The 144179-nt window shown below is 37.0% G+C and overlaps 2 protein-coding genes and 1 long non-coding RNA gene across 8 annotated transcripts in view; 1 reads left to right on the top strand and 2 right to left on the bottom strand.

Annotated features, from left to right (window-relative positions):
• Nucleotides 1–4256: 4256 nt before the first annotated feature.
• LOC576882 (rho guanine nucleotide exchange factor 12) lies at nucleotides 4257–119232 on the bottom strand. Of its 6 annotated transcripts, none has more exons than XM_030978108.1 (39): nucleotides 118794–119232; nucleotides 108257–108314; nucleotides 107512–107645; nucleotides 99392–99472; nucleotides 87619–87747; nucleotides 81928–82059; nucleotides 80920–80958; nucleotides 76136–76351; nucleotides 75503–75634; nucleotides 74705–74899; nucleotides 68039–68146; nucleotides 66970–67068; nucleotides 65417–65459; nucleotides 64472–64709; nucleotides 63541–63709; nucleotides 62908–63019; nucleotides 61416–61553; nucleotides 60835–60921; nucleotides 55166–55192; nucleotides 51839–52044; nucleotides 48286–48369; nucleotides 45593–45645; nucleotides 40892–40924; nucleotides 36866–36871; nucleotides 33929–34009; nucleotides 32989–33161; nucleotides 32009–32241; nucleotides 23137–23289; nucleotides 21664–21781; nucleotides 20867–21121; nucleotides 20033–20197; nucleotides 19158–19386; nucleotides 18375–18469; nucleotides 17766–17830; nucleotides 16526–16604; nucleotides 16116–16198; nucleotides 13563–14820; nucleotides 10741–10815; nucleotides 4257–6255 (listed from the first exon to the last, which is right to left on the bottom strand). In XM_030978108.1, exons 2-38 carry the CDS (start codon nucleotides 108264–108266, stop codon nucleotides 10769–10771), a joined length of 5505 nt encoding a protein of 1834 aa, XP_030833968.1. In that variant the 5' UTR covers nucleotides 108267–108314; nucleotides 118794–119232; the 3' UTR covers nucleotides 4257–6255; nucleotides 10741–10768. The 6 variants fall into 6 exon arrangements, with proteins under 6 accessions (XP_030833968.1, XP_030833964.1, XP_030833965.1 ...); XM_030978104.1 differs by lacking the exon at nucleotides 118794–119232 and adding an exon at nucleotides 111611–111929 and having other exon boundaries at nucleotides 74705–74896; XM_030978105.1 differs by lacking the exons at nucleotides 80920–80958; nucleotides 118794–119232 and adding an exon at nucleotides 111611–111929.
• LOC115921066 lies at nucleotides 28819–30978 on the bottom strand. The gene is made up of 2 exons (XR_004062724.1): nucleotides 30091–30978; nucleotides 28819–29145 (listed from the first exon to the last, which is right to left on the bottom strand). It is a non-coding gene; the product is annotated as an uncharacterized LOC115921066 (long non-coding RNA).
• A 21157-nt stretch (nucleotides 119233–140389) lies between the features above and the next one.
• Nucleotides 140390–144179, top strand: part of LOC105442625 — a 5821-nt gene continuing 2031 nt past the window's right edge. The window contains exons 1-4 of the mRNA XM_030978111.1: nucleotides 140390–141153; nucleotides 142225–142367; nucleotides 142630–142698; nucleotides 143328–143423. Coding sequence (XP_030833971.1) covers nucleotides 142640–142698; nucleotides 143328–143423 — 155 coding nt within the window. The 5' untranslated portion in view covers nucleotides 140390–141153; nucleotides 142225–142367; nucleotides 142630–142639. The remainder of the gene's footprint in view (nucleotides 141154–142224; nucleotides 142368–142629; nucleotides 142699–143327; nucleotides 143424–144179) is intronic.

Raw genomic sequence — 144179 nt, forward strand, 5'->3', positions numbered from 1 at the left:
TGCTCTTTAAAGAAAAGTTTGCGCTCTGGTCAAGATGGAAAATAATATGTGAGCTTCTATTTCTTTGTATATACAAGTATGTCATTTTGAAGAAGAAAAAAATCATCGTAGTAGGATTCAAATGCCATCATATTTGAAATATAGTTGAAAAGTTTGGACCAAACTTTTATGCCATATTTACAAAGTCCCATTTGCCCACTTCTGTGTGCAATGCACGCAATATTCAGCAAGAGAGGGTCAACTTCTTTCATTTTGTTAATTCTAAAAAATTACGGTATTTATGTATTCTTATCAACTACATAATCAACCTTTTCAAGGTGCTTTCAGACAATTCCTTTCATAATTTGTAATCGCATGCCAAGTACTCAACTTTATTTTTAACATGTACAGTACATTTATTTATTGATGGTATTCGTAGTGATAATTATAAATGCAAATGTAAATCTTAATCAGTACTTTGTATTGTTTATATTGAGTTTTGAATGATTCTAATGGAAGTAAAATAGTGCAATGATCTTTGTATATTGACTGTTAATTGCAATAAAATATACTCGGAAAAAAAAAAGGTCAGTACCATTGACCTGTTCAAATTTTTGAAAAAATTTGTTTAATCTTTATTCGATGAAGTTTTTGTGTATTGGCTTATAATGACCCGCCTCATTCCCCGATCAGCAGGTACACATTTTACTTTGCAATTGAGCATCCCTCCAACCAATCACACCCGTCGACACACACGCACAGACACGCCCAGTCCACACAAACACGCCCACCCGTGTCCCATCTCGCACTCTAATGACCACCACCCATTCCCCTGCTAACACACGCTCACCCACCCACCCAGCCACCTCACTCATACTTGCACATGCCCCATCCATACACACACACACCCTCAACCTCCGAGTTCAAACAAACATGCCCAGCCCTACTTATACATAGACACCCGCACACGCCCCATTCACAAAACGCGCCCAAACATGTCCCTACTCTTTCTCACACACACACAAGCACCCACCCCCACCCCACTCATATCTCTAACAGCTTTTGTAGCTGAAAAAACAGGGCGAAGAGGAGGGGGTGGGATGGTGTACCATGTTTAAATAAATACAACTAAGAAAACATCACAAACTAATAAAAACACTAAGCAGATCATCATGATGTAATATCAATTAACAGTACTTTTAATAATAGTTGTCTTCATTAGGCAGGTATTGTCAGTGCTTTACTAATCAAAACAAAAACAATTCTAACAACATCTCCTTCTCACTATACATTATATATCATATTGTGCCAGAACAAAAGGAAAAAAGTATGAAAACTATGATATAACGGAAGTAAATGAATAAAGAAATGAGATGAGTTGACTAAAGGATGAAATATGTACCGGTATTCATATGAGATGTAAAATCTAAGCTTTAGTGGTGATTCATCATTAAATCTGTGATTTACTTTAAATCAATTTAATCTCATGCTAAGCATACTTTGTAAGGCCTATGATAATGCTTACTGAATACAAAATGACAAAAACATCCTCTTCTTGTACATAAACACTACATGTACATGGAAAATGTCAATACTGCTGTAAGAAATTGACAAATCAAGAAGCATTGCGCTTCAAAGATAATCCTTGAAGACTAATTTCTCTTTCTGTATATGTGTAATGAAATAAAAAGATGCATATGTATATACAAAATAATCCGGGAACATAGATTGTACATCTTCAATGATGATAAAGCATGGAAAAGAATATACAAAAATGTGTCTGACTAGTAAAGAGCATGTCCGTTTCAAAATGAAGGTGGTATACACATTTCCTGTCTCTCCTTCAATGCCTAATATTCATCAAGAAGACCTCTACTTAATCTTTCAAACAATAGATACAATATAGTTTTGAGGCAAAGCACTCAAGGTATAATTTACAAACATTGGTAAGAACTTCATCTCCAACTTGGCCATGACATGGTGTGTAATTTCATTTGTACAAATATTACATAGCATGAATCAATTTAAAATATACAAACGAATGAAGGCTGACATCAGCCTCATTTTCTTCTTTTTTCCCCTTCAAATATTCTCAAAAACATCACTGTATGTTTCTGTGATCACAAAATGTGTTTTAAAAGAATGACAAAATTTGTTACGCCCCTCTCGAGGGATAAATTTAATACTCTGGGCAGTTCTGATAATACATGAAGTGTTCAAAAGTGATAATAAAGGATACAGCACTGCACTTTTCACCTTAAAGTGAAAAATTATTAACATTTAAATGCGGGACATGAATAACAGAGATTTGTGACAGTTTTAAACAAGTGAAATTGAAGTAGAATACAAGTGAAGTTAAGACATGGTTGCGGTGGAAACACTTCTTTTTCTCGATATTTGCAGCAAGAATATATACCATGTTGGTATAGCTGTGAAGGGCATTAGTACTATTCATGGTCCAGCAGAAGAAAGTGAGCATACCGGTAACTCAACATCCATCTAGAACACATAAGCTCTAGAAGTAAATACAATACAACTACTCAACAACATTCAAGTATTGTGTAAGGCATATTGCTTATAAAGGTCGCAACTTATGTTCACCGAAATTCTTTTTGATATTAAATATTATACTACATACTAAGTAAAGGTACAACAACATCTATTCTTTATTTAAAGACGTGGAGCAAACATGACCAGGATAAATCTGACCAATTTAAAGTCTGCGTAGGACAACTCTTAGATACAAAAATCAATATTTACATGATAATTTCCTTGCCTTCTTTGGTGACTTGTCCCAATTTTAAGCTCTAAATGCCTGCATCTATTGCTTTCCTTGAGGCCTTAGAAAATAATCACCCAAGTGTTTCAACTCAAAACGATCAACTTTTGATTTACTTACAAACAAGTTTGCTTTTTCACAGCTTACTTTGCAGATCAACCACATAACAATTCAAAACAGAGCCCTGAATATGACATATATTGACTCTCAAACAAGCACAGAATAGTTACAAAACAAAGACTTCAATAAGTCTGTATCACGACAGAAGTCCACTTCTGCGAGTCAGGCAAAAGAATTCCTTGCCTCTTATTTCTAAGATTACAGGGTGACTGAATTCGCAAGTTCCTTGCCCACATTATGTGCAGGGATTGGAGAAGACATTTTGTATGTTCGGAGCCAGAAGACAGTTTACTCTGTGAAATTACACAAGTCAATGCCCTCCTACCTCCAAACAAAGAGTATTGAACTTTATAATTATGGAGCAGTGATTTGATTTGTGAAGAAAGTAATTTGGCAAACAAGTTATAAACCAAGTGACTAACAAAACCAATTATAGAACTCATTAAATGCCCGCAAGAAGGCCATATCAGCTATGTATTTTCAAGGGCAGTAAACAGCCTTCTTGCGGGCAGCCAATGAAATCCAAAACAACTCTGCTGATGTGGTTTTCGATATTGAATGCCTTTACAGAATTGAAGAGATAAAATCTGGAGCGGTGGGGGGTACAAACTAATTCTTGTGATTCCTCCCAAATTTGTAATGCTTTTGCATATGTTTGGTAATTGGATCAACAAATCCACCCCCCCCCCCCCCCCCCAAAAAAAAGGAGAAAAAATACAGTAGGATTGCCTTCAGTATGTTGTCATGAATATTTCTGCATTTTCTGGAATATTGGCATAATAAAAGTTCTGGAATAACTGCAAATAGAACTGGACAATTCCTCTATTTTTTATCCAAAATGCTTGTTTCTACTTAATTTTGGTCACTTACATATACATGACCATATCGCCCAGAAATTAAGAATTAAAATTTGAACATGGATCAAAGATCAATGGTCCAATACTTCCCAATGTTCAATTCCATAGTCAGGTAATTGTAAGTTCTTTTCTTTCTATCGATACCATTAGTACACTTCTCTGTCAAATTTTTTTGTTTACGGAATGCTATCTCCAGAAGGCTCTTGAAAATGACCTCAAAGCATCTTTATAAAATAAATTGGAAGACTTTGCCTCAGGTGTACATGTATATTGCTCCTTGTTTTTCAGCACGTGTTGTAAAAACTACAATGTATAACACACTGAACTATTGTTTGAACACTTCATTAAACTTGTGACACACAAAATTGCAGATAACAGAAAATTATATAACAAATCAAACTGTTTGATATAACAAAATAATTCACATACTTTTTGCATTCATGATCACATAAAATTATTTCAGAGAGTAAGAAAAGAAAATTTTAGTCTTTGCTTTACTTTTCAAATCAATGCTCCAAATTTGTCAATCTTAAATACAGAAGGCAAAGAAACAGATTACTTTCTGTACTTGAGAAAGCAAATCAATGACTATATGAATCAATTTGATCAGGAATTGATGTGGATAAAATGCCAGCGGTGCCTGCAAAATAAAGCAGAGTCGTAACAGACTGGAATACATTAAAAAATAAGAACAAATATACAATGTATGTACACTAAATCCTTTTCCGAGTATAGTAACGATAATCTGTTTCCTTATTATTTTCCTTTCTTTCTCTTGTGTCTATGGCAATGCATAAAACGATGAAAATAATTATAACTCTAGAGACATTACATGAAACTAAAGCTTTATCCCGATAAATGAAATATATTTTCATCCTTATTGTATGTGTAAAGCTATATATATATATAATTATATATAAATAAGAGATTTAGAATTACATTTACACTCACATATTCTTACTCCATGGAACTGCCAATTCCAATATATGCACTAAAAATGTCAATAATAATACATCATAAACTAAAAAATGAGCAGGAAACGCCGCCCTTTAACCTGCTGTAAAACAAAGGGGTCATAGAGAGGGCAACATCAAAACCATTTTCAGTGGGGTGTTCAACTCGGTAACAAAATCTTCTTGCCGCTTCTTTGATATTATACTTCAGCAGAAAATTAGATTTAATTGCCAAGATTTGACTGACACTTTATGTTAGAACTTTTTTTTCTTTTCAATATGATGGAGACAAGATAGGCCTTATTTCTGGGTTTGGGGATATGGAAGATGGCTGTATCGAAAAAAACTTTTACAGAAAACTAGTAGATGTGAGATATTTTTAAAATTTGATACAGGAGCAACAGAGGATATGCATAAGACATGTTCCCGTTCAGTGGGCCTCATACAGTTTAACACTATTAAGGTCTTTTTAGAAATCAACACATTCCTGTCTAACATAGTTTTCCTCAATGTAACCCCTTGAAATACTGTTTTAGTAATGCAATTTCCATCAAGCCAACCTCCATGTATGTCACAGAAGAACACTTGAGAGACCACAGTCTCCGATTCTCTTGCGTAGTGCATCACGGTCAATACAATCCTTGGATGTCACTCTAAGATCCATCCACAAGTGCACTTAGAACGAAAAACCAAGCTACACCAACGTGGCCGCCGTCAAACCGAACAACAGACAAGAACCAAATATTATCATTCCCTCAAATGGCCAAGACGTGGAAGTGTGACTGGGTCATTGAAGGTGCAGGTTGAGCTACGTTGTCAAAGACCTGTCCATGAAGGGCATAGCTTCCTACTCTTCCAAAATGATGTCCTTTCTACTCAGGTTTATCAGTCAGACCCCTGCGTGTCATCCTAGACTGGAGGTGGTGTGTTCTAAGGATGGACCTGTCCATGAAGGGCATAGCTTCCTACTCTTCCAAAATGATGTCCTTTCTACTCAGGTTTATCAGTCGGACCCCTGCGTGTCATCCTAGACTGGAGTTGGTGTGTTCTAAGGATGGACCTGTCCATGAAGGGCATCGTTTCCTACTCTTCCAAAATGATGTCCTGTCTACTCAGGTTTATCAGTCAGACCCCTGCGTGTCATCCTAGACTGGAGTTGGTGTGTTTTAAGGACGGACCTGTCCATGAAGGGCATTGTTTCCTACTCTCTCCCAAAGATGCAAAATTATGTCCTTTCTACTCAGGTTTATCAGTCGGACCCCTGCGTGTCATCCTAGACTAGAGCTGGTGTCCTCTACGGATGGGCCTGTGCATTTCCTACTCTCTCCCAATAAATGCAAAATGATGTCCCTTCTATGCAGGTTAATCAGTCAAGGCCCTTGCATATCAATCATCCATGGCTGGGGATGGCATTATAGATCTCACTCATGCCATCCCTCATCTTCTAAAATGAAGTCCTTTCTATTTATCAATCCAGGCTCTTGCGTGTCATCCTAGGCTCGGGCTGGTACGTTGGAACTCTCTCATACCATCTCTGCTTCCGTCTCAATGATGGAGGGTCTTTTATCTGTAGAGATGGATAGAAGGAAGAAAAGGAGGAGGAGGAGAAGGAATTAGTATGACGAGTCAATGGATATACAAGACAAAAAGGGAATCTGTTTGATAGGGGCTCATAAAAGCTCTCTGGTACAAGAGCAAATAAATAAATTTTCAATTACTTGTCTAATCAAATTGAAATCATGCAAACTGGACTCTTTCTTGCTATAGCTTTTGATCTCCTTTATCATCTTGGGGATATTGTCTTCTTTTTTTTTCTCAATGGCTTATCTTTTGCCTTGTTTTTTAAACTTCACTGAAATATCCCACTCTTACGCATGAGAATCGTGCTAGAGGTTGGGTGACTTTTTTATAATTGTATAATTGTTAATGACGACTAATAATGTCAAGAAATTAGAAGATGTAAATAAAATCAACATGGCCCATTTTGGGGTTGGTTGTAGTCTTGGTTTAAAATCTGGTTAAAACGAAGGAAGCTACTTTGAGGTCAAAGGTCTATTTTTCTTGAACACGATTTTAGACCAAGGGTCAGGTTTAACTTAATTAGTAGGTTATGGACCATTATTTTTTTTTTTTTTACTTGACTTCAAGGTAGAAACAGGGAAGTCAAAAGTATGTTCTCAATTTCTGGACTGATCATGCAGCCTTGATATAAATCAAAAGGCTTTCAAAAAAAGTTATAAAATATTATCTGTGTTCAAGAAGTCCTTCATTGACCACATAGAAATTGAAACTGCATGCATTAATATAAATGGATATAGAAAAACAGATATGTACTTGAAAATCTAAATCTAATGCAGAATGCAGAATGCAGAAGAGAGTTGATAAATGATGAAATCAACATTGAATGTTTCTCAATACCAACATAAACAAGAAGTGATGAAAATACAAGAATACGGTATACAATTTTAGAATTGACAAATAGTTTGAAATATATATCAGAAGGTGACCTGTACATGTACTGAAAGTGAAGAAGAAAAAGAGTTAAATAGCTAAGATTAATAAGAACCCAATACTTTGCATGACACTTTGACACCAAAACCAAACAAAATAAGAAGAACAAATCTAAAGAATTCAACTAGAAGTTACAATCTATGGCTCCCAAAAGGAGACACTTAATTTTGGCTCATAAAATGTCACAGGCTGGTCTTCTTTTAAATGTTCATGGTAGGTGTATATAGGAGAAAATTGTTTATTTCACATGTTAATGCAAGGCTCGAAATCAGTGGTTACACAAAGCGGACAACAGGATTACTAGAAATTGAATGTTTGGTTGCCTGAATTTAGCAAGCCAAAAATTGTATTTGATTCCACACTAGCACTTTTGGAAGGGGTCAAGACCAAACTATACAAAGTCCATTTCCATGAGCCCAATCTTAAAATTTGAAAAAATTTGGGGGTCCACAGACTTCAGCTTTGGGTGCCCATGTGTCCGAGGCACCCATCTGTATCAAGATGTGCTGTGGGTTTGTAAATGTGACTGACAAGTGCATATTGCCAAAATGGATAATGATAGTCATACAAATGTCTTACTGTGATTGCCTGATAGTGGTTAAAAGGCAAGTGTGTGAAATAACTGTGTTATAAATATACACTGGAAATGGGAAATGAGAGAGACACACACAAGCTATTTTGTAATTTGTTTAAAAAACTTATTCAGGGTGACTCAAGTCAACTAAAATGACTATGGGCATTAAATTTAATAAAACCAGTAATACTTCTTTGCCAAGCATGGCAACCAAATGTGTCAATGATTGCCGAGCCAAGGGGCAGAGGGTAAAAACCCCAATGGAGGAAAGAGAGGCGTCCGCACACCATTCAAGATGAAGTTTAGTTCTGGTAGGGTTTTGGAATCATAGGATACGATATTGACTATCTCACTGAAAAACACATGCATTAAACACAACAAAATGGGTATATGGGACTACAGACAAGTGTCGCATGAATGTTTGGTCCAAACATTTGAGCTATTTCTCTTCCTATTTCGGATATGAAGGGACATACCCTTCCTGAGAGAAACGTAAGAAAGCTGACAACTTATTAACACCTTTACCAGAACTCACACTCCTCCATCATGCACAATCTACTTAAATAACATTGGGATTCGCTCTACATTACACCGATGTAATCTGCCTCTTACTCGTCCAATACCAGTACACCAGTGGATACAAAATTAACTCCAAAATGGAAAAAGAAGAATCAAAAAGTTGTTGTTGGGACATGGATCTGCATTTCATCCAATGCAACACAAAACATTTCCTGCAAGTCGGAAAGTTAGTAAGGATAGCAGTTGGAAAGTTAGTAAGGATAGCAGTAGCAAGTTTATTATGAATATGAAAAGTGAGAGCACATATATTGGGAAAATAGCATAGGCACGGAATAAGAAGCTCGTGAGAGAAGATACTGGAAACCGCATAAACAATTTGAGTAGAACATGCATAATGTGTTTATTACATTTGAGTTTAAAAATTATGCATTAGAGAAGGAATTAAAAATATTGAGTATTAGTACTACTACTTCTACTAATAAAATATAACCCAAGTTCTTAAGGATTAGGTAGTGCTCCATTCCAATTTAGAGTATATGAAATACTACTTTTGCCTAAGTTCTGATTTTGAAATGCAATAGTGCCGCAACCGATTTCAACTTCTACTTCTATTACCAAAAGTTCTCATTCAGAAGTTTGATAGAGGCACATTCAGCACAAAAAATGACGTGACAGCAGAAACCACTGCCTTAAAGTTATATGGCTTCCCACTCCCCCCCCCCCCCCCATAACAAACTCTAACTTACATTGGGTATACATCAAGAGGAGCTGCTGCCCACATACACTATCCCCAATTTCCACCCCTCCCCTTACCCCACAACCTTGCTTCTTGCGATAATTTCCCTCTACTGTTCATGAATTTCTACCAATGGTATGTCAGGTGCAATACCAATTCGATAATGACAATTCCATTTGAAAGTAGCCCTTAAAATAAAAGTGTTTTAATTCTTTTTTTTTTTAAAGTCTTTTGGAATAATATACCATTACCAGTCTCACTACTTTTCTAATCAACTATTTCAATTCAAAAATATTACTACCATGATTTCAGATACTTTTATTTTAGACTCATGCTTCTGCATGTATAAATGCAGCATTTCCTAGCCTCCTGCATGAGTTTTCTTGTATGGGCATTGCATTAGGACTCATAAATGTGTGCACTTCACAGATATATATATACAGTGTATGTGCAATGTTACAATGTGCATGATTTGTGGAAATATAAAGCAACTCTATGGGAGCATGTCACTCTGCATGAAGCATAATTGATGATATGAATGTTGGACTAAATTTTGCATGTTTTGAAATGGCTATTATAGTTTCAGATATATGCAAATGTAAATGTAAATGTGTGATGATTTCATACTTTTAATGATCATTTTGTTTCATGAATATGTTAATGTAATAAAGAACAGGTTTTTTTTCTCCCTGTTTTAAAAATTCAGCTGTTGCTTTAATGTTTTTTTAATTTTTAATTTTTTTATTTCATCAATTGACATCAAATGTATTATCACTTAGCCCTGATAAAACTGATAAAACCCAAAAAAGCAAATAGAAAGAAAATTCAACAGAAAAATTAGGATGGGGAGCGTTAGTGTTAAGAGACCGCAAAAACACCACATCTCAATACCATTTCCCTGAAACATTTATTTAAAAAATTGTAACAACACCTTCTCCTCTGACAACTGCTCTGCTTCAATTTCTTACACCAATTGAATTATTAGCATCAGCCATGTACAAAAAAAACATACCTAACCCTATAAACCTAAAACTCAATTGCAACTCTAACCCTAACCTAAAACTCAATTGCAAGTCTAACCCTAACCTAAAACTCAATTGCAACTCTAACCCTAACCTAAAACTCAATTGCAACTCTAACCCTAACCTAAAACTCAATTGCAACTCTAACCCTAACCTAAAACTCAATTGCAACTCTAACCCTAACCTAAAACTCAATTGCAACTCTAAACCTAACCTAAAACTCCATTGCAACTCTAACCCTAACCTAAAACTCAATTGCAACTCTAAACCTAACCTAAAAATCAATTGCAACTCTAACCCTAACCTCAAACTCAATTGCAACTCTAACCCTAACCCTTAAACTCAATTGCAACTCTAAACCTAACCTAAAACTCAATTGCAACTCTAACCCTAACCCTTAAACTCAATTGCAACTCTAACCCTAACCTAAAACTCAATTGCAACCCTAACCCTGACCTAACCATAACTCTAATGTAAAACTTAATTGCAACCCTAACCCTAAACCTGTGACGAAATAAAGCACAGAGCACTTGTCGCCGGATCAAATGTCGAATCACCCTTTTATCCCATGTTCACAAAACATGAAAGGAGTGAGGAACGAGCAAAAGAGGAAATGTGACAAGGTTTAATAGAAGAATACAAAACAGAACTGCAGAAATTACAAGCAACCAAATGGGAGAATTGACATACTGCATTACATGGCATTAGCAAGTGATGGTTAGACCCATTCCTGGAATACGCGTTTAGCACGGGCAAGCAGGCCACCTGAGAAAGAAGAAGGGAGTTTGAAGATGGGGAAAAAAGACAAAAATGGATAAAAAAATATGACTGAATAAAAGAAATGGCATCCAGTACATAAAGCAAGCAAGCATCTCACACCTAGTATGACAATAGTTATAATTTTGAAACCTTTTTTAAGCTAAAAGATGTATCCCCCGGAATAACATTGATTAATTTTGATTAGGTTATTTAGTCTGTATTCATTCTCTGAGTGGCATTTGGTCATTTACAGCAATATTTCAATTCAATGATATGTCTCCTTTGGAAGATTACATTGGCAATGCATCTATACCTCTAGGAAAGCAGAGTATTGCAGTCACTGTTTCATGAGAAAACTGTACTTCATGTATGTGAATGATTAACTTTTCTGATGTTTCAAAGATTGCAATAAAAAACATCTTTGAAAAATGAAAAAAGTACTCAATTCTCATTCAGATTTTACTGCTTGCAAAACAGACACAATAATTATTTGTCTCCCTTTTGGGCAATGTTTAATTTTGCTGCATGCGGTTTTTTAAAGTTTTTTTTAAAATGATCTGTTTGTATAAACTTGTGAACTATTTGTCCATATTAAAATCTTGTGCTGTGCCCTCATGTCAAGAGCGATGAGATTTAGACATTGATTATTAGCTGGTGAGAATCCTTATCTTATGATACCTTTTAAAAGTGAAAAAGCAGCATGCACAGTAGCATTAAAGTGATACTGAACTGATGAACTTTCTGCCCTAGCATATCGTTTATTGCACAGCGCCATCTCATGGTCAACTTGCCAACAGTGCGTGAATTCTCAGAGGACTAAATGTGTGACAAAACAGCGCAGCTACGGAAGCAGAGAGTTAAGGGACCATACTGCTACAGCTGTCCTGAGATGGTGTTAAAGGGGATTTTCCAGTAATGCTTCTTGTACAGTATGGCTTTAAAACATTAATAAGCCAGTTACATAGGAAAAGATATTCTTGAAATATAATGTTCCTCATTCAAACATCCACTATTTTGCTCCTTGTGCTGTACAACAGATATACATGTGTAGGTAAATGTACATACGCATGGTATTACAAGATAGATGTATTTCGTGATTTTTCTTTTCTTTCTTTTTCTCTTTATCTCTACATCATTCTCTCTAACATGAGTTCTCAGTGAATTTGTGCAAATTCTTGTGCTACATCTTTGCAACAATTATTGAAGCATATCTTCTTCCAATTTCTTAACATATATCCTTACAAAGAGATGAGCAACATGGAAGTTTTAAATCACCTGTGTTGAGCCAGAGGGCGATAACAAATGGAGTTTAACACAATGATAAGGCCCTTTTGGGCTGTGGCTCCAACAGACATAATATTGATATCAAATTGTCAGATGGGAGCAAGTTTTATTTATGGTACATTGCCTACTATTACAAAACGTGGCATCTTAAGGTTTGTTCAGATATGGCGAGGTAAACAACCGCAAAAATGTCACCTCCGTTTTTTCATGTGTAATATAAATGAATGGCAAAAAGTGCAACGAAGGGCTTGCATGTATCCACTGAGCTATGTGTTATAGGATACAGAAATATGAAGCGTGTTTACACTTTATGTCGTCACTAAAAAAAGTAAACAATATTGCTGGGTCATATCGGTACGAGCCTTTACTTTGGTGCGAGTTTGATGAAATGTATTTGCAACTTTAAAGAGATACCATGAGCCCTCTGCTCTTTTTTCATTGTCATGTTGTAAATCATAATTCTACAGGTCACACCAACAACCTTTCTTACCGTCAATGGCCCTACAATAGAGCCTTCTTGCTTTGTGGACGTGGATAAGTTTAGTTTCCAAGATACATACTTGAAGAAAGGGTAAGTGTGAAAGGAGGGTCCCATTGTTCAGGGGTATGTCTAGATAAAAGTATCATTCCTCTGCCACCTTTAATAGCACCTTTGCCAACTAGAATCCTTTTAGAAACCTTTTTAGAAACCCAGAAGAAAAAGTTGATCAATTTGGATGAATCAATAACTCACGGCATCATTTAGGACAACCTACAATTCTTCTCGTTAGAGGCACCATCTGAAAAGTGTTGTAAATATACAGGCTCGCTGATTAGGAGAGTGGTGTCCAAACTCGCTGTTCGTGGGGAGAAAGCCTTCACCGCATTTCATGTTTCTCAATTGCTTTCCCTCAAATTGTCTGTCACAGTGCAAATGGCGCAGAGTTTCATTTTGTTATGACAAGCAAGGTGATTCAGCCAACGACGCAGGTTTGAAACTGAGTCACGTTTTTCGGATGGTGACGTTAAAAGTCAGTCCCCAGACGTAAATAATCATATCTGATTGATACACGTCTGTAAAAACCCAATTACACACCCCCACATATGACAAGCATTTTCAAAAGGGAAGAAATGCATTCTGATCAAGTTTTTTTAAAACTTTAAAGAATACAGCTCACTGATATAATCTCATTTACACTAAGGATACCGCTAAACTTTGTAGTTTTGTTGAACCCTCAGGTTTTCTCTGATGTTTCAGAATCAGGTCCTATCTAACCATCTCTAGTTCATGATGGGAAAAATGGGAAATTTGCAAATTCAAAACCAATATCTAAAATATCAAGCTACCCCATGGACATGCTGAAGAGATTATCTGCTCAGAAGACATATACAAAGATAACGATTGGAAACATGAACCCACGAGCCACAGTTAATAGCCATCTAAACATGCAAGATTCAAAGAAGTTCCCCAGAACAATAGCTGTACATACCTTGTGAATTCCTGTCTCCGGGTCTCCCTGCATCAGTCTCTTCCATCTCCTCCATTGATGCGTTGATGAGGACATCTGAGGATGCAGAGTCGTCCAATATGAGACTCGCAGGTCTACTGCCACCCTCCTGGCTGTCCAGTTGCGTCTGCTCCGAGACGGTCAAGTCCGTCGTCGGGATCACGTCCGATTTGGTGGTCAACGACTTCTCCTCCGGAGCGAGTTCAACGCTCTCCTCCGTCTTCTCCTCTACGCTTGATATGATGTCTTCGGCGTTGGGGATATCCTTGTCAACGACTTCAATCAGGCATGGCTGGGAGTCTGACTCCTCTTTGGTGGAAGATTGTAACCCGTCATCCTCAAGGGTTGGAGGTTCAGCGGATACATCAGGTTCTTGAGTTGTAAGGTTAGCATCATCTAATGACATATCCATAGTGTTGGGATGAACGGTTACAGGAGCTTTTTCAGTGTCAGTCTCGCCTTCTACACTTATCGTATCATCCAGGCTGACTGAATCAGTACTTAGGTTAGGATTACTGTTAACGTCTACTGCAGAGTTTGATTTTTGCACTTCAGAATTTGCTTGATCTCTCATCACATCCAGCTCTTCCGTGTCTTCAACTTTCTCCTGAACCTCCACATCCAACTTCTCGTTCCCATTCTCATAATCTTGGCTCGATTCACTGATCTTCAGTTCTTCTAGTCCATTAGCGATATCCTCAGCGACTAAGGCCTCCTGAACACACACCCCTGACTCATCCTCAGTTCTTTCGCTGGGTAATCCAGCGGCCGACTGCAACTCCAGGAGCTGTTCGTTCACTACCGGTTTCACTACCTGAGTGTCCGTTTGGAAGATCTCCGGTTGCATCAGTTCGCTTGGAGTCACCGGAACATCGGAATCCTGCTCGTTCGAGCTCTTATTCTCATCATCCACAACAACCGTAGATTCCTCGGGTTCCGACGACTCCACCGTTTTGGAATCCTCTGATTCGGTAGCGCTCGAATCTCCGGAGTAGGATTGGCGGTTGCGTTGCTTGTCCGTCATGAGTCGGTCCTCGTCAACGGTATTAGGGATGGAGTCTACGGACCCGGGGTTGTTCTGGAGATGGTGGGGTTGAAGGTTTCCAAGTTCATGTTTCGCGACTGTCAGTTCTCCTTTCAACTGTCTCCGTTCTGCTTTCAGCTCGTCGTAGTCAGACTGAAGACTATTATTCTCCTCCTTCATCACCTTCATTTCAAGTTGTTCCAAATGATGCTGCTCCTGTCGTAACGAAAATGTAAGACATGGAGAGTACTGGAAAATATTTGATACGAGCAGAAAACTATATCAGAAGCATAAATGAAATAATTGTAATATTTGTGCACATCTAATCTCAAAAGAACACTTTCTACAACTCTTTATATGCCAAACAAATAATCTCCATGTGCCACAGTCTACTCATTATGGGACAGATATATCAAATGCTTTGACAGTAGTTAACTGTTTCCAGAGCAAGATCAATCTATACCAGTGTTAAAAAGGTTGTCATGGAGCTTATCAAGACCAGATATGGGTAAATTCTTGTGCTACAAAAAACGATCCTGCTGTCAACTGTTTTTTGTACACAAAATTGCAAGTGTGCCAAACGAGGGACTGTGCAAAGAAGCAAAGAAAGGTTCTAAAGTGTTAATGGGTATAAGTACGGTGGATTAAAAAAAAATGAAAAAGGCTACACATCTAGTATAGAGAAGTATAAACATGTACATGTATCTATTCAGACCTATCAATTACACCCCAGCAAATGCCTTATGTCTAACACATGTAAATGATAGCAGTATAACAAATTAGAAGTCGCATGTTTACCTCCCAAGCAATCTACCCTCTTTTTGTCCTCAAAGGAGAACTGATAAAACTTCAGGATCACCCTCGACTCGTTTTATTTATCCTCCATATCTTTCTTAACACATTGCAAACAAACTATACACATGTTCTTTCCTTTATCTGGTATTACAAAGAGATTAAAATGCACTGTGCATTGATAACGGTTTCCAGAGCTATGGCTATACAAGAACAGAATATATCTTTATTCTTATCAATATGTTTCTTAAAACCAACATAAAGGGCAAAGCTGCCAACCTTGTGCGACCAAAAAAAGGGAACCATGATGGCAAAAAAAAGGAACTTACGACCACGTAGGACACACTTCTAATGCAGATATGTCCATTCCTCATGCTGTTTTTTTTTCCATATTAGGAACTATAGTTAATTTACAAGTAGGTACATGTATTTTTTGTTGTTATTTTGGTATTATCGACGTTTCATTCTTTTGGAGAATATTTTTCTCTTCAAGTATGTTTTAACCTCAGTTTTCTATTCAATTTGTGATCAAATCGACATTTTAGGGCGGTTGTCTGACGTGCGGTATGTAAAAAAAACAAATTATATATAAAAATTATAAAAAATACATTTTATGAAGAAAAAACATACTACCGTAATTTGGAGGAAAAACAGAATAATTCTGGGAAAAACGTAATGGTTGGCAACTCTGGTAGGGGTATCCACTAGTCAATACTTACTTTGAGATCTGAGAGTTGCTTTGCTAGGCTGTTAAAGGCCTTTAATAGGATAGTGTTCTCTGATGATTCGCCAATTGCTTCATCTATAAGAAAATTTTAAAAATGAGAAAGACACATTCAAAAAGTTAATTTTGGGGAGAAAATACAGTATAGACACAACAGAATGTAGGTACTGATCTACTGGAAGATAGAGGTCTAATATTATTTTTGTATTTGACGGTGCCGTAGACCGAAAATATATTAGTCCCGGAGGTGGATCGAAATTACGTCGAAGTCTACATCCGAGCATTCAGAAGTATTGGCGATAGCGAGAATTAGCTGGAGGCATGTTCGGTATCGGTTGGGGATCAGTCTAGGACCGTTTGGGGACCCTTAAACAAGTTATGTTTACCCCATTTTCCAAAACTTACCTAGTACTGGTATGGTTCTATGAACAATGTGTAGTGAGCTCTGAAGTCTCTCTGAAAATGTTGCTTCTTCACCAGGAACCTGGACATATGAAAACAGTGGGAAAAGTTTGGTAAGTTTTAACCATCATAATGGTAGCTTTTGATCTAGGGCACGAAGCTGTCATGCCGTGGCACTCATGGCGCTCCAACGGATTCCCATTTACACCAGGGGAGTGTTTCACAAAGATCCTAAGTCAAACTTAACTCTAAGTTTGACTTAAACATTATGGAGAGCCCTTTGTAGCCTTGAAATGAGCTATATTCAAAAGCAGAAATTCAAGTATTTCAGACTTTTTATAAATTCCACATCAAGAACATGAAATCTCCTTGATAAAAGAAAATATGAGTGTTTTGAATCAAAATTTATTGTCTTTTAAATAACTTATACAAAATATTTTCAATGATGCTAATGGCTTTCCAAATTCTTTAAAGTCCAACTTAGAGATATGTTTGACTTAAGAGTTTTTGTGAAATACTCCCCTGGTTGGAGAGTGATGTCACTTCCCAAAGACTACAGTGTGGAGAGGTAACATGTATGTTTGAAAAAATGCTCTGTGATGAAGGCTTGTCAATGGGAATATTGAGCATATGGAAAACAAGGGATTACAAACTGTAGCTGGTATTTGCACAGTGGATTAATAGTAATCGGTGCATTGAGGGCAATAGTCACTTGGAAGAAACACTATGAAATGTACAACAGAAATGAGTCATGCAAAGGTATTTGTCAATTAAAATCTCATTTTCCATAGTATATTAGCAAAAAATTAAAAATGATCAAATCGTTTACAGGTATATCAGGCTGCAGCACAGGTATAACCTTGATGTTTATCAAGAGAATAAACTAAAACTGTAATTTTTGTTAACAAACTCCACCTCCAAGTACCAAGTAACATCTATGTTTTCAGTTTAAAAGTACATGTGACAACTTAATATCTGGGACTTTACTTAGAGTCAAAAGACGGATTATCTTTTAAAGCTACCCTTTTAAGCTACTCTTTTAAAGCCTATCTGCACTAGTTTAGCCAATAGGGATTAGACCTCCCTGCAAGGTCACTGACAGGTGGTTTCTCATCAAATAGGCTCTCAATTAAAACAAGAAATAGGGGATCATGGGGGATCAACGGTCACCGATTAGGCATTGTTTGCTATATAGAGGGCGCAAGTGGCTATAAGTAGTGCAGTGGGGCTTTAAGCTTCTCACCTGTTTTAATGAGTTTTCTAAAGCTGCCTTGATATCTTCTGTTGAGTCTGTCTCAGACTTGGCATCTGTTGAGGAAAGAGTAAAACGGAACTATAATATTGCACTATTAAACATCAAAATGGACTTTGTGATATTGAATGCAACTTGTTATGAGCAACAAAATAACACATAGACTGAACATCTCCCCCTCCTACACCCTCCCATCTCAACCCCCCCCCCCCCCTCCTCCTCCTCCTCTTCCCCTCCCCCTTTTTTTGGCTGTATCACACTTCTGATCACAAGATTTCACAAGCAATTCCACCATATGTGATGAATTTCAAGAGTGCCAGATATAAATAAGTAATACCTTAGAATATTATCATAATCATAACTGAAAGCTTTAATCCCAAGAAGATGACTTTATAAAAACATATACAGTCAAACCTGTCTATAGCAACTGCCCAAGGGGAACATAAAAAGTGGTCTTTGTAGATAGGTTCCTTTAGTACATGTTTCAATGAGAAACCATTTTTAAGGGAAACAAAAATTTGGTCTTTGTAGACAGGTGGTCACTAAAGCAGGTTTGACTGTATAAATATATGCTTCATCAAAAAACTTGGAGCTACTGACCTGAGCTGTTGGTCAGACTGACCACTTCTGCTTGGGGAGCGAGGGCCACATTGTTGACCACCTCAGGTGGGCCGTTGATCTCTGGCTTCTCATCACTGTAAAACAAAAAGACAACCATTATATCATCAGGGTCCTGTCTTATAAAGAGTTGATATCAATCGCAACTTATTTACGGATGATATCAATCACAACTATGTCCATAAGAGATAGAAGACTGCAAACTTGCGATTGATTGGAGGACTTAGGATTGGTTTGGATCAGTCGTAACTCTTTATAAGACGGGGCCCTGATATCACATCTCCTTGTTAACCCTTTGGCTATTGGAACCTGGCTATTGGAACACAATGCAGTCATCAATGAATTAAAATCAATAGATCATAATACATTGGCGGACTACAAGAGGGCTGTAACTGCTTCGTATTGTCAATTGCAGAAGTGGCCTGCTTGCAGACTGGAGACAAATAAGTGATATCATCACTTATTTGTCTCCAGTCTTCAAGAAGGCCACAGTATGGATATTAACCTGCACTTGCTACTCTCCACCGAGGTGTTAAATGGGTACCCGCTAAGATGCGACCGTCATTGTTGGTCAAACAGTTTTGAGTGTCGAGTAATGCCTGGCTGGAATGCTCCCCAGGGAGTGGAGATTGTGCACACAGTGTGTGTGGGCAAGTATTGAATCCAATGACCTGGGGTAATAGTATATCTGTAAAATGCTTACAGACATCACAGATGTATTAAGCACTATATGAAAGCGGAATAATTAGTATTATTATTACTCACGCTTTTGAGCTCTCCTCATAGACAGGTAAGAGTTCTTGCGGTAGAGGTCTGGGGTTGGCCGCTGTCTTGGCGTTACGGCGTCCTCCCTTAGCCTGCTTCCGCTCCACATCCTGCGTGGATAGGATGACATCCATCCAGGACTGTCTCTCCTGAGACGAATTGGTGCAGAGCTCGTAGATCTGAGGACCAGCCGCTGATGAGGTACTGACAAGGAAGAAGGCTTTCTTATCTGGAAAGTGAGATAGAGAGGTCAAATTGCATTACAAGTTAAGGCAGGGCACAGATAGAAGAGAGGACCTATGTCTTATGGTCCATTTCATTGTCACCCCAATATACTCAAAGCTATGGGACATAGGTAAATAGGTAGATAGACAGATATATAGAAAAACAGATAGACAGATAGATAGAAAGATAGATTATACAGGTAGATAGATAGATTGATGGGTAGACAGAAAGATAGATTGATATATGAATAGACAGATAGACAGAAAGATAGATAGATACAAAGATAGATAGACAGAAAGATAGATAGATAGTTAGATAGATACAAAGATAGATAGATACAAAGATAGATAGATAGACAGATAGATAGAAAGATAGATAGACAGAAAGATAGATAGACAGAAAGATAGATAGACAGAAAGATAGATAGTTAGATAGATACAAAGATAGATAGATACAAAGATAGATAGATAGACAGATAGATAGATACAGATAGATAGAAAGATAGATAGACAGAAAGATAGATAGACAGATAGATAGATAGACAGGTAGATTGATAGATAGACATAAATATACATAGATTGATAGATAGATAGAAGGATAGATAGATACAAAAAAGATAGGGACAGGACAAGATATCTAAAGATACTCACTTGTTGCAACCGGCCTGCACAGGACAGTGCTGAGCTTGATAATAGGACTGTGGGTCTTCAGTTCTTCCCTTGCTTGGTTTGTCGTAGAATGGAGCTTTAATACCAACTTATCATCTTGCTTTGATAGCAGAACAATCAGCTCCTCTAGTAATAGCACTTGGACCTCTGTGTGAAAGGAAAGAAAGAAACCAATGCAAAGATTTAAATGTGAGCACTCCCACTTCTTGCAAAAACTCCTGAAGGATTCCTAGCTTAAATAAAGGGAGAGACAAAACTTTTCAGACTAAATGGTAAATGGGTACCTGGCAGGAATTCATTCCTTGAAATGATGGAGCTAGGCTAAAGCCAGGGTAATAATAAATGCGCCTCGGAATAGAATTTCTAGATAGACGGCGCTATAGAAATGCCTATTAATATTATTATTATGGTTATGAAACTAACATTTTCTTCCCTTATGTATTTCTTACAGAGAGTAGGGGAAAAATCAATGGCCTTAAAAAATCTAAATGATCTTGAAATCAAACATATTTTCATGGATTGTGGTAACTGCAAGTGCAAAGATAAAGTAAAGATAAAGTTTATATTACCGTCATTATTCCTGACATCATAGAAACCTTTAAAGTGGGACTGCACTACTTGTAGCTACTTGAGCCTTCTATATAGCAAACAATGCCTAAGTGGTACCTGTTGGGTCCCCCATGATCGCCTTTTTCTTATATTAATTGAGAGCTGATTTGATGAGATAACCACCTGTCAGTGACCATGCAGGGAGGTCTAATCCCTCATGGCCAAACTAGTGCAGACGTGCTTTTAAAAAAATCACTTACTACGTACCTATACTTTTATTCCTATTGACTTTCCACGTCAGTACGCCATCATGGATCATCTTATGTTGTGTCAGGTTGATGTTCTTGTAATCTGTGACGAGAGGGTTATTGGACTTGTCCAGTGGCGTTCTGTCCATCCTGGTGTCGTAGTCGATAAGACGCCAACGGTTCTCGCATTCCTTGACCGCTTGGTTGACGTAGGATAGGATCTCCTTGCTCTTCTCCAAGGCACGTCCCAGTCGCTCGTACTCAGGACTTTTGGCTTTGGAAAGAAGGAGAAATTATTTTTGGTGGTAATTTTTGTTGTTTTACCTGACTGCTAAGAAAGCATAAATGCTTGTTAGAAAGAAACCAGAAGACCGATGGCTTTAGGTCCTCTCTGAGGGACCTGGTAATGAGGATTAAGGCCTTACCAAAGGGCACTAGCGCATCGACTTAGTTTCGAAACTGGATCACCGGATTACAAGACCTCTGCTCTACCAACTGAGCTATCGCGCCTCCTCGAGTGGTGCAATTAAGAGACATTTCATGGGTATTTGTTTACTGTTTTATTTCATTGAAATATAACAAATAAGACAGAATCTCCCTGCTCTTCTCCCAGTCACGTCCAAAGTACTCATACTCACGACTTTGGGACACACAGAACAATTGGTTGTAATTACATAGTTCCATGAATCTACTGTTGAAATTCATTAAAGGTCAGAAATACATGTAGGATAGGATCCCCCTGCTCTTCTCCAAAGCACGTCCAAATATTATCATCATTATTAATGGAGTTATCATTTAGCGAGCCTAGGTACTTACCAGGTGTGTACTTGAGTAGATTCTCAATGAGTAGAGGGTATTTGGTCAATCTTTGGTATCCGGTTGCTACAATGCCTGGCAGTGGTAGTCTTCTACATAGTGGGTTCCCTTCAGCTTCCTACAACCAAAACCAAAAAAATATTAAGAAACATGAGAACAAAATAATAACATACCGTATATAACGGTGTATAAACCGCACTTTTTTTGCCGCCGAAAAAATTTCAAAGTCGGGGGTGCGGTTTATACACCAAAAAAAATAAAAAAATAAAAAAAAATAAATAAAAGTTTCAATTTATGCCCCTCCACCTGGCGCTATGCCTGGCAATGTCTCCCAGCTCGGTAATCGGTGTGTTGACTCACCACTCGGAAACTAGAACAACACTCAAATTTGTCTGTCATCTTGGTTTGAAAGTAATCTTTCTGATAGATCTCAATATGTAGTTTATAATAATAATTCCTCCAATTTTTCTTCTATTACATGGTGTACCACAAGGTTCTATCCTAGGTCCCTACTGTTTTTTAATTTACAGTACCGTAATGATCTTACACACAAAAAAAAAAAAAATCTCGGCAAGGGCGAAAAAGAGGGGTGCGGTTAATACACGAGGGCGGTTTATACAACGTTATTTACGGTGCTGATTATATATTATATTTATAATGTATTAACCTATTGGCCGATCTCTCTCTCTCTCTCTCTCTTTCACTTTCATTCCTCCCCTCCCCCCCCCCCCCCCCCCCCCCCCCCCTCTCTCTCTACCTCTCTCTCTCCCTCTTAATGTTGTTAAACCTGGTTGTGCATGTAGGTAAGGCAGATTTCATGGCATCCTTGTAGCTTATGAAATAGACTACCTACAATTTTCATTTAGACTCGACCCATGTCTTACATACTTCATCTGCCAGTAGTATGAAAGGTTGCTTCTTTCGCTCCAAAGCAATTACAGTCAAAACTGCTTTAGTGACTACCTGTATAGAAAGACCACTCTTTTTGTTTCCCTTGAATATGGTTTTTTCATTGCAACCTGTACTGAAGGAACCTGTACATAAAGACCGTCTGCCTATAAATTCATGTCTATTGAGCAGTCTTCATATACAGGTTCTACTGTACTCAATCCAGTACAGATAGACCATGGAGGAAAATGGAAATAACCTTCCATTTTTGTTCGATTGTTTCAACCAAAGTTACTAGAGGTCTTTCCAGCACTTTGACTGAAAACCACTCCTACCAATTTTTCTTCGCTGCAAATTGCTACAATCACAGGAAATAGAGATTGCCAGCGGTATTCAATCCAAATTTTATCAGGGAGTGGAGAATGTGCATACATTGTGTGCGGGTAAGCCTGAATCTGATGACCGGGTAATAATATATCTGTAAAGCGCTTAGACACATCGTTGCATAGATGTATTGGGCGCTATATGAAAGCGGAATATTATTATTATTATCATTAAAAGGAAAGCAAGCGATTCTGAACTCACATCCATGAATCTTGATACAGATCCTTCCTTCTTGTCTTTCTCCTTCTCTTTCTCCTTCCTAACAAGTTTCTTGAGATGCTCCATGGCTATACTCTGGTTCTGACAGAACGATGCACACACTCTCTTCATCGTCTCTCCGGATTCCCCATCAAACTATACAGCAAGGTCAGGATAGATAAGGACAAATGAGGATAAGACGGTTGAAAATAAACTTCTTGAAATGATTCACAAAGAAAGAGAGTTGTTGTTAGGGAAGGCAACTTTATTATCACTCGCGTTCGTCCGGGTTCGGGACGCCTACTTATCTCTTAATCCCCCCGTTCCCGGACGCGTATTGTACGCTGGCGGTCCCTTGGCGTCCCTTGCTCGCGTCTATTGTTGTCTGTTGGACAATAGAGCAGGCAGCCAGAAAAGAAGCCATCCCGTCCGCTAGGACCGCTGTCAATCAACCTCACCGCTATCCAGCCCCTCTCTAATCCTTACTAATCTGGCGTCCCCTGACAATAGCTGACCCGTCTAGAACGCGTTAATCTGGTGTTCCCTGACAATAAAGTTGCACCCGTCTAGCTCGTGTTTAAAATACAAGATAGTAAATTTTCATAGATGAATTTTCAGTCTTGAAAGCAGAGCTAGAGCTGCAATCCTCCCGTGTTGATTGATAATAATTTGTCTAAAAAATGTGTCGCGCGCTAAAATAATAAACCTAACCAGCAACGCCTCAAGTCTTTCTACATACAGCCGCATATGAATAAAAGCTTCTTGTGCGACACTGCAAATATATAAATCATATTTAGTAGTGTCTGTATTCCCCCAACCTATTAATCAGTACTGCATTGCGTGTATCAGCAATTCGCGCAAATCACAACATGTGGATAGCGGTCACGTGATCTAAACCCTACAGCGCTGGTAAAGATACCACCACACTCGAAGGCCCTCGAAGCAGGCCTGCCTCGAAGGGCGCTTGCGATAAACGAAAAAACTCGTTACAAAATCTCTGATTTTTTTATTTTAAGCGTTTTTTTGGCGAAGCCGTTTTTTAAAACTTGGCTAAGCCACCGCGTGCTTTGGAAATATGGCTCCGATTCCGCACTTGTGACAGCAAAATTTGGCTTTTGGGGTGGATTTTTGGAAGTGACATCGGGATTTCCTTGTACTAGTGAGTGACGCTGTGTGTAGTGCAGTGCACTGATATGTAATTTGCGTGTGTTGTGGATGCTGGTTTGATATCACGATCGGATGCATGTGTGTATGCATGGCCTGGGGTAATGTGCACGTCTTTGAGTGGTGTACATCCCCTGTGTTGTGTGTATGCATACTATACGCTCGTTCTCACAGCCAACCTGTAGCCACGTTCGCATAGCCATACTCAGAACTTACAATTTTAGCACAGCAAAACAAATACGTATTTTCCCTTAAAAAAACACGTATAAATATGTTAAAAACGTTCTGCTTGGCAGCTCTGTGAAGTCTGAGTTTTATCTAAAGTCACAGCAGAAAATTCAGTGTTTTTACAAAATAAATATAGAAATAAAAATAAGGATTTACATTGCATGCATGTAGTCTACCTTACAAGTGAAGATGTAGATATGTAACTTTGCCCCCCTGTTGTTTTACTTTTCCCTTTTGTTGATTTTTTTTATTCTATGCATAATCAGGCCTCTCGCCAAGAATTAAAAAGGCGTGGCGCGACACGAGGGAAAATTTGACCCCGCCCCCCTGAAGAAAAAAAAATTATAAAAAATAATTAAAAAAAAAACAAGTATTAAGAGTAATTTGATTAATTGTGATCCCTGTATTATGTTCCGAGTCATTGTCATATTTACCCTTGCACTAAATAATCAATATTTATAGTATGTTGGAATTTGTGAAATTTGTTATCCAATGTTACGAAGAAAAAAAAATGTATATGATCATAGTGGGTCAATGTCGCTATTCATAAGGACCGCTATTCATAAGGTCCGCTATTCATAAGGTCCACTATTCATAAGGACCGCTATTCATAAGGTCCGCTTTTCATAATTGGAGAAAAGGGTCATTATTCATAAGGGTCATTATTCAGAAGGACCGCTATTCATAATCAAAGAAGAGGGTCGGTATTCATAATAGGAGAAGAGGGTCGCTATTCATAATACGACGTGAGGGTCGCTATTCATAAGGGTCCCTATTCATAATATTACAAAAGGGTCGGTATTCATAACACAGAAAGAGGGTCGCTATTCATAATACGAAATGAGGGTCGCTATTCATAATACGAAATGAGGGTCGCTATTCATAATGGAAAATGAGGGTCGCTATTCATAAGGGTCATTATTCATAAGGGTCATTATTCATAAGGGTCATTATTCATAATCAATGAAAAGGGTCGCTATTCATAATAGGAGAAGAGGGTCGCTATTCATAATACGACATGAGGGTCGCTATTCATAATAGGAGAAGAGGGTCGCTATTCATAATAGGAGAAAAGGGTCGCTATTCATAATACGACGTTAGGGTCGCTATTCATAATAGGAGAAGAGGGTCGCTATTCATAATACGAGAAGAGGGTCGCTATTCATAATACGAGAAGAGGGTCGCTATTCATAAAAGGAGAAGGGGGTCGCTATTCATAATACGACGTGAGGGTCGCTATTCATAATAAGAGAAGAGGGTTGCTATTCATAAAAGGAGAAGAGGGTTGCTATTCATAATAGGACATGAGGGTCGCTATTTATAATAGGAGAAGAGGGTCGCTATTCATAATAGGAAATGAGGGTCGCTATTCATAATACGACGTGAGGGTCGCTATTCATAATAGGATAAGAGGGTCGCTATTCATAATACGAAATTAGGGTCGCTATTCATAATAGGAGAAGAGGGTCGCTATTCATAATAGGAGTAGGGGATCGCTATTCATAATGGGAAAGGTCTCTATTCATAATACGACGTGAGGGTCGCTATTCATAATACCGAAAAAGTCAAAATGACATAAGCAATAAACTAAATGTTAATAAGAAAGCGACATACTGGATAGAGGACACTATACTTCTATTGTGAATAGCGAACCTCATTTCTTTTTATGAATATCGACCTTCATTTCGTATTATGAATAGCGACCCTCTTCTCCTATTATGAATAGCGACCCTCTCCTCCTATAATGAATAGCGACCCTCATTTCTTATTATGAATAGCTACCCTCATTTCGTATTATGAATAGCGACCCTCATTTCTTTTTATGAATAGCGACCCTCTTCTCCTATTATGAATAGCGACCCTCTTCTCCTATTATGAATAGCAACCCTCTTCTCCTGTTATGAATAGCGACCCTCTTCTCCTATTATGAATAGCGACCCTCTTCTCCTATTATGAATAGCGACCCTCTTCTCCTATTATGAATAGCGACCCTCTTCTCCTGTTATGAATAGCGACCCTCTCCTCCTATTATGAATAGCGACCCTCTTCTCCTATTATGAATAGCGACCCTCTTCTCCTGTTATGAATAGCGACCCTCTCCTCCTATTATGAATAGCGACACTCTTCTCCTATTATGAATAGCGACCCTCATTTCGTATTATGAATAGCGACCCTCATTTCGTATTATGAATAGCGACCCTCTTCTCCTATTATGAATAGCGACCCTCTTCTCCTATTATGAATAGCGACCCTCTTCTCCTATTATGAATAGCGACCCTCTTCTCCTGTTATGAATAGCGACCCTCTCCTCCTATTATGAATAGCGACCCTCTTCTCCTATTATGAATAGCGACCCTCTTCTCCTATTATGAATAGCGACCCTCATTTCGTATTATGAATAGCGACCCTCATTTCGTATTATGAATAGCGACCCTCTTCTCCTATTATGAATAGCGACCCTCTTCTCCTATTATGAATAGCGACCCTCTTCTCCTATTATGAATAGCGACCCTCATTTCTTATTATGAATAGCGACCCTCATTTCGTATTATGAATAGCGACCCTCTTCCCGTGTTATGAATAGCGACCCTTATAAGTAATGAACCTTATTTCGTATTATGAATAGCGACCCTCTCGTCGTATTATGAATAGTGACCCTGATTTCATATTATGAATAGCGGTCCTTATGATTAATGACCCTTAATATGAATTATGAATAGCGACCCTCATCTCACGTTATGAATAGCGGTCCTTATGATTAACGAACCTTATTTCTTTATGAATAGCGACCCTCTTTTGCCATTATGAATAGCGGACCAGGAAGTACGGGAATTTACACGTTATGAATAACGGTCCTTATGAATAGCGGACCTTATGAATAGCGGTCCTTATGAATAGCGAATAGACCCCATCATAGTTGTTTGGATTTTTATCGAGCTAGACCAAGTCATGTATTTAAAGCTGTAATTATTTTCCTTATATTAAAAACAATATTGCATTTTCTTATTTTCACAAAAATTGCAGTACTCAAATTTGTTCGTCTTTTACTTTATATTGGAGTAAAATAAATTCTCTGTCTCAAAATGACATGACTTCGAGACACCAAAGCAATTGATAGAAAGTCTGAAGAGCTGTCGACGTGTTTGTACGCCCGTGTCATTAACATGGCCAGTTCATATTTGTAGTTTGCTGGAAATTGTTCTTTAAAAATGAGAAATTCACGAGTTTGAGTAGGATCTCACTATTTCATACTTATGTTAAAAATGATTGTTAAATATCATAATTTTGAGTTTTTTTTATTGCCCGATATGAAAATGCAGCCACAAATGAATTTGAAAATTTTGATTGACTGCATAGTTGCTTAGTAACCAGACATACTAGTCAGTTCATTCATGACTTATGAAGCCGCCTCTGAGCTAATGTAAACAAAAACAAAGCCATTTATGGGCCGAGTGAATGACCTCAAGAGAAGAGAGCGAGAGAGAGGTTTTCCCACGCTTATTTTTTCAGGGGGGGGGGGATAACTTCAAGAAACAGACAGCGCAATAGAGAGAGAGAGAAAGAGAGGGGAATGTCTGATGGAGAGCGCGCAAACATGAAAGGGCTTGGCCGCCAAGAAGGGATCGGAGCTGAACAAGGGGGAGACATTAGCATTTTGATAAGATTGGATTATGTCCGCATTATGTATCATCGACCAAGGCCACGTGATGAGTGATGGCTCACTCGTAGTTGGTAGTTGTAGTTGGTTTCTCAAATAAATAACAGATAGTGATGAAATGTCCAGAATGAGTGAAGTGAAGTTGTGGATCTATCTTTGCCTTCCTGTTGGTTTTACTTTTCCCTTTTCAATGCATTTTCGTATTTATTTAGTCGCCCTTTTTACCTGCGGCTGCCATCTTTCCGTCTCCCGATCCTTTCTTTCTTCTTGAACTCTAATATTTCTTTATTTATATCTTCATCACCAGGCGCGTAGGCAGTGAGGGGAGGGGGAACCCCCCCCCCCCCTCATTTGTTTTTTGTGTGTGCTTATGGGTGACCAAAAAAACATCAAATCCTGGACACAAAAAGAAAAATGTGCTCTTACCCCCCCCCCCCCCCGCCTGTCATTGCTAACTTTTCGGCGCAATTTAACCCCCCCCCCCCCGCGAAAAAATCCTGCGTACGCCCCTGTTCATCACTTCATCTAATTTTGCAATTCCATCTCTTAGATTTTGTTTTCAATGATTAATATGATAACGTTATTATATCGTTTTTTCAGACTTTCATTGAAATTAGAAATTTGAATTGTGTTCAAAACTGCGAATTCATTCTTCAATACATCTCCCGATTTCTTTATCTTGAAACTTAATTTTTTTTTTCTTCACCTACTTTATCTGCCCCCTCTAATTTTGTAATTCCACCTCTTTAAAATAATTTTTTTTTTCTTCTTTTTTTCTTCAATTATTAAAATACAAACTTAATTTTATCATATATTTTTTTCTCGGAATTGCATTTAAATTGGGGAGGGTGTGCATTACGAAGGCGCGTAACGATGTTTAATATACGCGATGTTTTGGAACTTTGGTGTTGATTGACATGACTCGCCTCATTTCAGATAAGCAATCGACCTATACAGTGCGCCTCAGAAAACACGAAGCCGAGAATTGTCGATGTTTTATCATAACTTAATCATAGTTATAATTAATAAATGACACATATTGGTAAAGCTTAGATCCTCTTCAGTGATGCAACTCTTATGCATATTTCACGAATGAGCGATTAAAAAACAATTTGAAGACATGCAGGGTCCTTTGGTAAGGCATTAATCCTCATTACCAGGTCCCTCGGAGAGAACCTAAAGCCGTCGGACGTCTGGTTGCTTTCTAACAAGCATTTATGCTTTCTTAGCAGTCAGGTAAAATAACCACCACCACAGGGTATCAAAAAGTCATTTGGCGAACGGTATCTGAATTTCTAGAAAATTCACTTTCTGCCCTTTCATAAATTAAACCTCGGCTCAATCAGAAAAAATGAGCCAGGAATAACAAATTTCTGTTTGTTTAAAGTAATGCTAGCACTTCCATAATTTGATTAAACAATTCGTTTTCACTGGCTGCCTGCCGTAGCAACAAACAGAGTTATGGAAATAATGGAAATGCAAGCATTACTTTAAACAAACGGAACTTTGTTATTCCTGTACAAATATGTGTCATTTATTCATTATAATTTTGATCAAGTTATCATAAAACATCGATAATTCTCCGTTTCGTTTTCTCATGGGACGCACTAGCTAAAGAAAGTGTTGATTAAAGAAAGAGAGATAGTACGTGGTAGAGAGATAGTGGTAGAGAGAGATTAGAAAGGTGACTGGATGAGAGAGAGAGAGTAAGAGGGCTAACCAAAAAAAAGGGGCGTAGAGAGGGCCTGGAGAGAAAGATAACAGATAAGAAAGGAAATTGTGTTGATTTGAGATACAGATGGATTTACTACTATCGAGAGACAGAGAGAGTTTCAAGGTGTATTACCCGAATTAAAAAGGGGTATTGTTGGATCTGTTTTTGTTATCATAAAAAAAATTCTCCTCACCATTGTCCAGTCGCAACAACGACATACAAATAATGACAGATTTATTATGACATTCCCGCCACAAGTCGGCGCTCTCAGAACAAAGGCGTAGGCTGACAATCGTAAATATCGCGGTCTGTCTGAACTTGGGTGTTGATTACAACATTTCCAAGATACGGTTATCAATCCAACTTTCTAGTACTTCATTTGTGCCTATTCATTGTACCCACGAAAAGATCGATAGAAATGTCAGAATGTCTATTACCCTTCCCAGGGTTCAATGGGCGGCACAGGGTATGCAAATTATAAATTGTTCTAGCGCTGCTGGTCGCTACAACTACAAGGCGGCCGCGGCCTTGTATCACTCATTCAAAATCAGTTTTCATAAGACCAAACCTCCAAAATAGATGACATATAAAAAAATACATAACAGTCTCGTAGAGTAAATATTTCAAAGAACAAAACATGCATGTCTACGTCCCTCTACCTCTCTCTCTCTCAACCTCAAACAACGGACCTCTGCATTGATTGCGATTCACACAGTTTTCATTTCATTTACATTTCATTTAAAATGGGGAAAGCCTTCCGATCGCTGGAAGGAAGGAATTTTACTGGCAAGGTGATTAAACGAGTTCTTGCCCCTCTTAGCGCGACAAATAGAAACCCTATTCCTCTCAAGAATTATGTAATATTATGTAAGATAATCCCCCCATTCTTGCCCCTTTCATTGGGGACCCGTTTGGGACGCTCGCGTTCTCTAAACAAAGGAGGGTACGCGATGAATGGAGAAGGTTTTAATCCCCCATACCTTACGCGTTAAGGACAGTCGCGTTCTGCTAACAAAGGAGGGGACGCGATCGTCCTGAACCCGGACGAACGCGAGTGATAATAAAGTTGCCTTCCCTTATCAAAAATGTAAAGGATTATATCTGGAAGAAAAAGAAATGATTTTAATGGCCATTAGCTATCATTTTTTTAGCCAATAATTATTGGTCTTCCAGGAACCAACATAAAGGACCTTACCAACACCTGCAAATTGAAAACAGCAGATATTACACACTTCTGCTACAACTACTACTACAACTAAAATCTTACTAATAATCTTCTGAAATTGAAGTGAGCAGGGCGGTATTCCGCATGTCACTAACGTGTATGGCAGGTGGAACATGCTAAAGCGTGTTCTCAACAAAAGTGCTCAACAGATGGGGCTAAGACAGACTGCTGGTCGAGAGCGTTCCACGCTCTTCCAGTCCTCTGGGAAAAAGGAGGATTTGTACACATCCTTTTTGGCAAAAGGGATCTCTATTGAGCATTGGTGGTTTCTTCTAATAATCCTTACTCTTTCTAATAGCATCTGGCCGACTTCCTGAACAATATGTGACATTTTCTTTTCTCTTTTCATGGCGTTATTGAGGGAACCATGGATTTCAATCATCCAATCACTGTTTGGGAAGATCTAGATCTACTGCTACTGCTTCTGCTACAATTACTACTACTACTACTACGGGTGACTGCGCATTTTGACTACGCATTTTGACTACGCTTTTAACCGGGTGACTCTGGGTATTGGTGCCAATGCATTATTTTGTATAAAAATGTCCTTATTTCATTGTGTTTTAAATTCTCCCCTCTAAATTACGTGTTTCTCTACTGCTACTGTTTTGTTATCTACATTACTTTTTTCTTCCAGGAACCTATATTATACAAGCCCCACTTTTTAATAGGTTCCTCACATTCTACATTATCTATTATATGAATTGAGAATCATTGACATGTGCTCATTTACACTACAATTGTAACATATAATGTGTTATTATATATGTATGTTTATATTTTCTGTAAAATGTGGAACATTAAACTTGAAACTTGAAACTAAAACTAAAATTATACTACTAATTATAATCAATGTAATAATTATAATTATACTGATAATCCTTACCCTTTCTAAAAGCATTTGGCTGACTTCCTGAACTATATGTGACGTTCTCTTTTCCCTTTTCATGGCGTTGTTGAGGGACCCGTGGATATCAATCATCTCATCGATGTTTGGGAAGATGTAGTATATAGTCGCACTAGTCAGGCCGACAATCTCCTGTTCTAACATGGGTAGGAAGAAGACTTTACGTAGGACCTTGAGACTTCGGACGTGGGTCTTTTCTGTGTGGAACAGCTCTGAGAACATGAGAACAAGAAGATATGTATACATTAAAGGGAATGTAGCTTGGCAAATACTGGTTAGCCCCACCTACGTCTTATTTTGGACAACTGCACGTATATGACTGGACTTGATTAACGGTAGTCAGCGACTTAATCTTTACATGGTCAGCGTCTGCGAAAGACCGAAGTTCTCCTAAAGCATATGTTGCACGCACGTGATTGCTGCGGTTGCGTCGTCCGTAGTCATATTATACCTGATTGGGCCCCGAGTGAGGCCACAGGAAAGACTCTTAGTCTTAGTCTACACTCCCTTTAAATCACTGTAACTGGAAATGAATAATACTCTTTATACACGATTAAAACTTCTTTTTATTGAAGAAGTAGACAACTTTAGATAGGACCTTGATCTTTAATCTTTTCTGTGTGAGGCAGCTCTGCCATAAGAATTAGAAATAAATGTATTCATGCACTGAATCACCGTCAGTTAAATTAACAAACATTTCTCTCTCTACCAAAGAATAAATCTTTTTTAATCAAGTTACAGACTTGAAGTTGGACCTTGAGACTCCTCAATGTGGATCTTCTCTGTGTGGTAATCTGACATTTTATCTGTTTGGAGCCAGAAGGGCGTTAACTCATCATTTTACACAAAGTTAACACCCTTCTGGCTCTTTACAAAGACGACTTGATCCGCAACAATAACGCCATGATTCACAGGTATAGGATTCTAGATTAAATAGTGACAGCGCCCTCTAGACTCACCATTGATGACCTCTTGCCGTTTGACCTCCTTTGGTTTGAGTTTCTTGATGACGTCTTTGTCGATCTTCTTCTGCCAGTTGGGAGTGTTCATCTCAGCTTCCATGTCGGAGTCGTCCTCCTCCACAGCTCTGGATAGCTGCTCTTGCGATGTTCTTGGGGAGTCTTGACTTCGGCTGAGTATTAGAAAGCAAGCATTCTTAAAGTTATCAACCTGGTCATTACTATTCAAAGTGTGAGATGACCCTAGATAAATGCATGGTAAATATGTGTGTACTGAAAATATAATCCTTCCCATTGGTTTAGCAGATTGCATAAGCCTTCATGTTTGAATCCCCCCCCCCCCCCACCCCACCCCTCCTACAGCTTAAAGCCTATCTGCAGTAGTTTGGCCTGGAGGGATTAGACCTCCCTGCATGGTCACTGACAGGTGGATATCTCATTTAAGCAGCTCTCAATTAACATAAGAAAAAGGGAACCACGGTCACCGCTTAGGCATTGTTTGCTATATAGAGGGTACAAGTAGCTATAAGTAGTGCAGTGGGGCTTTAATAGATGTTCTTGTGATGTCTTTGGGGAACTTTGACTTTGATTGAGAATTGGATCCTGAAATTAATCTCACAGGATCAAAACTAACTTTCACTTCTTGATCAAGCTTGCTAACAGTTCAGTTCATATCTGCCTAAGGATTTGGATTTAAAAAAATGTATAATAGCTTTAAGATCCGTCTTGGTTCAAACCCATTTTAAAGCTGTCACTTGTCATATTTAGAAATTAGAATATAAAGGCATTTGAAGAGCCATGCTTTTCAGTGAACATTTTTTTTTCTTCAAAAATTATTTTTCAACTCTCCCCAGAACTCAACCTTCTCTTTAAAGTTACAGATTCTTTCGTGAATTTAGATTTTCTTACTAGAATTTGAGATAAGATACAGGTTACTTACTTTGTTGATAGACTTGACGATGAACTAGTTTGGGACGGTGATAGTACAGCAGCCACGGACTGTCCATCCATATCAACATCACTAGAGAGAGAAAGAGATAAATTATCATCTTGATGAAACTTCAAAATCCTTCACAATTCAGGCTCCCCTCAGAAACCTAAGCCTTAACCTAATGTAGGATAAGAATAATTACATTTTCACGGGTCCCCTCCCCTTTATAATTTAAAGGGACCCTGAAATTCAACACTTATTAATGGTCAAATGCTCTTTTAAATATATCTCTATTTCCCCCCTTCGTTTTTGTTCCAGGCTATCCACAAGATAAACATACCATTAGATGCTGCTTGTAATGTATCAGCTTGCATGGTGTCTAGATATACAGGAGGCTAAACATACCATTGAATTTTAATATCAATCTTCATTGGCAAAAAAGAGCAGAATGTAATTTTCTTTCTCTTTTACCAGGTTTATCTCAACATTGAGCATCAATAATTCTAAACATTGATGCATATGTCTGTATATCTTGGACTGCAAAGATTTGTAATCCTCCTTTACAATATTGATCTTTTGTACCTTTTTATCGTTTCAATGGTAAAGGAGGTATACTGGCTAAATGTAGTTAAAACACCCCCCCCCCCCCCCCCCCCCTCAAAAAACGTTAACAAAATATTCAAATTAAGTTAAAATTCATTTTGCTAGTTAGATTTACACACAATTACAGTTATACCAATACATGCAACAAATATCAAACAACATGTTATACAGCACTACTTATATTGCATGCCCACTATTAGAGAAATGACGAATGTAAATTAGAGAGGAGAGATATTATGTAATGGGAAAAGGGCTTACAGTAAGAGGAATGGTGTACATTGGGGGGAATGGTGTATGGAGAAAAGATTCATATGATGTAAGAGATGAAAGAGAGATAGGAAGAGATGGGAATGACAGAATAAGAAAAATAGGAAAGAATATATATATATATATAGAGAGAGAGAGAGAGAGAGAGAGAGAGAGAGAAGGGGGAGAGACAAAAAAAAAGGGAGAGATAAGAATTAAAGAATGAGAGAAAGAGTCACAGAAAGAGAGAGAGGGAGAGAGAGAGAGAGAGAGATGAGGAGAGAGATGAGGAAAAAGATAGGGGGGGGAGGCAGTGACACTGTAGAGAGACTTAACATGAGAGTGTTATTATCCCACATTCACCAGAAATGTCTAAGAAAAAGTAGAGGTGACAATGTTAGATAGATTTGGTGCATTAATGTTTGTCCCTTTTAATAGGACCCCTCATAATCTATACTGCCAGTAAACAGGTCATTAGATTCATTACTCTACTTTTGCAAATAGCACTGGAATTTTAGTGAAAATACTGTGGTCGAATGAGCCCGAAAGGTGTTAACATATATTTGTTAACACAGAAAAAACGTCCTTCCGGCTCCTAACATGATGATATATCTCTTTCACACAAATGGTAAGAATACATTCATAATATGTATTGAAGGATATCTATGAATTGGACAGAAAATCGTCTGCCGAGGGTAAAAAGACATTAACTCTGGATAAAGAGGATATGATTCAATGCCCTCCTGGCTCTTAGCAGATTACTATATCATGCTGCATGTATTTACAAAGACAGAAGACCTATCAATGACATACCTAATCCGATATGGATTTGAAATTAGAGCAGTTTTCAACTTTTCATACTTAATTCCATTTTTTGTATGAGCAATTATACACACATAATCACATATAAAAAGTATTTCAATCACATTTAAGAAAATATTTTTCTTAAAGGAAGGCAATGAAGGATATCTACAAAGTATTTTAGTAATTAGTTTCCAAGATACCCTTATAATATATTGTTGTTTAATATAAATGTACTGCGTACCATTCACTAATCTATCATGCAAAAGAGATCACTACTTAATAATCTATGTAAGGCGAGAAAGCATGTATATCTCAAGGCTAAAGAAACTATGAAAAATATCATGAAGGGAATTTTGTTAAAGATGCTCCATCACCAAGCATAGCATCAAATCAGCTAAAAAGCAGTAAAATGATATATACAGTTTTTAGATGTAAAAACATCCTTTTTAAAGTAATTTGTTGCAAGTTTTTCACTTTCACTGTTTGAAAAAAGTTCAGTAACAGCTACATACTCATTCAGGTTTTTAATAAAGTACTTTGGCATACATGTATATTCATAAAAAAAATTGTTTTCAAATAATCTTATCACTACCAATAGATTTTCATTTTCTCTATAAAAGAAGTACATTACAAAATAATTTTTCATACTCTCTGCCAATATACAAGAAAACCAACATTTTTATCAAGGTTTTAATAAATAGGTTTGGTATATATTCATAAAATGTGCAGGAAATAAAAAGAATGATTAACGAATCAAAAACTTTTTACTACATTTAAACAGGCTACACATTTACGGGGTTGCAAGACTAAAAAATAATTTCATCACTACCAATTGATTGTTATTAATTTCTCTAATGCAGAACGTCACAAACGTCTTTTTCATGCTCACTATTGATTAACAAGAAATTCAATTAAAAAAAAAAAACAATTAGAGAGAAAAAAAAGACAAAGCAGAAAAAAGAATGTAGTACTTTCTACTTTATCACGCAATAAGAATATTTTCTTGAAAAAAAGTTGAAAGTACTAAAACGGTCTTGACAGAGGCAAGAAGTCATTACTAATGCAAAAATAAATGAAAAAATTAAGTGACAAACTATATTTCTAGATATATTATCTACAATTATTTCATGTTAGTATTCCCAGTATACAAAGTGAATATATTGTTTTGAGGAAAAAATAGCACTAAAAAGATTATATAGCATTGAAAATTAAGAATAGATCTCTACTCCAGCCTCGACTAAGATAGCATAAATACTATTCTATATTAATAAATAGTACCAAAATTGTAATTACCTTATTCTATTTGAAATCAAAAACAAAAGAATATGGAACAAAAATAAGAAAACAAATTGAAAGAATCAAACAAGATGCCAAGGGAAATAAATGATATCAAACAAAGGTAACAAAATTGAAAACCAGTTTAATTAATTAATTTATAAAAATTTTATAGGGCTGCGGTTGACCACCTCACATCTAAACGAGCCTTTAATGAGGAAGTGGGAGACCAATGCGACTAACGTCAGACTCTGAGGAGAATGATGTCAGAGAAAGCGTAAACAAGCGCCTCCAATCCTACCAGCACCTCTGACCCGGTTACAACTTTTAAGATGGTAGCTGTCATATTACTTACAGAATTTAACCTAGGTCTATAAAGCTGTTTTTCATTATTTACTTTCACATTTTTAACTGTTTTTTTCTCAGTTACCTATTTGTATTATTTTGTCTTTCATGAACATACATATGGTCAATACCTAGTGTTATGGAATGACAGACCTAGAGAATCTTCTGTTTTGAATAAAGAATATCATAGATATTTGAATAAATATAGTGTATTTAGAGATTAATGATATGATATTTTAACTAATATCAGGCACTTTCATAACCTTTGGCTTTCATATCAACCATTCATAAAGTTTATGAAATATTGAATCTATCTAGGCTCGTTACGAAATGACATAGGTCTTTTTGTTTTTACCACATTGTTCGTTGGAGCCAGAACAGCAATGACTCATATACATATAGTTTAACAAAGAGTAAGTGCCCTTTTGAATCTGAGCAGATTATAATATTACATACACACAAGAACTATATATTTTGTGGGACATTAACTTCCTACCGTTTCATTTCAAAATAATCAACCCAATTTTATCAAAGATGTACACTAGTCCATATTTTGCAACTATTCTTCTTTTATATATCTTTTCCTTTTCTTTTTACTTTTCCTTTCCCTTTTCCTTCTTTTTCATATTTTAGCATCCCCTTGGGGCAGTCTTGTTACAGATTTTCCTGTATCACCAAACACAGTTTACATAAAATATAACATAAATTAGCTCAGAGTTCCGCTTTCTCCTTTATGGCATTTTTTCTGCCCGGCTACCAGCATATCTCAACGACTGGTCAAGATCTTCTTGTGAATAAGAAGAAAATCCTTGTAACTACTTCCTCTCCTGTACGGGAACCTACAGTCATTGTTTAGGCCAATACGCATTCATAGTGTCAATTCCAAAATGATAACACTTTATTGCAGACTTTCTGTCTATCTTAGCAGCAAGCTACAGCCAGTATCGCTGCAGATGGAAATAAGACGGATGATCTTTAAACGCAAGTTTCCTTTGACATTGGTTTCAATTTTTCCAAATAGTTTCGCAGATTTCACCTTTCATTTCAAATATTTTTTTAAAGCAAATTATCCATATAAAAGTGTTTCATTCTCGTTTTGATTGCCTGGCAGTGAAAGGCAAATTTCATTGTTGCCAATTTAAAGGAAACAAATTTAATCAGCCCTTTAAAGACATTTTTAATATCTGCATCCTTGATAGGTTAGTAAACTTTAAGGCACTTGACTTTCCCTGACCACGCTTTAACCTTGATCAGTTAGTGAACTTAGTTATCAATGACTTGTGTTCATATCTTTTTACAAGCATATAAAGCATTAAATTGGCAACATGCCGAGATCTTTGATAAGCCGGTCATTTTATTACATTCATAATTCAAATTCTTGTTCATTTTCTAGCTTATTTTTAAGTTATCCATTTCAGAACTTGCCATCATCTTTTTTTTTTCTTTCTCTCTTTTAATATGTATTGCCTGGCAGCAAGAGGCAGATTTCATTGTTGCCAACTTGAAGAAAAAAATCCCTTTAAAAATATTAAAGATCTACACCCTTGATGGGTTAAAAACTAAAGATCACTTGAATTTCTGTGCTACTCTTGATTTATCTATGACTATTCCTTCATCTACCTCATAGAAATTAATAATCATTAAAATCTTTAAATTGGCAACACACCGACACTCCTCAATGTTACTCCATGTGATTAAATTCATTTTTCTTGTTATCCATTCCAGTATTTTTCCCTCCCATTCTTTTCCCTCTATATTGCCTGACAGCGAGAGGCACATTTTATTGTAGCTAATGTAAAGAAAAGACAATCCAATTTCCAAACCCAGCCTGCATCTTTTAGTTAAAAACTTTGGGTCACTTGACCTTCCAATTTGACTCACTGAACTATGTATGACTTGAACGTCATCTACGTCATAGAGCGAACCATCCTACACATACAGGTGATAGGTAACTAGTCTCTTACTTCAGACCTTATCAACATTTAATATGGTACACTGATCCCATCAGGTGATTGTGCTTCTAAAGACTACCTGCCTATGAAGCTAACTTTCTTGTTTTCCTAGGGCAGAATTTAAGCAGATTTCACTGTTTATCAATTCATATTACCTTTCCTTACTGTGAAATAAAGATTGTTATGATATTAATATGATGGGATACCATGAATACGATCAAATACGACTTATTCATGCTTTCACTGTTTTGTACTTGTATCAATTTGTTTTGCAGTGAAAGAGAAATCCTGGAAAGCGACACTATCAAACTTGTCAAATTTTAAGGGGTCTGTAGAGATAGAGACTAGGGTGCATGGTTTCACCTGTGCACCAGGTATTACGTCAAAGAAGTAACGAAACTCGGTCACTTCTTGGGGTCATGTCCGATTGGAGATGCTCCCATGGGGGCTGGGAGGAAAGGGGGCTTGTTTATGTATGATTGGATAGGGGGGTTATTGATGGTCAATGAATTTTCAGTGTCTAGGGTGCGTTCAATTGACACTTTTTCACCCTAGAATCATGGTTTTCAAAGACGTTTAGTTTAAAACACGGTTGCGTTCAAGCGACTTTTTGTCTGTCGTAAAAATAAACGTGTTTAAATACACAAACATGAAACGCTAAAAAAAAAATGCGTTTTGTATCATGATTCTGCAGAATCAAGGTCGCTAAAATTTGCTTGAACGAACGGAGATCTCAATCATGATTCTATGACGTCATTATCGTGGCCTGTTCTGGTTTGACCGACAGTCGACAGTAAACACAGACAGAAAGCGTGCGGTGAAGTTGACCTATACTTCCTGGGTCAAACAGTGTGATGGGCAGTGGCTGGGCTTGAAATGAGCGAGAATCAGTGTTGATGAAAAATCGCTTGAAAGCTCTACCGCAGTAACCATGTTGTTTAACGGCGTTTTGATTTGTGATTCATGTTTGGGATTCTAGTTTCAAAAAATCACTTGAACGCACCCTAGGAATAAGCATGGACCAACGAGAGCATGTGTAAGAAGGAGATGATCTATGAGAAATATATAGCTGCCACCAAGCCATGCAAGCCAAGGTTTTCTTGGGGATTGTCAAATATTGCCATGTATCTCTTTCGTAAATTGCTCGGTTCTGCCAAAAAGTTATGCAACCGCATAAATACCCTCTGGATTATGAAAAAATTGCTACTGATGTCTTCGGGGATCAGTTTGTTCTAATCAACAATGGGAGGAATCAAAAATACAAGGGGCTTCAAACGTAGTAGCGCGAATATCAATCTTGTGCGAAAATGTTTTGATAAGATATTAGAACACACAAATCATGCATGTTGCATATTTGTATCTTGTGGCACAAACAATCGATACCGTTTTTTGTTTTTTTATGACAATAATGAAAACCTAGTTCCTACTTTGTCAAAAACTACAGATTTGCAATTCATCACAAACACTTTATAAATAATGGGAAAGCTACGATATGATACAAAGATAATTCCTAAGACAATTTCCTGGCAATGAAACGACACAACAACACTAATATTCTACTCTATCATCAATATGTGGACCATAGCTAGCAGAGTAGAGATAGTTATGTCACCAAAAGTTCATAGGACAAATTCATGGAGCACTGCAATAGATTCCCCCATAGCTGAGCCACATGAATTGACCTTTGAGCACTTAACAGTGCAAGTGGCACAACTATCTCTCTATATATGCTATGGTGCAGACTTACTCAATAGATTTGGTATGGCTGCCAGGCTCAATGCTGTGCACATGAAATAAGAATGACGCAGGATGAGAGAATTGCAAGACAGTTTCCCCAATCACAAGCAAAGGGAGGAGACGTCGGAGAAGAGAGGATGGATGGATGGACAGAACGGGGGATTGGTTTGGTGCAGTTGATGGATGAGAAACAAAAAGAAAACACCAAAACAAAAAAAGGGGGCGGGGCAAATGAAGAGAAAAGAGAAACAGGCAAAAATCATATAAAATGAGCAATGTTGGGTTGAATTGAAATCATAAACATGTAACAGTGCAGGCAATGGTGAACAAGCAAATAATATGAATAAACGATGGGCATTCAATAGGGATGGAAAAAAAATTACTAAACATAAAAACAATGAATATCAAATGTATGTACAGTACTTGGATTAAAAAAAAAAGCTTATATCTTTTATTCAAATCTAATTCAATTCAATTCAACTTCTAAAAAATTATTCGAAGGGGAAAGAATGCTTCAAATTGATAGTTAAATTGACAGTTGGAAATTCCTAATTTCATAAAAATTAGTAAAATAACATGCCTTTAGAATGGGCAACAACTGAAATTTCACAATCATAACATTAACTGTTATAAACCATGCAGACAAATTTCCACAAAGTAGAATATAACGATGCATAACAAAATCATAACAAAATCATAACATAAATAATGACAAAAAGCATATATGAACAAAACAACATGCAGAAATCATTGTGTATTTGGGATCGAACAAATCAGGAATAGAAGGGAATATACGTGTTTAAAACCCTAGATAAGAGGTAAGCTACATGGGCATGACATGAAGCATTATTCTTCATTCAAAGAATAAGGGAAGAGGGGCTCTATGGGGGGGGGGGGTTACAGAAACTTGGTCTCAAATTGTCCTTGTTCTTGCTCGTCTCCTACCCACTGATAACAAACCACTGATCATCCATAATGATGCAGAAATTCAAAGTCCCTAGCAAAGATAGATTATGTCATTGAACTCACTTCATAGAGCCTTCATATAGGTAAATAGTATACTCCATTTATTATCTTTTCAATTCTGTTTTACACATGAACATTCACTTCAAAAAATAAAATCTATTTTCTAGTTATCACCACCTATAGGGCTGAGTGCACGTTTAAATAAAGTACTTGTGCTCTGTAGGTATACAAGGGTTTCCGTTTGATGGGCATTAGGGAAGGCCTGTTGCATGAATATCTATAGGACCATACGCTTCATATATTCATCCAAATTAGATGAAATATGAAAATGCCTACTACTCAAACTCCTACCAGTTCCCTTCCCTCAAATGACCCCCTAATATCTTATAACAAAATAATATTTGACAAAGATAATACCAATCTTCCATCAAGGATGTAAAATTAGTGCCACGTATATACAGCCAATGTACAGAACAAGCATAACATGACGCCACAAGACAATATTACACCAATACACATATATAAATATGTATACATATACTGTATAACTTCTGTCCAGTGCTGGCAGGGTGTTAACTCGGTGTTAAATATGAGTTAACACCCTTCTAGCTCCAAAACAGATGATATCTTCTATTGTTGTATTACCTTTTTGATAGCCTTGCATTAACAAAAGAGAAGGTGAGTAAAACAAGACAAGGTTTTTGTTTTTAATTTGGGTGCAACCAAACCGAGATAACATGTGTTTGGAGAGTGCGGTTTTACATGGGTGTCAAACAGACACTTGAAGGAAGGGGAGCGTTTCACAAAACTTATCATCAGTGACAAATGACAACTTTTGTTATAAGCTGCTGAAATCCTTGCTTCTTATTGGTTATCAGCAGATTTGTCACTGATTTTAGTCATTTGTCATTGAAAAAAGGCTTTGTGAAACAGGTCCCTGGTCTGTTCAGAGCCAGAAGGGTTTTAACTCTGTATCAAAGAGGCTGTTCACACCGGCAGAGATAGCACGCGCGCGCTAGACCGCGCTATCTCTGCGGTTTGGAAGGTACAACGTCGTTTCGGTCCGCCCAACAGCGAGCCACGGCGAGCCAAAACGGCGTGCCACTGGAGCACCTCTTGGGGGTGGTCCACGAGAGATAGCGCGGTCTAGCGCGCGCTAGAAAAAAGGGGGTGCTACGAGAGACCGCGCTATCTCATTGCGGTGTGAACAGCCTCCATGTAAAGAAGTTAAGACCCTTCTGGCTCTGACAAAAAGGATGCATTCTTGAAAGCAAACTATAAGCCGGATCAAAGGCCCGGATTAAGAGGGAAAGTTAGTCCACTAAACTATACAGTAGAAGTGTCAACCTCTGGATTCTATGCTAATTACTCCAGTTATATCGGAAAATGAATAAATTAAATTCATATACCATACATTTGAAGCCAATTGGCTGTTTAAACATCAAAAACCCATCCGGCTCCAAATCCACACTATTAGCATGTGATTGAGTTTTCCTTTTCATGTCAAAACTGACCAATTTTCTATATTCATCTCTAGGTATTCATCTCATTACATAACCAAAGAAACCTGAAGTGGCCAACACTTCGATTTCAATGAATGGGTAGAGCCAGGTCAAAATTTGCTTTTGTGAATACCAGATGTAAAGATTAAACATCCACCATGCAGTCCTATGTAAAGGATCAAAGGACCAGACTAAATTCTGAGCAAAGTTTGAAACCCTTTGAACCGAACAAAAAAAGGATGGAAAAATGTGGGCAATTGTTTCAAATCAATAAAATAATCAGGCGCTCTCTCTCTCTCTCTCTTGTACCTTTAAAAGCATGTAGGTTCGACATGCGTGGTGTGTGAATAAAATAGCTTGTTTGTTTGTTTTGAAGTACCCATGAATGTAATATTTGCTGGTACCCTACAGCATTCTACACACCCGTTAAACCTATTATTCTCATAACATGTTATGTTTATTTCAATGAAATATTCACTGTCATCAATCTGACCTGTTTTTTTACTAGCACAGACCTTCAGTTTGTTCAGGGCATTTACTCTGCATCAATGTACATGAGTTAATAACCTTCTGGCTCCAAACAGACTATTTACATTATCTGTCATTAACCAATCATACCTTTTTTAATACTCATTGTACACTTTCTACTCAAATTCCTGCATTAAATCTACATGGGAAGTGGCCCGTGTATGTTTGCAATATGTGGGGGAATTCCCAAGAAGTGTTTTGTACTAGTATCAGGATTCAAAGGGATTAGAAATACTCATCCACTATCCCATTTTATTTACATGATTGTGCTAATTGGCGAATGAAGCAAGTCACAAAACATGCTAATTGGATTTCGCAGCACATAACAGGTTCAAAAGTTTGAAAAATGCTAGGGGGAAAGTGTAACAAATACAGACATACTGTAGCTTTTGCCTTGCACTTATCAGAATATATCGCAAGAATGAACAGAAACACAAAAATCTGTTCATTCTTGCAATTTACTCTGATGAGTCGAGATGAAAAGCTTTTTTACATCTCTATTCGTTGCTTTACTTCGATTTTGTAGTTGAAATTGCACAAAGTATATGATTAATGCTAGATTCTATCAATCGAAATTCAATAAATCAATTGCCCCTCTGGCTATCAAAGTTTTTGTCAATGTAGTACACAATGCAGGGGAAAGAATATTTTTTAAATTCTGGGGTTCCTTTTCAACCTTGCTTGCATGAAAATAACACTCTTTAATTTGTTTTGCATTGAACTCTACGCACATTTTTTGGGGCTCTTTTTGGCATTTTGGGGGCTAATTCACCCCGAGCCCCAGTTTATCCCCCCCTGACACAATGTTATGCATACTCCTCGGTTAAGGGTGCTTGTTCACAGAGAGACACAAGGTGCGTTCATTAGTTAACTCATTCACAACCAACATGAAAGTAAATCCATGCAACCAAACTCTAATCGGTGTCTCCTGCTGAGAGCGTTAACTCATTAGGCCTGTCTTCCTCAGACCGAAGTTGCAAAAATAACCTGCTGTTTCAACTAGCCCACTGTTTTAACTAGCCTGATCTCAAATTAGCCGGCTAATTTGCGTCTTAATCAGCCCGAAGTTGTAATTAGCGGGCTATTTGGTCGAGAAAATATCCCGAGAAATTTGGTCTCGTTTCCAAAAATAACCCGCTATTTCCCAAATAGCTAATTTGCGCCTGTCCGAGCTAGTTTGTGACGAACGTATTGATCTGGTGAAGACGCAATTTTAAGCTGCGGGAAAACATCAGGTTATTTTGTAACTTTGGTCTGATGAAAACAGGCCCATTAGGAGTTAAAGCCCTTCTGCCACTCAACAGATGGTACTTTAGTTACAATGCTGCAGCAAATCAATGTTTGGAGTAAAATATTATCGTCATGTTCAGGATTCTCAAACAAAATCTCACATAATAACCCTTGTAATAATGATAATCATTACTACAATTCTAATCATAATGAAAATATCATCATGATTACTAAAATGCAAACATGTGGCTTGAAAAAACAGAGGCTGAATGAAATGGAATGGAAATGCATCTATCGTTACTCGCTTGTCATAAACAAATATTACTCTATACAAATATGAATCGTTATTAATACAATTCATGTACATTCTGAACCATTACTTTATATCTATCAATTACTACATCCAATGGAAAACTAGCAAATCTATAAATGAAATGAATTAAAAGGATCTGAAAAGTAAAAAAATAATTAAAAGAGTAACTCACCTTCTTGATCTCTTGTTTTCACTAATTCTCCTTCCTTCTTTCTTCTCTTCTCCCTAGAAATGATACATCAATGAAATTAGAGGTCAAAGGTCACATAATAATGCTAAAATTCATAAATATGGAAAATTTGTTTTGGTATCAAATAGCACTATCATTGACATGAATTCTCTAAGAAACAGGCTTTCAAAGCATTACAAACAAAGGAGATATTATTTCAATGCTAATTATCTTCTTTTTTTTGCACTCAATGTAAATCACTGCAATTCATGATTTTGTTTCTTTAATCAATAAACTATTTATCTACTTATCTACCCAATATCTATTCATCTATAGATATGCTATTTTGATGTGTTTTTAAAAGGAATTTACATCAGTCTCAAATTGATACATATTCTTGTTTCAAAAATTGCATAAGACTTCTAATGAACAATGAATCAAATGAATTACTCAAATGTAGACATCAAAAGCATGTTTGGAAATTCCAAAACAAATTTCATTTGCCAAACAAAATTTCTCAGGAAAAAAAAATGTATTCATTTTTTCCTCTGGTTTCTTTCCATCCAACAACTCTAACAGGATATGTTTCATATTAAAAAGATTACAGGAATAAAAAACACATAAATAAATACCACAAACTATTATTACATACATTGTAATTATTGATAAAAATCAAATGTGATAACAAAGAGATGGTATTAACAGGAAGTACTTCCCAACAATTCACACAAAAGTACATATGTATTTCTCTAACGACATGTTCCATGATGCACAAAAATACTGCGATGTCGGATGGGAATATACTAAAGGAATATATATATGACTCGTGTACAACACAGATGGTTCCACTATGGAGTTCTAAGGAATGGATGGCCGCCTCTCCGTTTGTAAAGTTCTAGATATGGTGATGGATTTAAATCTATGACATTAAAAATGTAACAATAGGGAGACAAGTCCACAATGGAAAAGTTTGACAATGGAAAAGGTTGACAGCTATCATATTCAAGTTCAATTGGAAAGCATCAATTTTATTTAAAAAGTACTTATCACTGACCCTCATAATGAAAATCAGTATCATCATCATCAACAACAACATCATTATCAACACCATTGTGATCATTACTATCATTTTTTATCATGCTCTTTTTCCTAATCATCCTCATTATCCACATCCTCCTCCTCCTCCTCCTTCCCCTTCTCATCATCATCATCATTACCATCAGCATTACCATCATCATTTATACCTTTCCCATAAAACAACATATTGCTTAATTTTGCTAGGCCTTAAGAAGGCACTTCAATTCAAAGACCAAATGGCAAATGGAACTTGGAAGACATTGTGGTCATCAGAATATCATTGTAAGCTTCTTTAATCAATTCAAAGACGTTAAGACACAGATAAACTAAAGTGCATGTACTTACAACCCATCACTACAACATAGTCCACATATTCTAGCAAGCAACGAACACTGGTCACGGCCTTCCTGGCAGGCACACTGATAATGACATTTAAGACTTGCACTATTCAAAGTATGTTCTGATGGGTCCCTTGGTTTGAGAGGGGTAATGACTTTGATAGGGGTAATAATGACGTAGCTCTTGAGGGGTTGGGCGCCGGTAGTAAAGGGGTGCAGGGTGAGGGTTAGGAAGCAGTACGGAAGGCGGTGGGATAGGGGTGAAGAAAGGTCAGACAGGGGAAGAGGTAGGGGAAGGCTGGTGAGTTAGAGGGGTAAATCGAGGGGCAAGGTTGAAAGGTAAAGATGTATAGAGGGGTAACGATGTAGCTCTTCTGGGGTTGGGTACTGGAGGTAGGGGGGTACAGAATGGGGTGCGAAAATGGCGGGGATGGGGTGAAGAAAGGTCAAAAAGAGTTAGAGGTAGGGGAAGCCTGGTGAGTTAAAGGGGTAAATACAGGGGCAAGTTTAAGAGGTAAAGAGGTCTAAAGGAGTTATGATGTAGCTCTTATGGGGTTGGGTGCTAGGAGTAGAGGGTTATAATAAGGGGGTAAGGAAGGGGGTAAGGAAGGGGGTAAGGAAGGGGGTAAGGAAAGAGGCGCAATGAGGGTGAAGAAAGGTCAGACAAGGGAAGCAAGGATCAAGACTGGGGAGGTTGTGGTCAAGATATTCAAGGGGGTACATAAACTTCACTAAAAATCACCATCATAATCATCATAATACTTATCATCATAATAATAATCCTCATCATCACTTTCACTACCATAATCATAAGCAGCAGGATCATCATCCTCCTCTTCATAATCGCCACCACTATCACCATCATCACGACAGCATTAATCAAAAATCAATGTCACCGCACACTAGTCAATGAGTTAGTATCCACTACATCAAAATGAAAATGTTAACATTATGATTGACAAGTGTAGGTCTATTGAAGATGGCTCCACACTAACTTTTATCCTCGGGGGTCAGGAGTACAACTTATTTAAGGACTGGACCTGAAAGTCCTTTGTTAAAATTTTGAAAATTCCGGAGGAGGGGGATCCATACTTAGATGTGGGATCTGTAAGTGTCGAGCCCTTCCCGTAAGTTTTCCGCAAGTTTTGTTAACCTGGCTAAAAATGATGTGTGACCAAATTAGTATCATTATTATTTTATTTGAAAAAAGAACAACTATTGAAAACACCATCATTTTTTTAAAACACAAACAGACCTATTGATGATCTATCTCTAACTAACCTTTAATTTCAGACTTGATGATCGTTTGATAAAATTCATCTTCTTCTTGTGATGTTCAATTTCCAGACTGCTGGATGTGGATTTCTGTAAAAGGGATGGAATACACATGTCTCTCTTCCACTAGCACACCCCTCAACCCCTATCATGCACCCCTGTATGGTAGCTTATAACACCCTCCATACACCCTATATGGTAGGTTTTAACATCCCTCATCCTCCGCTTACACCCCATGAATAGTAGCTTTTCACACCCCTTTGCTCCTATGGTCACCCTCCATCCAACAGCTTTTTATATCCCTATTGATACACCACTGTATTATAGCTTATAACATCCCTTAACTTCACCGTACAACTTTAACACATACCCTAAACATCATAGCTTATAACATCCCTCATCCTCCCCATACACCCCATGAATAGTAGCTTATCACACACCTTTGCTCCTATGGACACCCTATCCTACAGGTTTTTTTTTTTAATCCCTTATGATACACCACTGTATTATAGCTTATAACATCCCTCAACTTCACCGCACAACTTTAATACATACCCCATACATCATAGCTTATCACATCCCCCATACACCCCATGAATAGTAGCTTATAACATCCCTAACTCCCATGATGCACCCTGTACCCTATGGCTTATCACGCTCCTCTTTCATGATTAAACACTCCACATTTAATTATCTCTCATTCAAACAGCAACAGTGTAACTATGAATACAAACAAAATAATAACCATGCTACTGAACCATAAAACACCGGCTGATAATAGCAGAAAGTATATATTTATGTATGATGGATGTGAAACAAAATATTACATTGATGATATGTAATAAGAGCAACAGAAAGTTAAAGTGCTCATATGGAAGCCAAGTGGGAAATGCAAAAGATATTTCAAACTATTGTTTTTAATTCTTACAAACTTGATGAAAAAGGAATAACATCAACAAGAAAAACAAAACTTCCCACACATGTATTCATTCCAACATTCTTCAGCTACTCAGAACCATCATCATCATCATCATCATCATTTTCTTTATATGCAACATCACCACAAAAAGCCCTAACACTAGCATACCACCATCATGTACACCATCAGAATTTCTACTTCTGCCCGAACACACCAACACACCTAACAAAGAAAATCATGAAATATTTCAAATAAAAAAATTCATAAGCAAGGTTTCGCCAAAATAAAACAAAACAAAAAGACCAAAATAAAAATCCATATACAAAACAATAACAAAGGAAGCTTTTCATCCCTATTTCATATCACAACAATGAAACAAATAAGCAACAATACAACGTTGACAGAGGAAACTCATATTTCATTAAATTTGTTGAAAATTGACCAATTTTGTAGACAGTGATAGGAAAATAAATCAAAATGACTTTTTAAAATATTCAACAAGATGAATGGTCTATAAAAATCAAGTAGACTGCAGCCTGGGTTCTTCCAAATCAGAAACATAGCAATAAACAAAACAATGACTGAAAACATCAAACAAGAATGAACAACAGACTCATGTACAATTTTTTACGAGGACTGATGAATCTTAGTAATCACAAATAGGCCAACACTAACTGACAATGGAAGGTGTTAACCAAAAATAAAAATTGCAGACCAATGTCTACGTTCAGAACTGAGAAATTTTCAATTGGCAATCGGTGAATGACATAAGAAATAAAACAATGAAACATGTACCAGGAAAACAAACAACTACTGATTGATGTTACTATCAAAGTAACAAAAGACTGAAGAAATCAAACAAATGGTATTAAGGAGAACATAACGTCCCAAAATAATAGAGTGCACATGAACATTGGTGCTTCCTTCAACGTAACGACTGATAAATTTTTAGTTAAACAGCAAGTCGATGAAATTAACAAACAAGAAAAGATAAAAAATATCTAACAAAACTATGGGGAAAAGGCCAATACACTGAGGTAAATCATCAACAACAAAGAAATGGTTCCAAAAAGGACTGTCAAGTTCCAATCAGCGACAGGATAACAAAGTAACAAATGATAATACGGTAGACAACTTGAAACACGAATGAACTGCAGACAGATGCTACTACAAAAGCCATTCAGGACTTTAAAGTCAAAATGTACTGGTCAACAACAGATGAAAATAAATTACGAGGGCAAGATAAATCAGTGCTCCGACATATATGCTCCAGGGACAATGGCTCCAGGATTAATTTGGTCATAGATATAATGTTAGGGTTGCAATTATGTTGTGGTTAGGTTAAAGAGCAAGGGTCTGGGTTAGGACCATTATGTATGTGTTTGGAACAGAGATGAAGTAATAGATTCTTTGAATATAAGGCATCCTAGGAGTAGTTTCAATTGTTTTGAATAAGTTTTGGGCGATTGCACCAAGTGCCGTGGACCAGTGATGGCCTGGTGGTAGAGTCCCTGCCCAGCAAGCAGTAGATGGCAGGTTTAAAAAAAAAATCTGACTTTTTTTTTCAACTACAGATTCCGTTGGGGTAGCTAGATACTGACTGCAGAGCAATTGTCACTGGAGTATGTTTGGTTCAAACTATTAAAACATTTAACAAGAGACTGTACATGTGGGCCTGATGAAAATTGACTATTTCTGCTCTGCAATGGGACGTCAAACCAAATTAACGTATTTGAAGGACAAAAGACGGCAAGGAACAACTATGGTTATGCAGTCAGAGGGACCAACCCTGAAACTGAGAGTGGCCGATATCTCTTTAACAACTTTCACAAGAGATTGGCCATTTCCAATCCGAAACAGGGCAAGAAACATAAGAAACAAACGACAAAAAAATGACATGGAACAAAAATGATGTGCAGTCAGCAGGATGAACCTCAGATTTGAAACTGTGAGAGCCTGTTACAAGAGATTGGCCATTTCTGATCATCAATTGGATAATAAACTAAGCATCAAAAATTGATAATTTAAAACATCCAACAAGAAAAGCTGGTGTTCCAATGGAACAATAACCCGAACAGTCAAAATGGCAACAGAAAACACAATTGGGCAACAAGCCAATACACTAAATGTCAATAAACAGCCTTAAACAAGAATAACTACTGATCGATATTTCTGCTGTGGACCAGTCAATTTCCATTCATCAAATACAATAACTAAGAAATAAAAAGCGGCAAGATAAAACATGAACCAAGAATGGCATGCAGTCGGCGGGACAAAATGTAGAATTGGCACTTGCCAATCTCTTGTAAAAACTGAATGTTTGCAATCACTAACGGGACAACAAACTAGATTAACAGAGGACGTGTAACCAAAAAATGGCATGCAGAAAGCGGGACCGACCTTAGAATTGAGACTGGCCGAGTTCTTGTGAAAAATGAATGTTTGTGATCAGTAACGGGACAACAGACTTAACTAACAGAGGACATGTAACCAAAAAATGGCATGCAGACAACGGGACCAACCTTGGGATTAATACTGGCTGATCTCTTGTGAAAAATGTTTGCGATCACTAGCGGGACAACAGACTAGATTAACAGAGGACATGTAACCAAAAAATGGCATGCAGAAAGCGGGACCAACCTTAGACTTGAGACTAGCCGATCTTTTGATGATGTTCCTCTTCTGTTTGGGCTGTTTGCTTACCTCCCTGTGGTCATCGCCCTGGGACTGGCTGTCCGGACCTGAGGGCGACAATACCGCGCTGTCCGGTGTCGAGTTGGGCAGGTTGTCCTTCTTCTCAAACTGGTCCACCATGTTGGAGACGTCAATGTTCTTGGCGACTTGAACTGCGAGAGAAATAAAGAACAAAATGTTAACCACTGAATTCTTTTATTCCCAATAGGCTTAGTATGGATATCATCCAGTTCAAAGCGGCAATTGGATTAACCTGACAAAATTATGAATTTGAGCTGTGACAGTATTAAATAACTAAACGAATGACTTGTCTAAAAGGACTTTTATATATATATATATATATATATATATATATATATATATACAGTAATAATTGGGTCTTACTTCGGGGAACCACATCAGTATTAACCCACCGACTACTGAATTCTCTCAGTCCCATTGACTTAATGTAGGATCCACTCGGTTCCCATAGTCAACATCTTAATAATAATAATAATAATAATAATAGTACATTTATAAAGCGCAGAAACTATCCAACATTAGGTATATATTCTACTGCGCTACAAGAGCTCCTGATATGCTTAGATTTACGGTACAGTTAATTAAAAAGAAGTGTTTTCAGTTTTGACTTAAAGACGTTTACAGATGGTGATTTCCTGACTTCAAATGGCAAGTTATTCCAGAGTTTTGGGGCTGCACAAGCAAATGCTCGATCACCTAGCATTATTTTTGTTTTGATAGATGGGATCTGTAGCAACAAAGTATCTCGGGAACAGCTCTTCCTGCTGGCCCTGCAGTTATTATTACCCTAGCATTGCCAGGTACCCATTTTTATACACCAGGGAGGTATTTCATAAAGATCCTAAGTTGGACTTAAACATTATGGAGAGCCATTTGTAGCCTTAAATAAAGTATATTCAAAAGCAAAAATTCAAGTATTTTAGATTTTTCATAAATTCCATATCAAGAACATGAAATCTCCTTGATAATAGATAATGTGAATGATTTGAATCAACATTTAAAGCCTTTTATAATAACTTTTACAAAATATTTTCAAAGATGCTAACAGCTTTCCTTAATTGTAAAGTCCAACTTAGAAATAAGTTCAACTTTATAGGATCTTTGTGAAACACCCCCCCCCCCCCTGGGTGGTGTGCGGCAAATGAGGATAAATGTCTTGCCAAAGGGAGTCAGTGCAGGGCTGGGATTCAAACCCTCAAAACTTGGACAGAGAGTCAAGGAAATGAACCACTATACCGCAACACCTCCACCTTCTCTACCAATTTCACAGTAGTTTCAAACAGAGGCTTTTCATTGATACAAAGAATCGATCAATTACACCATGTACTAATATGAGTTGATAATATCTGTAATCTGTTTTGCATTCAAAATGATCAAAAGAAAAGCTGATTTTGAAGCCAGCATCTATAATTCAAATTACACTGTACCATTGATTAAATAATGATCAAATTAATAATAAAACATATGTAGCAAGTAATAATGATACCTCTCGTATTATGACCCCCAAATCAAAGTAAAAGAAATCACCAATCATGCAAATAAACCAAAGCTTCACCATAAATTAAAAATCTTATTTGTGTTGCAAGCATTTTATACAGGTTATCACCTACATGATCACCTATATAGTACAGTCTAGTCCAATGCAATAAAATATTTCAGCACTTTTTTTTCAATATCTGCTATTGTGCTGGAAACATGTATTATACATTCGTGCAAGCTGGGAGGCACAGTACTAAGAATTTAATGTATTGACTACTGAATTGTTTAATTCCAATGGACTTAATACAGGAGCAACCTGGTCCCAGGGGTGGTATTCTGAACATTGTTGTAAGTTTTGTGTTATCTTTTGTTGTATCTTCCAGAGATAACACAGCGCTAATATTGTTGTAAGTTGGTATTCTGAACATTGTTTTATCCCTGTGTTATCTCTTGAAGGACCGCCTCTATCTTATCTTTGACCATTGATGACACGCCCATTTTTATGGACCCTACCAATCAAAATCTATTTTATATAAGCATGATAAGTAGATCAACCAATAGGAATACTTTATGCCATATCTGAAGATGCGCCTAGCGCATACTAATCTTGGGCGTAATTAGTTATTTGAGCACTTATTACGCGCGTCATCATTATGCGCTGTTGAATGTGGATCATGAAGACAAATCACGCTTTCACTATATTGGTTAAGATGAGAGCATTAAAATAGTCCTATCCTAGCATGTAATATCTTAGAAAGTTCTCATCTGTGATGTTTCCCGTCAACACACAATCTTCTTCTAACTCGTCTATTGGCACGAAGTTGGTTCTGGGCAAAAAATATTGCCGCCATTATATCACCACGAAAGATACAACAACCCCCTACCTGTTGTAAATATTTTTGTAAATACCATGCAAGATAAGATAAGATAAAAGATACAACAACTTTCAGAATACCAATTATCTCGACATATTATCTCCCGTGCGCATATGCAAATGAGAATTAAATGCCACTTTATTAATAATACGCACAATTACAAGCGCACCAAAGTATGAGCGCAGGCGCGGCCAATAAGATGAGAGAAAAGATACAACAAAAGATAACACAAAAGTTACAACAATGTTCAGAATACCAACTTTATCTTATCTTTAAAGATACAACAATATTAGAGATAACACAGGGTTCAGAATACCGCCCCAGGAGCCAAAGGGTTAATCAGCAATGTAAATGTGATTCCCAAAATGCTTGTAAATAAATTGAATAACCAAACACTCCCTGGCATGCTGCATCTGGACAGGGTTACCTTCAGTCAAAATTCATTCTGGAGTTTCATCTACAGTACTTGTACTACTACATGTATCAAACATGGGTAAAATCATGCGTATCTGGGAAATGAACTGTCTACATGTATCATTCACTATTCACAGTATTAGAACATAAACTAAAAATGAAACGTCAAGTAAATAAAGAATACCCAGATGAAAATCTGTTTGTTTAAGCACATCAATATCTAAACAGGCATCAATGTTATCCTAAGTCTATTATGCATTGCTACAAAAATTCAATACATAAAAACTATATAGTTGACTGAATTGTTCAAGATGCAATTTAAAAAAAAACTCAAACTAAAATGGTAAATTGCAAATTGCAAATAATAAAAAAAAAGCTGTAAAACATGCATATAAATTTCCTGCAATTCAAAAGAAAACATTTCATGCTGCATTTGCAAAAAATATAAATCTAAAAAAGGGATTGAAGACTGTTGAATTCCTACCATTTTGCGAATCTTGTTTCAATTGCGCTGTATGGATAATGGCATGACGAAGCAATCGAGGAGAAAAGCGATACATAATTGATTAGTAAGGAGTACATTAACAGCAATATTCCAACTATTCCTCTGTGTAAAAACAGTGAAGTTTTTACTGCAGCATTCCTGAAGATATTGTAGTTAGCATTGTTAATTTCCACGTAAATTTCAAGGTAAATTTCCAAGTTTATTTCCAAGATGATTGCAATACAGTGTGTAGCTTATCCAGTTGGCCAAAGAGATTTCTTCTTACGCCGCTGCTCTCCGGTTAAATATAAACATCGTCACATTCACCTTCACTGAAAAACGCAAACTCAAAGTCATGTTCATACATGTACACGTATTGGAACAAATGAAAACTAAGGTTGTACTTGTACATGAAGCCTATAGTAACCCAAAGTCGATGGTTAAATGTCACAAATAATCAGCCGTAACATCAGGTTTATCAGAATAATCTTCTGAAGACAATCTGTCAACATGCAAGGAGCTGACACTGCATCGTGACCGGATCCAGGCAAAGATTCTTGTGTGAACGCTTCCTTTTCTATACATTCAAATTCCTCTTATCTATACAGAAAAGGAATGACCTCATTCACACTACAAAGATAATCCAATCTGCACAGGAATATCCTTATTCTACTCCATCAAATACAACTTGAGAACAACATTCACAAAAAATGAAGGAGTTATAAACCAGCGCGGTTCAAAAAGTACTAAGAGAGACCCATAGGAGTCTATGACTTCCGTGGCACGTCAAATATAAATGAATGTCCTTGATTGACATAAGAAAAAGAACTACGCTTCGTTCTAGTACTTGTTACACACTCATCGACCCCCACGCTAATACTGTTTGAACTGCATGGAACTGTGTGGATCTCATGTAACACTAGGATGTATGGGATTGTTGATGGTAGTATCGATGCTATCAATCCAACAGGCTTTGGTTCTTTACTTTCTGCGATCCTGTTACTACCCTATTAATAACAATGTTCCATGAATCATATAGGGTGACACATAAAATAATGGTCAGAAAGGGGATTACATTGCATGTACCAATACATACTGTGTACATTGCGGAAGCAAAGCTATGGCTATAAGTTCTGAACTTTCTTATAATTCATTATTACTCTATTCGACAATGTTTCATTAATAGTGTAACTCATAAAGTGATCAAGTAGTCTAAGAAAAGAAGAAACAATTCAAGAGGCTTCAAAGTTCTGTACTTTCTGTCATCTTATTACTACCCTATTTATATTAAATAATGTTTGATGAATACTACAGAGTGACTAACAAAATAAAAGGAAGAAAGCGAATTGGATTACTATAAAAAATAAAAAATTCAAAAAACTTATTCATTACAATATTCCTTGAAGACTACGGAGTGAATCATAAAAAGTGACAGATTAAAAAAATATAGAACAATAGTTACCCTTCTAAAAGTTGTAGAAAAAAAAATCTATGACTTTCAGTCATTTATTTCCTACCAACCTATTAAAGGTGAACTTCAAAGAAAATCACAAATATGTCAACTAATGTATCACTAGAAACTGGTAAGCTAACAGATAGCCATCGTACAAGTTTTAGGTCAACTACATATCGGGTGATTTATAAAAATACAAATACAACCACCTCCAGTAGCAGCTGAGATATGCGAGAGATTCGCCGGAAAAATAACGATGTTTTTAATGACGTCACTATATGGACCAACACTGCCCAAGCAGACGACATCCCATAGAGAATGAACATAATTGCAAAGCTATTATTTCTCAAATTATAATGAGTTTAGTGTATATAAATGTAATGGCATGTCAAACCATTCAAAGGGGGATATGACCCGATTCCGATAACTAAAATCGTTTGCTTGTAAATACACAGGATATGTGTTAATTAACGATCAAAGAAACCAGACTTTCAAATTGAAAACCCCCCGGAATGATATCAGGACGGCATTTGTTCCCTCTTGAAACGCCGAACATACCGCGCTGTGTGCAGCTGAATATTCAATACCGTCTTATTTTGTTTACAAGCGACAAATTCCTTTATTTTTGTATCGCTGCATTTGTCATCAAAATAAAACCGTGTGCGGGGTTTAGAGTGAGGCAATAGATTATAATTTTAGCCTGACGGTAGTGAAGTAAGAGAAAGAACTCAAGAGAAGATGTAAACACAGGCACTGAAAATGTGTGTGATGTCATGGGACATCGTCTGCTTGTGCAAATCGTGTCCATACAGTGATCTCACACATCTCAGGAGCGTTCGGAGAGCTCTTCAGGTGCTATGCCGGGGCTGTATTTAAGCGTTTTATAATTTATAATAATAATCACCTCGAATGTTTCCAAGCATTGAAGTTTGATAACCTTGTCGAATCACAGTTTCAACTTTGCAATAATGAAATTAAGTTAGTTTTTAAAATCAATGAACATCAACTTTAATAACAATGTTCGATGAGTACTACCGGACTCATTAAATACCACCACTTCAATGACATCACTTAAAAAATAATACAATTACAATGCCATCTATGCAAGACAAATTCAGTTTCAGAATGTATTACTTAAAGCAATATTTATCAGTGATGATTGACAAGTCAGTTTTAAAATGAAACCGAAAGAACTCATTAATTATACAATTAACTTCCTCCATAGAAGTCTTTTAAAAATGTGTGTCTTTCAATACTATTCTAATGGTTGAGGAAGTATTTAACAATATATAAATACTACTGTACTCTCATACCGAGGAAATAAGACTTCTCTGCTTCAAAAGAACTTGGATTTCTTCATATATACATTTTATACCTGAGAGATATATTATAACCACTGCCGGTACTACAAACCTGTACTACTACAACAAAAACAATGACTGTTACTACTAATAATTCTTCTCCTTCCACACATGCTTCTTTATTCTAATATATATATGGACCATTTTCCAATGTAAAGTTTCTTCCACGTTAAAGACTTTTAAAAGTTCTAAGTAAGAGGGAACTGGTGATATAGTTGGGTAGCATGCCTATTTACACAATCCTACAATGTTTATAAATGATAATCAACCATTTCTGTTCCGAACTCATTTTAAAAATCCTGCATCCATAAGAATCTTTAGCCAGCTTTTTGTCAATTTCTGATATCTATCCGGCTAAAAATGTCAAATCTAATATTTCCGTCACTTTTCAAGGTTTCTTACGTGGAAAAATGAAACTGATATTGTATTATGAATAGCTATATCAATCATGCAAGTAGCTTTTGCCATAAATGAGACAATAAAGACATCACATCCTTCTCAAAATACAATTTTACTGCACGCTATCTGTAGGACTAGAGGCATGTTCACATAAAACATGTTAAGCCTAGTTCAGTATGCAGCGGTAAAACAAGTTTGTTTTTTAAAATAATTTTTGTATGACGTTCAAGTGTAATATGCTTCACCTTTCTGTATCTTATAACACAGAGGATACTTTGTTGCACACAGTTGCTATTCATTTACATGTTTAAAAAAAAAAGTTTTTTTGGGGGGAGGGGTTATTATGTAATATCTGAACGAGCCTTTAGAGGATGTAAATATGTAGTGAATATCAGGTGTGGATGAAATAAAGGTAGCCTCACACAAGATCATAAACAGCCTTGGTCGATATTGTTATCTTGTATAAATATTTTTAAACAAATAAATAAATAAATAAATAAATTTAGTCCTTATCCATGTTTTAGATGATACCGAAATGTGAAGTGTATTATGCTTTAATACCTCATTTAAAAAGAAAAACCCCAAAACAAAAAAACAGTTTACCGCGTCATATGTTGACAAACCTTCAGAAAATACAGACTGTAATTTCCTTTTAGAATATGCACTATCTGTACACACATATGAACTTCTGGTGACAAAAGTACAGAAGCTTCAAACAGTATATAAATGCTGTATCCTATTACAAATTACATCCTGCCTCGCTAATCACTAATGAAGGCGTCTCTCATGACATTTTGGATTCTGTTTAAATAAGGCGTGTTTTCATCAGCTCGAGATTGCCAAATAGCCCGCTATTACTGATTTGGGAAATAATCCCGAAGTTACAACTCGCGTCCTCATCAGCTCGAGATTCGACCTCGAAACTTGAAACTCGACCTTGGGAAATTAGCTCGAGATATTTTGCTAAGCGTTCGCGCATAGTACGAGTCTTTGGGCTGGTGAGGACGCACTGGACAAATGGCAGGATATTTTGCCAAATAGTGGGATATTTTGCAAACTATCCCAAGATATCTTGGGATGATTATTCCGACCAAATATCCCGCTAATTGCAACTTCGGGCTGATGAAGACGCAAACTAACTGGATAATTTGCGATCGGGATAGTTGAAATAGCAGGATAGTTGAAATAGCAGGATATTTGGCAATCTCGAGCTGATGAGGACAGGCCTAATGTTACAGTAGGGAAAAACTTGAAACAGGACAAGGTCATCGTAGAGGTCGACTCTAGTTCAATGATATCGAATGTCATTGATAAGTGTCTTTCTAGCTGCAGAAACTTCAAAATGTCTGAATCAGTCATGTCACTGTGACAAAAAACAGAGTTTTCGAAGGGGTGGGCTGTGAGTATCATTACAGCAGATACAATGTATAAACAATATCTATGAGTTAACATAGGAGTAATTCACCTTTTACTACAGTAACAGAAATGCAACAACTAACACTGGTTTTCTGTATGATTGAGTTTACTAAAGAAACATAGTTCAACAATGAACACTGTATTTCGGTGTGACCAAGAAAGATATATATCATTTACCTCATGGTTGGATTTCGAGTGTAATTACAGCAAATATACAAACTATCCATACGTTACAACAACGATACTGGTCATAATATGCCAGGACCAGTATCATTGTCATTAATGACCTTTCGATATAAAGTAATTAAATATTGAATGCAGATTAGTTACCTTGGCGAGACATATAAAATAATAAAGACTTTATGCAATGATGATGTAAACTAATCATTGGTTGACCTCATCAATGCACATAAGATACCAGTGACTTTGTGCAATGATGTAATGCACAGAAGACTAATGGAAGAAGAGGATGAGAGGAAGAGGAAGAAGGAGGAGTAAAAAGAGGAGGGGAGAGAGAGGAAAGGGGAAAAACAAGAAGAAGGAGGAGAAAAATAGGAAGGAGGAGAAAAGAGAGAAAATGAAGAAGAAGAAGCAGAAGAAAATGCAGAAGAAGAAGAAGAAAAGGAGAGAAGAAGAAGGGGAAGAATGCAATATAACACCAAGCACAAAACCGGAAAATATTTGATGGGACATCATCATCTTTCATCAGCAAAGAATAGCTTTCCTTATCTATTTTTTCCATGTCTTGCAAAAAAGATTACTTCTCTTCCATGCATGAAGATTAAACAGAGTCTCGTGAATATGAAGAATGAAGTCTACTTAATGTTCAAATGATTTTATTTCTCATGCAAAACATAATACAATAGATAAGTATATTACAAAAATATACAATGAATCAACAAATATCATAGAAATAACAGGAGAAAAGAGGAACTAACTAGAAGCAGAGCTTGTTGAAGTGTTAGTTCCTCAGATGCTGTTTTACAATATATCTTGAACAAAGTATACTTAGAAAATCATATAAACAAAATATCACATACCTAGTTCATCATTGTCCCCTTTCATGTGAATGACATTAGTAATGGCCGGACTGAGAGGGGTCGGAATCGCCTTGGAATCATCTTTACCTGGTATTAAAGATAAAGTTCAATCAACAAAATTAGATTTCAATCCATGCACATGGACATCATGTTTGGCCTTTTTTTCCTTCTTCTCCTCCTCCCTCCTCCCTCTTCCCTTTTCATTCTTCTCTATTTCTTCATTTTGTTTTTGATTTCAGCCATTAAAGTAATGAAAGAATGTGTTCTGGGCCCTATTTCATAAAACTGGTTATCAATAACAAATGTAAAATTTCTATGACAAGTTTGCTCTGAGCCAATCAAATGCCATGATTTCAGTAGCTCATACACGTAACAGTTATTGTAATTTGTTCTAATAAAAAAAATTGTTTAGTTTACATTTGTGTACAAGAAAACTACAGATAATGGATATGATAATACTATATAATTATGTTAATAAGTATAGAACAGTGTAAAATATAAATAAATAAACACAGACATTGGATATTTTGATACTACAATAAAATGTTAACAGATGTAAAAACAGGAAAACAAATGCTTACCTTGGCCGATGGTAATGTTAGCAGGGAAATTACTTTTTGTTTTTCTGTGTTCCTTGTCCCTCTTTTTCTTCTTGCCCGGGCATTCCGAGGTAATTTGCTCCAGACAGGGGCCTTGCTTGTGTACATTAAATTCACAATCTGAAAAGAAATACATTCCATTCAAGAAATCAGATTATCTTGGGTTCTTTCAAGAACTATAAATTCTATGGGATCTTCATCACCACGATGGCGAGGTGTGGCCTTCAAGGTATATTCAAGGTATATTCAAGGTTGAAATCTGCTTAGGGAATGGACCGGACTTGTAAATACAACTCACAATCTGATAAGCAGTCTATTCCATACATTCCATGTAATTCAGATTATCTAGTGTTGTAGTAATTTTTTACCAAACATGGAGCTGGCTCACTTGAGATAAGTACATTGAACTGATTATTTGTGAAAGACAATACACTCCATCAAATTCATACTATCTGTGGATCTTTTATGAAATTAACACCAATATTTAAACAGGGTATTCAGCAGAAGTTAGCCTACTCTTGGTCCATATTGAGTGAAATTTGCCAAATGGGTTGTCTAGGAGGACTAAATTAATTAATCATTTGACATATTTAAACTACATATTTAAATTAACTCTGTTAAAGAAAATTTACACTTGTGCTTTCTCTCCCCCCCCCCCTTCAATTTGGTTTAAAAAAGGAATAGAAAGAAACAATGAATAACACAGACAAAGACAGAAAGGTTATATTAGGATAGACTAGACTCGTTTACTAACATATTCAAATTCATGGATGTTTCTTTCCTGGGGACCATTCCATTTCCTTGGAATATCCATTTCCCCACCCCCAAAAGACCGGTTAGCTAAAATATTCAAATTCAAGGATTTTCTTTACTGGGGACCGAGTGATGAGTTATTCCCTTTAACCTGTTGTTAATGAATGGACTACAATATTTGGAATCCAGTATGCATAAATAACGTGTTGCTATGTCGGGCAAGTCTCAGACAAGCTTTCAGGGGGTCAAGAACAACCTTTCTTTAAAATGGATGCTTAACATTTGAGAATGTAAGCATACTGTATACCTGCCAACATTTGAAAATAAGAATTAGGAATCTTTAGCACGGTATGCCTTCGAAAATAAGAAATCTGTACCCATAACAGGCGTTCGCGCATGAAGCGGCAGTGTAACTGGCAATACGCGGTAAATCTGTACACAAAAGTGAATACAAATTCGCTGCTCAATCATGCAGCCATTCAATGCACGCAATACGTGAACTCTCACATCGTGGCACATGATAAAACAAGCTTAATTTGGCTTTAAAAAATAAAATAAAAAATAAAAAAAAATTGAAATTTTGACAAATCTGAATATTCTGGATTTTGGGGTCCTAAAAATCCAGAAAAACAGAATATTCTGGATTATTCGTAAGGGTTGGCAGGTATGATACCATTCTTTCAGGAAAAAAAACTACGATATTAAATGTGGCAAAACTTACGAGTACACTGAAGGCCTTGGTAGCCAATGCCCCATAGTAAACCATTACACTGGTTGCAGAAAGTGGTGTTTAAATACTGGTTCTCTTGAAATACGTGACCTTTCACCGACTGCTGTAACAGAGAGAGAAAAGAATGACAAAGGTTCAGTTTGTGAAGAAAAGCATGCTAAAAAATTCTATATTTTGAAGGCAAAACAAAATTTATAGCAAGAATTCATCAATTGAGAGTCTTAAAACCACTACAGTTGTGAAGCAGAGTTCAAATACTTGTTTTCTTGAAAACATGACAGATAACAGTGTGTATAATTATCATTTTATGCAAAGCAATACAGCGTACACATGATCTTCATTAACTATCAGAAATCTAATGTAAGAATTTGATAGCTGAACAATTACTGCCTTAGTATATCACGAGATGATTTCTTACTTAGTATTCATAATATTGTAAGGTTAAAAAGAAATCTAGTGCATTTCTGCAAAAACAACGCCACATGCAATCTTAAAATGGAAGTTCGCTTTCCGTACAGATGATTTTTTGTTGTTGATCTACTTGAAAATAAAAAATGAAATATAGTTATTAAATTGTATTATTCCACCGAAGAAAGGTACAATCAACGTTTGAGCTGAGCTAACCTTTTTGGTGGAGCGGGGGAACTTGAGGGGCCCTCTTCTGTCCTTGTTCATGAAGCTAGGGGCCCTCTCTAGGGCACTACCGGTCGTGTTCTTCACACCAGCTTGCTTCATGAAGGTGTTGAGTGATGCAGCAAGGGCCTGGTTCTTGGGCTCCTTCTCTACTTCAGATCTGTAGAGAGGGAACAGGAGAATGAGAGGCGAGGGGTGGGGGTTGGGTAAGAGAATGAGGAGAGAGAAAGAGAAGGAAGTGGAGATAGAATGAGAGAGAATATTATTCAAAAGAAGGGATCAGACAGCTTAAAACTGTTTTCAGTAGAAAACTGGCTCTAGTTTATCTTTGTTGCAATTACAAATTAACCTGTATAGAAAGAACTCTGAGGGGAGACCTGAAAAGTGGCCTTTAAAACAGTTGATCTTTAATAGCCAAGTTTCCATGAGAAATATAATAACATGGGAAAAAGAAGAAAACTAGATGGATCTTGGACTGCGCAGAGTAAAAAATGATGCCTCCCCATAGAGCGATTTTACAAACCAAAACCAAGCAATTTTTAAATTTAAATTCGATTGTAATCCATTAACAGGTTCTCAGAATATCGTGATTACAAGCTATTTTGCATACAAAATGAGCCCTTTGACCTGATGACCCCCAAATCTAAACACTTCATTGGCTCTGCAAGATACATACACGACCCAAGTTTGGCAGGAATCCATCGATCGTTTCTTGAGATAACGCGATCACGAAAAAGGAACGTACAGACATACCGACGGACAACCCCGAAAACATAATGCCTGTGGCTACTTCGTTGCGGAGGCATAAAAACAGTCTCTACAGAAAGGTGGTACATGTATATCTATAAAGGTTGTAGCTATAGCAGGGTTTAACCGATTTCTTCTTCATTGTGAAGAGAACATAGCAGCATTGATAACTCACGAAGTAAGCCTGTCAAGATGGGGTAGTAGCGTCGACTCCACAATCTTCAGCTCCTGGCTCTTTGGCATGTCCTCGTTGGTCAGGTACTGGTCTCCGAAGATGGAACCCAGACCGCGCGCCCTCGTGTGACGGAAGTCGGCCAGGAGGTCGTCCACCTCCTCCCTGGCAACGTTGCGAGCGGCGATGAAGACGTTCCTCATTGCCTCTTCATTGTTCTGCTGTGTGTTGATGGTATGCTCTGAAGAAAGAGAGGGGTAGATAGAGCTTGATAAGTGACAATGTTCATTCCAAGTCCAATCTCCTTTCTAACTCTATTTCCATTTACATTAACAATTCCATTTCTATTTCCATTTCTATTACCAACCTGGGTTCCATTTCATTTCAATATCCATTTACTCTTCCAATCCCATTTCCATTTCCATATCTATTTCTATAACCAACTTCATTTCCATTTTCATTTACAATTCCTGTCCCATTTTTAGTTTCATTTACAATTCCATTTCTATTTCAATTTCCATTTAAAATTCCATTTCCATTTCTATTACCAACTCCATTTCCACTTACTATTCCATTTCTATTATCAACTCCATTTCCACTTACTATTCCATTTCTATTATCAACTCCATTCCAGTTCCATTTCCAATTCCAATCCCATTTCCATTTCCATTTCTATTACCAACTCCATTTCCACTTACTATTCCATTTCTATTACCAACTCCATTTCCACTTACTATTCCATTTCTATTATCAACTCCATTCCAGTTCCATTTCCAATTCCAATCCCATTTCCATTTCCATTTCTATTACCAACTCTATTCTAGTTCCATTTCAATTTCCATATACAATTCCAATCCCATGTCTATTTCCATTGCCATTTCAATTTACACTTCCCAAACTCATTTTCATTTCTACTTACAATTCCATGTTGATATTTTCTCAACTTACCTATATTGTTCACTAGACTCTCATCCATCTGTATTCTTAGAGGCTGGATGTATTCAAAATTGAAAACGAGAGAGAGAAAGGTGCACAAGATGTATTATCAGTGATTTGAAATGGTCATCGGAACAATGAAAGCAATTAATTTAGAAATATACTGTGAGGAATGACATACATTTAAAGAATATATCAACGTCTACATGACTAAAAAAATGAAAATGAATGAAGCATTATCAAGAGGCAAACCAGAAGGGTGGTTTTACTAAAGTTAAAGGGATTCTGAAAAAAATCCTGGATTGATTAATGTAGCAATATATTTGATTGATGTAGCAATATAATGTAGATAATACAATATCCGTTTCATTTTTCCGGGTAAGAAACCTTGAAAAGTGACGGAAATATTAGATTTGACATTTGAAGCCGGATTGATATCAGAAATTGACAAAAAGCTGGCTGAAGATTCTAATGGATGCAGGATTTTTAAAATGGGTTTGGCACAGAAATGGTTGAAGATCATTTGTAAACATTGTAGGATTGTGTAAATAGGCATGCTACCCAACTATATCACTAGTTCCCTCTTACTTAGAACTTTTAAAAGTTTTTAACGTGGAAGAAACTTTACATTGGAAAACGGTCCATATATATTAGAGCATATGTCTATTCGCATCAGATCCAAGTATTACCAAGAAATAGAATAAAGAAGCATGTGTGGAAGGAGAAGAATTATTAGTAGTAATAGTCATTGTTTTTGTTGTAGTAATACAGTTTTGTAATTGTAATAGTGGCAGTGGTTATAATATATCTCTCAGGTATAAAATGTATATATGAAGAAATCCAAGTTCTTTTGAAGCAGAGAAGTCTATTTCCTTGGTATGAGAGTACAGTAGTATTTATATATTGTTAAATACTTCCTCAACCATTAGAATAGTATTGAAAGACACATATTTTCAATAGACTTCTATGGGGGAATTTAATAGTACAATTAATGAGTTCTTTTGGTTTCATTTTGTAACTGACTTGTCAATCACTGATAAATATTGCTGAAAGGGATCCGGTAACTTTGTCTCAGATCCTTTAGAAATAATCCTTGATTTAGCTCATGCTGCAATGATAATTATAAACCTTAAGGTCAGTCAGGAACTCCATGACTTTTACAATCCAATTGTCTGTCTGATTATCAAGATATTAATGATTGGAATTACAAATTTTGAAAACCGCTCGCTGAACGGTTTTCATAACACTACAGTCTATTGGGAAAAACGAGTATGGTAAAACCGGTCACTCAAAGATTTTTACTTTTTTGAGGCACTTCTTGATCATTTTAAAGCGCGATTATTTTAGGGCTTCAATATTACACCATATCACAGACACTGATAACACGCAGGGCCGTGCATCTCAGATTTAACATCGTTAAACAATGCCTTTAACTGCACAGTAGTTCGATCTCTTGGTAAAAAACAGTAATACACTCATCATGATATTTCTGTCACTTTCCTTTTACTTGATTTACTCAACCCTTCTAATTGGCTAGTATGAATTTAGGAATGTCCCCTACTTACCCCTCCACTTCCCAAGAAAGTTGAAAAGATATCGTAGACCCATTTCTTCATATCCCTCAAGTTACCGCTGGCATATGAATCTGTTACTAGGTAGAAAAACTGTAATGTGAAAAAATACAAGGGAAGAAAAGAAAGATACACTTTTATACATGTTGATTAATCAAATGCGAATCAAGAAAATTGCTGTTCTGAAATTTCTTTCATTTTCTTGTCCTTCTCTTTCTCTTCCCCTCCTCCATCTTCTATCCCCCGTCCCCCTCCTCCTCCTCCTCCTCCTCCTCCTCTCTTTCTCTTTCTCTTCTCCTTCTTCATGTTCTTTCAGCATGGCTGATCGTCAACGAAACGGATTTAAGTCTTTTGTCAACTCTGTTTGTTGCTACGGCAGGCAGCCAGTAAAAACGAATTTGTTTAATCAAATTATGGAAATGCAAACATTACTTTAAACAAACAGAACTTAGTTATTCCTGGCTCATTTTTCCTGATCGAGGTGTCATATGAAAGCGCAGAAAACGAACTTTCTAGAAATGTGATTTTCTCTTTGAAAATCAGAAATCAGATACAGCCCGCCAAATGACTTTTTGGTTTCCTCTCTTTAAATTGTTTTTAATCACTCATGCGTGAAATATGCATCATATGAGTTGAATCTAATGAAAGAGGATCTAAGCTTTACAAATATGTGTCATTTATTAATTATAATTGTGATTAAGCTATGATAAAACATCAATAATTCTCGGTTTGGTTTTTTCTTGGAGGCACTGTGTATATCCTTATATTTCAATAATCAGAATGCGAATTGCAACATTACTTGTTGCTAGGTTGGACAAACATGATGGCTTGACATAACAGGTTATGTATGCAATTAGCATTCTAAGTATCAAAGAAACAATTATTTGTAACAGGTGAATGAAACATGTTTGTTTCAAGGCACTTCACAAAGACATACACGTTGAATTTGGTTACATTAAAAATGGCGTATTTGGGAGGGATTTACATGTATTATCACAGTCATCATTATAGTATTGGTGAGGTCTGACTGAGGGTTTAGCCCGAGGATGGCTTTTCAACTTACCAGACTTGAGGGGTCGCTGTTGGATATGAGATAGTGTATGAATACTGCCATGTGTGCCGACTTCTTCTGCAGCTGATCAAGTTCATTGAATGGCCCATGGTCTTCAGGCTGGAAAAGAATTCAACAAATAACAATAATTATTATTCTCTATTTAGCATTCCAAAGATACACTACAATGAAGATATGAAATGCAGAATAAGAAAAAATGATTCAAATTCCCATGTTGCCCTTCCTGAAGTTGCCTGGAAGGAGGGGGAAAAAGGGAACGTTGAATTCGTACGACCCTTGGGCCTTTCCCACAGAAAGCACCAGGGGAAGCTAAGAACATAAGAACAAACAAAAACAAACAACAAATATATATTTTTATTACACAATATCCATATAAGAGAGCCAGACCTTTGTGTGAAGTACACTTGTACGACACTTGCTCCTGCGAAAATTGCTCAGTGATAACTTCCTACATTAACCAAATTCCTATAGTTTTCCTAGCCATTACCCTAAATCTAACCTAATCCCAAATGCAACCCGAACACTAACCCTAACCCTATACTTTAGACGAAATGAAGCCTGGAGGAATTGTAGCCGAAGCAAATATTGAATCACCGTTCAGTTTAGGTGACAAGAGGTAAGTTGACAATTGCTCAGCAATCAAATCCACTACATTATGCGAATTCCTAACTTCAACCCTGGACCAAGCGTAATTACTAGCCCTAACCCTCACCCTACCCCTACCCTTCACCCTCACCCTCACCCTCACTCTAAGCCTAACCCTTGCCTCAGACGATGCTTCGATCCCAAATGTTAACCCTATATCTTTAACAAAATAAAGACCGGAGCAGTTGATAGCAGAGTATACGTATTTATTTCAGATAACCCCCGTAGAAGAGAACCCTGCACAAGATACATGTATGATAGCCTTTGCACATTGGTGCGTATGCTAACGATAAAAAGGAGAGTGGATATATTACGCAATAAAAATACTATTTCAGAGAAGTTAAATTTGCTTGTTTGTACATCACCGCCTCTGCATTAATAGGGATAAACAGATAATTTACCTGAAGTTTGCTTCCCAGTTTCCACTCATTTTCAAGATTGTAATGATTGATTTAGTACCCTTTTAGCAGCATAACTTTTGAGACTTGTGAAGAAATATACATGTATTTCATTAGCTGTTAAGCATCTTTTTATTCCCCTCTATACCAAGACAATTTTAAAACCATCAAAAAATGTTAGCTTTAAAAGAGTCTAAAGACCAATCAAATTTTCTTCTAATTTGATCAAACACTGTGCTAAGTTTAGAAATGGTTATATAGAAAGTTTGTGATGCTCGATAGATATTGTCTAATCTTAAATCCTATTTTTTCCAGCTAAAATTTATAGCTATCAGAAAAAAAAGTGATTTGCTTTAAATAGTCAGATATCATTGCCAAGAAAGCAATAACAGATGGAAAGTAATTAATTTTTAATGAAAGTTAATATTCTATGTGCTGCAATATAAATGGTTGCCTACCGGTATATAGTTTGAGCTTTTGCGAGAAGGCCCTACAAAATAAGTGTGGACAACTCAATATGAAGTAGAAATTGCATAGATTTTGCCCCAGAAATAAAGGTTTAGCATAAATACACCCTGTACATAAAGTTTTTAATGGATGAACACAGCTTCACGTCATGAAACGTCAAATGATATCAGATTCACATGTCTTACAAGTACATTGTAGCACTCTAACTTTTAGAGCCAGTACCAAATTGGGGTGTCTGGATTGAAAATAATATGCCAAATTATCTTTATAAGAAACCTCAGAATTAAAAATACCTAAAACTATCAAACTTAGATATTACAACAGATAGCACAATATTAATTCCAATTGCTATCAAGAATAAAATCATGGATTCTATTAAACTTATTGCATGCTTCCATGAAATGAAGCAGTCAAACTTTTAAAAAATTACAAAACAATCCAGGGTTAGAATTTGACAAAATCTCCACGATGCAAAACAAATGGAAAAACTCAACTCCTAATTCTGTGCTAAATATATAAAAAGTAACACGTCTGAATAATGTAACCAAAACAAAAGAATGTGTTAGTACAAGGCAATTAAATTATAAAAATAAAAAGTAGTGCCCTTTAGATACTAAGTTGTTACTTTGTGCCTAACAATTACTAGATACACATTCTACATTCTGAAACAGTTCAATTCAAAGAAATAAACTCATGTTCCTCATATTTAAAGTTTTTAAAAAAATTGTCCACAAATTAAAGATAACTGCAATATTCTAAAAATGTAAAAATTATATTCAATCCCATCTCAGTACACACTATTTTCTTAAATGTACAAGTAAAAACAAATGGAAATCCCCTGGCTACTCATGAATGTTAAAATTATTATAAGATTAGGATTACCCTTTTCACCACATCCATTTAATTGCATATACATGTACATCTATGCTAAGCTTACATTTTAACAAAATGTACAATTAAATGAATTAAATTGCATATATATATTAAGAATTTTATTTTAAATGTATGTTAAATTGTCTACAGTGTTCTTAAAGAGCAATCCAACCTTTGTAATAATTTCATTTGAATGAAAGCAGAAAAATCAGAGAGACAGAATTGCAGAATTTTGATATAAAAGGGACCATTATATAATAAGAAAGTTATGAATGTTTGAAATATGAGATCACTACATCTATGCAAATCTCAAATTGGCAATTTTTTCAGTGGATTGTGACATAGTGAGGGATAACTCTCCTATTTGTCACACTATCAATATATAACTAATTTCTTTTTTTCTCCAAAGTACCTTCACCCTTGGGGCACTACTCAAAATAAGTCAATTAATAGAATTTTGCTCAGGAAAAGTGGAAAAGATGAATACAACATAAATAGTGAGAAGGCTGCATAACGCAACACACACAGGCAACAAACTTAACATTGAAAACAATAACAAATGGATACAATCATATCATGAACATGTATAAGCTTAGTTTATATCTGACAACAGGATTTATCATTTATTTTGTCAAATTGAAAATACCCTTCTTAGAAGTCTTGCTTGCTGTAAATGAAATTTAAAGGGCAGCGTCTTGTATTGTTAACCAGTTTTTTTTCTTTCATGTCGTGGAGCAAAGTATCAGAGGTCCATTACTAAGGCCTCTGTTTCATTCAATAATTTCATTTGATTGTTTTTTTTTAAACTCGGGATAGCCACGTTGGTATTCATACTGTTCTTCCTACGGGCCCTGCAATTGTGACTATCCCAGTTTTATCATGTTAATACACCTCAGTCGAGAGGGACAAATATGAGTAAAACACCTTGTCCTAGGGTGTAAGCACCAAGCAAGATTTGAACCCAGGACCTCTCGTATATGAGAGTTAAGAGCCTTCACCAGTGACCACAGACCCCGGAACCAGATACATCTGGTAATATATATAATAATATCAAACATGTCTTGTTTACCCAGGGCAGCCTCATCAGTATTGATACTATTCTCCCATAGGGTCCTGCAATCATATTATTACCCCACCTTTAGCCAAGCTACCATGAGTAGGCGCTCAAGCATTCATTGAAATTCTTCCTACAGGGTACCCATTTACTACACCTGGATGGAGAGTGGCAAATGCAGATTAATATCTTGCCAAAGGATATCAGTGCCACAGCGAGACCAAATCGCGAACCATGTGATTCACAGTCCAGTGACGTTCCCACTAGACCGTGACACCTCTACTTCATGTAGTAGTCTCCGGGGATAAAAATTTCAGGGTATGGGGTATCACTTTTCATCTCTTCTATTTATTAATGATTTATGGAGGGTTTGGAAGAAATAAAGATGTATCATTTTGATCTTCATAAAGGACACTGCTTGTGCAAAACCCACATTAGTGTTGAGCCCTGTGAAGATTGTTTATGAATAATTGATATCGCATCGCATCGACAGCATAGGCTTATTGCCATGGTAAGTAATATTGCAGATTTATACTACATGTAATCAATAAGCCTTAATGCATCTACACAGAATTTTAGATGTAGAAGTATAGATTTAATGATTCTTTCAGGAATACAATGTATAATAAAAACAGATTGCAGCATTGCAGCTAAAGGGTAGATTGCTATCATGTCAGTATATCGACCCATCTACATGATGCAAGGTTGTTTTAAAAGTAATATCTAGGTTGATTTTGAAACCTTGTCCGCCATAGAATAGAACAGGATATGACCTTTTCTTTGTCAGCTATGATTTTGGCAGATGTTTATTTCACTTTAATGAATAAAATTTGGTGGACTTTTTTTAGAATGTATAGCAGTGCCTCTTGATGTAGTGATGCTGACGTATGTACGTGTAGCTTATACATGATACAAGAGAGTGACATAAGACCTTATCAGCAGTATAGGGTAACATCTACATCCTCTTTCGAAAGCCAGAAGGCCATAGCTATGCATATTGTGCTCCATTTTCTACTTATTCAGTTAACCCTGATGCTAGGTCTAAGATCAAATTTAACAAAGGAAAAAACCTCAGGCTAGCTTCTTTCATTTAACCCAATTTTGAAGGAAAAAAGGGTTAAAGGAAACCTCACCCCAAAGTATAAGTGTATTTATGCTGAAAGACAAATTTTATTCTTGCACTTTCAATATACAACCCAGTTTAGCTGTATGATAGCTGCCATCAGGATTATTTCTACAAGGTACAATATTCCTTATGAGAATGTAGAAGAGATCTATTAACTGTTTTTCTATACTCCTTCCCTGCACACCCAGCCCCTATGTTAAGAAAAAAGACCTCAAGGCTAAATTAAATAATCTTTCATAGATTTTCGCGTCATTTGTCTCTCTTAATTAGCATAAGATGGAAAGTTTTCTGACTCCTGAATGTGTTGATAGGGATTAGAATGCTTTTCTAAAATCATATTATCAAAGTTATTAGCTACAGTATACAAATGCAAGGATCCTTCTTTCTCTGTAGCATTCCAATGTAATACTGTATGCTCTCATCCTACCGGCTCCTACATCTACTCCTGTGTATGGAGCGACGGTCTTGAATGAATGCCCTTTCTGCTGATAAGGTCTTGTGTTGGTGGTATCTTAAATAATTCTAAACCTACAACCTCTTGAGATAATGTCAAGTCCTTGAAGTAACTTATTTTTTATATCAGTGCATGGATGGCTAGATTCTTATACAAAGCTTTGATCAAAAGCTTGGTCAGTATTTCATATAGTGGTCCTTCTCATTTTTTTTTCATTTTTTTTTTTTCTTTATCATTAAAGTACATCTGCGCTCATGCAAAGATGGGGAATTCCCCTGATTTTGGATGAGGTAATCTGAAAGCCACTGTAATAAAAGAACTGCACACCAGAAAACGAAAGTGTAATGTTTTAGTGGTCTCATTTTGGATATTTCTTTTGGAGAATTTGAAGTCTCCCTATATCAGTGTAATAGAATATATATTACCATGTATCATAAGAATATTAAAATGTAAAAATATATTTCTTTATAACAAATCTCTTTAGTACTGATGAAAATATCCAAATAAACCTTTACATTCTACTTACTAGTGGAACACTTTAAATTAAGGTTCAAAATTATCTTAAAATTATCTTTGACTTGAAATTGTCTCCCAGCCTAAGATACTGAATATCACCAAGTCACATGACCCACAATACCTCAAGTGATTGGACGGTTTGAACTCTTAGCAAAACCAACAGATAATGAATACAACACAAACACACATATCAAGCTCTTAACAAGGACAGAAGCATGAAATTGTCTATCAATCTTGGAGCAAAATGCAGAATTGTCTTTTAGGATAAATGATGCATTTCGACTTACTTCCGGAGCCACGGGAGGCACCTACGATTTTTGAGATGAAACATAAAAAGTGCAAAGCTCAAACAACCACATAAACGACTAAGAATAAAGTATGAGAATAAAGGAGGGAATAAATGAGTAAAAGACCTGAAATATGTTTTGTTTAAATGTGAAGAGCAACAAATAGTCTACGTGGATTGAACATGAGCTTAAACAGACACAAAAATAATTTGGAGGTTACGTGACTAGAGAGAGAGAAAGAGAGAGAGAGAAAGAGAGAGAAAGAGAGAGACAGAGAGAGGGGGAGATATAGGACATACATGAAGGATGGATGGCAGCCAGTTCATTGTTGGATCGAAAGTTTGCCTTGTCCATATACATGATGTTCTTCATACATAACCAAACATGACCGCAAAAATGCTAACTATTTGAGAGAACCCTGTCAACGACTTCAACTTTTTTGTAGTTAAAAACTATGCGTATAAGCCTAGCGTTAATAATCAACCATGGTAATCTTTAATACCTGCCCAATATCGGATTGTCTTCTTCCATAGACATAATATCCCTTGGATGTGATAACTAAACTTCACTGAAAAATTCTTTTCATTTGTGAGGATCATGTCAACAAAGCGTACTGTCTACCACATATTTATCTTTCTGAACAGTGCTATTTAATTATGACAATTTTAATTGTGGCATAATAATTTGTGCTGTTTTAGTTTACCTTTACTTTAGTTAAGAAAGTGATATGTTCGTGATTGAAATATGTACAGCGCCATGAGCGTCAGAGCCTGGCGGATACCGGCGCTATATAAATATCCATTTTGTTTACCACGTATTTATCAACGATATCTTACCGGTTCGGTATCGGACTGGAAGTCGTCTTCGTCCATACACATGATTTTCATCTGGCCCTGACCCTGAGGGGGTGGTCCAGGGGCGTGAAGTGAGTCGACCACCGAGACTGCAGGGGCGCTGAACAAATCGATCCTCTCGACGGTGGCCATCTGGAACTGAGGCATGTCTGCGGAATCGGTCGTCACTCTGGCCTGCTTGGTGAGAAAAGATGATCAAACCAAATTAAAAGTTATTCGGCATAATGATGAAGGTCAAATAGATGCCGATAATGATGATAAAAGATGCTGCTTATAAGTATCGGCTTGCATGGTGATGTAGATATACAGTAGGCTTGCAGATGCACCATGTGAGAGAGAAGGAGGATTGAGATTACTGAGAGTCCTTTGCAGGACTCCCCAATCCTCCCCCTCTCCCACATGGTGCAACGACAAGCCTACTGTATATGATGATAATGTCGATGATGATGACAATAATGATGGTGAGGATAAAATGCTAGCATTTGAAGCACCTCAATTTGTTAACATTCATTCTATCTATCTATCATTCCAAGTATCTTCTCCCTGTTTGGAGGTTGATTGCAACATCTCTACATTTCACTCTATCTTCTGCCATTCTGGTGCACTCTTGCTGTTTTAGTCCAATCCAGTTCTTGACATTCTCTTCCCAGTTGATTCCGGGTCTCCCTCTCGGTCTAGTTACTTCCACTCTTCCCTACAATACATCCTTTAACATTCATTACTCAAATAAAAACACTGTACTATCGCCTACAATCCAATGGAACAATCCGCTATACTTACATCTGATTCTATCATACTGGCCTCTACCACTCCCTCCATAGGGGTGACAGACTCCATGCCAAGCATCTTAGAGGTAGCTGCCTCGCCATCTTCAAACTCGGGATCCATCGCTTCTCCCGGTAATGACTTGGTCTGATAGGAGAAAGAAGACAAATAAATGAATATTGCATTCTGGCGTAGCTCATGCTACATTGTGATACAACGTCCCTATGTGCTTCCAAAGAGCTTTGGAAATTTTCATCATATTGCATACTTGTGTAGCTTGTTTCTTGCCGCTGGAAAGTGGTTCAACCACACCGACTTTAACCTCCCTAATCCTCAATTGTTCTCTCAAGTTTATTACTGTGAAAGTGAATGTTCCAAAAAACCAGGCACTAATGGCCGTTATTTTGTTTTTCCCTTTGGTGGTCTTTGTTGACAGGAGGCGCAATAGCTCAGTTGGTAGAGCAGTGGTCTTGTAGTTCTACGACCCGGATTAGAAACCAAGGCGATGCGCTAGTGCCCTTTGGTAAGGCATTAATCCTTAGTACCAGGTCTCTCGGAGAGGACCTTAAGCTGTCGGTCCTCTAGTTGCTTACTAACTCTTAGCAGTCAGGTAAAATAACCACCACTACAGTTGTACTGTATTCTTACCCTTCCTATTGCCTCAAAGTCTTTCCTCTGTTTCTTCTCCCTGGACAGGGGTTCGACCACGTTGACCTTTCCCTCCCTGACCTTCTGCCTGGCCGCTTCTTTGGCCTGAGCGTCCGAGTTGTTCCTCTTGACCCCTGCTGTAGGGGATTGGTTGTTGATCCGGGTGAACGTCTCAGGGCTACTCCTCTGTCTATGGTGGGATATTCCTTGTGGTAGCTGTAGCAGCAAAGAAGTTTGCATGAAAGAGAAGAAATATTGTTGTTATAGGCTTTTCTGTTGCTTTGGTTGACAAAATATTGAGAGGGCAGTGACACATAGACCCATCTCCATTTTGGCCATTTTGAGAAAAAGTGGTTTAAAGCTGGAGGTCCACTTGGGCCTTAAGGAGCTAAGTCTATGTTTCACTAGCCATTGACTTCAATGGGGTGTTGGGTGGAGTCAAGTCTTTGTGTTTCCTGGAAAGCCCGCAATTTTCTGAACATTTTGATATCAAATACTCATTTTGGCAAGATATGGAGTTACGTCTTTGTGTCACTGAACCCTCTAAATATTCCTTCCAGTCTCTGCAGAGGTTTGAATAATTATATGAAAGCAAAAGAGCTTTGTTGTTGTAACTGTCCTTGTAGTAGTTGTTGTTATTGTTGTTATTGTGAGAGTGATATTGTGGAGCTGCTTGTGATTCTTGTAATGGCGTTGACCACTTTTAACCCGGGGCTTGTTTTCGTCCTCCTTTCAATATATTTCACACTCAAATTTCATTCTGCAATGAAGGATGAGGAAAAAGTGTGAGTTTCACTGCCGTTCTTGCTGCCACTTTATATCAGTTAGAAATTTGAAGCTTTTGTGTAATGTCTGTTCGTTTAATAAAAATCATGCTTCACTAGTTGCCTAGCAACGTGTAATCGAGATGTAACCAAGCAACAGAAAATGTGTTATCTGTCATTAAGTAATCATTTCATCCATACTTTATCATACTGTAATGCATATTGCTAGACAGGCAGTCAAATTTATCGATGCACATGAACGTGTTTCGTGCATCACACAAGTGTATGTACATAAGCTAAATACACTAAATAATTTTGCAGTGTGTTGTGATATGAAATATACCAAATATACCAAACATACTATAATGATGCTTATAACTATCGGCTTGCATGGTTTCAGAAATCCCCAATCCTCCCCCTTACATGGTGCAACCGTAAGCCTACTGTATACACATTTATTAGAATGTTAAATAAATTTTAAACTTCTAATCCTGTTTGGATATATGCCCATGCAGATTGAAAGAGACAAGATATCACAAAACAAGAACATACAGCATGCTAATTGTTAGGCAAGTTAATGAAAATATGCAAAAAAGGCAGAACAATATGAACCTATTTCTTTTTCTTTTTTGGAGAAAGATATTTTACACATCAAGTTGGGAAAAAGTCTGGTTGCACTCCTTAGGATTACATTTAATGGTGATAAGTTACAGAAGTTGTGATATATTGTTAAAATCTGTTACATAAGCTTCAGCATTTACTGTCCATGTATATCCTTGGGCAATAACAAAATTGCTGTTATCATGGTGATCAAATTAAGTGAAAGCAGCATCCTTGGTCTTTAAGAAATAGCAAAATCCTATATTTCAAAAAAATTAGGTTTTCACATGTAAAGAAAGACTATATACAGCAACTAACATTTCTTTTAGGAGATCAGCATGCACTTTTTGAAGGATAGTTTAAAGGTATGGATTATATTTGTTTTTGTCTCAGAAACCTGAATTTGCAGAGCAATTATTGTTGGGCAATTGCAGCGAGAAGATCCCATTTTAAAAGGTGTCACTTTGGACAGTTTTGTTCGACACTCTCACAGATTGTAACGACTGTCCTCAGAGCACAGATGCTCCATTTATAAAAAAATAAATGACGGGATAAATTTGGAGTATTATATTTTTGTTACCCCACTGACTGCTTAATGTACTCATTCCACTAGGTTTAAAGGTAAAGACCAGTATTGGAAACGCCCCAATTTCAAAAAATGAAATGGAAGCTCTCATTACCAATCATGTGAAAGAATATGTTTTGACTAATACATGATGATAAAAGATTTGCCGGGAAACCACCTACTAATTCATATATTAGGTAAATTTGTTTCTCTCATGGTCTGTGAGAGATATAGGGTAGTCCCATATACATCTTTCTGTGTATAGTGCTTGTAACTTTACAAAGAATGGGCCAAATTTCTTATCATTTTGATGATTCCAGAACCTTGCAGATGCTAGATGCTAGATGATCAACCTTTTCTGATCGATTCCACAATGTTTCTTTCACAATGCAATCGCATGACCATAACTGGTCTTTACCTTTAACATAAAGAACACCCTGTTCTCATAGCCAATGGCTTGAAATGAAGTAAATATACAAAATTCAGGTATCACTGCTGAAGATAAATGTATCTATTCAAGGAAGAAAAAAGAAGGGGGACAGAAAATATGAATATATCAGCTAAGGAGACAGGTCGTTGTTGTTTTTTTTGTCATCATCACAATATCGATGTTGTTGTCGTCGTCAGAGATAGCGATAATGGTGAGGGTTGAGGCAGTTTTTATATATATTTTTTTGTTGGTTATTGTTGTTTGTTTTGCTTTGTTTTGGCCACAGCATAAAAATGGTTAAGCACTAAAGCTCAGGAGGAATGAAAAAAGACCATAAATGGAGAACAAACTGCAACCAAAGAGGGAAAAATACAATTTTATCTCAAATGCACCTGCAAAAAAAGAGCCCCTTACACCCTTTTTTGTGGAGGAGGGGGGGGGGGGGACATTCATGATTATCTGCCTGTGGTACTAATGAAAAATAGCAGTATAGAATATTCCACTCTCTTTGTATTTGATCAGTATAAAGTCTGATATCAAACAAATTAGGATTCCTATATTCCCTAATAAGTAATCACCTCATCGTTATTGAATATTCAAAGCTTTAAAAGCCCCAAAGGCACTAACAAAATACATGTACCCAACATTTTCATGGACACATTGTTCCTGTAAGACAGAGTAACACTGAGTAAAATGGAAATAAACAGACCTGCATCTGCAGACATATGTAATCACTGTCATTTGTCAGTTTCATTTGCAGAGAATTTCATTGAGCAAAGCAGATCAGATGATCACTCAAAAAATGATCGGCTCTCTATGAAGTCTGATTGTAGGGAGAAAATGTGTGATTCGTCCTAAATTCAATCTCATTTGCCTGTTTATTGGGGGAACAGTGCATTAGCCGACAAAGCTTGTGACTTGACTTGATGTTTTGCCCGACACCAGTGAAAGAGAGAGATTGAGAAATTGAGATTGAGAGAGATATATATATATATATATATATATATACAGAGAGAGAGAGAAGCAGTGAAAGAGACAACCAGACAAAACAAAAGAAAGGAGATGTCTTAAAGGTACTATGTCCTATTTGCAGGCCAAAAAAATGAAAAAGTTAAATTCCAACTGCATTTAAGAGATAATACTAATTTAGAACTTCCCTAAAAAAGGTGGGGCTTGAAAATAACGACTATTAGTTGTCAAATCCACTTTAGGGCTATAGAGCCCAAAAGTAATAGTCTTGATTTTCAGACAATTATTGTACCGAATGGTCATACGTTTTATGCTGCGCAAAGATTCAATCAGTTTAATCTTGGCCATCCCAAGAAGTGGGTTATTGATGTAGACAAATGCTCATGTACCATTTACAACTCTTTTCATGTATTACCAAAGGAGAAACAAGCCAGTCAGTCACTGATTAGTGTCTGACAGTGAAGTCTAGCAAGTAAACGAGTTTCCTTGCATAATTTGAATATGAGGACACTGCTAACGTTTAAATTTCACAGATAGGACATACATGACATATTCATAATTCCTGCAAAGTTCTACAGATTTTGAGGTTGGCTGCAAAAGGGACGTGGTACCTTTAAGGAAAAGGAGAAGAAAGAGTCAAGAAACAACTTAGAAAGAGAGACCTCCAGAAACAAAGATAGAGGGGGACAGAGAGACAGAGAGAGAGAGAGAGAGAGAGAGATGTACAGAAACAGAGAGACAGAAGCAGAAAGGAAAAAAAAGAGAGGGACAAAAGCAAAGAGAAATAGAGACAACAGAAAACAAAGAGAAACAGAGTTAAAAGTAGAGACAGAGAGAAACAGACAGTCAGTCAACAGGCAGACAGACAGACAGAAACAATGAGTAAAGGGAGAGCAGAAAAGAGAGAAAAGGGAGAGGCTGAAATATGAAAAGATGCTGACAGGTAAACTAACAACTAAACCAAACCTAAAGGAATGAACCAAACAGACATACACGCAAGACAGAAAAAGAAAAAGAAAAAGAGAAAAAGGAAAGACAGGCACGCAGAAAGATACAAGTTCGTGATTCATCATAATTATAAAGCACAGCAAACCTACGAGGCTAATCCTCACTGCTACACACATTTCTAAACTAAATATATATAATAGAGCAGAGTATCTTATTGCAGGGTGCAAAACCTCTTTTCAAGGAAGTTTAGAAGGGCTGTGCCCAAAAAAAGGGGTGTGCAATAAAATATCGTGGCTGTGGAAACATATGCAACAACTCCTTCTCCTCGCATGCTCGATGGTAGTGATGATTCATTCAAAAATCACTGCCATCTTTGCAAGATGCACATTGGAAACCATCCTTTTAGAGAGAAAAATTGCAGTGTTGCAGTGGGATGTGTTAAGTGAATTTCACAGCAACGTGAGGAAGGAGCTAGGCAAAAGAAGGTAGCGACATAACAAGAACTAACCCAAGACCGTTTCACATCAGCAGCTTTTTCATTCCTCCTCTGTACGGGAAATGAGAAATGAACGCCAAAATTCAAATGTGAGAGAGAGAAAAATCAAAGAATGCGCCACTAGAGCATGCAATATTTCTAAACATGCAAAGTGAACATGCGGCACAATATTTTCCCCTCCTTAAAAAACAAAGCACAATTTCTAATGAATTTTCAATTAATCAAAGTTGACAACAACAATTAAAAAAAAAATTAAAATCAAATAAAAATACAAACATCTAACAAACTAAATTTAAGCAGCAGAGGCACATTACTACAAGTTATTTGCACCAGATATTTATAAATCTCTAAAAACATCTAGAAAATAGAAAAAACTACAAGTTCGCAAACATTCAAACATAGATCAGAATCTAAAAGCTAGCACCACTATATCATAACTGATATGATAACCCTCTATCTCTCTCTCTCTCTCCTATCAGTCACCTTCTTAAATTAAAGACCCTATCTGATGAAAATACAACTTGATATCAATAAAAAGCTGATAGAATGGAGAATACAAACATTTCCCCTTTCAGTATTGGACAAAAGCAAAATAAAACCTCGTATTCTGCACCCCTCCAAATTACGAGTCAACAGGGGTCAAAAGTGGCCGCAGTTACGATGGCGACATTACATGTGAACCTGAATGGCTTGCCTTAATAGTCGAGGTGATGAACAGTGCTTATTAATGCTAGGTCATTGTGAATATGTGAACTCCACATAAGATAATGTCAAGTCAATAGCCAGTTTTTAGGTCAACAACTTCCGATTTACAAAGTTTCAGATTTTTGAGTTTTCAGGGAGCTGTTACTCCTCTGACAGACACGAAAATAGCATATAATTGATGCTATCGTAATCTAAGGATTATAGCTTTCCCTTGATTTATAATTCATCTATTTAATTTTTCACTTTTGATGTGTTTTTAACCCCCCCCCCCCCCCCCCCCCCCCCACCCCACATTATCCCTACAATGTACATTACCTCTTCTGGTATATTTTGTAACTCTTCGTTCATATTCGTGTGATCATAAGCTGCTGTGGTGTGGCCCTCAGGGACGCTGTATCCTGAGGGATGCACTGGTAAGGACGATTGCTGATTGTTGCTTCCACCAGCCTAGGAATATGAAACAAACATTCATAAACATCACATAAGCTAGGCCTGACTTCTTATAGAGAGTAGCGACTGATTTGAATCCATTGCAAGTCCTCCAATCAATCACAAACTACACAGTTGCGATTGATTTGAATTGCCATCGATTCAAATCAATTGCAACTTTTTACAAGATAGGGCTTAGAGATCTTGGAACCAAACCCTAAATGTAGTAGTGCATTTCAACACATTCAACAAGGGTACATTCATGATAAAATCGCTTTAAATCATATTGATCAATGACTTAAGAATATTTATAAAAAGTGGGTAAAAATTCTTTTACAAAACTGAAATTTGTAAGCTTATCAAGCATTTTCTCCTAATCCAACTTTGTTGATTGTTATAATGGGTCAAAGTGATGTCTCTTTAATATTACAGATATCAAGTCAAGGAAATGTAACATTTTTCTTCTAAAAATGTTTAGCTTTAGAATTAGAGATATGATTAGAGTTAGGGTTATGGGTAGGGGAAGGGGTAGAGTTAGGAATTAAGTTTAAGTTTAGGTATAGGGTTATGTTTGGATTTAGGGTGAGGGTTATGCTAAGGTTATGGTTAGGTTGATAGTTAGTGATAGGGTTCTGTATGGTGATGGTCCAAGGTTGAAGTCATTTATGTTCATGTAATTGATCAACAAGCAATTGTCACCAAAGCATATATGTCGAACAATTGCCTGACATTATAACATGTGTGCTTCAGATTCAGCATTATGAAACATAGACTTGAACTAAATTAAGCACAAGAAATCTCACTAACAAAGCTCAAGACCATAAAAGCAAATGCACAAGAAATATTAAAGACATACTACAAGACATTTTAGAAGCTGTGAATGCAATGTACAATGAAAATTCTGGAAGTACAAACAACTACGCTGCATGATTCTACACAAACTACAGCGTCTGAAAAGGTCACACGACCTCTTCGAATTGACTACATAATGGCGACACTATGACCTCTCTCTCTATGCAGTAATGCATCATGGGAGATAGACAATTCATGGTTTAGTGTTCTCAGCACCCAGTCTACACATGCAGACTTTCCATGTTCTGTAAGTTGGGGACACTTAATATGGAGTTCTACAATGCACACTAAACATCAACAAAAAAAAATGGTAAGATTGTTTCTGCTTCAGCTTATAACAGTTTACACATTTTTGGTTACCCTATTCATTTTGTCCTTGACAAAAGTATTATAAAAAATATACAAATACCTCAATCTGTCTTTGCTTATTTCTCAGCTATTACACTTTATCTACCAAACTGGTTAGCAGATCAAACTTGTTTTGGATCTCCATTTGGTCTGAAGTTCATTTAATGTCTAGTTAATTTTCAATTAAGTCTAGTTGTATGCTCTTAATTTCTATTCCCTACCAAGATCCTGTCTTAAAAATAATTGCAGATAATCCAGATAAATAAAAAATCCTCCAATCAATCACAAACTAGATAACTCGTATCTACTTTAAAAAGTTGCCATTGGTTTCAAGTTGCGGTTGATATGAATCGCAACTCCTTATATGATAGGGGCCTGAACTCAAAAAGAGACAGTGTTCTACACAGAGATCTTGTCTTTAATGATCTGTTTGTCTGCATGTGAGAGACTAGCTTGCCTGACCTATGCTAAGAGTCACTGGGTGGAGGGTCCATACTTTGTGACATTTGGAAAATGACATACCTCTACCATGACTCATAACATATGAAGGACAAGGATGCGACTTCTATCATTGTCATGACTTTCTACCAGGTGAAGTTCACCTTGCTCGTAAATGCCTTTGAAAGTTTGACGATCGAAATGTTTCTCAGGCTCTAAAATGTCATACTTTGGGCATGTTTGTATTTTAACTCTTGCAATTTGCAATAAAGTGGCTGTTCATCGGCTCTGTTTATTTCTGAATATGAATTATTCATATTTGTCTCAGTTATCATTACATGTTTCCCCCAATCATTCTTACATGAGATGAGACGTTCCAGCCAAACTTTATATAACAGCTATACAGATATTATCACATTGAGCCCCAGTGCATTTTGAATGATACCTATTATTATTACACTTTCCTTCATCCTGAAGCCCCTCCCTAACCTGCAGCCCCCCCCCCCCTCCCCCTTCACCCCAACAACCTCTATCATCATTTTTACATGAGATAAGATATTCCACCCAAAATCTAAATCTAAATAATAGCTACACAGACATTGTCACACTGCATGAGCCCCAGTGCATTTAATTGTACGCAAGCTACTATTATTACACTTTTCATCATCCTTATACCCCTCCCAAACCTGTCCCCCCCCCCCCTCCCACCCCCAATCATTCTTACATGAGATGAGATAAACCATTCCAGCCAAACTCTGTAATTATAATAACTATACAGGCATTGTCACACTACATGAGCCTCCAGTGCATTTAATTGTATACCGGCTACTATTATTACACTTTCTCCCAGCCTTGTCCCGCTATCCCTAACCTGTCCCTCCCCTCCCTCTTGGCCCGTCTCCATCAGCTCGAGATTGGCAAATACCCCGCTTTTTTAACTATCCCGATCCCAAATTATCCAGTTAATTTGCATCTTCATCAGCGCGTAGTTGCAATTAGGGGGATATTTGGTCGAGATTAATGATCCCAAGATATCTTGGGCTAGTTTGCAAAATATCCGGCCATTTGTCCAGTGCGTCTTCACCAGCCCAAGGACTCACACTATACGCGAATGCTTAGCAAAATATCTTGTGCTAATTTCTCGAGCTCGAGTTTCAAGTTTCGAGGTCAAGTCTTGAGCTGATGAAGGCGCGATTTGTAACTTCAGGATTATTTCCCAAAACTGAAATAGCGGGCTATCTGGCAATCTTGAGCTGATGAGGACACGCCTTCTCTCATCATCTCTAAACGAGATGGACCGTTACAGTCAAACTCCTAATTTAGACACAAATGATCAACCATGCATTCAAGCACATCTCTATCCCATATTTCTCTTATTATCACTATTATATATAGGGGTAAGTTAACTGCTACATATATTACAGCTATTATGGAGCTAGGAACACTTGCATCCCATAAACATGTACTGCCTGACAGTAATTTTAATCTATAATTTAAGTAATGAATTTGATCAGAGTTCTGTTAGCAATTAATTACATTTATTACATTGACAACCACTCATGTCTATTGCATAAAGGGTATTATCCAAGAACTAAATAACAGTTGTTTTTTTCTTTCTAATTTTCACCATTATTTTGTATAACCACAGTTAATTTTCACAACGATCTTGTCATTTGAATTTGTACACATCCTAAATAGCCCCCCCCCAAGCTACTGAAGAACTACTGATATATTAACATCAATATACCAAATGTGATTTGTGTACATGATGCATTGCAGTTATTTGTACAAATCAACAATCATTTCATTAATTTCTTTAATTTAATTAACTTTACACAACATCAATCGTAACCCAATGTTAAGAAAAATCAACAACAACAAAAAAACAAAAAAAACAAAGCAACAACAAACAAGATGGTAACTACTTAAAAATAAAAAATAAAACCCTAAGGTAATTTCAATAGCCTTATGTGTCATCTATTGAAATGTGTGATCATGACATTGAAAAATGACGTAATCTGAACATCATATCTATGGAATGTACAATGGGGTATTGAAATAACTTTATTCTTTTTAATAAGTAGCTAACATTTCACTTTCGATGAACAAAGGAATAAGGAAACCTAATGAAAATGTTGTTAATTTAAAGGAAATAAAATAGAAAATAACTACACTACAACAAAGGAATAAGGAAACCTAATGAAAATGTTGTTAATTTAAAGGAAATAAAATAGACAATAACTTCACTACAACAACATGAAAAGCAACACACAAAAATAAGTAAATGAATACAAATTGAACAAGTTATGTTGAATGATAAAACGATCTCTTTAAACTGGTGATTTATGAAAAGTTTGGATGAATTGGTATGATTTTTATCTATACAAAGTATGATTGAAGATTTAAGGGGAAAAAAGTATATGAAGCATGACTGGAGATACTTTGATGAAAAAACTCAGTGAAATTCTACTAAGAAGGGGGGGGGGGGGATTCTGGCTGAATAAATGGGGAAATCAATACAAAAATTGCTATTCTTTTCAAGAAAAATTTGCTTCCAATACGCGTAAATCTTACGCGTAAATCTATCTATCTATTTGGATAATCCGGATACAACAGTTAATTAAATACATGGGAGCAGTTAGATATTTAGCTCTGTAAATCTCCTCAAGAACTCTTGCTAAAAGTTATTAAACATCACCTTAAGAATATCGCTCTAACATTTATCTAAACTAAATCCCAAAAGAGCTACCGCAAACAACTTTTTTTTTTACATTGGCGGATATACATATTTACACGAAGCTATTAGGTTTAATACAGATTACAACATACATGTAGTACATTTTACAGCAAGTGATTACCAAATTTGAAAGAGCGACTAAAAATATTTTTTTTATACATTTTGCAACTTTTTATAGCTTTTTCTTTCTTTCTAATCTATCCGAGATTTACCGGCACATGTATATTTTTGTTCCTTTCCTGCATATATAATTCTCAACAGTGTTAGCAGATTTATACATGACATTTCGCCTGACTACTTAAGCTTTGAAAGATTAAATTATATATCAAAGATATTCCATTTTCTCTATGCTAATCTGAAGCTTAAGAAAGAGCTTACAATTTAAATAAGATATATTCCAGCAGGGTTCAGAATGTTTTCTGGGACACAATACTGCTTTCTAAAATACACGCAACACTAAATGCCTAATCCTTTTTAGTTTTCTCTCTCAAGTTATGTACCAAGATGGGAATTTAATTTGCTCTAGTAAGTACAAATAAATTTTGGTGATGCAAAATAGTTTTAAATTACTATGTAAATACTTTGATCAATGCAGGGACAAGTTAGAAATTCTCAAGACTAGCCAAAAGTCAGCAAACTTTGGTTCCAAATTGAAACATATCACAGGTCTATTTTTTCATTTGTTTTCCCAACTGGTTTCGATATTGAGAGACTTAGCCTTTTAATCCAACTAAACTCCTCAAAAAAATGTTCTGCAATTCAAGTTTGGGCATTAATATCTTACTTGATATTGGTATGATTGAAAAGCCTGTGTATTCCTCTTTACAATGATGCCCATTTGTAATGACTATGTAATCATGTATATGATTGTGCAAAATGCATTGTTATTGTCAACAATGACGACCTCAGCGTCATTAAAAAAACAATCTATCCTCCAAATGAATGAAGAAATCGTCAGTGACAATAACAAATTGGGATTTGTTGTTGTTGATTAGTGTTTTATGGCAATCAGTAAATTTTGACTATTATCACCATTTTTTTTTTTTATAGTTTTTTTGATAAAAATACAACTGACTTTTCTATTGTAAAGGGGAATAAATGGGCTTTTCAATGATATTAACGTCAAGTATGATAATATAGTTGCTAAGAAGATATCAATTGCAGACCATTTTTGAGGAGTTTAATTAATATCTACAACTTACCTTGTTCTGTATCATGTTATTTGCAGCCTTCTGCAGCTGCTTCTCTAGTACGCTTATTCTCGTTTTAATTCCATTTATGTCCTTCAGAAGTTTTTCAGACGGATTATTCGAGTACTCATTTTCTGTGTGCTGCAGGCGATCAGCAGTGCAGGAGAAGGGGAAAATATGAAATGGATGCAAAAATTTGAAAATTAACAAGCAAAAGTAAAAGGAGAGAAAGAAAGAAGGAATGTGAAAAATTGACACACGTAGAAAAAAATGAAGAAAAAGTTCACGAAACATACCGAAAGTCAGGCAATTGGTGGCATGAAGAGCTTCTAGATGCAGTCTTTGGAAAGAAGACACTACTTTTTTTTCTTTTTCTACCGGTATTTGGCTTTGTTAGCTTTTTTTTGTCATTCTTTTCTGCTCCCTCTCTTAACCAGATTCAAAGCTTTATTTTGACTTTGCATAGATTGCAGAAAATCATGTGATGTTTATGTCTAGAACATTCAAATTTTATTTGTCCTTTTTTTCCCCCATCAAAAGTCCAGAATCAAATCAAACTTGGTATTCTTTTGTTCATTTATGCCAAATCTTTCCCTTTTATATTTTCTAAAAGCTTTCAAACATCCAATGCAAACATCAAGATGCATACAACAAACAGATGATCAGGAACAAAATCTTTTTACAAAAACAGACAAATCTCCATCAAAATAACAAGAAACATAAAGAAAAAATGAATGCATGACATCAAAAAAAGAGACCCAAATTTCGACAAATTTGAGAGTGGCATAAAATCATGCAATTTACGCAATAAGTCGACCATACTTTCAAAAAGAAATCTTTTTTTAAAGAATTTTGAAGCAAAGAGAAAGCTTATGAACAGCAAAATGGCAAGCTGAGAGCGATGCAAAAACAAGAACGACAAATTGTTCTTTTCTGTTTTCTTCCGTTTACTTACGTCGATGGAATCAACATCGATACTTTTCTTGCGTTTATGCCATGCTCTCTTTTTGACGGAGGGGGACTTGGGGGCCGCGAGGTTCGTGAGACTCTGGGACCGTTTCTTGTGCAGACTCGATTTGCGTCTGCTGAACGGCGAGGCCCACTAACAGTTTCAGAGCCAAATAAAAATAATTAAAAGGGCGGAAAATAATAATAAGGAAGTAATAAAAGAGAGCTAAAAAGAAAACTGATGAAATAAGGAGTGTGTATTCTGAAAACGTTGATGGATTCAACAGTGATAATCTTCTTGCGTTTTTGCCATACTCTCTTTTTGACGGAGGCGGACTTGGGGGCCCGAGAATACAAGACTCTGGGACCGTTTCTTTTGCAGACTCGATTTGCGTCTGATAAGCGGTTTCACAGCCAAATAAAAAGGGGTGGAAAATAATAATAATAATAAAAAGGTAATAAAACAGGGATAAAAGGAGAACTGTAATGGGATTAGAGGTAACAGATAACAGGGGCTGTATTCTGAAAAGGATGTAATCTTTTAGGTTACTGAAAATTATGTTTATTGTCATAACAAGCAATGAAGGTAAATATCAACAATAACCATTGGTTACTTGCGCAGGTGTCTCTTTTGACTTACGTGAACGCAGACAGCTTTGCGCAGCTATTGACCTAGATGACTTGTCTTCCTTTTCTCTTTGTTATGACAATTGACATTGTTTTACTAACGTAAAAGAGAAAATTATTTTCAGAATACCACTCGGGTATAAAAGGATGACATGACTCGTATTTAACTGCCATTTGTAAAAGATATATATATATATATATATATAAAAAAACGAACCTTACTGACCAGAATAAATAACTGAAAAATAACAGAAATATGCAATAAAAACCACATGGATAACAACTTTGAAATATGAATAATCAAAATAGAGAGAATGTTAAACAATTAGCAAGGTAGAAAGATTTCATAATACAATCATTAAAATGGAGAGGATATTTAACATTTAACAAAAGGAAAAGATTTTTTGTTTTAATGCAATCATCGTAATGAACAGTTGCACATGGAACAATAGATAAATACCTGTAATGAAGTAACAACATATTTTAAAACATCAAATTCACATTTTTAATAATCAAAGGTATGATTTCATTCTCTAAATAATCTGTTTGGAGCCAGAAGGGCATTAATTCGTATAATTTTATTTCACACAAACAAGTAGCAGAAAGCATATACACATCAGAGAGAAAGGCAGCGTTTCACCAAACCATCATAAGTACAAAGTTCACCGACATCCCATTGAAACCTGTGCTTAACTTAATACACGCATTTAAATGGGATGTCAGTGAACTTGTACTTTATGACAGTTTCATGAGACACTGCCCAGAATTCTTGAATGTTTCAGCTTTTAAAAGATTGCATGTCATTGGTATCTTGTGCACTGAGAGCTAGAAAGAGGTGAACTCCAATTATTTTATGCAGAATTAACAACCTTCCACTCCTTAGCAGATGAACTGTTTAGATGTTTTATATGGATGCATACATAAATGTAAATGTATGAGAGCATGACTATATAATAACTGTTCATTCCAAGCATTAATTTATCAAATGACAGAGAATTTTCCAATCTAAAAAATATATTAGTTATTATAATAAAAATCTATGAATTAATGATATATAAAATAATATGAAGCATTTTCATAACAGTTGAGTTCCCCATCAACCATTCATCAAAATTATAAAAGATTGAATTGTCAATATCTTTGTTACAAAATGACCAAAAAGTGACCTACACTGTATGATGTCACTCTATAACAAATCTATATAAAATTCAATATTTCATAAATTGGATGAATATATTAATTGTAAATCACATAATTAATTTGTAGATTTTTAATAAGTGTCTATTATATCCCTTATCAAAAATTGATAATTCTCTGGAAATGTTATTGCCTAATGCTTGGAATGGACCAATAAGTCAAATTCTTGATTTTAATGACAATTTTTACCCTTCCTGCAAATGAAAACTTTAAAAAAAAAAGTGATTTAGCACACAATTCCAGAGTTTTTGCTTAATGTTTTTAAAATTTGTATTTGCCTCTCTAACACTGCAGCCAGTAGATGTGTGAACAAGTTGAGAGTTGGCAACACTGAATGCGAGAATATTCATCATGAAACATCATATAGCAGCAAAGCACTTGTTTGAGCAACGTTTCAAATGAAAACTCATTTACGAATCAGAAGCCCGTTCAATTTGAACGTTATACAGTCAAACCTGCTTTATATATAGTGATCACCTGTCTACAAAGACCACATTTTTTTAAAATATCCTTTGAAAATGGTTTCTCATTGAAACATGTACTATAAAAGGAACCTGTCTATAAAGACCAGAGCTTCCAACCTCCAGAACAGAAAATCAGTAATCACAAGGCTCAAAATCAGTAATTTGGGGTATAAATCAGTAATTTCTTATGCGGCGCTATGAATCTAAAAAAACGACACGCCAACCCTGCGCGGACGCATGATTATCTGAAATTTTTGGTGATTTTACTCACACAAAGATGTTAAGTATTGAATTTCAGGTCATCACAACACAGTTTATCATGAAAAATGGCTCCTATTCACAGCACTCGCTACGATAAATCATATTTAATTCATTAAAAAAAAAAAAAAAAAAAAAAAAAAAAAAAAAAAAAAAAAAAAAAAAATTTTTAAATCCGTAATTTGAGACAACATTCCGTAATGGTCGTTAATTTCCGTACCAATTACGGAAAATCCGTACTAGTTGGCAGCTCTGAAAGACCACTTTTTGTGTTTCCCATGGGTGGTCACTATAGACAGGTTTGACTGTATCATACAAAAATCTCGTAATTGTGCAGGGTTTTATCATGAGCGCGTAACTGATGATTGACTAGCTGTCATATGAACTGACCTCTTCAAAACTAGTTTCTTTATACAACGTTTCTTGTGTACACGATGTTCTTCTCTAGTCTGTACGCTCCTTTACTATACGATGATTCTTTATGCGTTTCTTTTAAACGCATTTTGCATTGATTCCCTACAATCTGAACAGGCCATTTGACTTGCCACATCCAGTGTTGACAGTCAATTAACCTCTTTCCACCCAGGTGTACAAACTTTCATCCAATGCTACAAAAAGGTACAGAAGTAATATTGTACTCTTACAGGCAGAGGGTCATTAACTCATGTCATTTAATACAGTGTTAATACCTTCCGAGAAGTAACTCTTCAGAGAGCCAAAAGGGCGTTAACTCATAAATCCTGTGATTAGGGTTAGGTTTGGGTTAGATAAGGGTTGAACAGGGTTATTACCCTTTTGGCACCAATGTAGACCACTTTACAAATAATGAGAGTGCATAGGGTTTGCCTGCTTTTAGCCTCATTCACACTTGATATTGTAAACTATCTTTATTTATTCAAATTTTTTTTAATGAACATCGCAACAAAATATAAACCGTTAAAACAAAATTAATGGCAAAAGAGAGTAAACAACACAGCAGCAAACGGCAAATGCCAATCAGGCAATATTGATAATAATCTTTTTCTATATCTTTCAGATACATAATAGGAATCGCACAATACACTTATGACATTCTCTTCGCCGAAGTATCGTTTTTTATAGTGTTTCACTACATCAAGTGTGAACAAGGCTTCGAATCAAGGTGTACAATGTAAATAATTGCATTAAGGGGCAGGGGCATGTAACACAACCCTAGACTAGTATACCATCACTGTATCTTATGAGATTGGTATTAACGCAAGGGTGTTCAGGTGCGGGGCTTATTTGTTCTTTTCACTGGCTATCCGCCCCAACCCTTATCCAATATTTAGTTCCCACCACAATTAACGTCCAGTGCTTTTCTGTAGGTTTCTCTTTTCATTTACACTAATGCATGATTCTAAGGCGTACAATTCTTAGGCTCTCTCCCCTTCCTCTCTCTCTGTCTCCCCTTCCCCCTTTCTCTCTCTCTCTCCCTCTCTCTCTCTCTCCCCCCCCCCCCTTTCTCTCTCTCTCTCTCTTTCTCAACTCTGTAACTTCATCAATTACTACTAAAACCAGACTAAACTTAACTTAATCAAAACTCAAAACTTTGGCAAATTGAATACTTTAGTGTTCCAACTATTTCAAGGCATGAAGATTTCGCAAATCTGAACCCTTTTGCAAAATTCCTGAACATTCCTGGTTTTACTTTCAATTCACCTCCTTTTTTTTTTTGTCTTTGATAAAAATTTGAATGCCATATAATTAATATAATGTTTTAGGATAAAGAGTTATAAACCCTTTAACAAACCTTATTAACCAACTGAGTTTTACAAGAAATAAAAGACTACTTCCTCAACTTTTCAATAGTATACAAATGGCAGTACATACATTCCGGTACTGTACATCGTTTTCAAGAATGTATTACACTCACTGATCATGTTTCCCATCGAGATATCAAACAACTGACCCATTATACGAGTATAAATAAAACGCAGGGTCGACAGAGATGGCTGTCAGACATATGTTGTAGGATTCAAACTTGACACCTCAGTACTGGCATACATATGTGCAACAAATGGGAAATCAATTCCAACTCTCTTTTTTTTTTCTGTCTCTGTGTTTGCATGTCTGTTTCTGTCAATTTCTATTCCTCTTTCTCTGTTGCTCTATTTCAAACCAAATATCGGTCTCGCTGTCTGTCCATCTGTCTTTCTCTATCTCTCTTTCCAACAAAATATCTGTCTCGTTGTCTGCTGTTCGTTCTCACTGCTTCTGTATTTTTGCAAACTGTATCTTTCTGCTTACACTTCCTCTTTTGTCATCTATCTATATCTGCTATTACTTCTCTTTTTCCCTCTCCTTCCTGATGTTCCTTCCTTCCTTTCTTATTAGGCCTTACAATCCAAATGAAACTCTTAGTCTCACTTCATCTCAACCCGTCCCCTTCCAACTTTTCACTCTCCTTACATATTACAATCCTTCTTTTGAAGTACAGGTTTACCAAGTACCCTATCTTTCCCTCCCCCTCCCCCCTTCCTTCCCCAATCTTCCTTCATCCCTAATTTCTCTTTCTTTATTCCTTTCCTACACCATTCTATCCTACATACACCTTGCACACCCAGTCCCACATGTTTATTCCCATGTTTCTACACCAACCAGCCTATACACAATGAGAAGGGCCTTGAGAAACACCCAACTCACAATGACAGTAGGTCTGTCCACATCAGCTCGAGATTGCTAAATATCCTGCTATTTGAACTACCCCGATCGCAAATTATCCAGTTAATTTGCGTCTTCATCAGCCCAAAGATGCAATTAGAGGGATAATTGGTCGAGATAATCATCCAAAGATATCTTGGGCTAGTTTGCAAAATATCCCACTATTTGTCCAGTTAGTTCTCACCAGCCTAAGACTCGCACTATGCGCAAACGCTGAGCAATATATCTTGAGCTAATTTCTCGAGCTTGAGTTTCGAGGTCAAGTCTCGAGCTGATGTAGACGTGATTTGTAACTTCGGATATTTCCCAAATCAGAAATAGCATGTTATTTGGCAATCTCGAGCTGATGAAGACAGGCCTTATGACAGTCAGCCGGATTTCGGTTCACCTTCAACACATCCACCTGGTAGATACATGTAGATGTATACGTCAAACCGTAAATTTACCAGCAATTGTCTTTCCTATGGCAGTATAAGTAAACTTCTTGGGTATCACTCTCATGTTTCACTGGTGACTACGCTACTTCCTCTTCAGTCAACCAAGTATTTACCGCAGATTCAACCCAAAATGCTACTCTACTTGTACAGATTCATGTGAAATTATGTATAGTCATACTGGACCAACAAGTGACATTGTGAATTCAGTAGCACACATTTATATTTAAAACCGTGCATTCCTCCCAAAATGCTACTTTACTTGAAGAATATGGATGTATAATAACACTGGATGAACACGTACTAATGCAAATTCAGTAGCAAACATTTAACGGTATATAAACTGTGCATTCCACCCAAAATGGTACTTTAATTGTAGAATGGCGATGTGTTATACTGGACCAACAAGTACTAATGTAAATTCAGTAGCACATCTATCTTAACTCTGCATTAATTCCTCCCAAAATCCTACTCTACTTGTAAAATATGGATGTATAATAATAATATTGGGCCTACGAATTCAATAGCATCGGTCTACTTAGTACTTTTCTGTAGAACTTGTGTGTCATCAAAGATTGTATCTGATGAAATAAAGACGTACCTAAATTTGAGCAAATTAGACTGCATTCATACAAATCTTGAGCTTCAACATGTCTCTATCTTCATAGACATTAAGAATATGATCTTTTTAATTAACACTTACATTTACCAATGTACAGAATCTCCATGAAATGGTTCCCAAGCTAGAGCTTCCAATAATAATTCAGAATTACATGTATGATGGTAAACAAGAGGACAGTGCAGCTCCACTCAATGTGGCTTGAAGAGATGTATCAATTCACATGACTACTGCAATAGATCAATTCCCTTCATATAATTTGGCACTGAAAAGCCATAGTGTGGTGCAACAGAATTCTGAGTTTTTTTTCTAACAACGTAATTTCAGAGAATAAGCAAAAACCACAGACCCCTACTAACAACTGAGAACGTTTTTAACATCTGTCCATAAACTATGCAGGTAGGCCTGGCTACATAATATAAAGTGCAATTGGTCATATGAGCTTGTTAACAATATTGCTGTCAAATGTAAAGTAAAGTTTTTGACCAAAAATATACAGAACAAACCATATATAACCCAACAAGTGTTGATTATGTTTATAAAAGAAAAGTATAATTAATTTTGTGATATAAATATAATTCATGTGTTTTTCTTTGTAATCAATATAATTTTGTGTTTCTTATGTACGTATTCTTCAATTAATAAATGATGGAGAAAAAACAAAACAAAACAAAACAAAAACCCCCAAAAGTGCTAAGTAAGGAAAAATTACAACTACACCCTTTCATTACTGACTCATTATCGTTATATTCATTGCAATTAAAATCTGTCCTTCTTTGAAATCCTTATTAAAATGATCATTCTTCCGTACCAATTTCCAGAAATTTTCTTATCACCTACAATTTTAATATTTGATCTGTAAGAAGTTGTGCTCTAATGACTCTATTATGATCAAGATCCAAATGTATCACAACATTATTACGAATTGATACGATGTAATGATCGTTATCACATCATGATCCTTAGCAAACATAAAGCAGCATGGGGGAAAAGGCCCAGAAATACAAACCCGAATATGACTCACCAAACAGAACCTTGAACCTCAAAAAACAAATAAAGTTCATCTCACCCTTGACCTACTACTAGGAAGCATATCTCGTACACTATCCGCTCATATCTCCTTCATTTCCTCAGCTACCAATTCAATAAAAGGGCGGTTGACACATGGCCGTCGTAGTTTTAACGTTTGCGGTTTTCAAAACTTTAGTCATAAACAACAACACCGACAACAACATGGATTCACATAGGACCAAAAACAAAGAGTGTTCATCAGAGTTTTTAACTGAGAGCCAGGCAAGCGGCCATTCAAACGTTAGACTGGAAGGACCCCGAACTCGCGTGACAACTCCTCACAGCTCCAATTTCAAAACTTTAAGATCGCTCCTGGCTTAAAAACTTCAAATAAACTTCAAGTTTGAAACGAAGAGTGCACTAGCACAGTCCTAATAGCACTTAACCACAAGATAACCTTAAAGTTTAAAATCACAAGCTGAATTTCGCGGACTCACATGTGCACCTACATATTATTTAGTCAACACTGAAGTACATGATACGCTGTATGTAGCGGTAGCTAGCTAACACTCAACTGTGGTTTGTATTCACAGTACAATCTACATTGAAACCAGTTTGGATTCGCTCCAATACATACCAAGGACATACCTATGACAACAGCTATTTTCCCACTACTTGGTTTGCAAGCTTCCTGTTTCTGAAATGTTTCATATTTCGTGGGAACGACAACAAAATAATATTATCTATTTCTCATCTTAACACTGACCACTTGTTCCAAAAAACTCCTATAGGTAATTTCTCTTTTTATAATTACAAAAAATCATCAAAATATGCCTTTGTTTTCTAATTAGGCTATTTCTAATGAAAACATACAATGTCTCAAAAGACATTCTTTGTGATTAGTTCTTCAATATTTTCAGGGGTGGGGTCGTCCCTTTTACATTTTGGAATTTCAAAAAAGAAATGTTCTTACAACGCAGGAGGATTTCCATTGTTCCAATGAATAATAGTTGCACTTCCTTAAATTTCATCATTCACTATCAATAACATTGCAATACTGCATCGATGAATAACTTGTTTACATTGCAAAGTATCATTATCAAGGTTTGAAGAAAGACATTCTACCAGTAATAAAGATTGGCTCTAAAACCAGGGTCCAAATATATTTATTATCTTCATAATACAGCAGCCAACATTGATCTCTTGTCTTTCTTCATGAACATTCAAGTGGATTCTTCATTGTTATTGTAACATCTAGGTTTTGTCATCGTAACATGTAGGTTATCATTTCGCAAATATCAAGGTCATCTCCAACTAGATCAACAAAATAGACAAACTTTGGACCTTTACACAAACGTGCAAAGAAGCGCATCGCGATCATTTGAATATATTGACACAATGCCTGGAATGTTTTGTGACAATAAATTGAATTGTGCTATTTCTCTCATGAGAGTTAAACAGAACATTCACCATGAATTGAATAGAAACGTGCCTTTTTTGTACATTGATCAAGAAATTATTTCAAAATGTTAAGTATTTTCATTCGAGCAGTTATTTCACTTGATATTATATATAATTCCTAGTAAACACTTCAGAAAATCTTTCTACCCTCCCCTCCCAAACCCTTTCTCTCTCTCTCTCTCTCTCTCTCTCGTTCTTTTCTCCCTCTTCCTCAAATTCTCACCATCATGATGTCACTCTTGGTTTTTCCGTTCCTATGCCACTTTTAACATATTTTAATTCTCTATCTTCTCTTGTTCTACTCCCTCCCTCCTTCACTCCCTCCCTCTCCACCCACCCCCTCCCTCCCCCTCCCTCCCCCTCACTCTTTCCCTCTCCCTCCCTCCCTCCCTCACCCCCTCGCTCTTTTCCTCCACCCCTTCCTTCCTCCTCCCCTCCCTCTCCATCTCCCTCTCCATACTTTCCTATCTTTCATGGTTTACACCATATTCTCAGTTACACCTCTTTCGCTTTCCAAACCACACAGTCATTACTCCTACTTTCAATGACCCATCAATACTAAAAACACATCCTCATCAAGGCTCTATCCTAACACTACCAACATACACGTTAATACCATGAACCCAAATAAATACAAATGCAATGGCCATATTACCTTGAAAACTCCATTCATTCACTTCTTACGGTATACAGTTCATCATGCCCGAACTAGAAGTTGCCAATTTACTGATCAGAAAGAGGTACCTGATCTCATATTCCCCAAGTGTATCCTCCATGCCTAGACTTCAATTGACACTTGCTGTATTACCCCAAACGATTATTAAATCATGTCTAAATGACATTGATAACGCCATTCATTCTCCTTTAATTAATGACAATCCATTTTTCTTTCATGAAGGTAAAGCTGCCAATTCAAGGAGTTGATCATTTAACACATACTGGTAGTATTATCTTACTACAACAAAATAACTATAGTACCTAGCTAAATGATATCATGCCAAGGCTATATATTGTGTTTCATAACTCTGTTTCTTATTACTCATATTTTATCATTACTAAATTTGGAGTTGCCAATTCAAAGACCTATCTATAACCAATAAATGATAGTGCTGAGAGTTGGAAGGTTGTTAAAACACTATGAAAAATGACATGAGTTAATACCCTCGTACTGACATTATCACCACTGCCTATTTGAAAACAGTACTTAAATTTGGAGCCATGGCAGAAGGGCTTTAAGTCATAAGCTTTAACACAGAGTTAACGTTAATTTAATTTAATCAAATTACGTTTTTTTAATATACACAAGATTATGTCATTGTTGTAACTTCCGGAGCCTATGACCTACAAGCATTGCTTTCTCTTTAGGCTCCATCATATTTCTTCTCTTATTCAACTTAGTCTTATGTATCATTCTTTTTTTTGTTTGTATAAACGCATCCTAAAATGAGTTCAAAATGTAACATGCTATATGTAATGATGTACTATATAACATGTGAGAAATATGAAAATAAACTGAAACTGAAACTGAAACTGAAACTGAAACGTCCTTCTAGCTCAGAATAGATATATTTTTCATGAATATATCAATATGTCACGCCTAAACCACATGACATTTAATATCCAATCATTCATTGCTTATTCATCTATTCTATTGAGCAATAAAATTCATATCGACCTGCCTGTGATTTGAACAGCAATATATCAATACTACAATGTGTCAATGAGGGCGACATGAAACAAAAAACTGAATGACGCCTTTATTATCACTACAATAAATTGAAGGTTAAAAGCCAGAAAGGCATTAACCCATATTAACTTAATAATAGAGAGTTAACACCCTTCTGGCTTCAAACACATAAAATGTCTCTGAAAACAAATATCAAAGGTACAAGTTCTCTTAAATGTATATCCCACTGAAACGTGCGGTGATTTAAATAATGTTTCAATGTCTCGATGGGACGTTGGCCAAGTTGAATCGTTTTTTAAAGAACACTGAACAATATCTCGAAGGAAATAATCTCTGTTGTTTGGGATATATGCGATGAATACTAGAAAAGTTCTAATTTGATGATATTGGTACTTACGTCTAGTAAAGTCCTTTCTTGCTCCAGCATGCGTTTGAATGTGTTCAGTCTTTCTGATTTCACTTGAGCGTCTTGTTGGGACTACAATTGGAATGAAGAATAGGGGATAATAAAATCATGAACATACAGGTATTAATTAAATATGGAATGATGAGTTGTTCATTTCTTCCTCCAAATCTTCAATGCCAGCCCCAAAACATGAACTCTCTTCCATTAGATGTTGTCTATTACTAAACTTCGATGTTTCTGTACAGGTATTAGATATGGTCTATTTATAGCCATAAGGGTGGTAACTGTGTTTTGATTCAGGAGTTAAAGATAAAGTTGAGTTCTGGTCATGTGATTGCATTGTGAAAGAAACGGTGTGGAATCTATCAGAAAAGGTTGATCATCTAGTATATAAATATTCGTGTGTATTGCAAGGTTCTGGAATCATCAAAATGATAAGAAATTTGGCCAAATCTTGGCAAAGTTACAAGCACTGAACACAGAATGATGTATATGGGACTACACGAGCACATGGCGAAAAAACCTCCCCCCCCCCCCCCCCCCCCCCCCGATTTTTACGATGTTTCATGTCATATTTAGAATATGAAGGCATTTGAAGAGCCATGCTTTTCAGGGAACATGTTTAATCTGATGTTCTTCCACCCTTGCATAATAACAATGATAATGCTCACAAATTATTTGTTTTACCTCTTCCCAGAACTCAACCTTCCCTTTAATGCCCTTTTGGCTCTCAAGGTCAGACAGTAACCCCTTGTTGTAAGCTACAAACACAGAGTATGGATACATACACAAAGTATGGATTCATTACAGTTCATTTTCTGGCTCTCATATAAGGTTGAAATTCAAAAGTTTAAAGGCAGAAAAATAGAAATCATTCCAAACTAGGAATGGTTGGCAGCTATGTATATATAGAAAACCACAAGTCTGGAATATATATACCATGAACGTTCCCTATGCACCCCCCCCCCTCCCCCCTCCGCCCCCCTCTCCCTTCCTTGTCCCCTCCCCAAACCTCATCATTTCTACCAGGAATCATTCAACAACATCTAATTATACTCAGCTGTGCCAGGCATATTGTCACCACCTGTCTGCATTAATATCGCACACACAGCTCGGTTCTAAATTAGGCCCAAATTGCCACCGGTTCCCGAATAACGAGCAATTATTCCAGTCTTTTTTTTCCCCCGATGAATTTGTTCAAAGTGTACTTGAATTACCTTAGGTACAAAACCATGTATTCTGTTTTATTGCCAAAATATAGCATTTTCAGCATTACTAAACCTACACTGCACTTGTGACTAATACATGGAATATTACTATCAGGATTCTAATATACATCTGGGTATAGATGCTGTGCATTTTAATAAAGCTTTGTAAATTACAAGGAAAAGGAAAGTGAGAGTAAATAAAATGGTTGTTAACATTTTGTTTTCATAATTAGCACATTTGCAGGATCCAGATCAAATGACCACACTCATTCTAGTAAATTGTACATGTAAGTGGTATTAAAGAATGAAACTATACCTGATTAATATTGTCTGTAATTATTACAAGAAAAGCATTGAAATACTGCTAGCCAGGCAAACTGTTATTGTATCATCACTACTTAGTTGCTAAGACATAAATCCTGATTTATTTCTGTGTTGCTCGATCACAAAGACATAAATCACTCATTTCATTCATCATTACTTTTAATTGCGAAGACATATATATCTTGGAATGTTATATGGAATACATGCAATAGCAATACGCTTCCGATGTTAACGCTTGCATCTGTTTAGAGCTAAAAGGGCATTAACTCTGTGTTGAATGACATGGATTACAGTCTTTCTGGCTCCAGACATTTGACTTCAGTGGCTATGTGTTTGTTAGTCCAGCAGAATGATATATGTTGATGAAATAAGCACTTGATATGAAAATGAGATTTCATTTGGTGTGACAGCATCATTTAATAATATAAAGAACAATCGTGTAAGATGATTAAATAATGACATTAATATACAGAGCAAGTTGTGTAAGATAATTAATGACATTATGTAATTTTTTTTAAAAGACATCAGCAATAAAGAATGATTAGATGTATAATAAACGTTTATAGTTACAATAAACATTTCAGTACAGATTAGGCCTATATAATATTATTTCAAAATGGCATATTGTCATTTTTCATTTTTTTTTTAAAAGTATACAGCACTCGTCACTATCGCAAAAATATCATCACATTATGCAGGGCCTCAAATTAACAACCTGTTTCCCCCCTTTTTTTTTGGACCGGGGTCGGGTCCGGAATACACGCTTTAGAATGTGCGCTGTGTAAAAAAAACATTAAAAATCAATTTGGGGAGTCTAGACTTAGATTTAGGGCTCCCATGTGTCTTGGGCACCTGTTAGTGCCGAACTCTACATTATGCTATACACTCTGTTAGGAGACAGAGGGGCGTTAGATCTGTGTAAAAACTATATCAGTTAAAACCCTACCGACTCCAAACAGACGACATTTCAATGTTTATTAAATGCACCATTGTAAATGATATTGGATGTTTCAGCAAACAAACGACATTGCAATATTTAATGCATCAATGTACATGATATCATATGTTTCGGCAACATATACGGACCTGCGAATGAAATGACCTGCAAATTAAAAGACCTGCAAATGAAAAGAAAATTAATTTAATTTTCTGCACCGTGATGATGACATAACCCCAGTATCCTAGCGAATGAAAAAAATGATTAGGAAATGAAATATACAACTGGCATGATATTAACATTAGATTCATAATGTTTATGCCCTCGCAAATCATGTGCACCCTAAACATTATGACCTTCCCACAGCATCATGTGTTGAAAGCTAAATAGGCATAAACTCCATGTTAAAAGCAGATATGTATTAATGCCCTTCTGGGTCTCAGCAGCCAGTACATTGAATCGTGTATTTCAGTTTTGACTTGTACCCACTTTCAATATGTTTGTTGTCTTGATTTGTGTATTGTATAATGTTTAGTAACAAATATATTTCATAAAGTTTATTATCGAAAAAGGGTCAACCTTTATATAAGGATCGTTTCCTTTCAGGTTGCAACCTATTCAGTTCATTTCATGTCCTTGTCCATATGTTCTCAATGTGTATTTTATGTAGCTGATTGTTATATGTAAAGCTGTCTTTTTAACTGAATGAAATAAAATTGAATTGAATTACGTAAATGAAAAATATTAGTGTCAGCCTCCGCTTTCATGTGAGCAACTCCTGCATGATTAATCTCTTAATGAACATTTGAAGGTGTCAATGAGCTTTCCACTGGCAGCAAAGCAACTAGTCTCATCCCAAGCGGCCATACTATCAACCCCGCAGTTCAAAGGTCAATTAGTCTCCTCCAAGCAGTCCAAGCATCAGCTAAATTAACAGGTCAAAGGTTACCGTTCTGTGCGTGCGGGCCGAGATGTAATTTCGCTGCATGCGAAGAGAGGGCGCAGGAGATTGGCTGCCGTGTGGCTGGGTATTACTCCTGCAACGGTTACAGTCGCAAGACTCTTCGTGGTGTATGTTGGTCGATCTGCGAAGACCCATCTACAAGTATGTACAATCATGGAAATACAAAGTATCAACTAGGAGCAAAAAACGGTAATGAGAAGTAAAATGGAATATCTGATAAAAGATGTGAATCCTCTGTTGCATTTCACCAGCTTTGATGTCTTAGACCTATGAAAATAATTCAAATATTAGCTGTGAAAGAGAATAATCAAGCATACAATGATATTCTTAATCACAAACATTATGTGTGAAAACACATCTCCTCATCAGGCATCATCAATAGTACACAGTAGTTAAAAAGAATCGTATTCAAAACATTTTTATCTAAACTGAATCTCAGGAGTGGGCATACCGAATTTTAGTTGCAAATCTCTAACTTCTGTAAAGCAAAAAACTGTTGCACATTGCTACAACAAAAAAATCAACGTTGTACAATTCAATCACTTTGTGATATGAAATATTTGCTGATATAACAACTTCTGGAAATAGCAAAAGTTTCATGCACATGATGGTGGCTGATTTCACAATACAGTTCGACTTTACGGCCTCCAAGATGATGGATGAAAAGAAATCTTTGTACTACGCTTATGGCTCCACTCATCACTCTGGAGTGGAAGCATATTTTGATGAATTACCAATGTTAGTTGCCTTTCTTTCGGTTTACTTAAGGCCTGTCTTCATCAACTAGCTATTTTCAGACTCAGATATTATCCCCAAGCTCGAAATTGCTTTCGCTAATTCCAGAATAGCTGGATATTTTGGAAACAAGACCAAGATTTCTTGCGATATTTTCTTGACCAAATATCTCGATAATTGCAACTGCGGGCTGATGAAGACGCAAATTGGCTGGATAATTTGCGATCGAGAGAGTTAAAATAGCGGATCATTTAGCAAACTCGAGCTGATGAGGACAGGCCTTTAGAGACTTGGAGCGATCGTTAAGGCCAGTGAAGTTTATTTCTATAAGGAGCAACGGTTGCTACAGACCAATCCTCTCGGGTTCAAGAGCATCACGCGAAACAAGCTTAGTGGGACTGTGATAAGGGACATGATTGATGAATGGCTCAAGAATAACACTTTACTTGCTTGGGGATCGGTAGGTTGGTTTAGTTGGTTGATAGTGTATTCATTATGAAAACATAGCACTGCAAGCTACTCATATAAGTCTTGACGAAAATTTTGTTTTTGTTTTATTCGTTTCCTTTCCTCCTTTATCACAGGTGCTTTTTTCTGATTTTCTTTGAAAAATAAAGTGATTTCCAAGAATGTGAATTTCATTGAAGCCTTTTTTTGTATTTTGTTTTTATGAGATTGATGGAAGGGGGGGGGGGTTGAGATTTCCAGAGTTAAACGGTATATTCCATCACAACTTCAAAATAAAATGTCTGAAACCATTTATTTTTTGTTATACAGGTATCAAAAGCTGCCTGTAGATTCACTTTGAAATTGTTATTGTGTGAGTAAAGAAATTCAGAAGAGCATTAAAGATATTCAATAGTTTAATTGTATGATGCTTGTGAACAAGTCATAACTACTCAAGTGATTACAACTTCATTTTCTCTGCTACATACACCAATTGATAATTCAGCAAAATATTGAGCTTTTAGATAATACATGTTTACAGTCAGCTTAAAAGATTATATACAATAGTAATTAACAGATAAACACGCCGTACATGTTATTTTGTGCACAGTCAACCTTTAGCTCAACTGCTAGATATGTATGAGTATATCACGTTTTTTTCTAGATTTCTACAGCATTGTAAACATCAATATACAAATTTATTCACAATTGCAAAGTAACTATCGTCTGTTTGGAGCCAGAAGGCTATTAAGATTTAATGCCCTTCTGGCTCCAAATAGACGATATATGCTACTTTTAATTTTTCTCTCATTTCTAAAACTAGTACATGCATGCAGGCATGGGTGGGTCTCCTTCGACTTTTTACACACTGGAGGCTAGATAATATAATTGTAAAATAATTGAAGTTAAATAAGTTTAGATAGAATTATGGCAAAAGAATTGAAGAAAGAGGGGAACAGATGAGAAAGGTTGAAGAGAGCTGGAAAAGTTTTACAAATGGATAAAATTTTGATTATATATATATATATATATATTGAGGGAATGGAATAGGTTTTGAGTAAACATGCAAGTTATTCTTCTTTGGAGGAAATGAGGAGGGAGGGGCAGCGTTTGTTTATATGGTTGCTATGGTGTGAATGTTCAACCTGAGCGGTCCAGCGAGAATGGCCATGAAAGGAGGGCTCCCTCTTGAGTCCTGCCGCAGTGCAAACTTGTGCGTATTTCCCCACCAGCCCCGAGGAGATAGAGGAGGAGGAGCAGAGAGGGCACTCGCAAAGGTCGTCGTACGACGTAGCACTGACCTCGTGTTGGACGATGTTGTAGGACCGTGTGCGGTTGGAAAACAAGCTGAAGACGGTACCCTTAGAGGGCTGCTGAGGTCGTTTAAATGTCGCAGATGGGTTTGATAGTGGTCGTGGTATGAAGATATAAAGAGATGATTTTATACAAACATGCATGACTTCTTCACATAGTAAATCGATACGTAAGGAATGAAGCATGCACTGAAGAACAATCAGGAATTATTGTTCTTCCAAAAGAAAACAAAATTCAGAGTCAAAACATCATAACCCTATCACATCATCTTTATGTTACCTAGAATTGTAGTAGCATTATATATAAACCCAACTTTCAATAGAATGATTTTTAAACTTCACTAGAGTGACTTCAAACTTGCCCTGACTTTCTAATATTTTAGAGGGTTTATCATTGCCAGGATGCGAGGATCAAATATACATGTAAGTCAGGTTGGGGAGAAGTAGAAGTATTTTTATGCACTTATAATTTGGAGGATGGGTTTTAAACAGGAAATGAAACACTATTATCTGTAAATAATGTGTATTCACTACAATCTAAACAAACCAGTCTTCATCATCCATAATAGTCTCATTAATAAGGGATAATTACAATTTTTCTTTTATGTGAGAGTATATCAATGTCACTTCAAACTGATTAATTCATCAGAAATATGGACCATAATAAGATTCTAATCGAAAGCGAAACTTTTAAATGACACAATATTATTATGACCATGAAATATCTCTCATTATAAATATAGATATTATGTTTCATTATAATACTTCTATATCCTCCTATAAATTCCTTTTCCCCTCTTCTTCCTTCCCTTCCCTTTTTTCTTTTTTCTTTCTTCTTTCTTTCTCTCTCTTTCTTTCTCTCTCCCTCTCTCTCTCTCTCTCTCTTTATCTCTATTTATTTATATATCTCTCTTTCTCTCTTTCACTCTCTCTCTTTCCCTTCAAAACAAAATATGAGCCTATATGACACAACATCAGCGACCATAACTCATCATTAACACATCGACGCACTGCATTAAAAATGAAATGTGTCATAAAACAATGGAGCAAAAATGTCATATGATTCATGTATACGACAAAGGCAATGTGGATACAAATGAACATGTATGATTCATATACATTGGCATGAGAATGTGTCATATGGATTACTGTAATAACAGCATGCAATCAATATTATCCAAGTTCAGATATATAAAGTGTGAGTCAAAAAAAAAGTTTACACCTAGAAAATTGCTTATTATTTTAAAAACCATCTATGAAAAGTGATACCAAATGATTTGGGATGAAACACTCTTTCATAAGATGTATAATAATTTACTTTTCATAGTTGATTTTTAAAATAATTAGTAATTTTCTAAACTTTTTTTTGGACTCACACGGTATATGTACATGTACAATGTAACACTTAGGCACTCTGTGGTAATATGCCTCACTCATGTAACTTTTCTGATACTTTTCTGAGCCTTCACTCAATATTCAACAAGGATCTAAATACAATACAATAATACAAAATATAATGAAATTGTGTCTTCTGAACAAACCAACTAGCAAAAATGAAATCCAACCTTCCTACATAAGGGCATATCTAGAGGTGTTGTGGTCGAGTGGATACGTCACTTGACTGTGGATCACCTGGTACGCAGTTCGAGTCCCGCCGCGGCACAAATGTCCTTTGGCAAGACATTAATCTTCATTTGCCACACTCAACCCAGGTGATGTAAATAGGTACCTGGCAGGAATAAAATTCCTTGAAATGCTAGAGCACCATAACGGCAGCCATGATAAAGTCAGGGTAATAATTGTGGAGCGCCAGGAGTGTCAAGTCTGACAGACATGAGCGCTATACAAAAACCCACTTTATTTATTATTATTATTTGGGTAAAACTTTGTACGCAGCTGCAGACTAGATTCTGTAAACAATCACTCTTATACTGCATCAAACATTATTTATCAATGTAGAACTTGCATTTCGACGTAGGCGTTTTTTATGTAATTTCAATCAATAATAATAATAATAGTTTGTCCTTATATAGCGAATTTCAGGACCGCAAGCCCTCTCAATGCGCTTTTACAGATATATATTAATTACCCGGTCATCGGATTCATGCTTACCCGCACACAATGTATGCACATTCTTCACTCCCTGGGGACCAATTACTTAATGAGCTACAATATATACTTACATTAGTGGGCTGAGGCGAAGTTACTGTTTGTCTTGATGATGCGTGCCGGCTTATGCCCGGGGTAGGGCCGGATGGGGGTGAAGTGGGAGGCCCAGGCGGTTTACCAAGTAATGTTAAAGCTACAAACGAACCAGCTGCATTACAAAGGAAAGAAAAGTCAATTGAATGGGGTTACTACACTGGTAATGGTATGCTGTCAAAAGAGTACATATAATCAAAATGTTTTATACATAATAATAAATAATTTAAGTGTATTATTCCCCCCCCCCCTTCCCCTCCCTTTTCCCCCTCTCCTCCCTCCCTCTCCCTTTCCTCCCTCCCTGTCTAGAGCTCTATTCAAGGCACCAAAAGTAAAGTTCTTGTCAAGTTCTGTAGTACTAAAACCTCTCTATACTTCTGGCCATTTTTGTTTTCTTTAACAAATAGATGTGATCTCAGTGATCCCAATTATTTTTAAGCCCCATAAACGTCACTGTGCGACAACATATAAGAACTACACGTATATACAGTCAAACCTGTCTATAGCGACCACCCAAGGGAGGCACAAAAAGTGGCTTTTGTAGACACGTGGTCTTTGTAGACAGGTTCCTTTAGTTCATGATTCAATGAGAAACCATTTTCAAGGGAAACAACAAATGAGGCCTTTGTAGACAGGTAGTCACTAAAGCAGGTTTGACTGTAAATGGCTATTATCATTACCATTATTAGGAACAATAAATACCCAGAAAATGCTGAGGATACTCACATTTGATCATTTTAACGACCTCCACATGGTTGGATGATGTTACCAAGGTACCGTTAACCTGCAAGATATAATAAAAGAGATTGCAATGTTTAGAGACACTGTAACGTTTAAATCTTGGGTTTCCTGGGAGAAGTTTAAATTGTTGAAAAGAAATTTTCTGGCTCGCACCCAGTAAATTAAAGATTATGTACTTGATCTTGTAATTAAAAACAAGTCAGACAAAATCTTGGAACCAGCAGGATTTGGACCTGCAATCTACTGCTTGCTGGGCAGCGACTCTACCACCAGGCCATCACTGGTCCATGGCACGGTCCCGATGAACTGGAAACAAACACCTCAGCTCTCCAGATTCATTCTGACTTATTAATATGTATAAGTCCGTCATTAAGACAATAGTTTTAAATGTTGGGTTTCCAGGGAGAAGTTTTAATCATTGTCAAGAAATGTTTTGGCTTGCACCCAGTAAATAAAGATCGCGTGCTCGATCTTGTAATTGAAGACTGCACTGTTAAGTCATTTCACATGTAAGATAGAATACAAAAATATCAATGTTTAGAGCCATTGTACCATCCACCTGCACAAAAAAAAAATAATGTTTAGAGTATTTTACTGTTTACTTGCAAGATACAAAAAAAAAATTCAATGTCAAGTTAAGTTCATTGTACAATGTTTATGCAAGACAACCAGGCAATAGTTGAATGTTTAAAGCCATTGAACCATTCACCTGCAAAATGGAACCAGAAATATATCAATGCTTATCAGAGAACAAAAAGGATTTTACCACAACTCCTCTGACAATTGCTCTGCAGCAATTTTCTTATACTAACTGAATTCCTGCCTTCACATCAGACCCAAATAGGACATCGAACCATAACCTGAAAACCTATTAAGTAAAACTCAATTGCTATACTAACGCTAACCCTTACCCTACACTTTAGACGAAATACATGCCCAGAGCAACTGTCACCGGAGTGGATATCAGAACCTCTAATCGGAGAGCAAAAAATATATATGCGTTTCTTGGAGAACAATAGGTTGTGGGTATTAAAGAAATTATAGAGAGTGTGATTAATTAATAATCTACTAATTAACAGCCAGGAGGGCGTTGTGTCATGAGCATTTACATAGAGAGACTACCGGTACCCTTTTGGCTCTCAACACACGACAGCATATCGGTTTCAATACACTTAACAATAATTATGATCGATGACTAGTACAATTGAAGTAGTGTCTTATGAAAGGCATTAGTCAATGGAAGTCCCGTTTCGTTCACTTCCAGCTTGGTGTCGCACAGACTAATAAGGGTCATTTACCCGGTAATAGTTTCCAAGATTAATATGAACAGCTTCAATTCATATGTACTTTTGCATGACAGATCTGGCCATCAAGGGTCCATGTTTAGGCTTCCACTCAAAACCACAGAACATAATAATGTGAGTTGCCGTAAATCGAGGTGTAACAAATAAATGCAATATTTCAGTTCGATTTAAGTATTTTAAATCGAAAGAATCTCTCATTTCAATCTCATTCTAACAGAAGAAAGAACAATATATCTGCATTAGCGGATCAAGCCAGCATTATCTGGTAAAAAATGAATTCTATAGGTATCACTATCCCAATCAAGATTCCTTTCCAGATGGAGTTATTCCAACGTTGATCTCTTGAAGCTGATCAACTTGGGATGAGTTTACATAGTCTGCGGACACAGTCTCCACTGTGACGAAGCAACAGGAGCAAAGCCCTAGTTATTGATGGTGGCAGTGTTAGGACCTTGTGCAAGTGAAATCCTACAAGCCTAGGCCTGTATTTAATTCAATAATTATGTCAGAAATATTTAATATTTTACTCAGTTTTTCGACTTAGGTAAAATACTTAGCCAACTTCAGCATTCAGTTGATACTTTTGGCTAAGTATCTTACAACAGCATCCTAGCATCTTTAAGCCAATAATTTTGGAAGCATCGATTGGCAGGCTTATGGTTTTCATTAACAGTCATCAAAAGTTGAGCACATTCATATTAGCATGCAGTTAATGTGACACATTAATTGCGCATTACTTCTGATTGATCATGTGACGTCCCAATGCTTATTGGTAAGTAAGTCCGCTTGCTAAAGTAAAATACTATGATATGATCTGAATGTGATTTCAGATATTTTACTTAGCCAAGCCAAATGCTGTATAAAATACTTGCTTAATCTGCGTACTGAATTGAATACCGCCCTGGACTCCCAGGCAACATCAGATTTCCATCTGCTCCGAGCGAATATGTTTCTATGTGAGTTACTGTAAAACTAGGAACCCCATTCCGCAACATGAAAATGTTCGCCAATTGATAACAGTGGCTGCTTTTGCAACAAGCTTTCACAAATCTGATCAACTCACAAAACTTGTGGGAGTTATGTGTATGTATAGAGTCGAACAACATCTAATAAAGACATGTTTTTATAAAGGGAAAAAGGTGAAAGTATCTTCTTTGCAAAGATTACTAGTGTGAGAGGTCAATAGATTTAGTTTATTGTATGTATTCTAGAGTTGGTCCAACATGGCTGACCTGGAAAGTTAAAATATCCCCTTGTCTGCAAGCTAGGCTAAAAAGTCTTTGAGCTAGTACAGGGAAAGATCGGAAGACACTGGCAACATATCAACTCCATGGCCGAGGGGGCTTCTCCTAAACCCTGTTATTTTTGCCGTTTCAATTTCCGGATGAAACACATGGTACGAGGGGAGGATGTCAACGTGCCTAAGAGATTTAAATGTTGCTATATTGGAGAGGAGGGCTTTCGAGGAGGACCTTACATCAACATTTCATTATGAACTGGGTTTAAGGAAGACTGCTCTGCGCTCTCATCACCAGAGTGTCTTCCGCAGGATTTTCAAGAGAACAATATCGGAACGTTTACTCGCTGAAGAGTCCAAACTATAGTTACTCAAGACAATGTTGGCTAATTACTCCTTTCACAATCAGCCAATACCATTTCACTTATCATTTAATTTTTTGAAAATGAGAAAGACACAACAATTGAGCAAATAAAGAATAGATGCATTTTTTATAAACATATTTTTTTAACCTAATTGTATTCATATACTTTCTTTTTGAAATCGAAACAATCAAAAACAATTATAAACTCTAACAAATGGGTATGATAAAACAACTAAACCCCAATGCACAGATCACTATTAGTAAAACTATAGCCCACCCCCCAAATCTCAAAGCTCTTAGTTTGCCATTTGACTAATTCTATTACATATTTAGTTGGTCATCTCTCTCTGGGTTTAGAAAAATGGGTAATCATACAATGTACCTGTAAAAGTTTTTAAAAAAATCTTTGACACATGGACCATAAGAATACATACTTGAGCTTCATCCTCAGATGGGCTTTCCGTCTCCTTGTTCTTTTTAGTTTTCTTCTTGCGATGAGAAAATGCCATAGTTACGATAGGTAATGGCAAAAGTCAGTCCAAAAATCAGAAATACAATGGCGTAGTCAAGAATATGATATGACGACTCCTTGCAAGCCTGTTCAACAGCCACCACTATGCTTCAAATGCAGCTTCGGAATACCACAGCATGCTTGTTAATTATCCACATTAAGGGGTCCAAGGGAGTACATTCCAAATTATTCCACAATGCATAAAACTGACAATCCTGTACAACACGATGAACGTTCACTTCATAATTTCACCACTAGCATGTCCGTGGTACAGACAAAGAGAAAATCTTGTATAAGAATAATTATATATTTCATCTGTCTTTTGTCTTTCTCTAATAATAGTCTGGCAACATGACAACATTGTCGGATATGAATTTCTGAATCCACGTTGCGTCAACCCTCTGGAGTATTGTGCTTCCTACAAAACGCGGAGTGAACATTACACAGAAATCTTGCTTGTTTTCACATGTGTTACTAAGCTCCTGCTGAACAGAGAGATACAATCCAGGGGGGTGTTTCACAAAACTTGTCATCAGTGACAAATTACAGTTTTTGTTATAAGCTACTGAAATCCTTACTTCTGATTGGTTATCAGCAGATTTGTCACTGATTTTTGTCATTTGTCATTGAAAAAAGGCTTTATGAAACGGGTCCCAGATCTAGTCTAGTCCTCGAAATCCTAGCAAGGGCGCATCAGTGATGACGTGTTTTTTAACGTTTCAAGTTTAAAGAGATGTCAGAGCAAATTGAGCAAACAGTGTCGAGTCTGAACGCAAAAGGTGAAGAATGAAATCTGACGTTTTAAAGCCCCTCTACAGATCTTGACTGGAGTGCAACAGTGAAAGCAGGTTGAGCAAAGCAAGTTGAGCAAAGCATATGAGTCTGGATGCGAAGGTGTACTAATGAGGCCAACAGATATTGTATAAACCCCTCTAAAGATCCAATTTGTGGTGCTTCGGTGATGACAGGTTGGTTACAGAAAAGCCAACGCAAGTCCAGCAAAGCATGGAGTGTGAATGCAAAGGTGAAGTAATGATTCCAACAGACACCGTCTGGTTGTTCAGGTTTTAACAAAAGCCAAACGCAAGTCCAGCAAAGCATATGGCGGTCTGAATGCGAAGGTGTAGATGATGGCAACAGTATGTGTCAGTTCACTTCAACAACAGAATCCAATCCACTTGATTCAGCACAGCATGTGAACTTGACCTCACTAAGTATTGACTCAATGTAAGCATTGGTAACAAATATAAGCCATCCTGCCAACAATGACACAAGCCAGTTATGAAGAAGCAGAAAATCAGGTTTTCCAAGCACTCACAATATTTAGTAGGTGTGTCAGTAGTTCGTCATTGTCGACAAAAAGTTCAACAATAGCACATTCATACGATGATGTTTGCAGTAGAAAAATATCCACAGTAACTGGTGCAGTCAGTGACTTTGCAAATACACAATCCAGAAGAATCTATGAAATAGAGGAAAAGGCATTGTATGCACTTTAGACTACATTCATGTTCCTTTGGTTCCCCACCCCTTGTTCTATTCATGTGATGATTCAGCTGAAAATAATGTGGTTCACTTCACATGTCACAATCATTGTAACAGGGAACTCCCGAGAAGTCATTCGGTGTAGGAGTCGCCAATTTCCTTTGACAACAGATTCAAAACTTGTGATCTTGGAGTACCAGTTTCACAAGTACATTTGAAGTACACTATCAAAATGAATGAAGGGATAAGGGAAAATCTGATTTGTAAGATTTCTATGAGAAGAGTTTCACAAGTATATTTGAAGTACACTATCAAAATGAATGAAGTGACAAGGGAAATTCCGCATTGAAAGATTCTTTACGCAAGATTTCTTTCAAGATAGTGAGGAAAGGATCCTTGGCCTTGGACAACAGATTAAAAACTTGTGATCTTGGAGTTACCAGTTTCACAAGTATATTTGAAGTACACTTAATGAATGAAGGGATAAGAGAAATTCCTCTTCAAAGATTTCTATGAGAAGAGTTTCACAAAGACTCTTTACGCAAGTTTTCTTCCAAGATATTGAAGAAAGGTTGGAACACATCCAAAGAGTGCCAAGGATTCAAAGATTTCTCACTTCCAGGTCTCAATGCTTGGTAACCCCTTGAAATTACTCATGAATTTCTTCTACTTTCTGTCTCCTCACAGAAGGGCAAAAGTTGTATCCAAAGTCAAGTTCACTCGGTATTCAGAATAACCTCAAAATGTGAACACAGCTTAAAATTAGATTCCCATTCAGATGCTAGTAAGAAAAATTTAACACGTTCATACGACAGCACTACTGAAGTCAAAAGCGTGGTTCAGGTGTTCAGTATAACTCAAAATGTGAACAAGGCATAAATAAACATTTAAATGCAGATCCCATGAGGAAGAGTCTGGCTCAGAAAAGAGCACAATAAAATATATTTAGCAAAAGTCATTGGATATATGGATATGCAGATTATCTCCAAATGTGAATAGAGCTGATATAGATATTTCAATTTGATGCCATATGGGAACTCCAACTGAGAAAAAAGCACAAGTAGAATCCCAAGCAAAATTATTTGATATGTGGAGAATATCTTCAAATGTGAACAAGGCAATGAGCGATCTTCTCATTCTGGTGCCATAAAGTAAAGTCCAGCTCACGAGAGAGCACACAAATTGGATCCAAAATTAAGTTCAGTAAATGTCCATGCTATCTCCAAGTATGAACAAAGCTCACAGAGATCTTCTAAATAGATGACTTAAAAGTAAAATCTGGCTCAGAAGATCCAAAGGGGAGGTCAGTGGAAGCACAGAACACCTCAAAATGTGAACGAGGCTTAGAGAGATCTTCCCATGTTGATGCAAATGCAGAAACATCTGTCGAAAGAAGAGCAAAGCGGTATCTCCTTTCAGGAGCACAATCACGAAGGGATATAAAGGGCCAAGTCAGGGCACGATCGAGGAGAGTCGCATCCAACAGCACCCCACTCAAACCAGTCAATAGTTTGTTGGTAAGAGCCCAGGAGGAGCTCGAAGCTCAGCTGAATGGTCAGTGCAGCATCCCTTCAGTTAATGCATCCCGGCACATAACACAGAGAGCATCTCATCTCGCTATGCACATGAACTGCTTTCTCCTGAATGCTGCGGGGAGATTGGTGGAGCCTGAGCAGGCACACAATGCATGCTGATGGTGTCATGCCACCTCAGGGATTACGCAAGGCACGGGAGTAAACAACCGCGATACCAGCTGACAGTTGGGATGAAAGTATTTCATTTCAGAATCCGACCTGGAATCCTCACTTCGACGGTCTCCATTTTCCCTAAATGGACAGAAATTGAATCATGGGGTCCCTTTACAAATGTGTCAGAGTATATGCATTTACAGCCTTCTAGTACCAAACAGATGATATGTGATGAATCCTACACGCACGATGAAAACAACTGATGCATTAAAGGTACTATGTCCCATTTGCAGGCCAAAAAATGAAAAAGTTAAATTCCAACTGCATTGAAAGATAATACTAATTTAGAAGTTCCCTAAAAAAGGTGGGGCTTTACAATGTTTTCAAGTGGGAAAATAACGACTATTAGTTGTCAAATCGACTTTAAGGGCTACAGAGCCCAAAAGTAATAGTCTTGATTTTCAGACAATTGTACCGAATGGTCATACGTTTTATGCTGCGCAAAGATTCAATCAGTTTAATCTTGGCCATCACAAGAAGTGGGTTATTGATGTAGACAAATGCTCATGTACCCTTTACAACTCTTTTCATGTATGTTATTACCAAAGAAGAAAAAAGCCAGTCAGTCACTCAATATTGTCTGACAGTAGAGTCTAGCAAAGTAAACAGGTTTCCTTGCATAATTTGAATATGAGGACACTGCTAACATTTAAATTTCACAGACAGGACATACATGACATATTCACAATTCCTGCAAAGTTCTACAGCATTTGAGGTTGGCTGCAAAAGGGACATAGTACCTTTAAAGAAAAAGACTAATCCAAATAAAGGGAATTGATCGCATCGTAGGATGAGAGCACATAAGTACGCGTAACGCTACTAATGACATTCATGTGAAACATCATCATCAAATGATGATTGCTTTAACATGTGATAATTAGACCAGCTAATCTGTCAAGCATGCACTTCAGTTCCAATGTGAAAGAGAGAATGACTCTATCATGATATCATTCACAACCACTCTGTGTATCTCAAGTGGAATAAGAACTAATACAATTTAATTGAGTAGAGGCAAGGAAACAAACCAAATTTATATCAAACTAGTTTACTAATTCCATCGGAGAGAAAGAAAAAGTGCAGTAGGTTCTATTTTGGTGGAAAGTCTGCTCCTCAAAATTAAGAGGTAAAATCTTGATTATACTTTCAAAATGGCTTTACACTTTCTGAGATATTCTTCCAACATTGATGTCACAGAAAATACAGAAAAAAATGTATATAACCTAGTTACTAAATGCCTAGAAAAAGTAGGGTGGCTTCCAAAAGTAATTGAAAGTAAACCCCTCCCACCCCCCCCCCTCCTAGAAAAATAAAACCTTTGGCATCATGGCCTAGTCCATACACCTACCCCCCCCCCCCCTCCCTCAAATTGACCAACTGCAACCAATTCATTATCTATGCATTTCATAATTTCAATATCGCATTTCCCCCTTTCCTTGGAAAACGAGATCCCCGATCGGATGAATTGCTAGTCCATTAATCGGCGCTGACAGGTCTTACTTTATGCAGTCCCACATATTGCCAATCTTATCATGTCCCTGAGATATGGGCCAAGTGTTGCCCCACATGTGTTCCTACAGCTTACAGCCTAAATTCAGTAGGAAGGTTCACACGACAGGTCCGTTAACTTAAAGTAATGTTGTAGTTATAAACTATAAAGTTATCTTGCAGTTAAGGACAGTGCGGATGCACTTGTGGTTACAAAACTTGAAGTTAACTCGCGGTAACAAACCATGACAGATCTTAAGGTTAGCGTGATAACTAAGAGCAGAAGGGGTCCTCGCTCAAAGTTATGTTCATATGTCCCATGTGAACCCTCCTCATCGTAGTTAATGGATCCTTGTTTACAACTTCCCAATTCCGCAAACTTAAAGTTTAAAACTATGAGGGCACCATGTGAACATAGCTACTGGCTAACCATCTCAATTCTCACACACGATTCAATGCTCATCAGGGGCCCGTTTCACAAAGCCTTTTTCAATGACAAATTACAAAAATCAGTGACAAGTCTGCTGACAACCAATCAGAAGCAAGGATTCCAGTAGCTTATAACAGAAACGGTAATTTGTCACTGATGACAAGTTTTGTGAAACGAGCCCGTGATCCAACCCTGGAGAAATCAGAGCAACAATTATGAATCCATAACTCCTATCCTCACTGTATCTTCTTCAACCCATCACCTGCTAAGATAGAAGTTTAAACTTTTAAAACTTGTACAAATGGCATCTTCAGAGCCAGGAGGGTCTTGGCTGTGTTTAATGCGTATGAGCTAATGCCCAACTGGCTCCAAACCAGATCATAAAGTTAAGTATTTATATGAACCTGTATTCCACATTCACTTGACATGTACAATGTAACTACAACAAAGTGTGGATACAACCATGGACCTACTGTAGTAGGTCCATGATACAACTGACCAAGTCCTAAGGCTTGAATTGAACTACCAACCCTCCCCGCCCCATCTCCAAAAAAAATGGTACCAAAATGTTGACATTTAGTATTCTTATAGCAGGACCCTCATGCATTTTTCAATATCTTAGAATAATATCTTAAACCACTTTAAAACAGTGTACATTTACTGAAAGCTGTTAGTATACTGCAGTAACCATCATAAACACTTCTTTGTAATCATTATCATCATCATCATTATCATCGCGACAGCACTCACTTAAATAAAATGTACATTTAATACTGAAAGCTAGTAGTATAGTAACCAACATAAACACTTCCTCGTAATCATTACCACCATCATCATCATCATCATCATCATCGCAACAGCACTCTATATGCTTGTTTTCATCAGCTCAAGTTTGCCAAATAGTTTGTATTTCTGATTCGGAAAATTAGCCCAAAGTTACAAATGGCGTCCTCATCATCTTGAGAAATTTGCTCAGTGTCCGCGCATAGTGCAAGTCTTTGGGCTGGTGAAGCCGGACCAGACAAATAGCAGGCTACCTTGCCAAGTACTATTTTGAAAACTAGCCCGGCAAACTCGAGCTGATGAAGACAGGCCTTTTGGCAATATTTCTCAAGTTCTCCCAGTGCAATTAGAACACGACTCGGTGACCAAAGACCTCATCCTCCCTCGCAATACACAACACACATGGGATTTCACTTAGAGAAGCAAGTGATGCTGTAATTCGAGACATTTATGAATTATCCTTAATAAGGATGACAATCCCCCGGAATTAGCGTGCTCGTGATGCGTATCCCATTGACAGGTCGCCACCTCCCACAGCGTCTAAGATCTAAACGGGCTCATCGGACCCGAACAATAACGGTAACAGCAACGTGATTTTTTAATTAAAGGTACACCTAAAGCCGGATTACATCAAGAGAGATGCGCATGCAAAATAGTAGGGTGAACATACAAAATTTGAATTTAAAAAAAAGTAGGGTGAACCTTTAACTTAAAGTCTCATAGTTGTTATCAATAAGAAATGCTAGAATTATATGACAAATTTGCTCTCAGCCTGTCGAATGCAATGATTTCAGTAGCTTGTAACTGTTTGTGTCACTGGTTATTAATAACAATGTTTAATGAAACAGGGTCCTGGTCCAACCGGCCCGAAAAAATGTGATAGGAGATACACTCTGGCACAATATGAAATATTCTTATTTCTACTTATGTTGGTTAATGAGCATGTTTAACCCATTGATCACTAGAAACGGGTGGCTTCTGTATTAAGTCTATGGGAATGACAGACAGACATCCATATGGTAATACGAGAAGTCAGTATTCAATTGGTCAAGAGTACATACGTTGCAGGCATCTATAAGACTCTCAAAAATGTAAATAACACTTTGAGCAAAATCATTAAAAATACAAATTTGGTTGATTCCAACATGAATTCCAATGTACTTTTGAATACATACCTTGAATTTGATACAAAATACATTGAATTGATGATCCTTCCTGTCATATCACAAGCAATGCAGAGAAGAGATTACAAGCTTTCATTTCTCGCTTACAAGAAACCAGAAATGAAATGAACAACATACTTCCTGCCAAACAAAAATCTGGTCATCAACATTTTAGGCACGGGACGGATGGCTAATATTGCAGTAGACGTATTAAACAAACAGCTCCTGTTTCTATTGTACTTTGTACAGGGCTCGTTCTTTACAAGCTTGATATCCAAGGCATTAGCGAAGGCAGAATTACAAGGAAGTTTACAGTGCTTCTATTATTAACAGAGTGTAATCAAGTAAGGCTGTAACTAAATGCAGGTAGCACTAGCAGATAGAATTGATCCTTTCATGTACTTCAGTCCTTTAGGCATGAATGAACATGCCTTGCCAATGCAGACAAGGACATACTATTTAAAGGGTTCAAGTGTTTATATTATCAGAGATAAAAGTAAACAGGAGGAGTCAGCTGTTTAGCTCTGGATAACTAAATAATATTTAACTATTAAGAGCTATGGTTGGAAAAAAATATCGTAAAATGTACATGCAAATGAATGCACTTGAATCTTATTGTAATTTTTTTACATTAAAAATCGCTGTCAGAATGTAAATGGAATGGATCAATTATGTACATTAATTTTAATTACGATTAAAGCTTCATAATTACACATACAATGCCATAAAAAGGCAAGGCTCTGTTGCTGTTGGGTGTCTACAGGTATGTGTGTGGAGGGAAGGAGGGGGGGGGGGGCGGGGTAGACACCGAAATGTTTTTCTCTTGTCAATAAACACATGAAGGAATGCCAACATCATAATCATATCGCCTGGGGTTGATAATTGAGAATGATTCCAGATTTGGATTGGAGATGGGGGCAGATGTTTTGAGTCCCTCCATGCTAATTGGAATGGGGTCCACAATGGGCTCATTCAAACAATTAGGTAATGAAGGGCGCGTTCCTACTACCAGATTCAAGTCTTGTTCAGGTACATGTATGTGGTGATTTATGATGATGTTTCATACTGTTCACACTTTTATATCGTAGCTCAGTGAATACGCGAGGACCTGTGTTGCATACAGTTGCCATTCATTTACACGTTTAAAAAAAAAGGAAGCCGTTATTTTGCGACAGCGGTTTACCATATCATATCTGAACAAGCCTTTGGGATGTGGGACATTTTTCATAGTCATAAACACTTGCTGAGACAAAAAAACAAAAAACAACAACAACAAAACAAAACAAAATTGCAGAAAGTAGTCACTAAAGTGTAGAGCATGTCCAAAATCTCTATATTATGCTACGGTCACAAAGGTTCGTACGAATGATGCGTTTGTACGAATCTCCTTGTTTTTCCATGGTCTGAAAATCGTTCGCACGGCGTTCGTAGCAGTTTATATTGGCATTTGTGACCGAGGATTTACACATGCAAATCAATACATAGCGAACTTACATATAATGTGTATGGAATCGCTACACAACTATAATCTATGTACACCCTCATTAATGGCCGAACCTTATACCGTTAACGACCGGCATAGCTTGACTGAAGCCAGGCTGAAGTGATGGCAGTAGTTAGTTCATCTCTAAGGGGTCGTTCACATACAACACATTTAATCATGGCTTCTTCTTTTTTCTTTCTATTTTTTACAATGGCTTTTAAAAGCATAATATGTTCTTCACATTAATAATAATAATAATAATAATGATGATGATAATAATATGTCTTGTTTACCCAGGGTAGCCTCATCAGTGTCAATACTATTATTCCTAAGGGCGCTGCAATCATATAACCCCCAGAGCCATCTATACACAGAGTTTGGCCAACTTGGTTTCACCGAGTCACAACATTGCGTATATTCTTTTGTTTTGTGCTTGCCCAACGAAGCAGCAGTCGCCATATTGTGACCAACTCGAACTGGGTTAGCCAAACTCTCCTAATCAATGGCACTGATAACCACCCTGGCTTTGGCTGGGATACCATGATCAGGCACCCAAATATTTAAGGGAATTCTTTCTAATAGGTACCCATTCACTACACCTGGGTGGAGAGTGGCAAATGTAGATTAATATCTTGCCAAAGGACATCAGTGCCACAGAGGGACTCAAACTTACTAGATTTTATAACACACACAGATGGTGAGGAGGTGTGGGACCTTTGTTGCGCACAGATCCGGTAATCATATGTGAATGGACATAGGTGAGGGGGTGATCGAGAGAGTAATCAGACAGCTATTAATCGTTGGTAAGAAGGTCATGGCTGTAACTAGAGACAAGTGATGTCCTGGTTTTAATCTCAGACTGTGACCTGACATTTGTTTCAGAGGTGACAGCTCCAGGCTATACTTCGTTACGGTTCTTGAGTTAGGGTTAAGGTTGCAATTGAGTTTCAGGTTAAGTTTAGGGTTAGGGTTAGGTATTGTCTTCAGGGCTGGGTTGAAGTTTGAATCAGAAATAAGTCCAGACAATGACCCAACATTTCCTCCAGCATTGACTACAATGATACAGTGTTACGATTAAGGTTACGACTGCAATTGGATTTTGGGTTAAGCTTTAAGGTTAGGGTTATGGGTAGGTATACAATGTATATCGTTCGGTCCAGGGGTAAAGTTAAGAATCAATTCTCAGTCATTTAGGCTGTGTCTGTCTAATCATGTACGGCTGTTTTGAGTTTGTCATCAGCAATTAAGTTAAGATGATGGAATAACAGGACAAGGAGTTGAGATCTAGACAAGATGAATCTAGCAGCATGCCTGGTAAACCCTTTAGAAGATGATCAGAGCTAATGGCTTTCCGACCAACTCTCAGTTTCAACGCGTTTCCCTCACTCGCTGCAGTCAATTGCTCCATTTCTTCTCTGATCTTTGGGTATCATTCACACTGCTAATCATTGAGGTAAACCTATTTGGACAATACTTTTCAATGAAAACCACTAACATACCTAGATTACAAAAGGGGTTGTGCACTAGATTGGAGGCACAGTGTCTGCAATGTTAGACTATGCTGACTGCAAACTGCATCTATAGGCTAGTCTGCAAGCACAAACCCTGGTCAGTCGCTATTTTGAATCCATTTCAATACACAAGAGAGAGGCGCAATGTATACATCACAGAAAACTTCATATGCTAGCATCAGTGCGGCATGGCCAAGTGGTCTAAGGCGCTGATTTTAGTCACATCAACATTTGAACGCAAGAGATCAAATCCCGACTTCGACAAAAATATATTTTTTTTAAATTGTTTTAATTTTTTTTTTTCCCGAGCGGTCTTAGGCGGTGATTTTAGTCACATCAACATTTGTATGCAAGAGATCAAATCCCGACTTCGAAATCGGGGGTGCGGCCTATACGGCGCTGCGGCCTTATCGCTGGCAAATACGGTATACTGAAACAACCAGTAGGTAGATGGGTTAGACTTCTCTCAAGGCACAATAATTTGTTGATAAAGTGTCAAATTAGGGTCTGTGCTTGCAGACTATCTATTGGCTCTGTACTTTTATTTGACACAGTCAGAGACTGATTGAGCTAGGCTCTGCTCAAGGCTCTGGCGAAGGCTAACTCAAGGCTCTACACATAGTGGTAGAGTGAGTCTAATTAGAGTATATGCCTAGAAACTAGTTCTGCACCACTTACAGGACATCTAGCATACACGGAGTGGGAACAAGCTATTCAACTAGACAATCAGCTGTCAAAGAAAGGTCGATAGATAGTTCAAGGACTGGAAAATGTGAACTATAGAAGCTCAAAGAATTTACCAACTGCTAATTTTACTCATTAGGCTCGCAGTTTACAAACATAAAGGTCTATTAGTCCAAATTGTTACATTGGTGGAAAATGTTGAACTTTCTCTGAGGTCTATAAGCTACTTTGGGGATAGCACTCGTACAAATGACCCCCAAATATTAGATTTGGCACTTGTAACACTTTCACTAGAATTTGTGAGGGAAAAAAGAGTGGGTAGCGGTAGGAGAGAAAAGAAGGGGTGAACATTCTTCTAAAATGTTTTTTGGAGAGAACTTCCAAATGAAAACAATTTGTGTTCACCTGAAATCTTGATTTGCATAATTAGTTGATAAAAATCTATGATTTCAGAACAATGGATTCATACCATTTGGCTGCCATCCACTTGATTTCACGCCAGTCAAAAGAGGTCTATGATAATGTAAGGGTGCATGCATGCTAATGTACTTGGACAGATCATGTTACATGATTAGTTTGGAGGCACATTAAGCCCTTGCCGGTTGGAGTGTATAATATAAGAGAGTGTCTGAACTGTAAGACTAAGTAGCTGGACTGCAGGGTCTACTGTACCCCATAGACTTTTTACTATACTATTCAGTTCAGTCTTTATTTCTGTACTTGTACCTGCTGACACAGAAAGACACTGACAAGAGTTTGGCTCAGATCAAGACTTTGTAGAATTTGATTCATACGGTTCATATTCAAGTGTCAAATCAGAGCCTCTACCTGTAGACTAACGAGTGACAAGAGTTGGACTCAGATCAAGGCTTTATAGAACTTGATTCATAAGATATATGCAAGTGTCAAATCAGAGTCTCTGCCTGTAGACTAGTGAGTGCAAGGATTCCACTCAACTGTCCCAATATGCAAAATACAAATATACCATTTATCAATTCAAAATCAATGCAAAATCTTGACAATACATGTATATAAAAAGTAGCACATCTGGATGTTTTCATTAATCAATATAAATATTCATTGAGCAATTTTCATTGATCATCAATATAAATATTCATTGAGCAGTATTCAACCTCCATCTTTAACCTTTAATTTCAAGGTCTGAAGATCTGCATCATAGCTGGATACAGGCCAAGGAAACACTGGCAAGCAGGCAAACAAGTAGTCTGCAATCACAGACTCTGTTTGACACTCAAACACAATGTCATTAAAGTCCTGAGCATAGCCTAGCTTTGTCTGTAACTGACTATGCCGGGGCAGCTTTAGTACAGGGCCTATGGAGTGCAGTAGACTGTGCGGTTGACATAGTCTCATACCGCAGACACTATTACGATCTACAGCTGACAAGGGTTTGTGGACGCAGACTAATAAGCAAGCGAGCCATGAACTACATAGATGCTATGGATGATGGGTGGTGTGTATTTATAGCTGGTAACTGATCATTGCAACAGTACAGATCCATCACATGCCAATAGGGTCATACCGCACAACAACAAGATCAAGATCGATGGACTATTATAGGACCATCAGAGCCAACACTAATCACTGCACGATATATAGCCTGGGACTACATCAAGATTCAGGGATGCCAGTTAGAATTGATCAGAGGACCTGAAAATCATCTAGAATGAGCTATTTTGTACACAAAAAAGCCTAAATCATGGTCTGAAAATAACTAGCCAGGGCCTGAACTCAACCTATTGCCTCAAAACTGGCATCCCTGAAGATTGTCCATGTACAACCAGAAATGCTATACCTATTTCCTAACCCTTCTTCTTCGATTGTAAACATTTTGCAGCTAAAGTGACCAATCAAGGTTGGAGAGCCCCATATAAAGGACATCATCTGACGCAAGAAGGGAGTTTCTTGATGCCTACTGGAAACCTTGTCAGCGTGATGTTGATAACAAATCAACCTTAACCTTAACTCTAACCTTAATCCTTAATCCTAACCAATCAAACCAATCAAACCGACACCAGACCGACAACAGACCGAATAATAAGTTACATTACTCTGAATGGCAAAGAGTCTGTCGGTTTGGAGTCGATGCAGACTCGGTATTGCGGTACGACTGAGGTACGAACCTTAACTTTCCTGTAATAATTGCCCTAACCCTATATCTTGAATGAAATCAAGCCCACAGGAAGCACTGGAACATTTTGTGGGAGAATGACGTAAAAAGAAGAATTAAAGCGAAAAGACCCAGATTCTTTTACCAAATTTTTGTTCAAACCAATGCCCAAATGTGAATCTCAGTATAGATTGTTCCTATTTTTCTTGGACTGAAAAATTTGATCAACTATCGTATGATTTTCGTACAGCCCAACGATCAATATTATCAGTCTGAATGTGAGGAGAGATTGACTGGCCCTGATTCACATGCATAGCTTAGCAAGCTAATAACACAAAACTGAACAGATGGGTAGGTGTGATATGAGATCATTACTTCTTACAATCAGGGGCATAGTCAGTCTATTTAAAATGGGTGTGTCTAACCAAATTTACCAACAAGACAGCCAAAAATTATGCCTGAATTAAGAGGGAAAAATGTCTTCGGGTATCATTATTTGCAGAGAAGGGTTTTTAAAAAAATGGTTGTCAAATTTCCAAAATGTCAGACAGACAGTCCAGATTTGTGATTTGATGATGAGGCTTTAAATTTGTTTGACAAAATTGCAGATAAATTATTTTTGATTGAGGGTGTCAGTTCCCTTTCCCTGTTAAAGCGAAAGAACTAAGAACTAAGAACTAAGAACTTCTCATGATATCAGCATCTCGTACTTTGTCTGTTGGAAGACAGAAGGGCATTTCATACAACAGGGCAAAAATATTGTTGGAAAGGTCAATATATGACAAAAACTATGGCTATGATTAATTTAATACTTAATCATATTGTAAGCCTAATCATTGGGAGATAAATTTTCAAATAAGTTTGGAAGTTGAACATATAACAACAAAAAACAGATGAACTTTCACGCTTGTTTCAAATACACTTCATCAAAATATCTACAGTTCATCATAAAATCTATAGAGTAACCCAAGTAGTTACAACTCCTGGATAGAAGTTTGCAAAAATTCAAATTCAAAGACAATCTCTAAGAAAACACTGGCAGCCTGATGCCTACAGACAAATTGGAACTCTTACCTTGGCTTGAAGCTATCAGCAAATGTTGTATATTTCCTTGATAACTTTGATACCAAAGAAGTTCAGAATGGCAACCAAAGTAAGAACTACTGCATGTGCATGTAGCATCAAAGTAGGCACAAGCATCAAGTTTGGCTCATTCGACAAGAAATGACAGGTTGTCCTATTGCATATACTGGAGCGCAGAAAGTTTTGAACAGAGAGATATGAGCTTTCTAATAAGCCTGATCACTGTTCAGACGAGCAAAATTCATTGTATAGAGCTCTATACAAAATTGTATATATCCAATACTCAATTTTTCTTCTGTTCCAAACTTCAGATAGTGAACCGAGGTTTAAGCATCATGTAGAATGACAACTGTATAAAGAATTGGGTGTACTTCTCAGGTAAATGTTGTATTGTAGAAGTTACCGTGTGGGTGGGGCTTATAGATGTCATGACAACTGACCACTTCAAAACTAGTGTCTTTATATATTGTTTGAATTAAGCAGCTATGCAAGGATTCTTTATAGGTTTCTATACAATTTTTGAATGAATTTCCCACCGTGTGCTATGTTACGATTCTTTTAACGTTTCTATAAACGATCTTTGTGTAGACTTCCCGCAGTGTGAACAGTCTATGACAGAGCCCTAAGCACCCAATTTCCCTAACAAATCTCCACCTAACCAAACAATAACAGACTTGCTGATAGATCTGCGTTGAATGAGGGATCCGCACAGAGAATCACTGTTCTAAGCCTCAGAGACAAGTTCCAAGAAAGAAGCGAAAATCTTTGACGAATCCTCGCCAACTGATCGCAGTTTTTAGGAGGGATGCGGGGTGTTACCGCATTGGTTCAAAGCAGGGTTGTAATGTCGGAGTGATACGCAGGAAATGGGTGATTTGACTGCAAGAGGGATATTATGGGCTAACATCGAGGCTCTGTTCCTAAAAGTTGTTTAGGAATATGATACCAGCGGATTGGTGTCTTGGAGAGATTCTGAAGTTGAGATCGCGGTCACAAAAGGAATTTTTAAAAAACCCTAGCAAACTAACTTACTTGAAAACAAAATTAATATACTTATTTTCTTTCTTTTCCTCCTTTTTAAAAGTTTTTTACTGCAAAAAGAGCCTTCACTAACAACTTGCAAGTTTTGTTCCAACAAAGTTTTATCCCCAGAAAGTTCTCTTCCACAGGAGTTTCTGTTATCACAGATTAATGGAACAATGCATGTTTGGTAATGGCTTGACACGAGGCTATACTGATTCATACATGAAACAAACATGTCATTGACATTTCCGACTGAACATTATTAGCATTGCTTGTTGGCTTGCTATGCGATCCTATGGATCGTTGGCTCATACAGTACATACTAACCAATCATGTTTATTATAAACATTACCAGTCATTAAGTCAGAATTCTCCAAATGTTAACATGAAAGCGAGTCAATGCACTGCTGTCTAATCCTGAAACATGATCTCAAATCATGCACGTACATACATCTGAAATCCTTGCCAGACTAGGATCAAAGTTGAGTAATAGCCTGCAAGCACAAACTCTTCTTGGACATTTTACCACTATTTCTAAAGCCTTGAGTAGAGCCTAGTAACACTTTTGAAAAAACAACATTTATTTCCAATACATGGTGTAAATTGGAATGAAAGTTGTAAAATATTTTGTTATCTTGTTTGAGTTGTAACAAAAGATATATAGATCAATGCAAGATACTTTACTGTTCTGTACATGATTTTCAGTGACTTTTAGTGAAACTTCTAAAGGGAAGGGAGGGAGCAAGCACCTTAAGTCTAAGCATAACCTGACGCACTTACATTTGACATGGGGTTGTCAATCGCCTGGGGGAACAGTCTCAATTAAAACTGGTGTAAAATCTTCAACGATATCTTGGATAAGCTTGAGAAAAACATGAAGGACTCGCAAGATACCGGTGATGCCTTTTGAATGACCTCATGTAACGGAATACACTTTTTAAAAGCTTTGTTCACACGTAGCATATCAAACCACCCAAAAACAAAAGGAAAATGCAGCAACAAAAAAAGTATTGTTCATGTAATTTTCTAGCAGACAGCATTTTTTTATAAAGTAGCTGTATGCTAGTCCCCAGGGAACCAGAGCCATGCTCACTTATACAGCAGTCACAACGCTAAAATCGATTCCACACCGAATCCAAACAGACCGATTTGTGGCCATTACAGGTAATGTAATTTTTTGGTTTTGGGCTGTTGTCGTTCTGGTGTCAGTCTCATTGGTGTGACTAGATTATTTTCTGGTACACTAGATTGATACAGTATTGGATTTTCTTGATTTTGCTAATCGATTGACATTTTAGTTCTAGTGGTGGTTATTTTACCTGACGGCTAAAGAAAAGAAAGCATAAATGCTTCTTAGTAAGCAAACAGAGGACTGACAGCTTTAGGTCCACTCCGAGGGACCTGGTAATAAGGATTAATGCCTTACCAAAGGGCACTAGGGCATCGACTTGGTTTCAAACCCAGGTCGCCGGATTACGAGACCTCTGCTCTACGGACTGAGCTACCGCGCCTCCTTTGGAAAGTTTAAGTGTGAATGGGGCTTCAGGTTGAACTTCAGCCTGTATAAATGACAACCGATTTCTCTCATGAGAGGATGAGATATGGCTATCACTGGTTCCATACACTTCACCTGGCCTACATGCTAGTGTATACCATCAGACCCTGTGTAGAATACCTGCAATCACCTGGCTTAGTGAAAGTGCCTATTCTTGTTGTTCAGACCCTGCTTCTACAAATATTTCTACATATCATCTGTTTTGGCGCCTGAAGAGTGCTGCCTGTACCAGTATACAGTTTACACCTGGGTGGAGAGTGGCACAAGTAGAATAATGTCTTGCCAAAAAGCACTAGTGTAAAGCCAGGGTCCGAACAGCTGACCAAAACATCTCCAGTCAAGTGTTTAAACCACTTGACTAGGAAACGGCAAAAACGGTACCTTTAAGAATCATTCACACTGCACAGTCAAATATATCACCCTTGTATGATCTAACACAAAGGCTAGTTTTCATCAGCTCGAGTTTGCCAAATAACCCGCTATTTTAACTATCCCGGTCGCAATCCTGTTTGCAAATTAACCAGTTAATTTGCATCCTCATCAGCCTGCAGTTGCAATTAGCGGGATATTTGGTCGAGAAAATATCCTGAGAAATCTTGGTCTTGTTTCCAAAATATCCCACTATTTGGGAAATAGAGGGCCAATTTGTGCCCGTCCTAGCTAGTTTGTGATGAGGGTTATCGGTCTGGTGAAGACGCAATTTCGAGCTTAAGGACAATATCCAGAGTCTGAAAATAGTGGGTTATTTGGCAATCTCGAGCTGATGAAGACAGGCCTAAAGTCATAATGCTCCTTGCCTGAGGATAGAGCAATGTCTTAACATAGTTGTGTGGTTGAACTTGACATTAGTCACAGGAATGATTCAATCTTTCTTCCTTCCTCTTCCAATGATTGTCTTGAGCTTTGAAGGAATGAGTTAACATGAACAGATTTCTTTGGGGTATTTCAGTACCAGATGTAACATTTCTTGAAGTTGTGTCATATTTTCCTTGTTTTTTTTTTCATAGTGTTTGGAATAAAGTGAGGTTTCTTTGGGAGTATTTTTGTACTTCTCCATTAATTCTGAGATTTTCTGACTTCCTTAACAGTTCTTCATGAGTTACTTCATCACTGCTCCACATGTACTGTAAGGAATAATGAATTCAGTTTGAAATAGAAATTAGGGTTTTCAAGATACCCTTAAATTGTTCTAACATTGGTAGTTCTTTTACATAATTAGGGAGTCTGTAAATTTCTTTGCCCATATCCTTTCGTAGGATATTTTATATATTATATATAGATATATTTTGGATGAGGGATGAAGAGAATCTTTCTGCCTACATGCACTGGGAGTCCATTCCAGAGCTCTGTAACTCCATACATGTAATTCTATAAAGCTATTTGTCCAATTACTTTTCTAGAATATTTTCTAGCAACTCAAAGATTTCTGGACAAGAGAAGGAAGGAGCTTTATCATAAAGAATCTTTCTGCCCAGCGTATTTGTAACGAGGGTTCGACACAAAATATTTTCAAGCAACTCAAAGATTTCTGGACATGAGAAGGAGATTTATTCTAAAGAATCTTTCTTCCCACCGTATTTGTAACGAGGGCTCGACACAAAAGCTTACCCTAGAGATCCAGGAGATCCCAATTACTCATCAAACACAGGCTGCATCATCGATTTGGACGAAGCGCTAAAGCAAACAGGACGTCGTGCCAGTGCACGGAGTTCGTGCCGCGGCTTAATCAGGCGATCGTGCAGCTGGTATTCCCTGGTTCTTACCGACTTTGTGGGAGGCGATCAAATCATTTCCCAATCAAACTCATTCAACTTGAATTACATCTAAATTATATAGTGGGGGTTACTATTTCATCTAAGATACATAGTGACCAAAGCTAACTGTGTCATCAATATCATCCTAGAGCTGGAAAAATGTGCATACATTGTGTGCGGGTAAGCCTGAATCTGATGACCGTTGTAATAATATATCTGTAAAGCGCTTAGGCACACTGTTGTATCGATGTATTGGGCACTATATAAACACAAAATATTATCATTATTATTATCAAAACAATGGTAATAGGCCTACCTCAATGTGCACTACACTTTCTGAGGTATGACCCTGTAAGTCGAACAATCACTCCATCAAGGGATAATTATACAGAACACCCTTTTTTGTATGAGTGTAATATTAACTGACTCTATATTTTTAACTTAGTGCGGCGCCCAGGGAAGGATACGTCATCTGTTTGTAGCCAGAAGGGTGTTAACTGTGTGTAAAATGATACGAGTTAAAGCCCTTCTAGCTCCAAACAGAGGGTACATACTCTTAAAACAGAAACAGTGGGAAATAGTTGAGAGCTGGTTTCACGACAAGAAACTTAATATAAAGCGCAAAAATGATAGTTTTGTTGCAATTCATTCATTTTGTTGCATCAAACATTCACATTTCACAAATATATAGACCTACAACTTACAAAATTATCTAGTTTCTTTCTTTTTTAAAACCTTTTTTTGTACAGAACCACTCACTGGTGGAGTTCAAACACCCCCAGATATTAAATGAATAATGAATAAATTTGAACCACTTTTGTCATGAAGTCTCCCCGGCATGTCCTCTAATTGGCGCTCCTAAATCCACTCCTTCCAATTTTTGTTTCTTCTCACCTGGCCAAAAGCTCATCCTTATTACACAGCTCTGCAAAGCTCATCATACTCCAAACATACCACTATAATGTCAGTCAGCTAGTCTACATGTGCAAACTGCTATCTCAATGATTTCAACCTCTGGGATGAATTCAATTCAAGTTTAATCTTTCTTTTTGTCATTCTAGACATAATTGAGTAAACTATTGTTACATCTGATCCCTTTTGCTGCGAACAGATATTTCTGGATGTGTAATATCAACACAAGTTCTCTTAATGAAGTTTGATTTTCCTAGAACGAATTAAAGACCTCAAAGCATTTGGATTTCATTGTTAATTCTTCAGATTTTTTTAAAATATGCAATAAAAAGTGTCAAATAACACAGAAAAAAAGTGCAGGCCGGACAGCTGGATAGGAAGAGATGGGGGTATAGGAATAAAAATCAAGTTTTCTAGGCCTTAGAAAAAAATGTTACACAATAATTTAATCAGGCAAAGTTTAAAAAAAAAAAAATTGCCCACCTAAGGACAACTTATGGTCCAAATTCACAAAGGAGATTTGTCGACAAACCTTGGTTTTTGTACGTCATATGACACGTTTTTACGCGATTTTTACAAACCTGGTTTGTAAAGAACAAAAGGAGGTTTGGCGAAACAAAAGGAGGTTTGTCGACAAACCTCCTTTGTGAATTTGGGCCTATGTGTCTAAGACTTTTTCTTTTAAAAAATGTCTTGTAAAATGGTGCCCGTCTCAAATATTCTCCAGGGAGTGGAGAGCGTGTACTGTCATGAGTCAAATAGCAATTGAATCCAATGACCGGGTTAATAATAACTACAATACAAAGCACATAAAGGCATAGTATTTAAGTCTGTACATATGTGACTATCGTTCCTATGACTATTATATTATTATTGTTGTTATTATTGTTATTAATGCTAAACATATTTCTCATTGCGGATATCGTATCATAAATAATATTGTAAGCAAGCGCCTTTTATCACCTGACGAAGTGTTGGAGCGGTGCACGAAACGTCGTAATCAGTTAGATACCCTGTTGACCATACATTGCGAGACAAACGAATGTCACTAGCGATCTTATTGTTATTGTTGATAAATGTCTAACCTTGACAAATCATTCAAAGAATGGGAACCGTGAAACAGGGTTTGAATTACTGAGACTAGTATCATCTGCTGCAATTTGTAAGCCATAACATCTTCATTAGTACTAAAAGCTTTGGGGAATGCCTCCAATAAAGCTTGTAAACAGTCCCTAAATTCAATCAAATGGCGCATTCCCCCGGGGATTGAATTTGAACATTTGTACTTCTCAAAGAATCGAGAAGAAGTGTAACGCTTTAGAAAGGATTGACACATTGAATGAAACCCTTCCTAAAATGGCAGTGAAACATTCCAAAGAAATTTTACAAAACTGTAAAATGGAGTCACAATGTTTACTGAAATGACAATTATCTGATTGAAGGGGTGAATAATCTCAAGAGATTACCAACCCTTGAGTAGATTTCAAGAGTTTTGACATTTTATCATTTGCATGGATTCCTTTAAAGGTAAAGACCAGTTATGGTCATGCGATTGCATTGTGAAAAAAACATTGTGGAATCGATCAGAAAAGGTTGATCATCTAGCATCTAGCATCTGCAAGGTTCTGGAATCATCAAAATGATAAGAAATTTGGCCCATTCTTCGTAAAGTTACAAGCACTATACACAGAAAGATGTATATGGGACTACCCTATATCTCTCACAGACCATGAGAGAAACAAATTTACCAAATATATGAATTAGTAGGCGGTTTCCCGGCAAATTTTTTATCATCATGTACAATAGTCAAAACATATTCTTTCACATGATTGGTAATGAGAGCTTCCATTTCAATTTTTGAAATTGGGGCGTTTCCAATACTGGTCTTTACCTTTAAGCCAATGAAAGCTCATGGAGATGATCTACATGTTCGTTATTTTTACCATGATAGCCAAGACTTTCAAAATAAAATATCTCATGGCAAGTTTTATAGGCTTGTCCAAGTCACTACTTGAAATGTGCAAACATTACAACGATGTATTATGTAATTCACACACAATTTCTATTGGATATACAATGGAATATTGAAATTGTTCTGGACTTGATTTTTTGTAAGTCTCTGCAATCATGTATTATTTAGAAATGAATTTTGTTTGTCTGATGGTAGAAGGTAGCTACATGTATCAGAGGTCCTGTACAAATCTAACATACTATTGCACAAAACAAGAGAAATTCTTGAGCAGCTAACTTTCCAGATCCTCAAAAGTTCTATGCCAGAGAATACTTGAATGACATCACTGAGGTCTGTTATTCACAAATGATTATTACAGCGAAGATATTGGTAGCCAGCATTTGATAAAAGTTTCTGGTTGTACAGGAAAGTTATGGTTTGTCATGGTGAACTGTCTCAATATCAATGATTAGACCCTTTCACCTTCTTTTTTTTGTTTTGTTTTTTGTTTCTCCTAATGACCAGTGTTGTATTGATTAAACACTTATCATTTAGTCTCAGTCAGAAATCATAAGAAAACCTTACACCCCCCCCCCCCCCATTCCCTCGACAAGTCAAAAAAGAGCAACTCCTGCATGTAAATCTTGTTCACTCCAGATTGTAGACAAACACTAAAAAGGAGTTAGTCATAAACTCACCAAGAAATATGAATTCTCTCTCACTCAGTATAAATCCAATAGAGTTTTCCACCTCTGGATATCTGTATAATGCGCAGAATAATGTCTTTCAAACAATGGTTTCACAGGTATAATCTCCCTCCTTCCAGTACAATAAAAGCTGTCGCACTTGACATCTCTTTCCCTTCCTTAGAATGCGATTCCTCCGCGTCTTAGAACGAGATAAGGCCTCTTAAGCAGGTGAAGTGTAATGATCTGGCTTACAAGACTTAAACCAGACTGGTAATTTCACACTAACTGTCACGGATCATTCGCGCTGCTTGTTCTCTCTCTCCCGCTCTCTCTCTCTTCTCTCTCTCCCTCCAATTAATTTGGGGGAACAATTTAGAGCTCGTCAGAAGAAAGGCCGCCGGGTGAGGAATGCTGGTGGAGCGGACCCTGATGTCAACTGCCGATTTTGCCAGCGCCTTGGACCAAATGTCACGACATACATTCCCCGGGCTTCTCGCTTTCCTTCTTGGATTTCTCCTTCCCCTCTTGCTCTCGATTCCCATCCTCCACGTGGCTTTCTTTGTTTTCACTATGAAGCATTTCATTCTTCCCCTTTGATATTTACCTCACATCTTTTGTTAGGAATCAAAAGTATAGTATTTCTTTGAAACTTCTTTCGAATCCAGTTCTGATATGTTAAAATTAGGTCATGGTTAATCAATCCAGCCATTCAAACCTTATCTTGTGAAAGGTAACTTTGATTCAAACTACCACTCTTATAGAATAAACAATTTCTCAGATTTTTTATTTACTTCTTATTTATTGTCTTTCCTTATTTATTACCTGATGTTAACACTTCCATATTTAGTACAATCCTATTAGATTTCATCTGTTATCATCTGCTCCATCTTTCCCTTCTTCTCTTCTTCATTCCTTCCCTCTTCTTTTCCTATATCCTCCTTCTTTTCTCCATACCTTCAAATCTGATCTTCTCCTTTTTCTTTTACTCTGATCCCTCAATCACCTCTTTCATCTCTCCCACCCCATCCTTCTCTCTCTCCCTCCATCCCTCCTGCTCACAGCTGGTCCCATAGTCCAAACAACTTTCTCTGCCCAATGCCCCAACCTACTGTGCCGTCTCCGCACGACACCACATGCCCGCCATAATTCCCTAATATTTTTTAATACTCGCAATATAATTGAACACCTTGAAAGCAAGGATAGAATGGGCAAAGGGTGCACCTCAGTCACACTGCCAAACCAACACCAGACTGATCGAAAATCACATTACCATGAATGGCCAAGAGTCATGGTAATGTGATTTTCGATCGGTCTGGTGTTGGTCAACTGGAGTTGGTCTTGTCGGTGTGACTGTGGTCATCCAGTGGAGAAAGTGAGCCAGAGTTGAAATTATGTAGGCTGCGGAGGTGCATACCGACTGATTATGTGTGTGTATTTTGGGACACAATATGTGGCAGAGATGTTTAAAGGTCCCTGGTACTAACTAAAATCATTTTATTCTCAGGCAGTATAACGATAATACTCGGGCAATCACCATCTGTCTCTTCATTCAAAAAGGGACTTACCGTAACACATTTCTTTTTGTAATCCAGATTTTTAGGATTCTGAAAGTTTCCATTTTTGTAGGATTCTTCTTGTTAGCGCTTTGGGTTAGTCTGGGAAGAGCGCAGTGCAACTTTGGATATTAATCATAATAGTCAGTAGTCATTAATTTAACATATGATCATCCTCGTATGGTGTTACTATTTTAATATTTTCTCGGCTTATTCCGTTTAACCATCAATCCAACAAATCTTGTATCATACATGTAGTATCACATCAAATTGAACCCACTTAATGCTATAATTTTGGATCTAATATAACTGAACAGACTGGCCACATTTAATGACGCTATCTAGCATGCTGAGTTATTTACTCTTCTCGTTCTGCAACACTGGCGATAAACCAATTACGTGTTAACAACGGAAAGGCAATAGCGGGTGAATTAAACTAGGGCATCAAATTTGATAAGTTCTATGTTACGATATGGATTATGTGATAATTACAGCTCCGATACCAACATTCGATCTCATTAATCTATCTTGAAGTAGGGAATGTGTTGCAAAATATTCTGAAATGAAGCGCGGGCATCAATTCCTATCCCCGTCCAATTCACCCCCCCCCCCTTTTCTCCACCACCCACCACCACAAAAAGGAGAAGCATTAAGGCCCTCTAAAATCATGCTTCTTTGGGCGCGTTTATCGGGCTTGCCACTAGATATGTACATATCGTACCCCACTATACGATCGTGATTTACAGGATGTCGCGTTTATCGTCCCTTCACGATTCAAAATAAAGGCCTCGTGTCTGCCCAGCTGTTTTGACCCGGGAAGCAGACAGTTTCTCGGAGGTCAACTTCACACACATGCTTGTACACAACACCTGGGTGGTCCTATTTGTATGTGAGGTTCAAAACAGCTTTGCGTTTATCATCTCTCAGAAACGTGATTCTTGCTGTATGTCAAATTCAAAACGCACCTTTTTGCGTCTTTAGATATGCCCATATCTAAAGCCCTCTAAAAAAGGCTTTGCGTTTATCACCTTCTAAATTTGCCTGAAAGACGTTTGAGAAACCTGCTTCTAGCCAAAAATCTGGTCGATAAACGCAACCTATGTCTAATGTTCTAGCATCTGATTTCATCAGCATACACTGTAGATCCAGAAGGGCGTTAAAACTCATATCATTTAACACCAGGTAACGCTTCTGGCTCTCAACAGACTATAACAAATTCATGAAGTTTCACAGGGGCATGACTGATGAGGTGAAAAGATTGTAATTTCACTCCATTATCTTTATAAATTATTGAAGAAAATATTAAATTCAGGCTCCACGTCATATAGAAAGTTGAAGATTACTACTCAGTAGATATTGACTACATGAACATCACTTGCATTATTTAATAGGCTGATCAATTGATTATCGTTTCATCCAGGCACTGCTCCGACTACTCTACAACCATCGCATCTGTTGAGGGCCAAAACAGCATTGATTCTTAGTGGAAAGGACGAGTTAACGCCCTTCTGGCTCCAAACAGACGATATTATCATTGGTTTTAAGGCCTCATAAACATGCTATAGCCATCTTCCATCAACACCCACACCCATGTGCACTGTTCACACAGCTTCAGCCTTGTTCACACATAATATTTAATCCAATTCTTCCTATTTCAGACTAAAAATGTAGTCAATCCCTAACCCCTATTGACGAATGGAAGATGTAAAGACCTGATTAATTATAATCAAATCATTGGCATCGTAGATTTTAAAAAATAAAAAAAAATCAATCCTAACATTTCTTGCCGTGAAAAATGGCTGTAGTTTGTGAATCACAAAAGTTTGATCTTGTGAAATCTTCTAGCTTTACCGAGTGTATTTGTAAGAATCATATGCTATGCATGTAGGTTTCATCATATGAATGAACATAGTAAAATATAACAATAATTATGTGTGAACTGGTTTGTCATTACACCTACATTGTACCCTGCATGTGGCTAGCTATTATTCATATGCACTTAATGCCACACTTAATGCAAGACCAATAAAACTTGATCTTCCTTCCCACCCTGCAGCCCTCTCTAATACTCCAGCCTTCATCATCCATCCATCCATCCAACCATCGCCCACTTGAAAGCGATACCTGCATCCTACACCAGCCAGCCCTGCCCTGCGTGAGGTATGCCTACCTTGGGGCATGGCTGGCGAGAGGATGTTCATTATAGGAGGAACAGATTGGATAAACAGTGGGATATTAATAAATCAAAGAGCAATAGTCAATGTTTGCTCTCTTGCTTGTCCGATGAGTCATGCGTGATCGACTTCAAAGAAAACAAACAGGATCTAGGGGTAGCCCCTCCCACCTTTATGTTTTTGTTTTTCGCAAGAATTCTACTTTCATTTTGAAATCTGTCACTCTGTATCCAACCATCCCTCTCATCAAGTCTTATTTCCAAAACTTGGTTCAATATACTTATTCTATACAGTTAGGTCAACAAGAGTATACAAAAATTAGCAATTTGTCTTTTTGTATGAATGTATGTCTATTTGTATTAGGGCTGTGCACAACAGTGTAATTAGGTACCCGAGTACACTCCCAGGCTCACAGGCGAATACTCGAATATTCGGACGCCATGTTTTTTTATAATTTTTTTAATTTTTTTGAATTTTTTTGATTTTTTTTTGATTTTTTTTGAATTTTTTTTATTTTTTTTTAATTTTTGGATTTTTGGATTTTTTTTCTTTTTTTTCTTTTTTTGCCACTACCATACCACTCGGCAGTTTCTCAGGTCCCTCACTGAAAACGCATGCAACTTTACTTTGAGTTGCAGTTGAAGGCGCCGATTTAATAAGAATAATAACAGTAAACAATGCTGTTTTAAAAACCAAAGATGGCAGAATAATCCATTTTCCTCCAAGTCCAAACAGAAATCTGGACATATGGTCCCAGTTTCTGAAAGGTGAGTTTGACAGTGCTCGAGTTGGGAAACATTTTTACCGACGGTACCATGCCAGCGGACGCCGCTCTCCCTGGCACGGGTAAGCGTGGGCCTGGACATTTTTTTTTTTTTTTTTTTTTTTTTTTAATTTTTTTTTTTTCGGCCGAAAATTCGGGTACTAAAAATCGTACCCGAGTAGTTGTCAACCGTGCGGGTACACGAGCATTCGACTACCCGTCGCAGCCTTAATTTGTATATCCATAACCCATGTAAATACCACAAATTTCCATTGTTAAATGGACAATAAATTGAAACTCGTCATCGTCATTACCATCATCATAACATATCTGTTGAGAGCCGAAAGGGTGTTAACTCATTTATGCTTACATAGATAGAATGCCCTTCTGGCTTCCAGCTCATAATCATTTATCTCTTATTACAAATGGAAATGAATATGAGGCAAAGACAGGCCTAAAGAAGAAAACAAGTCTCTCCAATGCATGAATTATAAATTTTGCAAACTAATTGTCTCTTGACAGAGAGGGGGTAGTTCATCTAATTTGATAACACACACACACACTGATGCTTGAGAGCAAATGAAATATTTACTCTCCATACCCTGCCCTGCACAACTTTAAATAATCAAAATCATAAAATATAGTGTGGATAACTAGATAATGGCATTGATTAATCATATGTCTAATATATTTTTAAAAAGGAGAAATGAGATGTAATTGATTTAAGCATAGTTTACTTTAGATATGAAACAGGATGACATCAATCATTGTCTGCAAATCAGAGAAAATTTGAAAATGAAACAAAGTGAGAATTTTTAACTACCAGTGCACAAGCAAATCAAACATCTGACCCCCTTCTCCCACCTCTGTAAATTTTTGTTTGCATGATTGTAAGAGCTTCTTTTCAATTTATGATTAGACTTATCAAAGTGAAATTTCATCAGTGACTTTTACATAATAAAGTGTTTTGTTATCGTACGTTTATTTCCCAAAGCTTTCTAGAGTGGCAGCAATGCATTCTTTCACCCCCCCCCCCCCCCCTCCTCCAAATCAAGTTTATGGCAACAAATCAGATTGTATTCCAAGGGTTACCTGACACAAATTCCATTCCAATAAGGGTTGCAACCGGACCCTTTTCCCAAGCAAAGTCCTTAACGGAGGCACTCATTTCAGCACAGTGGAGGCGTGCTATACCGCTGTGAGTCAAACAATTATTAAAATCATGGACCTTGCACTCATTTATTATATTGGTTTCTCTTAGCTTGCCAAATTACAACTAAAAGGTCATTCATTTCATGAAGTGTCCATTTACAATGTACAAGTAGGGAGTGGGTGTTTATGAGATGTCTTTCTAAATTAATACGTAGGCCTACTTCTTAGTCTTAGCGATTCACAATTTGAGACATACATGTACAGATAGACAGAAGGCAACAGAAGTTGCAGGAGTGTGCGATTACGAGATGCCATTTTAAGCTAATACATAGGTATATTTCTTATCTTAGGGATTCAAAATTAGTAACTATCATAAATAGAAAGGAAGCAATAGCAGAAGTTTTCTGTAAGAAGGAAACAATAGGACTACATTTTAGCAAATAGTGTGGAATAATAAAAATAGGAACAATGAAAGTATCATTTTTCCATGCCATTTGCTCTAATCCAACTCTTCATTGTACATGGCACATGGTACAATGAACGTCGATTACAAAACTGCAGATGAAGTCGATGTATAGTGAAGAACAAAACAAAACTTGATTTACAACAACAAAAAACAACACAAAAATACTTGTTGTCGAGCCTGGCCACTGTTCACAATACAGACAATCTTTTGCCTAATATCACAATATTACAGCATTTTGCTCTAGATGTTGAAAGATTTGAAGGATGACCATTCATCAAACAGTGGCTTTCCGGACTCTGCAATCACCTAGCAACACAAGATTTTGGGCAATGCGATGAAAGTTTCATCAATCCTGAAATACTGTTGAATTTATCCATCATGACACGATATTTCAAACATGGATTCCACGGGGAAAAAGGTCAATGTCAAAAGTACTTGTCATCATACTTTGCTTGAATCCTCCAAAATCTTTCAATTTTGAAGTCTGAGCTTTTTTCAAATGGGGGAAGGGGGATTTGAATGGGCTAACATGAGGACAATATACATGTTTTTCTATCGATTTTCATTACACTCAGCAGAGCTTCATACTTCAAGTGCTCTGTATTGAAGTATATGAGTAAGCATCCTTCTGGCTCTCAGCAGACATGTATCTTATATTCTGTCAGCAAAGGAGCCAGAAGGGCGTTAACTTGTCCAGTACTGAATTCTCTCAGTCCCATGGGCTTAAAGGTATAGTTGAGTATTGGTAATTTCCAAAGTGCCCCTCCAAAACAGATTTGGTTTATTTCAGTACCATATGAAAGATCATCGAAAAAAACATGGGAGATGATAATAATTCCAAATCAAATGCTCTAATTGTTGTGCAATTTGCTTTCAAAACATTATATAAAAGTGTTTGACGTCCGGACATCACTTTTGACTTTCGACGGTTTATTTTTTGAATTTACGTGTTTAGCTCCCTCTATGTCATTTAACAACCAGCGTATTTACAACGAGTGTTTGAGTTCGTTGGTACGTACAGTACTACAGGTAGCTAGCAGGCGGGTATCCGACCGCGCGCTAGTAATACAGTACAGCTGATCAATTCCAATACGCTGCTTTCACGTAAAGTATAACACACACAGCTCATATCAGATTATCACCGGCGCCGATCGAACGCGAGACAGCTACAGACAAGCTTTGATTGAAATACGATAACGAGATCGAGATTGGAAAAGGAGCTCGAGGTCACGGACGATGGCCGACTCGGACTCAGCTAGTGCTAAGCCTAAGGACAAGGCTAAGGCTACGCTAAATCGGAATAAGACTAAGTAAGACGGTAAGAGGAAGGAGAGAAACAAGCAATGGCAGCTCGACCATCCGGCCCAGAGGAGGCGCGGGAGTGGCTGTGAACAAGGCCAGGGTACGGCGGAGAAACTTCGCGAGCTGCAGGCGGCCTTCTCGTTGCCGAGTCTAGAGGATGCAATAGACATGCCAGCTCACTGAGAGGTAAGTTGAAATGATATACGCCCCACTGCATTGGGTAGGCCTACCGTTTTAATTTGATCTAGTCTAGAGACTAGATGCATGGAATCGGCAAATTTAAGAAATTACGTTTTGTTATCTCTTGCCTTGGATTTTTAATTCAGATTTCATGAATCATATGATATTGATAGTCTAGCCTAGGTCTACAGTAGACCGAAAGCTTCAGTCTCTATATCGTCGGTTGTTCCACTGAGACTACGTCTGGCTCCACTAGACCTCCTGATGAATTTGGTTCAAATGAAAATATTGGAAGCATATGCGATCCTACAATATTCGTTGTCGCGTTGAAATCGAGTCTAAAGTGATGAAATTGTAAATAATAATCTCTTTATGGGGTATACTATAACTCTCTCTCAAGGTCAATATATTAATTCAGCTATACAACAAGCTACAATTGACCGATTGGCTATTACCTTTTTGAAATTATATATCACAACTACATATTCCGGGATTTTTATGGTAGCACTAGCAGCTACCGTTGTACGACCGTAGGCGCTATTTTAAATTTATCAAAATTTACCGGGAGCACCGGTAAATTTTTATATTCAATTTTTTTCGAAAGCAGAAGTGTTTTAGGAGCTAAATTTTCTAGTGCTTATAATACTTCCACAGGGGCATCCAAATATATCAAAATTGTAAAGAATCACTATCCACCCAATTTTCAAAATTTCCCAAAACTTTGTAATAGACCCTACCTTTAATGTCCCTCGTTACAACTGCAGTTTTCTTTGTAATGATGACGTGCAGGGCTAGTCAACCGGGTAAACATCCTGCTCTTTTTAAAAGTCGACAAGGTTATACTATAGCTTGCTTGAGATGTGACTGTCTCATCTATATTTATCTCTACCAAAGAGTGTCTCAACTTCACATACATGACAGAGAACCAATGCATCAGTTATTAGTCATGCAAATTCCAAATCTGGCTAGCTGTGATAATTATTAGAGAATGCCATCTTCAAAATAATTTCTTTTGGTGATTTAAAATCTGAATGTTTTTTACTTTGTGAATGACTTTCGTTTCTTCACTTTTTACAGATATGAAGAACAGACAACACAATCCATCCCCAGCGAAGAAATTCCAAGCAGCAGTAGGGGAATTAGCAGGTGAATAGTACAAGTCACCTTTGACCGCAAATTCATGGAGAACTTGGCCTACTCTGCTGATTTGCTCGCTTCAGGTAGGATTCTGTATACATGTACGAAAGGCTCTGTAAATTGAGAGGAATTTAATGAGAATGCGTTCATTACGTACATGTTTGCAAGATTGAGCTCTTTTTCGGTTATGACCTATAAAATTGGGACATATCAGCAGGTCAAGATAATGCATCTTATTTGCTCATGTGTATGACATGGGATTTTCAATATTGATTTTGTGGTATGAAAATAATGAAATGCCCTATCACTTATATCAGTTTTTATTTTGTTTTCATAATTCCTTAGGCACACCAGCATGCTCGAGTGTTTCCACAACCATATACTGATGTATGCTTCCAAGCGGTATTCCTTTGAGTAAGTATTTTTAGTATCATTTTGTATGTTTGAAGTAAGATTGTCTGTGGAAAAGTTGAAACATATCATTACAGTACGGTTACAGTTACAATATCATATTTTGAAGCAAATAGCAAAGTTAATGAGAAATTATGAATGACATCTATATAAATGCTGAAATCACTTTTGGATGCATGCAGAGTCTTGAAACAGCAGACTTTGTATCGTACTTGTGTCGGTACCTGATGTTAAGTCAAGTTGGAGTGGTTGTAGCAGGGAAATACATGTAACTACCTTTAATTAAGAGTCAATAATTTACAACACAAATCCAGAACTGAAGTGAATGGCTCGTATTCACAAAGGAGGTTTGTACAAACCATGGTTTGGCCAAGGTTTACATCTATGGAATGCCATTTGTAAACTGATGGAGAAGGAATGTAAACTCCATACTTGTTAACAATGTTAAATTACAATTTACGGTATGCGAGCAGCATTCCATAGATGTAAACCATCGTCAAACCATGGTTTGTACAAACCTCCTACAAACCTCCTTTGTGACTACGGGCCAATGAGTCTGAGATTTGTCTAAAGCATTTACTATTCATTCATCATGGTAGTGGTAATACCAATTGTTTGTCTTATCCATCCAGCTACCCAGCAAACCGGGCAAGGAATTTGCTTGCGGTCATCGACTACATGGCACACAAGGACAGGCCCGACCAGATTGATGAACAAGGCAATACAAAGTGAGTGGAAATTAGAAAGAAAGAAAAAAAGGTTTTCTTTTCTTTCTTGTTTTTCCTATTTTTATTTGTACATTTTTTTTTAGATGGACAAGGCAATCCAAAGTGGGTGGAGTAAAAAAAAAAAACATGATTTTTTTGTTTTCCCTTTGTAGTTGGACAGGGCAATCCGAATTGGCAGTTCTTTCCCATGAAATTTATCAATTTTGGGGAAATTATTAAATATCTAATTGTCCTTCCTGGGAACGCCCCTTTTAAATCGCCAAAATATGACGTCATCTAAAGAAGTTGTCCCTGTACACGACGCACATCTAAATTATGTAGATGACGGACTGTAAGCTGATGGTTTGTCAATCATGCTGCTGATTTTGGACCCTAAATGCGGACTTGGATTCAGTGTAATAATATACTTGGTGTGTAATGCAAGGTTCTGGAGTCATCAAAATCATCATAAATTTGGCAGAGTTTTGGTAAAGTAACAATCACTTACACAGAAAGATGTATATGGGACAACACACATGGTGTCGGCCTGTCGGGGCTAGTACTACCCTGATTTCCTTATCTTTCTATGCTCATTACTCAGCCAGTATACATTTTCTTCCAAAATTGTTTGGCACATGACATTTATTTGTAATCTTGAACATTCAGTGTAAGTTTCGTTAGATTCTGTGAGAATTCATTTTCTTTTTTTACCAGAACTCAAGTTTATCTTTAAGAGATATGAATCATTTCCAATTGACAAGAATGAGTGTGCATATA

The sequence above is a fragment of the Strongylocentrotus purpuratus genome, unplaced genomic scaffold, assembly GCF_000002235.5.
Source record: "Strongylocentrotus purpuratus isolate Spur 01 unplaced genomic scaffold, Spur_5.0 spur5_scaffold_1, whole genome shotgun sequence".
Lineage (NCBI taxonomy): Eukaryota > Metazoa > Echinodermata > Echinoidea > Camarodonta > Strongylocentrotidae > Strongylocentrotus > Strongylocentrotus purpuratus.

Excerpts from the sequence above, each read along its gene's own strand:
- LOC576882 (XM_030978104.1), bottom strand. The coding sequence starts at position 111,685 with ATGGCATTTTCTCATCGCAAGAAGAAAACTAAAAAGAACAAGGAGACG. Across the intron at positions 64,710-65,416 it reads GAGTCTAGTGAACAATATAG|AGCATACCATCAACACACAG; the intron begins GTAAGTTGAGAA and ends CTCTTTCTTCAG. Across the intron at positions 16,605-17,765 it reads TAGAAAACTCATTAAAACAG|GTTCCTGGTGAAGAAGCAAC; the intron begins GTGAGAAGCTTA and ends TCATATGTCCAG.